This window comes from Zootoca vivipara, chromosome Z, assembly GCF_963506605.1.
Source record: "Zootoca vivipara chromosome Z, rZooViv1.1, whole genome shotgun sequence".
Lineage (NCBI taxonomy): Eukaryota > Metazoa > Chordata > Lepidosauria > Squamata > Lacertidae > Zootoca > Zootoca vivipara.
In genome coordinates, this window is record NC_083294.1 from 12,441,107 (window position 1) to 12,563,803 (window position 122,697).

The following is a 122,697-nucleotide window of genomic DNA, read 5'->3' on the forward strand; positions in this document are numbered from 1 at the left end:
GGGATCAAAATGGAGTAACAGCACCAGAATTAGATCGATCAGTTAAAACCGGGGAAAAAAAACAAATGAAATTACCAAATACTTTCTTTAAGCTAATAGAAACATTTGGTTTAGAGGATGCATGGAGAAGTAAAAATCTATTCTAAAGAGAATATACTTTCTTTTCCTACCCGAAAAATTCAGCAGGAAGAATAGACACCATCTGGGTAACAAAAGAATTAACCTTAAAAAAATTTAAAGCCGAAATTCAACCAAAAACGCTTTCAGACCACAACGCAGTTATGGTCTGGCTAAAAGGGAATAGGGAAGCTCCAACAAGATGGAGGCTAAATGAATTTCTCCTAAAAAATGAACAGTTTATACAAAAGGCAAAAGAAACACTAAAAGAGTATTTTAAACTTAACATGTCAGAAGAAGTGGATATAGAAACTGTTTGGGATGCCAGCAAGGCTGTATTAAGAGGGTACTTTATACAACAAAACACAATTCAGAGAAAAGAAAAAGAAAAAAAGAAACAAGAGGTGATAGAACAAATTAGAAAAAATGAAAAGGACCTTTATAATAAACCAGATAATGTAGAGTTAAAGAGAAACATCAAATTACTCCAATCCCAATATTCAATGCTATTAAGTGAGGAAATGGAGTGGAAACTAAAACTAATGAAACAAAGATATTTTGAAGGAGCCAATAAGCCTGGAAAGATCTTGGCATGGCAACTGAAAAAAAAGAGAATGAAAGAATAATAAACAAATTAAAAAATAATGGGGAAATTATAAATGACCTTAAAGAAATTGAAAAATGCTTTGGGGAATTCTATAATGAATTATATAAGAGAAAGAAACCTTAGAAGAGATAAGACATTATCTAGAGCAAAATGGGCTCCCAAAATTAAAAAAGGAACAGAGAGAAATACTAAACGCCCCAATTACTACACGGGAAATTCAAATGGCTATAAAAAATACAAAAGTAGGAAAATCTCCAGGCCCAGATGGTTTGTCATCACTTTATTACAAAAAATTAGAGGAGGTATTGATAGAACCTTTGAAAAATGTAATGAATAACATACAACAGCAAGGGAAAATGCCAAACTCATGGAAAGAAAGTTACATTACAATTGTACCAAAACAAGGGAAAGATACTTTAGATATTTCTAATTATAGACCCATAGCTCTTCTAAATAACGATTACAAACTGTACACAAGTATATTGGCAGAGAGGACCAAAAAAGTCCTCAATGAACTAATACACAGGGATCAATCAGGCTTCTTACCAGGGAGACATATTCATAATAACACAAGAAATATAATCAACATATTGGAATATTTAGATTTGCGGATAGAGAAACCAGCTGCCTTAATGGTGGTCGATGCCGAAAAGGCCTTCGACAGGGTCTCCTGGAAATTCATGAAAGAATTAATGTGCTATATGGAATTTGGAGAACAGTACAACAACAACATTAAAGCAATATATACAAAACAAACAGCAAAAATCATAATAAATGGAAAGGTGTCACAAAAATGCGAAATTAATAAAGGAGTAAGACAGGGGTGTCCACTATCCCCACTAATTTTTATATTAGCCCTGGAAGTATTATGCCAAAAAATAAGAAATGAAGAAGAGATCAAAGGGATAATATTAGGGAAAAACAAATATAAGATTAAATCATTCGCAGACGACATTATCATTACTACAGAACAGCCTACAGAAAGCTTAAATAAAGTATTAGAAGTAATGAAAGAGTATGGGAAAGTCTTGGGATTTAAATTAAATTTAGAAAAAACAAAGCTATTAGTCAAAAATTTATCAAAAGAGGAACAATTGAATATAGAAAAAGCAACAAATTTAAAGATATATTCGAAAATAAAATATCTGGGGATCTGGATTACTCCAAAAAATATAAACCTATTTGAAGATAATTATCGGAAAACTTGGGGAGAAATAAAAAAGGATTTAGAATTGTGGAATCGACTTCACTTGTCCTTTCTGGGGCGCATCTCTGCAATTAAACTAAATGTGTTACCAAAATTACTCTTCTTATTTCAAACAATTCCAATTATACGAAAATTAGAATTTTTAGATAATTGGCAAAAAGAATTATCAAGATTTATATGGTCCGGGAAAAGACCTAGACTAAAGCATAAAGTATTAATCAATATTAAGGAAAGGGGGGGGGGTTCGGTCTCCCGGACCTAAAAGTATATTTTGAGGCGGTGTGCTTCGTATGGTTAAAGGAATGGTTCATACTGAACAATACAGAACTTTTAGATTTGGAGGGGCATGACACCCGATTCATATAATCATATAATAAGATATCCTTTACTAAAAACATGGGGGAAATATAAAAAATACTTAGAACCAAAAACCCCAAAATGGATATCCCCAACGGAAGCAACAACGGTCAAGAAAAGAAACATGAATAGATGCTGGACAACATATAACAACATATTAATAGAAAAGGATGAGCAAATAACAATCAAGAAATATGAAGAAGTTAAAAAATATTTTACAACATGGTTGGAGTACCATCAAGTTTATAATTTATTCATAAAAGACAAGAAATTAGGATTCGAGAAAAAACCATCAAAATTAGAAGTTAATTTAATAAACAATAATAACAAAATTATATCAAAAATGTACAAATTATTATTATATTACCACGTAATGGAGGAGGCTGTAAAAAGCAATATGATAAAGTGGGCGCAAGATATTGGGCGACCCATTATGTTGGTAGACTGGGAACAACTATGGAGGGTTAACATGAACTTTACAGCGAGCTATACCATTAAAGAAAATATGTTTAAAGTCCAGCATCGGTGGTATTTGACCCCTTATAGATTATCAAAAATATATAAAAATGCATCAAGCACCTGTTGGAGGTGTGGGGCAAATAAGGGCGACCTTTTTCACATGTGGTGGACTTGCCAAAAAATTAAAATATTTTGGAACCAAATCTATGAGGAAATTAAGAAAATGCTAGGAACAACCTTTGTTAAGAAACCGGAAGCGTTTATTTTAAGTATAATTGGAAACGAGATCCCAACAGCATTGAAAGAACTATTTTTATATGCAACCGCAGCCGCTAGGTTATTGATAGCGAAAAGTGGAAGGAGACTGAAGCCCCCACCTTGACGGATTGGCAGAGTAAATTACAAGAATTGGCAGAAATGGCCCTATTAACAAACAACCTGAAAGGCAAATCGCATAAAAACTTCTCAGAAAATTGGATAAAATATAAACTATACGTTCAAAAATATACTAAAGGTGCACTGAATTTGGTAATAATTGATTAAACAGAAAGAAGGGGGGAAAGAAAAACTAAATTTATATACAGTACATGGTTTTTGATGCATGAAGAAAAATGAACGTATTAGACATGTATAATAGAGAAATATACTGGGTGTAGTACGTTCGCATAAGTTTAAGAATACATTAGAAAAGGGCAGGAAGGTGTTAACATTTATAGTTTCAAGGATTTTTATTGGACTTTCTCTCTCTCTTCGTGTTCTAAAATAGTTGTATATATATAACATATATAATGTACGATATGGAAAGAGGGTAACAGAGGGGAGGGAGGGAGGATGGTAAGGGAAGGATTAGAAAGAAAGTGGGGAGGGGGAGGGGGGAAGGGGAAAGGGTATTTTTTTTTATCTGCATAGATTTGCATAGATATAGGCAATGGTCATGATTAATAAGATTGGATGTTTTTGTGTTATACTTTTGCCATTTATGCCTTTGTTCTATGTCATGTTTTAAATGGATTAATAAACTTGCTTTTTTAAAAAAAATAAGAAAAAAAAATGAAACCCCTGAAAAGCCACTGCAAGTCAGTATAGGCCAGGCATCCCCAAACCTCGGCCCTCCAGGTGTTTTGGACTACAATTCCCATCTTCCCCGACCACTAGTCCTGTTAGGTAGGGATCATGGGAGTTGTAGGCCAAAACATCTGGAGGGCCGCAGTTTGGGGATGCCTGGTATAGGCAATACTGAGCTAAATAGACCCAAACGCCTGACTTGGTACATAAGTTTAGCTTCTTATGTCCTGTCTCATATGACACCACTGTTGAAGCATTAGCACTAGCTGTCCCTCTACTACCAAGCCAGGTTCAAGGTCCATTTACAAAGCCCTGACCTGCATAGATGCAAGATGCTGCCTAATCCTTTATATCCCAGCTTGATCACTGAGATCATCTGCAGGAATGTGTCTGGTCATACCCCAAGCTGGTGAGGCTTGTTTGATGACAACAAGAAAGCAAGCCTTTAGTGTCATCAGCCCAGTCCTGTGGAACACTCTGCCACTGGAGATTCAGTGGACATCTTCTGTGCCAACTTTTAAATGCCTGCTGAAAATAATTCTATTCCACCAGGCCTATGCAGGTGACTAATAGTATATTGTTAGGGAAATATTAGGGCTCAAGTCCAATACTCTGGGCTCAGGTCTTCTCACACACATTTCCATTTCCATTCTATACAGTCATACCTCATGTTGCGTCCGCTTCAGGTTACATGTTTTCGTGTTGCATCCTGAGGCAACCTGGAAGTACCTTGTGGATGCGCAGATGCGGCGCTTTGGCTTGCGTCAGTTCTGTGTTATGAACGGGCCTCCAGAACGGATCCTGTCCGTAACATGAGGTTCCACTGTAATTTCAGTAATTATCCAACAATCCTCTTACCTTTGCTTTGGAATTCATAATTCTCCTTTAAACTTCCAACCATTTGTTTCGCTTTCTTTTTTGGCTTTCTGCTTCATTTTTCTTTCAACTTATGTGCACACAGCATTCATGACACATGTTTAATGCAGCCTGAGTGTAATTCTTTAATACCTTCTCTACAATACCGTATTTACTTGCCAACGTTACAGTCTCGGTTACATCCTGCTGATGCCCTTTGTAACTCTAGAAATCACACACAGAACAAGCAATAACAGTATGACAAGTAAGCCTAGGATGTTGTACTCAAAATATTACAGTACAACTATAAGCAATTCAAAGCGGGGGCTATGGAACAGAGTCCATGAATCAGATATTTAAGTCCCAAAGGTTTTCTGAAGGCATGTAGCCCTGTGAGGAAAAATAATAATATCATAGAATTACAGAGGTGGAAAGGAGACTGGGGATTGAATCTGCAACCTTGGTGTTATCAGCACCATGCTCTAACCAATTGAGAAGAAATGCACAAAACAGAATGAGAACCAAGGATTGCTCTGTTCAGGCCCAAAAAATTGTCTGAAGGATGACAATCTTTGTTCTCTGGATCAATCCATGTGATAGGGCATCCAAAGGAGAAAACAAGACATATAGGGAATGGGCTTGCTCCTTCTGCTCAGGTGGTAGGAATGGTATGACCCACACAAGTTGACCTGAAGACACATCTATGGTGTTCAGATAGGTGTCATTAAGCTCCTGCTCCTCTTCTTTTCCACCGGGGAATCGAGTTTGAAGGATCTTTGTCCCTGGCCTCCAGCATCAAGTCGCAGTTGTCTCGAGGCCATCAGGAGGACGCACCTTTTTACAACAGGCTGGCGCTTGTGGCAACAGCATGGGAAGCGAGGAGCACTTGCAGCAGTCCAGTTTCAGGGTGCAAGGGAACATAGATCCAGTCTCCAGGTTCCAATGGCAACGATCCTTCAGTGATTCTAGGAGGGTTTTCCCTCCTTTGGATAGAGAAATCTCTGTGCCCTCATTATTATCCCACTTTTCAGACACCTGTAGCTTGAAGAAATAGCAGGAGACTAAAAGCAGAGTTTATCAGGGGCTTTCAAGAGAGTCTCATTCATTCCACAAGCCTCACTAGTTAGCATTAGGCTTACAAGACTTTTGAAGGGCAAGAATAGGCCCATTAGCAGCAAGCTAGTCTTCACTCTTTGTAGTGGCAAAGCCTCTTCCACCACTGGCAGTTTTCTAGCCTGTGCACGCTGTCCCTTTTTGACAAAGTTATTGGCCAAATGTTTCTTACAAATATGTTAGCGGTTGCCTCTGTGTTAGCTTTAAAGCAAGGAGAACCTAATCCAGTTTTTAGCAGCAGCATTGCTGCTGCTCATTCCTCCCTCCTTTTTGTGTGTGTAAAACCCATTCATTCACAGCAAAACAAATTCTGGCTGTTCTGTCCTGATGACTGTGCAAGTTGCTAAGGCTGAACTATTCTTATAATCAAGACTGGCATATCTGTAGAGCTTTGAAGGACAGAATGTAAGTTTTTCAATTTAAAAGAGTTAAAACACAGGTTTCCAAATGCACAACTTATCCTTAATGCTGCGGCTTAGAATTGTCATTTTATAATTGTCAGAGTGAATGAGGGAACCCAGCCAGATGGCTGAGGTAATAGTGATAATAATAATAATAATAATAATAATAATAATAATAATAATAATAATAATAATACAATTTTAAAGGCGTAGGTGAGAGCAGCAGGTCATAACAGTTAAAAAGTAATAAAATAATAAAGAAAATAAAAAGCAAAAGGCAAAGGTTAATAATACAAAATGAAAGTAAGCTACTTGTTGCCAAAGTTGTTTAAAACTATGACGAAGGAAGAGAACATCTCCCTGCCAACTGCTTGCTTCCTAGCACAGTGCTAGTCAAAATAATATTTTCTTCTTCTGCAAGATAGCATAAAGCAGTGAGGGAGGAGTTTGGTATAGAAGGAGGGAGGCAAATTACTAACCCTCCTTTTTCCTTCAAACTGAAAGGCATGGGAAAACTTCAGAAAAACGTAAGTAAGAAAACTCAAGCCTCGGAGCTTATTTAAATTTATTCTGTATTATAACCATAATCAGATTAATTCTATTTTCAAACCCTTAAAAGCATTCCATATGTCACAATCCAGTTTGGGAAATGGGACTGAATAGTGGCATAATTTTGGGGTGACTTGCCAATTTTCTCCCATTGTTTCAACTGCCTTTCGTAAGCCCCATGAGGAAGGGTTTTTAATACTCAGTCTCTTACAGACTACACAAACTCAAGCTTTCTTTTTTTCTTTAATTTTTAATTTTCACCTTTTACATATATTTTAAACAAGAAAATCAAAGTCTTTACAAATCTAATTTACCTTCCCCTTGGCTTCCCTCCCCTCCTTTCTGTGGTTACTTATTCTATATATTTTTATTACTGCATATCCAATTCAAATATATTCATTTTCCCTTCTTCCACTTTATTATCTCTTACTGCATGTGTTTATATCAGCCCCACTAATGGGACTGATTTGATTTTTTTACAGTATATCTTCAAATAATCAATAAAATTTCCCCACTCTATTTTTAAAAGACTTTTTCTTGATTTCTTATTCTTCTGGTGAGTTTCACTATTTCTGCATACTCCATTAATTTTAATTGCCAATCTTCTTTTATCATAACTGTTTCTTCTTCCATCTGTGGGCATAAATCAATCAAGCAGTTGTGGTAGCATACATAAATATTTTCTTTCCCTGTTCGCTGGGTACTTCACCATCAGTTATATCTAAAATAAAAGCTTCTGGTTTTTTCCACAAAAGTTATCTTCATCATTTTTTAAAACTCATTATAAATCATTTCCCAGAAAGCTTCTTTCTTTCTTTCTTTCTTTCTTTCTTTCTTTCTTTTCTTTCTTTTCTTTCTTTCTTTATAAAGTTATTTATTGGCATTCATAGATAAACAAAAATACATACCAATTGCAAAGTATCTTTTTATAATATACTTAGTCTAAAAAAGAACAAAGTTAGAAAGAAGAAAAAAGAAGAGGAGAGACAAAGAGAGAGAAAGTAAGAGAAAGGGGAAAGAGAGAAAAACCTAAAGAAACATAGAAAAGAGTAAAATAACTTCCAGTTCTTTGTCCTGAAGCTTCATAGGATATTCATTTGTTAAAATCCAACCATTCTGTGTTCTGTAAACCAGTACTTTTTCTATCTTCAAATCCTGATATTACAAGTTCATTTTTCTGTAAGGTTGCCATATTTCAAAAAGTTAAAACCAGGACACCCCGAAAGTTGTGTTGCTTTTTTTAAAAAAAGGAAACCCCCAAAATTGTTGAGCTCCCCCCCAACAAACTACAAAGCACCACATTTCAGAATACCACACACACCCCTGACATCAACTCCACCTTTGAAATTCTGGCAATGTCCAGGAAAATCCAGGTGTGTGGCAGCCCTAATTTTCTTATCATACAAATTTCTGACAAATGCCAGAAATATTTTCTCTCTCTCTCTCTAATTAACTTTACTATCTCAGCCATACCTAATAATTTTATCAGCCATCCTTCTATAGTGGGTAGTGCTGTATCTTCCCATCATTATTCGTAAAGCACACTTGCTGCTGTAATCATATATTGGAGTAACCTTCCATAATCCTGTTCTAATTGTGTATCCATTAGCTCGAAGAGAGAAAGTTCTGTCTTAAATTGAATATTAGCCTTTAAAATCTGCTGTATATATTTATTTAGGTATGCATGTATGTATATATGTATTTGCAGCCAATATTTCTTAGCTTTTTTACATGTCCACTGGCATGATAAAAAAATGTCCCTTCATGTTCTTGGCATTTCCAGCAAACGTTTGAAACATCTTTATGCATTCTGAATAGTTTTTCAGGAGTTAATACCAAATATCATTTTATACAAATTCTCTTTAGGATTGTAACACAACGTAATTTTTAAACCCCTTAGTTCACATATGTTCCCACTTTTCTTTCCAAAGGGTTTTTATTTTATTTGGTTACAAAAGTACATAAATTTCCTCAATCTTCAGATCTTCAGATTTCCTCAATCTTCAGTCCTTTCTACAGATCTATCATATCTGAAATGAGGTGGGGAGAGAGTAGAGGGTGGTAGACTTTCATTCTTTTACATAGTGTATGTGCAGGATTTCTGTGTCTGTGTCACTTGGGTAGGTTCTCTTTTTATTCACTTACTAGTTTTCATTGGGATTGAGAGAGGTTGTGGGGCCTAGGGCATGGTTGGTTGCCTTCAGTTGGCTGCAGTGAGTTTTGCTGGCATGTGTATGAGAGGGAGGGGTTGCTGGGTCAAGTTAGCCATCTTGATTCTTATGCTATTGGTACGTTCTTGTTGTTGTCTTCCTGGGCTGTGTGTGTAATAAAGGGGAGCCACACCAGGGTGAAGGCATCGTCTTTTATTTGTCTCCGTGTTATTTTCAGTTTGTTGGTTAGCTTTTCTAGTCGGTGGTCGCGCGTCAATCAGATACAGTGGTGCCTCGCTTAACGAATGACCTGCTTAACGAAATTTCCGCTTAACGAAAGGTTTTTTCTAGTGGAGGTTGCCTCGCTAGACGAATTCGTTTTGCGAAAAATTCGTCTAGTGAATCGCGGTTTCCCATAGGAATGCATTGAAATTCAATAAATGTGTTCCTATGGGCAAAAAAAACCAAAAACAATGCATTCCTATGGGATTCGCTAGATGAATTTTTCGTTATAAGAAAAGACCCGTGGAACGAATTAAATTCGTCTAGCGAGGCACCACCGTATGCACAAAATGGTCGCTGCCTGTAGTTTTTTCTTGCCTAGAGTGCACCATCTCTCAAGCCCTTATCCTTCCTTGCATGCTTCTTGGCCTAACTACTATTGTGTTTTGTTTTGTTTTGTTTTTGTTTTAGGGACCTTCACCAAGCTTACTTAAGGTGCAGTCTCCACCTAGCTCTGCTTCCGTGGCAAGTGTCACTATGGCATCTCCTGGCCAGCCATCAGCTGGCAAAAAGAGCACAGGTCAGTTTGTGTTGTTCTTATTCAAATTGATATCCTTACCCTTCTCCTAAAGGCGCCCAGAGCAGCAAAAACACAAGATAAACGGTCTAAACACAATTCTTAAGCAGATGCAAACTGGGAAAGATCTGTATGCAGAAGGCTTGTGGGAAGAAGACTTATCTTCAGTAGGTTCCAAAAGACACTGGAGATGCCACCTGCCTTAATATTTAAAGGAAGGGGGATCCAAAGAGTAGGAAACCAGTGCTAGTCCTACTCATAGTAGACCTGTTGTAGTTAATGGATGTGACTAATTCGGATCCATTAATTTCAGTGGGTCTACTCCAACAGGTGAAGCTTGGATACAACCCAGAGCGAGAAGCAGAAAGCACCAGAGGATCCGCCATCTCTCCTTCTAATAGTAAACTTGATTGCTGAGAGATAATAGGACTGTAGCCAAAGTAGAGGCACCAACGAACAAGAACCTGACGGGGTGGCCCTTTATAGCTTACAGAAGTACAAAAAAACCAGCCATCAGTGGAGCCAAAATAGCCCAATATGGACTGAGCATGCACAGTGGCCAATGTGAAGTGCCTTAGGAGAAAACCAGAAAAATGTTGGGGGGGGGTGTAGTATGGAATGGAATAACCTGGGGAAGGGTATGATCTGGCTGGCTAGCAGAAGGAATGGAAGTGTTCCACCCAGCAGTGGTTCATTGCAGGTCCCGTCCTAATAGTGTTAACATAGAGTGCTTGTCTGTTCAGAAATGGCATTTCCCCAAAACTAATCGTGATTTCAACACTCTTCCAGGACTCCTTAGTTAAGCAGAAATGTAGAAACTTGATTTCAGAATGTCTACCCTGAGTATTGTTGCGGGGGCAGAAAATTGCAGATAGAGGGGGAAAGAAGAGGGACTTGGCCTGCTCAAGGCATTATGATGTACCATGGGGTAAAAGTATCCCAATTTCAACAAATATTGAAATTGAGCCAGGTAGATACAGTATCCAGCTAAGTTCTACTCAGGGTAGGCATTCTGAAATCAATGTACCCAAGTCAGTCATGTCCCATCATTTTCAATGAGTCTACTCTGAGTAGGACTAACATTGGGTACTGCCAGCTAACGAGATCTGAAGTGGCAGTTACTGATTAGGAGCAAGAACTTGGGGCCATAGTGGCATAAGCTCAATGAAGACATCAGCCACCAGGGTGTAGTAGCCATTGAAAGGGCTGGTTCCAGGATCTTTAGGAACAGGATTAGGGATGAAACTGACTGTGTTGCAATGTCATTGTACAAATCGGTGATGCAATCACCAACAGGAATCCTGTGTACAGTTCTGGGCATTCAAGTGCAGGGATTGTGACTTTTTGGCTACGTAAATAGGTAATGACACTTAAAACCTGAAATGCTAGCAACCACAGGGTGAAGATTTTTTTTTTAAAAAAAAGTCTTTCTGGATCCAATTTCATCCAGCCTTCTTTCTCCAGTGGAGCTCAGTCAGGTGCTTCTGTGAGGCTCACAAGTGGAACGTGAAAAGCAACAGACCTCATCCCCCACCAGAAATGACATTTTTATTTTTAAACAAATAGGACAGATTTAAATCACGAGCAAGCTGGAAATGTTGAATATTGAATCCTACAGCACTTTCCTTGCCTTTTTAAAATAATTATGGTTATTGTGGGTTTTTTTTAAAAAACAAACAAACCTGTTTTCGTTATTTCCAACACTAGTCCTACTCAAGAGTAGGCCCACTAAAACTACTGGACCCAAGTTAATCATGCCCATTAATTTCAGTGGGTCTGCTCTCAGCAGCATTAGCACTGGACGCAACCCTTTCTTTGGAATTTCAACAGAAAAATCTTGCTGTGTAAATGCACACATCAATATAAGCAGCCCCAAAACAGGTGTCTAAATGAAATTGAGTAAGTGTAAGCCGTTCGTGGCAGTGAGATCCTTGAGTCGCTGAGTGATAAACTGTTCATCTTTCCAGCCTTGCAGTCTTAAGTCTCTTAGCCATTGCAAGAGTTTGCAGAACCCACTCTTGCCACATTTTGAACATTTGTTGTTATGGTGACAATTTCGAGAGATGTTTGCCCAAGGTCTCTTGATAGCTTTTGTATGCAGTTAAATAAATAAATAAAAATACACAGTGCTATTACCTCTTGGGAGGTAGTGGCTTTCAGCCTCTCTGTTCACCACTGCTCCTTTCAATGCATACACAATCCAGACTGATTCTTGCTTTGGTTAGGTAACCACTCATACTGAAATCATTTTTATTACTGGCACTGGCAATACTTTTTTTGGCGTGCAAGGAAGGAACCTGCAAACAGCCCTGAAAAAGGGGGTTTGGTGCGATTCTGGTGTGTGTGGGCATTCAGGCATTTCTCTGAAGGGGAATTAACCCAGAATTGGAAACCATGGTCAGACCATGCTTTCCAGTCAGTTCTGAAGGCCAGTTACGGTTTATGTGAACTTAGGAGTTGGGAACACCAGAGCCGGGTTGCTGGATCAGGCCAAGGGGTGGGGGTGGGGCACCTAAGTCCAGCATCCTTTCCCTACAGTGGCCAACCTGGTATTCTACAAGCATGCTGACTCTTGACAACGGAGGGTGGCACATAGGTTTTGTGACTGGTGTCACTGATAGCCTTATCCTCTATGAACCTTCCTCCCTGCAAGGGATACGTTTGTTTGTAGGGTAGTCCATCAAGGGCTGCATGCGGGGGCGCAGGAGAGAGGGTGTTGGGCAGGACCGTAGCCAAATTTGGGGCGGAGCCACGCTATCCTTTCTCTCACCATCATAGCTGCCAAGTTATCCCCTTTTTAAAGGGATTTTCCCTTATGCTGAATAGGCTTCCTCGCGAGAAAAGGGAAAACTTGGCAGCTATGCTCACCATGCCAACATTCGTTCATTCTGTTTCTCATACAGGTGAAACTCGGAAAATTGGAATATCGTTGAAAAGTGCATTTATTTCAGTAATGCAACTTACTGTTTTTTATTTTTCTTTTATTTTTACAAGTGCTTTCTTTTGGAAATTCCACAGTAATAAAACAAATAGTTACAATAATACAAAATTAAACCTCGCTATTACATTTCATTAATTACATTCCATTTATAATTGACCCGCCTAACGACAAATCATTACAATTATAACAAATAAAGGCTTGACATATCTTGCTTTGCATGTCATGCATCTATCTCACATAATGGTTTCACCTTTTAAGTTGCATTACTGAAATTAATGCACTTTTCGACGATATTCTAATTTTCCGAGTTTCACCTGTATACTATTTATTGATTCATTTATTGATTTATTCCTTCTCCCTCTCACACTCTCCCCCCAATTCTCACACACGTCACACCATTCATGCATTCACCCCCTTTATAACTTCTCTAAAGTATAGTCTCTCACAGGTGAATATGTGTTCATATTTCCAGTGGGGATGGAGTCGGAGTGGGGCAAAGGCTTGCTAAGCGGATACATTTATGGAAAGCTGCTTGATCTGCTTATTGGAGCTCAGTCATATAATCTCTCCCTCTGCCCCCACCCACTCAGTGCCAGTTTTCAGAGCTCTCTGCCCAGAATTTGTTGTCTTAGGCCAGAGTGTTACTAGCTCCTCTGTCATTACTTGCCTTCAGGAAAGGGGGAGGGCTTCTTGCGGCCCATTCTGGCTTGGGAGGTAACGCAGCAAGTCGCAGGAAGAGCCCATAACTCAGTGGCAGAGCATCTGCTTTGCATGCAGAATGTCCCTGCTTCATCTTTAAATAATTGGATGAAAGGTGGGGTATAAAACATAGTAACTCAAAAAGACTTGTCCTGGGAAAACTGACCACTCCCTTCTATCTATGGTGTGTGTATAACTCTGTGCTGTATTTACAATCCCAGGGCAAGCCCCTCTGAAGACACCAGCATCCATGACTTCTGCTGCTGCTACTACGCCCACTCCATCAACAGCTGCCCAGTTCAACAAAGCGTTCACATTTACCACCTCTGTGTATGTATGGACGTCTTTCAGTTTTCGTTTCTTTGATGTCCCTTGGTAGCACTGGTGTTTTATATAGCAACAGCAAGACACATGATCATTTTTCAGAGAGTCAGTGTAATGCGGTGGTTATATTCCTGAGAGGTGTGTTAGGCTGAGCAATGAAGGCCACCCTGGTCTCTTAGTTCAAGGATTGTTTAGAGCAGGGGTCCCCAAACTACGGCCCCCGGGCCGGATGCGGCCCAATCGGCCTTCCAATCCGGCCCGCGACGACCCCCGCCGCCCGCTGCCGCCGCCCGCTCTCACGGCGCGCGGCGCAGCGGCGATCTGAAAAATCGGCAAAAAAATCGCCGAAAATCCTTTGTGCGCATGCGTACGGGCCTCTCCCGACCCGGAAGAGGTCATTTCTGGTGCACTTCCGGGTCGGGGGAGGCCCATACGCATGCGCACAAGCGATTTTCGCCGATTTTTTCCCGCCCGTGTGCGTGTGCGCATGCGCACGGGCGCGCACTCCCCCGCCCTCCGGCCCGCTGCGCGCGCACTCCCCTGCAGTCCGGCCCACCGCGCGGTCGGCGCGGCGGGCACCGGCCCGCCGCTCGGTAAGTCTGGGGACCCCTGGTTTAGAGCAGCCGTGGCAAACCTGGTGTCCTCTAGCTGTTTGGGATTAGAGCTCCCATCAGCCCCATGCTGGTAGGAGTCGTAGTCCAAAACAGCTGGGGAGCACCTGGTTGGTAAAAGGCTGCATTAGACTACTAGATTGAGGACCCGGGGAATAACCTTCAGTACTACCTTGCAGGATTGTTGTGAGATTAAAGTGGGAGAGTCATGGCTGTCACCTTGAGCTCCTCGGAGCAAATATAGGGTGCAAGACCAGAGCCTTCACCCCACTTGGGAATAAGCCCAATGAAATCCAGTGCTTCTGAATAGGCATGGCCAGGATTGCAGCCTATGTGCACTACATGGGAGGTAGAGATGACGCTCAAGTGAACTGTTGCTCAAGTGAACAACCTGCCTTCTATCCTGGTTTGGCTGCCCTTGGCTCTTGTTGACAAGGGTTCAGAAGAACAAAAAAAAAACCCACAAACACACGACATTCTATCTCATTACCAGCCACCACCAGAATTCTGGACAATATTTGTAAGCCGATTTCTCCATAATGGCACTAGCCCTAACGGTAGTCCTTTTGCATGTCTCACGGTGCATTGGTCAACCTGCCAGTAGCCACTGGTGTGTGTTGAGACTGGTGGGTTTGGCAGGTCAGGAGCCCAACAGTAGGCGGCACCAGAGCCAATGACAAGGCAGAGCCAGCTGAGTCCTCCCAGCTGTGATCTGCAAGGGGCAACACTGATTTGATTTACAGTATTGTATTTCTATGCTGCTTTCCATTCAAATAAATCCCCAAGTGGCTTACAAACAATGACAGAGCACAGGTGGGGGCTGACTGAAGGGCAGTGCCTCATTTGCCCAGGCTAGCCTCCCCTGCAACCTGCAGCACTGGATATATAAAATAAAATATAAAATCAAAAGCCTTCATGCAGATCCAGGCATAGAAATGCACCCATGGAGGGGTTGAATCTCTGGTCCACCTGAGAGCATGGAAGCTGGAAAAGATGCAGTGGCCCAGTTAGCCATAATGTAGCTTTTATGGCTAGGGAGGGAACGCCTGTAATCTATGCTCATGGAGGTGACTAAATTGTCCTTTTGCCATCTGGAGGCTTCAGTTGCATAAGCAGTCACATGGAGAAGGTCACCATGGGGTAGGCAGTTCTCATTCCATCGCATTATAATCAGACCTGGGGAACAACCATTTAGATCAGGGTTGCGGTTGCTGAACTACAATTCCCACCAGCCTTTGCAGCCAGCATGGCCAATAGCCAGGGATGGCAGGAATTATAGTTCAGCAAAAATCCTCTCCCATGCGTGATTCAGATGGGAAGGGGTCACGGGGAATTAGGAACCCAGACTCCACGATGTGTGAATTAGGAGAAGCTGAAATTCTGCACTGTGCATGTGTTGTGCAAATTAAGTAACCATGCACATGTTTAATTTATATATGGAGGGGTCGTTCAGCGAACACTTTCATCTTGTCATGCAGTTCAGGTGGAATAGCTCATTATCTCATTGCTTTTAGGGATAAGCCTAAATGGAGAGGAAGGTGGCACAGTTGTTAAACAGGACTCTCTTTTTAAAAATTATGATGATGACTAGATCTGTTTGGCCACTCACCGGCGCATACTTGGGTGGCATATAGAGCCACAAAACCCCCCAAAAAGGAACACAGTGCTAATAGACAATGCATAGTGCAGGTAGGTAGGGAACTCTTGGCATCCTCCATTAGTGAGAGCCATGATGTTTAACTGGAACAAATATGTAGTGTATACCCATGTACCTTCTTCCCTCCCCCCCCCAAATCTTCTGCTTCCCTTTTCGAAAAGGCCAAGTATTGTACATTAATATATGTGTGTGTGTTTTTGTTTTTTTTTGTTTTTTGTCTTCTAGACCTGAAGTTAACCTTGATGCAATCCTCTCCTCTCTTGGAACATCTGTCCCTCCAGTAGAAGGTGAGTTTTTGTTTTAAAATGGGGTGTGCATTTTGAAGAGAACGTGGCCCTCATGCTGGGGGGGAAATCTTCTCTAGTCCTGCTGGCACAGCCACATCTCCTTCCCTCTCTAATCCAGGGATAAGGAACCTTTAGCCCTCCAGATGTTGCAGAACCACAAGTCTCATCAGGCCCAGCAAGCATGTCCATAGCAGTCAGGGATGGTGAAGCTCAACAGCATCTGGAGGGCCAAAACTTCCATCATTCCTCATATAATCCAGTCTTGTTAATTTTGAGAAGAAGAAGCTCTTCGGGGCCCTTTCCTGTAGTCAGCTGCCTGATGGCCTTCGTCTTATCTGGGTATGCTGGATGTTGAATCTAGGCTCTTCTGCATGCAAAGAATATGCTCTACCACTAAGCACAAACCTCCCTGGATATATGCAATAGGAAAGGAGTAAACAGAAGCAAATGTTTCAAGAGACTGGGAATACCTGGTTGACTTGATCTATAGCTGCAGTTTGCCAGAAGTTGGTGGGTGGTTTATGTAACAGACTGTGGAACTGATGGTCTGGAAGAGGAAGGGGGAAAGGGTTTTGAGGTTAAACCAAACAACACACAACTCAACAAACTGAGCAGAGGGACATAGGAAACTGCCTTTGATTGAGCTGAGCTGTTAGGGTCCACCTAGCATGGTATTGTCTGCACTAACTGGCAGTGACTCTCCAGTGATTGATGCAGAGTTTCTCCCAGCCCTGCCTGGGATTGAACATGGGACCTTCTGCAGGCAAAACAGATGATCTACCACTGAGATATGAATTCCAGGGTTTATGCTGCTTTGGAGCTGGGTGGTAGTGATTAGTGAACCTTGCCTTTGAAATTTATTTGCTTTGTGTCTTTCTCTTTTGCCTTGGCAGCAATACCTTCTCCTCCAAAACAGCTGAGCCAGCCTGATGCCTTTCCCCTTGGCGGGAACGTGAAATTTGGAACCCCCCTGGAGAGCTCCTTCACTTTTGGGTCTGCAAAACCGTCCAGTCTTCCAGGAGCCCCCATGACAAGCAGTGGCTCAGGAGATCCATGCCCGGCAAACAGCCAGGTGACCTCCGCCCCTGTGGCCTCTGTCCCTTTCTCAACCTCTGGGAAACTGGAAGGGCTTCCATTGAAACAAGGAGATCACCTCTTCCAGGGCACTGCTGCTGGGGAGACCCTTGGGAGTTTCTCTGGGTTAAGAGTCGGTCAAGCCGATGAGAATTCCAAGGCTGCCACTACCAAACCTCCACCTGTTAATGCCACAGGTGGACAGCCAGCAAAAGCAAGCACAGCACCTCCTGGGTTTACTCTTGGAAGCGCTTTGCAGGTCAGTAAGCCAACAGAGGCTGCTGCCTCTGTGATGACAACCAGCTTAACATCAACGTCTGCCAGCACCATCTTCAGCAACGTCCCATTGGCCAACGCAGGGTCTCCTGCTCTCTTTGGCCTCGGAGCGCCTGCAGGGAGTGCCAAGTCAACATTCGCACTTGGGATTCAGCCAGCAAATGCCACAACGGCAACACCCTCTTCGGCACCAGCGGCAACCGCTACTCTGTCATTTGGAAGTCTGTTGAGTTCAGCTCCAACTGCTGTGGTCACCACACCAACAGGTAAAGGAGAGGAAGATGCCAGCACCTCCCCAGGCCCTGAGAAGCTGCCTCAGAGTGATGCCAGCAAGCTTGGAGGAATGCAGCCGCTGGCCCAGCCCCAGGTCCATACTCCAGAACCTCCTCGAGATCCTCCTGCTCTGGCCACACCTTCGTTGGAAGAGGTGGATGCAATCAATCTTGCTGTGGCAGCAGCGGGAACAGTAGCACCTGCCAAAGAAGCCGTCCCCCCCACTTCTCCTACTGATTCAAAGGCTGAGGTGGTTTCTGTGGCAACCTCTCTGGACCAGCACACTCCAGCAACCTTGCCTTCAGCAAACATGGCCTCTCAGCCTGCCGAAGTGGTGACCAGAGCGCTTCCAGCTTCCTGTAGCCCAAGTGTGTCCATCCAGACCCCGGCCACTGGCACCTCTGCGTTCACAGCCAATGTCTCTGCCCCTTCTGTATTTGCACAGCCCCCTGCCACCTGTTCTTCTGGCTCAGCCTTCAGCCAACCTGCAACTGAGGCTTTAGCGACCCCTTCCATGCCCCCCATCTTTGGCCAGCTCTCTGCAGCAGCGCCACCTTCTCCATTTAACCAGCCCCCTGCCACCCCGCCGCCATCCACCTCCACCATCACCACACAGGCGGCGACTCCCGGGTTCAGTACATCCGCTTTTGGTAGTGCCACCACCTCCACAGGCTTTGTTCAGCCAGTCTTTGGCCAAGCCCCCGCCTTCGGCCAGCCAGCCACCACATCAAGTGGGTTCACCTTCAACCAGGCAGCCTTCGGGGCTGCCCCCGCCTTTGGGCAGATGGCTTCTTCCACCACCCCTGCATCCAGCAGTGGGAGTGTCTTCGGGGCACCATCCAGCACAAGCACCACCAGCTCCTTCACTTTTGGACAGCCTGCGGCCACTGCAGGCACCGGCCTCTTTGGCCAAAGCAGCACCCTGGCTTTTGGGCAGAGCTCCAGCTTCGGGCAGGGGGCACCCGTCTTTGGGGGCGCTGCCGCCGCCGCCGCCGCCACCACCCCAACATCCTCGGCTGGATTCAGTTTCTGTCAAGCTTCAGGTAAGAAGGCATGTGCAGAGGGACCAAGGGGTAATGGGTTAAGCGGGAGAGGAAAGAGCCCTAGCTCAGTGGCAGAGGGACTGCCTTTGCATGCAGAAGGTCTCAGCTTCAATACCCACAATCTCCATGTTGGGTCAGGAGAGATGATGAGACTCGGTGTGGACAGTACTGAGCTGGTTGAGCTGGCTCAGTTACAAGACAGCATCCTATGGTTCTGTTCAATTCAGCCCTTCATTCAGATCCATGAGGACTAGAATCTTTATTTGTTAAGGGAACGGTTCATGACTCATTGGTGAAACATTTGCTTTGCATGCAGAAGGTCCCAGGTTCATTCCCCAGGGCTGGCTGAGAAAGACTTCCTGCCTGAAACCCCAGAGAGCCGCTGCCAGTCAGTGTAGACAGTACTGAGCTTGAAAGACCAATGATCTGACTCCAAATAAAACAGCTTCTGCTGTTCTTCCTGTGTTCCCATGAGGTGTCCTGTGGCACCTTAAATGGTATCACACAAAATTTAAAAGGTGACTTTAAAAACCTCCAAGTTTTCAGAAGAAATATCAATGATCCGGGACATTTTTAGTTTTCTCACTGAAAGAATTGGAAATGCAGTTTCTGCCTGGAGGCCCCTGTAATGTACAGGAAAGGTGATGGGGGACGCCCAGGGCATGAGCCATCAAGACACTCCAGTCCCCAAAATCAAAGCAGGGGGATGGGGCGAAGGGAGCTTTCCCCATAGATCACAGTGCCCAAAGGTAGAAAACTAATTAGGTTTCAATATACAAGATGCGCATTTAAGAAAGAACACCCCACCACCACCATGCTAATTACCAGGACAAAATATTTTTAATAGGCATAAGTGAGCCCTGCCTACAGGAAAGGGGCCTTAATTACAGGAAAGTGCCTTAGTTTTGATGGCAGGGTGTGCATTTTGAAGTAAGCAGGGGAATTCTTTTTAATACAAACACTTCATTATCTTTTCACGGGAACAGGTGATTAACACAGCTCTAGATCCTTCTCGCACAAAGGAAATCTGAGTCCTCGGCTAGGACTCAGTTAGCAGTTGCTGCCATTTTGAGATGTATTTAATGGAAATCCAGGCCTTTTTAATTCCTCCAAGATTTTAGAACCTCAGCATTGCTCAGTATTTTTACTTTTTGGGAGAAAAGGCGAGGTGATGGGAGTTGAAGCTCATCCATGTACAATGGGCACCACGTTGCCTATCCTGGCTTAATGCAACATGTTGAGCCCATGATGACATTGCTAAATGTAGGAAGCTACTGTATACTGATCAGGGGATCAGTGGTGTCCACATGGGCTGGGAACATCTTTCCCGCATCTTAGGCAAGGGAGTCTTTCCCAGCCCTTCCCAGAGATATGGCTGGGGATTGAACCTGGGACCTTCTGCATGCAAAGCAGGTGCTGAACCCCACTGAGCTATGGCACAGTCCTCTCTCCTCCCCACTTCCTTTCAAAAGACCTGGGCAAAGAGGTACATTTTTGTGAAAAATTATACAAGGAGGGGGTCACACTCAACTCGTAAGGGGGGATGTTCCATAGCCTGCCACACATCAGTGCACCTCCTACAAACGTGACATGGCAGTAGCATTTCTAGCAAGGCCTCCTCATTCCACACACACGTAAGTCTATATTCTATGGTCTCCTTCACTGACCTGTTCTCCTCTAAACAAAATTAAAAAATTCCTTCCAGCAGCACCTTAGAGACCAACTAAGTTTGTCATAGGTATGAGCTTTCGTGTGCATGCACACTTCTTCAGATACACTGAAGCAGAAGTCCCCAGACCCTTACATATAGTCAGATGGTGGGGGGGGAGGTATTACTCAGAAGGCTGGGTGTTATCCTGTAGACACTTTAGAGGGTGTTCTCCTCTAGACACTTTGGATTGTATCTCCCAGCTAACCTGGCTGTTTGGACTACAGCTCTCATCAGCCTCAGCTAGCATAGTCCAGTGGTTCCCAAAGTCTTTCAGGCCACTTCCCCCTTGGTTCCATAAACTCATCCCTAGTGCTCCCTACCCTATGAAAAGCATTATTCAGAATTTGCATTGACAACACAGTGCAATTCAATCAATGGCAGAGTTGTTCAAAAGACAACTAAAAATATTTAGGTTAATTCATTCAACAAAATAGATGAACTTGATCCAGTGATAACAGCTTCCCACTTTGGCAACCCCTAGCCTGGACAAAGGGACAAGCTTGCTCTCATGCATTCTACCCCAGACACAGGATCCCAATACTTGGAAGGGACTCAGGGCATCATCCAGACTGACTTCTGCCCTCAAACTCATATATTTGGTTCTAGTCCAGCAGTTCTCATTTGTCTTGTGTCTAAATACTGACTCTTTCTCCCTGCCCTCTTTTCTTTCTTTTTCTCCCATGTCCAGCATTTGGCTCCAGCAGCCCGGGCCCTGTGTTTGGGCAAGCGAGCAACACCAGCGGGAACCTCTTTGGCCAGGTAACCTTTTCTAAACTTATCGTCACGCTTCTTCATGGGCAAAAAACCCTGTGCTTGGTTCTGGTGGGAAGAGCAGGGGAAATCCCCCTTAGGGGTTTATATATTCCAAGACCGTAGATCAGGATTAGCCAATGTGCTGCCCTCTGGATGCTGCTTGTCTTCTGCCTCCCATCATCCCCTGGCCACTGGCCATCCTGACCGGGGCTGCTGGAAGCTGGAATCCAACAATGTTCTGGAGGGCACTACCTTGGTTCATCCTGCCGTAGATTTGCATTGTGGTCGATTCAGGGACATGCAAGAAAGTGCTTCATACAGTGCAGAGCAATATGAGTCGAGGATACCTTAAAGACCACATGAGCTTTTATATCCTAGCTCACCTGACCATGAAAAAATGCCTGTGCTCTGCCTTCGCTGTTTGAAGCAGTGATGTTGCTGAGTTTTTGGGAAGCCCAGGAAGGAGAGAGTTGCTTCTTTTGCTTAAGTCCTGCTTGTGGGTTTCCCATTGGGGCAACTGGGTGGCCACTGTGAGAAGAGGATGCTGCACCAGAGGGGCCGCTGGCCTGATCCAGCAGGCTTTTCTTATCATCTTAAATCTGTTCCCCAAAATCTAATCTCTCAGCTTGCAGGAACTGATTGGCTGGCTCCTTCCCCGCCTCCCCCTTTGCTAATCACACAGGATTCAGATTCCTTCCCCTATAAAAGATGACTCCTGTGTGCTTAGCAGAGTAGGGGGAGGAAGAGCCTAGAAGACGGAAGGAAATATGTTGCCCTTCGCAGTTTGCGAGTATTCAAGTGTCTATAGCCCACTGCAATTCTCCAGAGGTACAGATGAAGTCGAACACATTGTCTACTTAATACTGCCTTTCTAATTCCATGGCTGTCCCATCCCATTCATCTGTCAGGTTAGCAGATAATACCAAGCAGTAACTCTTTGGTGGTGGTACCTAAACCCTGGAATCTGTTTCCAGCTTCGGGACAGTCAGTCCTAGAGACTGACCCCTTTTAAATAAGCTGTCAAAACTTTTCAGGAATGTTTTTATGTGCATGCGTTTGTGTGTGTTTTATCTTCTGTTGCAATTTTAAAAATAACAATTGTGACTTTCTTTTCCTTTAATTGTAGTCCACTTTAACAAATAACTTTTGAAAATCATGCTATATACATTTTGCCAATTTTTTTGTATGTAAAAGCAGTATATAAGTATCTAAAATAAATATAGGGTCGGAGAATTTCCAAGCCCGCTAACATTTTTCAGATCCTAGCCCAAGTCTGCAGGGTTGCTTGAGCAATGCTTCTAGTCCTCATGGAAGCTGACCCCTGTGTACCTGCAAGCCAGTGAAAATAGTTCTCCCCCACATTTTGTTCCTCCTCACAGCAGACTTCTTCTGGAGGGGGTCTCTTTGGGTCTGGAAGCAGCGGCGGGAGAAGTGGTGGTTTCTTCAGTGGCCTAGGAGGAAAGCCAAGCCATGAGGCCGCAAATAAGAACCCTTTCAGCGCCACCGGTGGGGGATTTGGTTCCCAGGCTACCCAAAGTAAGTACTGCCAAGTCGTGTGTTTAGTGTCATAGCCACTCCATCTTTGTTCCTCAGAACTGGCCGATTCACACAGGGTGTTCTCCCCCCCCCCCCCAATGCTGCAAGACCTGCATCCCCCATGTGTCATCTCCTTATGTGAATGACCTATCCCGTGTAGAACTCCCCCCTCAGTGGAGCACTTTATGAATTGAATCTGTTTGCATGGATGGTGGAAGCAGGGGATCAACTGGTGTGGACCAGGGAACTAATTTCTAGGCCATGGGTTGGCAAACTAAGGCTCAATTGGGGACTTCTGGATCCGGCCTGCAGCAGTCCAGGAATCGCCATGTGGATTGCCAGCACGCGCGTTCTTTCCCTCCCTCTCCCTCACACGGCGGCGGCGGCACCTCCTCCCTCCCTCCCTCCCTCCTGGCTTCTCCCCGCCCTGTCTAGAGGAGGAAGGGGGCTGGGCTTTGTTGGTGCCAGCAGCAGCAGCGCTCGAGCAGCTCCCATTTTAAACAGCCCCTCTCCGGAGCCCTTTCACCCGATGCCCATCCCTCCGCCACCTCCACCAGCCCCTGACAAGACACAGGTAAGCAGCCACCGGGGCTCGTGGTGCTCTTGCATCATTTTCCCCAAAAAATATAGTCCGGCCTCCCACAAGGTCTGAGGGACAGTGGACCAGCCCCCTGCTGAAAAAGTTTGCTGACCTTTGTTCTAGGCCAACCAGAATCCTTTGGCTTTCACAGCAGCAACGAAGCCCAGGGTGGGGCTGGGAATTGATTTTGGAAGTGAAGGTGGTTGGGAGATCAAGTCTGCTTGGTGGCCAACCATTAGTTATGGAGCCTCCTGGGTTTGTGATTTCAAATCTTGGTTCACATGGGCTCAGTTCAGTGTCCCTATAAGCAGCTTAGGACCCATGTACCATTTAGGTGTCTCTTCACACATAAACCTGCTTTTGTATTCAATTTCTGCACCGGAGGCCCTTCTCTGGGCCCCTCTCCTGCTGGAGGTGAGGTAGGTCCTTGTCAGGCCTTTTAGAGGTGTTTTAACTTTTGTGTTGTGTTTCCGTTTCTGTTTTGCCAAAGGCCCCATTCTCACCATACTTTGAACAGTTGTGGCTTCCCCCAAAGAATTATGGGAACTGTAGTTTGTTCAGGGTGCTGAGAGTTGTTAGGAGACTTCTGTCCCCCCCCCTCACAGAGCTACAGAGGTCCCTGGGAAGAAAGATTGATTGTAAAAACCACTCCAGGAGGGAAAAAAGGGTCACTTAACAACCCTCAGCACTCTTAACTCTCCCAAGGCCCCACCCCACACCAACCCTACTTCACACCATCCTTGAGTGTGTTTGCCTGGCTGCAATGTGTCCTTGAACTCTGATCACGCCTGTTGCTTGCCCTGATGGAGGATAGAGAGGTGTCTGTGTATGTGAAGGTGTGTAGAAACTAGCCTACTGTACAAAGGCAGAATTGCCATTCGTTGTTCTGCCCACATTTGCCACTGGCCCTGCCCCACCCTGGCATGTGGCCCCAGGATGGTTGTCCAGAAGGGAAAGTAGCCCTTGTTCTGAAAAAGGTTCCCCTCCCTGATTTCACTCCAATGCATCCTAAGGCTTTTTAATGTAGTGGCGCCAGTATTTTGGAACCTTGTTCCTATTGAAATGAGATGGATACCTACAGTTTTGACATTTTGTCACCTGCTTAAAATGCTTTCCCGCCACTAAGCACTTTTGGACCATTAATTTGATTCAGAAGCAGTCGTTATTTTCTGTATTGTGATCAGCGAACTATAGGGGGCGGAAAGGGCTTCAGTCCCCTCAGTATTTGGGGGGCAGGGGGCTGAGCCCCGCCAATATTGAGCAGGCCGCCATTCCCTGCCACCAGCTGCCACTGGGAGAGCACTCATGTGCTGGGTGAGGCTGGGACATGTGGAGAGGGGAAATCGCCCTCTGTGTAGTTTAATTCCTGCTGCCGCCAGGCAGGCTGGGGCAGGTCATGCAGAGGGGCTTGTGATGTCACCCACCACTGCGCCACCTCAATGTGGGAGGCAAGTCGGCACCCATGATTGTATAATGTGATTTTTTTTTTGTACACCACCAAGATATTTTTCTTATGAGTTGATGGTTTGTTAATACTCTTACAAATTATTATTATTATTAGTAGTATTATATTATTTTTATTTTATTTTATTTTATTTTATAATGATGATGATAATAATAATAATAATAATAATAATAATAATAATAATAATAATAATAATAATAATAATAATAATGTGTCACTCTGATAAGTTTTCTGACTAATCCAAATTAATGTAGTGAATAATCCATACTCTCTCACTCACACACACACACACAAACAAACACACAATTAATAAAGGGGGCTAGGTTCAGAAAGAAGCTGCAGTCTCAAGCCCAGTCCCCTAAATCTAAGAACAAAGAGGTGTAGGAACATACACATGTGCCTTATCCTTGAGTGGTAAAGAGAAGTTTCCACACACTCACCACACTAGTACTCCTTTGAACTTTCCTGGGCCCTGGGGTTTGAAAGAGGGTTCTGATTCTGAAGATCAGTGAGGCTTTCACTTCTTTGAGCCATAACTGGACATGGATGTAGAGGCACTTTGAGAAGACAGGGTTTATAATCTCTCTCTGTGCACATTATAGTGCATATGTCTCCCTGCATTTGCTGAAAATGCAGCAACAAGTAGCACTGGTGTCCTGAATCCAGAATGGTGGGGCTGCATCTGTAGCCCTTTTGCTCAACCCATCAGGTAAAGGTAAAGGGTAAAGGGACCCCTGACCATTAGGTCCAGTCATGACCGACTCTGGGGTTGCGCGCTCATCTCACATTATTGGCCGAGGGATCCGGCGTATAGCTTCCAGGTCATGTGGCCAACATGACAAAGCCGCTTCTGGCAAACCAGAGCAGCACATGGAAACGCCGTTTACCTCCCCGCTGTAGCGGTCCCTATTTATCTACTTGCATTTTGACGTGCTTTCGAACTGCTAGGTTGGCAGGAGCTGGGACCAAGCAATGGGAGCTCACCCTGTCACAGGGATTCGAACTGCCGACCTTCTGATCAGCAAGCCCTAGGCTCTGTGGTTTAACCACAGCGCCACCTGGGCCTTTAGGTGATAGCAGTGGGGCTGCTCCCAGAACCCTCTGCTTCAGGGCTTCCTGTGGACTGCTGCTGGCATGGTTTCCAGTATCCGGCCTACTTCCTTCCTGCCCACACTTTTGGCGGGCGGAATGAAAAGAGACCAACAGAAATCCCAACCTGCTGGAAAAGTGGTTTGGGTTACAGCCTTAACCCAACAGCCTGAAAGCCTATGGGGCCTCAACTCCCATCAGCCCTTAGCTTTAGGGAAGATCCCCAGAACATAACCCCCATGTAAGTTGCAGGGTTACTGTATTTCTCTGTTATAATATTTTGCTGCTTATTACATGTGACTTTGATTCCTGGCATCCATGATAATATCCAGCTGGTAAATTTTTCATTGGTGGCTATCAATAGATGGTTGTCATTTAAAATCTTTTCTGCTGCTCTTCATAGAGGGGCCACACGCGCACACCCTTTTCTGTAGTGTCATGATGCTCAGTATTCGTATTTTAAGGTGGGCAGTTTTATACAAAGGCATCACTGCTTTGATTCCAGACAGGTGGTTGCTGGTTCAGGTGCTCAACCTCTTCTGAAAAGCAGGTGGCTTGGGCGAGCCCAGAAAGCCAAATAGTGCAGAGCGGAGGAAAAACAACCCAGTGTGTCTTAGCTTATTTGACCAGAAAGAGAATTCCATCCAATCTTCTCGGGGGGGGGGGGTGTTTATGTGTGTGCATGTCGTGTAGCAGCACTAGCAGTTCGGATAATATGTCTAATGGTCCTGAAGTTCAGTGAAAAAGAAAAGTCTTTCCATTTCCAGAAAATATGCTGTTCATCTGGTGCCGATTCTTTCTCACCATAGGCAAACGGCGACTTGTGCCACCTTAAACCCCTGATACTCATTGGTCTCTCTCTCCCCCACCCTTTGGGCTTTGGGCGCTTTTTGGGGGGGGGGCCTTTTTCTGGTATGTAAGAAAAGACTCTCGTTTCTCCCCGCCCCAGATACGTCAAGCCTTTTTGGAAACAGCGGTGCCAAGACCTTTGGATTTGGCACCACCGCCTCCTTTGGCGAGCAGAAGCCGATGGGCACATTCAGCTCTGGTGGAGGGAGCGTGGCATCTCAAGGCTTTGGGTTCTCCAGCCCGACTAAAGCAGGTATTAGTTTGTCTATTGTTTCTTCTTGTGAACATAGGAAGCTGCCTCCCACCGAGTCAGACCCTTTGGTCCATCTGCCCCAGTAGTGTCAGGGTTTCAGGCAGGGGACGTTCCCAGCTTTACCTAGAAGCGCTGGGCATTGAACCTGGGACCTTCTGCATGTAGAGTGGATGCTCTACAACCAAGCTTTCCCCACTATGGGGAGAAATAGGGAGAACTTGTTCTTCTCGCATGGGGAAGATCCTCCTGCCTGTTGAACAATAGTTACATCAGATCTTGTGTTCTAGGCTAACTTGCACATCACCATGTAGGGGACATTGGCTTTGAGTTTTCTTGTGGGTTTTTCCTTGTGGCTTCCGGTTGAGCCTTGTGGGAACCTGATACAGGGCAGGATGAGCCACTTGCCTGATACAGCAGCCAGGCACTTCTGATGCTCTCGTGTCCTCCCTTCCACTTTTCACTTCTTTCTTCTTTTCAAGGCTCAGATTGGCAGCCAAACAGAAAACTGTGCTGCCAGGAGGTGCAATTCCGGAGCATGTTGAGAGGAAAAGAGAACTGAGAGGCAGTGAGGGGAGAGAGAGCGGGGTGCTGCAGGAGTTAGGGGAGAAAGTGGAGTCAGACACATGCACAGAGGGAGGGAGGAGGCAATAATAATAATAATTAATAATAATAATAATAATAATATTTATGCCCCACCCATCTGGCTGGGTTTCCCCAGCCACTCTGGGCGGCTTCCAACAGAATATTAAAATACAATAATCTATTAAATATTAAAAGCTTCCCTAAACAGGGCTGCCTTCAGATGTCTTCTAAAAGTGTTGATTCACACAAGTGTTAGATTCCGGTAAAACAGGTCTTCTTCTTTTTATGGGTCTTTCCCCACCACTGTCGTCATCAAATTGTAGATCTCTAGATGTGCAGTGAACTGACCCAAGAGGAGGGTGGGGAGAAGCAACCATAGAGGATGGTCCCCTCAATGTCTCCCACCCACCTGCCTTCAGCTCAGTCAAGGCCCAACATGGTGGTGGGGGGGAGACCCCTGGACCCCCCTAGCAGTCCTTGCGGGGGGGCGAGACCCCTGTCATTGTGGGTCAGAGGTGTTGCCTTTGCGGGAGGAGCAGTGTTCCCACAGGCTCCAAAAGTAGGGGTGGCCCTTGTTTGTTGTGACTTTTAATGGTTGTGCTTATAAAAAAATTCCTTCAGTAGCACCTTAAAGACCAACTAAGTTTTTATTTTGGTATGAGCTTTCGTGTGCATGCACACTTATGTCCTGCTTTCAGGCTTCCTTTTGGGGCATCTGGTTGACCCCTGTGAGAACAGGATGGTGGATTTAGATGGGTCTTTGGCCTGATCCAGCAGCCAGGCTCTTCTTAAATTCCTATCAGGGTGCTCTGCAGCTCAGGTGCTGGTTCCTTTTGCCACTGGTACTGGTGGATGGCAGAAAGGAAGTGACCACAGCTCAGTGGCTGAGCACCTGCTTTGCTTGCTGCAGGTTCCCGTACGGTAGAACATGATATATAGAGCTATTGGAGGCAGCTTGACTCCGAATACTAGTTGCTGAGAATTGCAAGAGGGGAGAGCAGTGCTGCACTCCAAGTCTTCCTTGCAAGCTTCTCACTGGGGCATCTGGTTGGCCACAGTGAGAACAGGATATTGGGCCAGGTAGACTTATGGCCTTGTGCAGCAACCAGACTCTTCTTATGTTCTTAACTTGCAATACATGCGTTGGTTCCCACGAAACTGGGAGGACATGGGTAAAACCCAATGGCTCATGGACAAAAGTGTCACTGGATCTCTAATCTCTGCTAAATAATTCAGCTGCAGCTCTCTCTTCTCTCTCCCCACCCCCCACCCCAGACAGTTGTGTTTACAACCGGGTAGTATCTGTTACATTGGTCGGGACTGGAATTTCACCCAGGGTATTAAAATGCACCTCCAGTCAAAAATAACAAGGAGCTATATTGGTAGTCATTTCTTGTAGCAGACAGGCAGCCTGTTAATAAGATGGAAGTGTGTGTTGAAAAGTGTCCACGTAAAAGAGTAAAAACTGTGAGCTGCATGGAAGGTTGGCAGAGGGGAGTTAAGCCCATGCCAGGGATTATTGGCAAACGGACAGAAAATAGGAGTAGCCAGTATCATGGTTCCTATATGTACATCTGCAGGGCAGCCTCAGTTGAATTGCAGGTGATGCTTGTGTGTTCCAGTAAACCATGGTTTAGCAGGAAGTGAACCCTGCCCAGCCTGGTTGCTCTCACTTGGCTGCTCGTTCTGGTGCAAGCAGGAGAAGCATACCGAGAAGGCACAGTTGAGCTTGACTTCGAACAACAAACCCAAGTTTGATTTGTTTTTCCCTGGCAAGTCAGAATCACAAGCCACAGCCTTCAACCATGGTTCTTCGTTTGCTTTCAAATCCTACCTTGTTTGGGAAAAGCAAACTCAGCTTTAGATGTTACAGGGAGCCAGACTTAGTTGCGGCTTCCTGACTTGTTTCTCCTGTCTCATGCCAGGGTAAGAGCAAAGTGAGGAGTGATCAGACAACTCTGCAGAAGCATGCGTCTTGTTTCCAATAAGGCAACAACTTGTCCTGACTTGTCATGCATGACCCGTGAACAGAGACAGTGTGCAGATGTGGGGTTTTTTCTAGGTCAAAGAAGGAAGGGAAGGTCAGCCAGAGGAAACTTAGCGGTTGGGTGTTGCTTTTTAAAAATTGAATACCACCCCCCCCCAGCTTCTATCCAAAGGATGGGAAACCTGTGGCCCTACGGATGTCATTGGACTCCAGCTTCCATCAGCCCCAGCCAGCAGAGCACAGTGGCCAGGAATGATGGTGGTGGTTGTCCAGCCATTTCTGAAGTGCCACTGGTTCCTCACCACTGTTCCATCATACCCACACTTGATGCATAGGTACAATAGAGGCTTATCAAATTATTCATGGTGTGGAGGTGGGGGGTATAGGATTCCCCACTTCCTTTTTCTATAATACTCAAACTCAAGTTGTTAGACCGTAGATTCAGGACAGACTAAAGAAATTACTTCTTTGGACAGTGCAGAATTTAATGTGTGGAATTTTCTGCCACGAGCTGTCTTGGGCAGTGGAGAAATTCATGGAGGAGGGCAAAGTTTGTCCACAGTTGTTAGCATGCTAGGGGGCAGACAATGGAGGAGTGGGCTTTGGTTTTCATACTTATGGGCCTCCAGGATGCATTTGGCAGCCCTCTATGCAGGAAAACAGGGTTTTGGACTGGATAGGCATGGGGTTTGGACACTTTCTAAGCCCAAGGGCCGCATGCCAGTCTTGGAGAGGTCCAGAGGCAATAGTGGGCAGAACAATGGTTATAAATTGTCCCTTTTTAGGGACATTTGTCCCTGTAGGCTGGTTTCTTCTCACACTCACTTGCTGTTCTCCATCCAGGCAAGCAAAAGGTATTGTCAGAGTTCAAGGGCACATTTCGGCCAAGGAAGGTGAAAAGTGGGGTCGTGTGTGTTGTCTTGGGAGAGTCCCAAGACTTTACAGGGAAGCCCTTGGAGGGGCTACATTTGTCCCCCATCCACCCCTGTGATGATGGGCCTTTGGTCTGACCCAACAGGGCTGCTTTCTTTGGCTTTCCTCCTTTACTTTAGAATATTATCATTTTATGCTGCTTTTCAGGACCAAGGCCGTTTCGAAGGGGGTTGCAGATAAATAAGTAAAAATTGTAACACAAAACACAATTAAATAACAGCATTGCAAAACCACATACAGTTGCAAATTTCCAAAAGCTAAAAATAGAGCAGCATAAACACACAAAAACGGCACACATCCCCACCGACTGTCAAGTCAGCCTGTGTCATCAGATGTCATCATGCTGACAATAGGAAGGGTGTTCTAAAGCCCCACCAGCTTCCTAACCAAAGGTGAATTGCAAAAGGAGTGTCTAAAAGAGAATGGGGTGGAAACAAATGTCTCTCACAGAGAAGGAGGTTATATAGGTGAAGAGGCCACCACCAGAAAGGCTCCATCACACATTCCTTCCCACTAGCCAGATTTGTACCTGCTGTCATGTTGGTGAGCTGAAGGCAAACAAAATGGTCCAGTTCTTGGCTCGGTGTCACACAAATCCCATGTGAGCTGCGAGTTTGCTTTTACAGGAGAGGCTCAAAAGATGGTGTGTGCGATGTTGTCACTCCCAGTGTGAATCCGTCCCGCAGTGCCCAAGGGCTTTTTTGCACTGCTAGGAAAGGGCCGAGATGTTACTGGCTGTATGAAAGAAGTTGCAAGCAGACTTTCAAGCAGACCTTGAATATTTTTTTTTTATTTCCCATACACCTAGTGTCTCTTTGCATCCTTCCTTTTTTTAACGTACGTTTCTTTGTGAGAGCATGGCCCTGAAAAGCAACTCAGAAAATAACATGACTGTCACCAGTCATTCCCATTAGGCTGTCTCAGTAGGAGAGATGGGAAGCAGGGCTCATCCCATCAGCTCTGCCAGAATACCAGCTCCACCAAGCCAGCTAGTCCTTATAAGAATGGCTGTTTAAGAATGGGTGCCCATATATGCTTTTTTCCCCCCTCTTCCCTTCTTGTCCCATTTTCCTCATGTGTCATGTGTTTCTCTTTTTTTTAAGCTTGTAAGCCAGCCTTGTCTTCAGTTGATTCCACAGATACAGGCTGCTCTAGGAGCCTTTTTCAGGGGCTGGAACGGAAAAGTAATGTGCAAACACAGATAAATAAATAAAGCTTGGCATCTGTTAAAATGAAAGTGGGGACGACAGGAAATAGCACCACAGACTTGGGAATGTCCTGCTTTCCGCCTGGTCTGCTTGTGACAGGTCAGGGGTGTGTGGATAGCTTGCCTCTAGGGCGCAACACACCGCTGTGCTGAAATGGTTGCAGTTTTGCTGGCGACATCAGAAAACAGCTAGCTTCCCCCCTCCTTTTCCCCATCTTTTGCTGAGAGCTGCTGCTGCTGGTGGCGGCAGCAACTGCTGCTTTTTCATGCAGGCGCTCTAGAGCGGGCGTTCTTGGCCCGTTTTTTTCTTTTAATTCATGTCCAAGGTTTTTCTTCTTAAGGACATGCCTGCAGAATCTAGCCACCCCTTTTGCAGTAAGTGCTGTACGGAGGGTGAAGAAGGCAGCTCTTAATGAGAAACTCCCCCATCCCCAAGCTCCCCCCCCCTCTTTCTCACTCTCTCTCTTTGGTGCATTCTGGGGGGGGGTGGAGAGTTGGGGGTGATGGTTGCCGGTTTGCAGTTCTCGGGGACATCCGGCCTCTTTCGAATGAAGGCCAGCAGGAGGTCGAGGTTCCCCTCAGATGGGAAGTTGGGGGGGGGAATGCAGTGCTGTAAATCTGATAGATCACTTCGCCTTTGCAGACATAGATTGCAACTCTAAACAAAAAAAGAGGAAAAAGCTAGCTAAGGCCTGCCTCTGCCTAAAGCTGTTTCTTTCTGCTTCCCCACCCCCACCCCATTCCCGCTTTTACCTCGTGAATTAAGCAATGCTTCTCCCCCCCCCTCTCTCTCTCACACACACACACACACACACAGAGAGAGAGAGAGAGAGTGTTCAGAATCCTGAGTTCTGACACCCAAAAAGGTGTTGAGCCTGATCTACGTTCTTCGCTTTGCCCAAGAGGTTAAAACCAGAGAGGACTCATCAGACAACTGCCCCGCCCCCAATTTTTTTTTCCTTTTTAAAGTTTTGCCTTTAAAAAGGAGGTGGGAGAGGGTATTTTGTAATATTTACTGACTTCATGTTTTCTAGGATGAAATGGGGGCCTTTGAAAGTGTGTCAGGGTCCCATTGCTTCTGCAGCACAAATAAAGCCCCCCCTCCCCCGCCAGCTCAGGTCTATGGGGCTTCTGCACCGAGAAATGTCCTAACTCTTCTTTCTTCTTTCTTTGCTCTTCTTGCCTTGCCTCTCTCTCTTTCTCTCTGTTCTTTTGACTTTTTATTTATTCTTTTGCTTGTGTATGTCCCTTCCCCCCCCTTTTTTTCCTTTCTTTGTTTGCCTCTGTGTTTGCTCAGGTGGCTTTGGAGCTGCTCCTGTGTTCGGCAGCCCTCCCACTTTTGGGGGCTCCCCCGGGTTCGGAGGGGTGCCAGCATTCGGTTCAGCCCCAGCCTTTGCAAGCCCTCTGGGCTCGACGGGAGGCAAAGTCTTCGGAGAGGGGACTGCGGCCGCCAACGCTGGAGGATTCGGGTAAGCCGCAACAAGAAAACAAGAGGGTCTTGGGGGGGGGTGTTTTGCAGTGATATCCAGGTACCCCATTTTTTTTCCTTAGTTTGAATAAATATTCTGCAAGCCACCCTTCATTTCACTACATTTCATTATATTGATTTCTTTAATCAGATTTCTTACTTACCCTTTGCCGGAAGGTCCTGGGGCAAGTAACAGCAATGAATTATACAATTTCCCCCAGACCCCAAGGGATAGCTGCCATAGTGCAGTCAGGAACCTTAAAGCCAGGGAAGCTTGCTTTCATTGCAAATCACCAAGCTGGTTAGAATTGGCTGCACTATGAGAGTTCCCCATGGGGAACTGTGATAGCAAAGTGAGCTGGGGGTTGGAAGTCAAGCAGTGCCTATCAGCTTACTTTGAGCTCCATGGGGCTCCTGCTGCCAGCTGATCTTTGGGGCTTGCAAAGACCCAAACCCAGGGAGCCCCTGCTTAGTGCATTGAAACCTTGACCACCAGCTGATCGGTGGTACTACACACACTGTGCTATTCTATTTACCAGCCTTGTACAGTACAGTGCTTTGAAGTCTCCATCGTGGGGACTTCAAAGCACCCCATTGCCTGATGTCATTGTGATGCCAGTTGATTGGCAGGTGGTCGGCTCTGTTAATAAAAGGAAGGCAGATGCACCTCACCAAGGAGGGCATTCCACCAAGGAGCCACCATTGAGAAGACCCTGTCCAGAAAGAACACCAATCCAGGCAGCAGTACCAACATGGCCTCCCTTGCCATTCACAGCACCCAAGTTGGCTGATTGTGGATTTCTGCCTTCATCTAGCTCTTTTTTGCTTCACTTATCTTTTTTAAAAGCCACACCCTCTTTAACCCACCACTTGCTCCTGCTCTCTGTTCCACAGGTTTGGCGGCACAGCCAACACAGTGTCATTCGGAACGCTGGCAAGCCAGAACACCCCTACCTTTGGATCCCTCTCTCAACAGCCTACGGGTTTTGGCACACAAGGCACTGGCTTCTCCGGTTTCGGGTCGAGTGGAGGAGGAGGTACAAGCTGTTCTTGACCCTAAATAGGAGGGAGCTTGGAGAAGTGGGAGCGTTGGGAGCTCTAGCACTTGGTCAGTCATAAACTGTTAGGGGCTGGATTTCAGATGCAAACCAAGCTTAATCATATCTTAAAGGGGAGCAGGGGTTGCTTTTTAAATTTTTATTGCATTTATGTCCCAACTTTTTTCTCCACGTTGCTCAGGGTGGTGTACATGGTTTCTCTCCCTAATTCAACCACTCACAACAACCCTGTGAGGTAGGTTAGGCCACAAAGGCAATCGACTGGCTCAAGGTCACACCCAGTGAGCTTTGTGGCCGAGCGGGGATTTAAACCCTGGTCTCATGTCCTAGTCCAACACTTTTAACTGGCTGCACCACACTGGCTCTCTGTTGGAGAAACTTAGGGGTATAACTGTATCCAGCGTACATCCTTTCACTCCCCTTTGGGGGTGGGAAAATACAAAGAAATGTATATTTTTAACTTTTAAAACCTTTATGTAAGGGTTAAAGCCTTTTTAACCACCTAGAGACAATAGCAGTTAAGCAGTACATAGATTGTTTAAATATTTTTAACCATTTACAAAACACACCAAAACTGATGTTAAGCCCCCAAACCCAGAAACCTTCCGCTGCCATTCATTTCTCGGGCTTATTGCTCTCTGCAGCTTCTGAGTAGGAGTTTGCAAAGTCTGCTCATGAGCATATGCAGAGTTTTCATCTCCTTGTCCTTGCCCTCCACCTGGTTCTTAGATGTTTTGAGGAATTTTTTTCTCAGAACAGGGAAAACGGAAGCCCTCCTTCACAAAGCCCATAATTAAAAATTGCTCTCACAAGAAGTAGTTACAGCCACTGACTTGGGTGGCTCTAAAAGGGGGTTAGACATATTAATGGAGGAATTAGGCTGTGGTCTACCTCTGCTGTCAGGGGGAAGGTGCCCCCCCCCCCAGTTGCTGGGAATCACCCCAGAGAAGCTGCTAATGGTTGACAGTACTGAGCTAGATGGACCCAGTGGTCTGACTCTTTAGAAGGCAGCTTCCTCTGTGTATGAATTAAAAGAAGAGCTTTTGTTGTGGGTTAAGAGTTAAACACTAGACTGGAGAACTGGAGCGATTGGAAACTGGTTAAGAGGGCAGAGAGAAACTGTGCTGATGTGGCAGTGTGGCTTTGAGGCTGGCTTGGGATCCTGACACCTTTCCTTAATGTGTGTTTTGTAATATAACCTATCCAATAATCCCTTTAACGTTGCATTTCCCCCACCCCACCCCACCCCTTACAGGCTTTGGCTTTGGATCGTCTAATGCGTAAGTCTCTCTCGTGCTGCCTTCCACATTGTCGGTAGGTTTTTTCGGTTTATTTTGTGCCAGAAAGAGAGCTTCTTTTGAGGTGAAATATATTATTAAATATGGTAATCCCTGCTTGAATTTTGAATCAGCAAGAGATGATTGTGGGCTTTGTTCCCTCTCTCATTTCCCCTTGTAATAACATTAATGAGAAGCTTAAGATCTAGAAGGCAGTGTTTCTCCCAGGGAGCTGATCCTCCCTAAGAAATAGGCTGCTCTTTTTCTTCTATTCTTCACCCTGCGCCTTTTTTCCTTTGTAAATGTAGGACTTTAACCAACTTTTTTTTTTGAATGCTCCACAAAGTGGGAACTCAGTAAATGTTCTGTGGAATGCAGAGCTCTCCTGGGTAAACTGAGGCAGCAGTGTGTCCACCACTGGAAAAGTTCCTGAAAGCCACAAGCACCGTGTGCCAAAGCAGGCTTTGCCATCCTAGTGGAGCAACCATCTGTCTTGGCCTACAGAGGCATTGTGAGACTCCCATCTCCCCATCAGCCCCAGGCAGTAGTCTAAAATATATGGAGCATCACAGGTGGTCAAAAACTGAGCCTTTTGTCATTCTTGTTATTAGTATTAATTATTTATTAACACAGTTTTCATAATACAAAACAATCTCCCCCTCATCTCTCAGTGGAGATGAGGGGTGTCTATAAAGTACAATAAAACAGACAGACAAATCGAAAACATGAATCTAACAGTGGTATCAAAAATCAAGTCCAGAATGTTCAAAGAAAGTTTTGTATGTTGCTGGGAGATGTTCAGTGCTTATAGGACTGGCCAGTGGTGCAGCCTGGCAGTGATTGCCTGAGCTGCCTTTTAATTTCAGAGGTAGGAAGAGCTGGAAGAAGAATCTTGCCTGCCATTGGCTCTCAGCTGCTCAGGTCCATGAGCTTCTAAGGCAGGCACCGGCAACCTCCAGCCCATGGGCCGGATCCAGCCCACAGAGGCCATTTATCCAAACCACGAGCCGTCTGCTTGGTAAGTCACCCGTGTGCTGTGCTAAACCGGCACATCGCAGTGCGGGGACTCACCGAGCGGCACCGGAAATGGCGCCTGCGCAGATGCTGGAAATTGTGCCTGCACAGGCGCCGGAAATCACTTCTGCGCAGGCATCTGTGCAGCCACAGAAGCGATTTCTGGCGCTGTGGACATGCGCAGAAGCGATTTCCAGCGCCCCAGACATGGGCAGCGCGGCGCCGGAAATCGCTTCTGCGCATGTCCAGCCCACAGACAATAGTCTGTGGTAATGCTCTGGCCCACAGCCGGAAAATGTTGCCGATGCCTGTTCTAAGGCCAGGCTGGTTAGGGCTGGTGGCAGATGGAGTCTTACAAGAGATCTGGCGAGCCACAGGTTTCCCCATGGAACAAGCAGAAGGAGGCCTCAGATGTGGGGGAGGTGATCTTCTGAAAAAGAGTGTTGGAAAAACGGAAGGGTCAAAAGGAGAAGGCCTGGAGAGGCAGCCTGAGAGGGTAAGGGGGGGGGGGGGAACTGGTGCAAGAAAGTCAAAGCAAGGCCACATATCCAGACACCAGGAGCTACAGAGGGGAATCATTTCTTTCTTTCTTTCTTTCTTTCTTTCTTTCTTTCTTTCTTTCTTTCTTTCTTTCTAAAAAGCATTTGTACCTGCTCTTCTGCCAGAAAGTCTCCTAGAGTAACTTACATACAAGCAGTTAAAACAAGGCAGTCCCCGAGAAATATTATTTATTGGTTGGGTGGAGTAGGGGAAAGGCCTCTGGACTTTGTGTCACTTGCAAGGCTTGTAGAAGTACCCAAAACAGGGCAAGGTGCCATGAAGCAAGCTAAAAATAAGCTGGGTCTTTCACCCAGGCAGATTGGCAATCTCAACACTTTTGCGGGGGGGGGGTCTTGGGGAGGTGTCCTCCTCCTTGGCTCATGGGGAGCAGTGAGGGGAATGTGGAGCAGATAATTTGGGTTTTTCTTCCCTTTTTTAAAAAATAAGCAGCTTAAGAAGTTTGTTCCCTTTTTGGGGAAAGGAGGTCCAAGACAACTCAGCAAGCTTGGAGCAGTCAGAGGTCTCCTTAGAGCCCCAAACTGTCCAGGACTCTTGGATTCAGGCAAGGGTGGGGAACCTCTGACCCAGGAGCCAAATCTGACCCTCAGGCCCCTCTTGCTTGCCCTTGGAAGTTCACAACCCTTCCAGTCATTTCATGTCTGCGTGGATGAAGGATAGACATGCATGTGTTTGTGCAGAAACTAGCATATTGTGTAAGGGGAAATTCAGCATGAATAGTCCCACCCATGTTTTACTGTGGCCACGCCCACCAGTGCTATGTGGCCCTCAAGGTTGCCCAGGTGGGGATGCAGCCCTGAGGCTTAAAAGGGTTCTCATTCTTGACCTAAGGCTTCCATCCTTGAAAGGGTCTAGCAAAGGCTGCCACGCAATGAGATATTGAGAGTTAAGCCTCTTTGGCATTGGCAGAGAGAGGGGTCTCTTGTTCTCACCTTTGTTTTCTCTTTTTCCTCTTTCAGATCCACCTCTGGGTTTAGCAGCTGGAGAAGCTGAAAGGATGCCTGCCCATGTTGTGCTTCTATCGGGTGGGCAGGAGTGAAGTGAGGAGATATACATATTGAAGTTAAATGTCAGGGTTTTTGTTTTTAAATTAGTTTTTATTTACGATTTAATGTGTTACAAAGCAAACAAATAAACAAGGAAAATAATCTTGCGTGTCCATTTTCGATTCATAGAATCTTTTTCACAGTCGGATTACATTCAGTATGAGACACTATTGTTATAGACATCATGTGATGGTGGGGAAAGAAAGGGGAGGGAGGTGGAGGGTAATATTATTTCATTCTATTGCATCATGTTAGTGTAGAGTTTGTGTCAGCACCACGTAGGTAGGTCCTTTATTTGTATATATATATATTTATTTGCATTGGCATTGCAAGAGATTAGGGCAGGGTTCTCCAAACTACGGCCCGGGGGACACATACAGCCCGCGAGGCTCTTTTATGCGGTCCCCGGCAACCCGCAGTGCGGCGCAGCTGCCCACTTCCGACCCGGAAAAGCGACAGAAATAGCTTCTGCGCATGTGCAAGCATCATTTCCAGTGTACTTCCAGGTCAGAGGAGGCTTCTGCACATGCGCACAAGCTATTTCCGGCGCTTTCCAGATTGGGAGTGTGCCAGAAATAGCGCATGGGCGCGCACGCTCCCCCGCCCTCCGGTGCACTGCGTGATCGGCGCGGCGGGCATCCGGCCCGAAGCCGAGTATGCTTGGGGACCCCTGGATTAGGGTGTCCAGAGCTTGATTGGTTGTGTTCAGTTTGTATGTGTTGGGGGACGGGAGAGCTGTTGGGTCAGATTAGCCATATTGATTCATATGCTGGGGATAAGTCATTTTCTTGTTGTGCTGTATATGTGTTAAAGAGGAGCCATACCGGGGTGAAGGTGTCCTCCATTGCTTGTCCCTGTGCTAGTTTAAGTTTGTTGGTTAGCTTTTCTAATAGGGTGGGTGGCTTCCCATACATTTTGGTACCAGTGGGCTATGTTCACTCCTAACAAGTCCTTCCAGTGTCTAGTTACAATGTCTGGGGCATTAGTGGGGGTGGGGGGTCAGGGCCAATTTCCCTACTTTTTCCTTCCATGATTTAAACATGGACTGTGTGCATCCGTTTAGTGTTGTGGGAATTTCCTTAGTAAAAAGTAAAAGTGAAATTAAAATACAAACCTTCAAAGTTAGTGAGAACAGAAACAAAAAAGAATAAATAATTGGGAACAAGAAATAAACTGAAAAGAAAAACTAAACTAAAAATGTGGTGGTATAAAAATAAGATAAAATGTAATAAGAGAAGGGAAAATGGAGCTTAAGGATCAAAATATTTAGGTGAAGTTGATGAGAATGGTAAATCTTGGCCCTGCAGGCGGCTTGCATTGAAAGAGGAGAGGGGAAGGCTAAATGTATGTGATTTTGTTTGATTTTAGTGTGTGTTTTTTATGGGGGGGTCGGGTGGAATACCTGGCTGGTGAGCGGCTTTCCCTGGGCTGCAGTTCCAGCCCTCTCAAAGTTTCTTTCCCAACTTCCTGCTGTTACTCCCCTAGCAGCTTGCCGAGCCTGTGGCAGTCACCGTCTTGCCTCACCAACTTGTGATTCCCAGCAGCTGATACTCAGAGGCATATTGCTTCCCAACAGTAGAGGCAGAATATAGCAGAAATGGCCCCTGTTCCTGGGTTTTTCCAAAATCATGGGGACCAGGACCCATTTTCTCTTTTTAAAATAATTGTGCACAATTCATTGGGAATAATAGTTTCCACAAAATCTGTGCATGTGCTCACAGGCTTCCTTTTGTGGCATTGTGGAAGCTCTTCTCTGCAATCTTTCCTCTTCTAGAAATAGCATTAATTACAGAAATTCCAACTTGTGAATTAACATAGATAGTTCTTGAGTAGTGTCTGGTTTTATTGCCTCATTCTCACCATGCTATATTTAAGGAGGCTGCTATTCTTTATTGGTGTGTCTCCCCCCCCCTTTTAAGCTTTATTGTGGTAGTAGCAGATCTTTCTATGTTCGTTATGCGCACCTGTCGCCCAGCATCAGCGCCTTATCTTGGTATCTACTAGTGAAGTCATGGCCAGTTGTTGGGTAATCAGCTCAGAAAATCTATGGTTACAGAACGAAAAGAGAAGTACTGAATGAAACTTGTTGGTTTTGCAATAAAAAATAGCAGTTTTTGCGCCGCACACACACACACACAGACTCACATTCACACTTCATTAGCGGAAACCAAAAAAAGAGGGGGGTGGGACTTAAGTAAATACAACCTACAAGTTTTAATCTTCAGTAACTGTTGACTGAGACAGCCCTGGCTTCATTTAAATGGAATTAGCCCCTCTTAGCCTCTGGTTCTGCTGCCAGGGAGGGACTGCAGAATGTTTATGAACATTTGAACTGCTCCAAAGGTTGTGTTTTTTAAAAACATATCGGCCAGGAAAGCCAAGGGACGGATGACTTTGTGTGCTGTTAATAGGATGGCCTTCAGAGATGGGAGCAACAGGCACTCTGAGGAGCAATAGACTTCTAAGACGAGAGGGAGGGAGGGAGGGAGGGAGGGAGGGAGGGAGGGAGGGAGGGAGGGAGAGGAGGAAGGAAGGAAGGAAGGAAGGAAGGAAGGAAGGAAGGAAGGAAGGAAGGAAGGAAGGAAGGAAGGAAGGAAGGAAGGAAGGAAGGGTGCAGAACAGTTAGACCAGCATTACATAGAAAGCTCCATTCCGCAACTTGTGTAACAGGTGGTGAACCTGTGGCTCTCCTGTATATAAAAACACACACCAAAGCTTCACAAGTCCCAAACAGTCCTTTCTCCGATTGTTCTTTCCCCACATGTAAACCATATTACATGAGGATCCACGGGCAATCAAAACTGCTGCTGTTTGTATTTCCAAAGGAGGAATGTTTTTCCTCCCTGATTGGTGTGAGCTGGATTTCCTTCAGCAGAGACTTTTAGTAGTTACTGTAGTAGCAACGCTACAGCAATGGATTTCCTGCAAGAAGAAGGGGTGGAATGAGGTCCTCTTCCAAAATGCTTCTGTTTTCAAGTGGGATTCAATCGCGTACCTGCAAATCTGTGTTGTGCAATGGAAGTTGTTGTGATGCTCTTGTGCAACAAGCCAGCTCCCTGCTTTAAAAATGTCAACTGACTGACTTTGCAATAAAGAAAGCAAAGAGAAAATGCACTGGAAAGCATGGTATAACAATTGCTTTACATAATGTCATACAACCCTGCGAACAAATTGGAATGAGTACTTAATAAACAGCCAACACAGCCAGACCTGCCTGCAAGCTATGTGCAACCAGACGCGATGTTCAATAAACACATCCTCTGGAAGTATCCTACATGATATGTTTAAAGTTCTCTTTCAGCTATAAAGTTTAACCAAACCAAAGTGGAATAAGTTCATGAAATATTTGAAGGATTATGTTAAATGATTAAAAACACTAGTAGAATCACATTTAAAATACAACAAAGAATTATAAAGCCATTGTCCACAAAAATATAAGTAAAATTATATGTCAAATATAGGTGAGAACAAATGGAAGGAATATATATATATATACACACACAAAGGAAAATCCTAAGTAAGATAAGGACAGGCAAGAAAAAGTATGGCACCGAAAATGGTGGAATTGGAAATAAAACCAAGAAAGAAAACACGAGGAAGTCCAGTTCGAAAGAACAAGTGGAGAAGATGAACGTTATAAAGTAAAGATAAAGTAAAGATAAATACGACACAACTAAAGTTTGATTGTATAAATGTAAGTTTATTTGAGAGGTGCACAGACTTGTATGTTTACTTTTATTTCTGTATATGTATTAATATTCATTGCTGTATGTACCTAACTCAGAAATGTTTAAATAAAAAACGATATTAAAAATGAAAAAATAAAGTTTAACCAAACGCTCTTGGTTTAATCTTAAATCTGTGTCTATCTAGCTCCACCTAACCTGATAATGAGCCCCGCTTACATGGAAGTCAACTTGTGGGACCTTTTAAGTTAACTTTTCCCTCAGCAGCCTGTAAAAAAGAAAAAGGCTGCAAAGGAAATATAAAGGAGAAAGCAAGTATTAAAGTTACCAGTATGTAAGTTGTTGAGCTGACTTTTATGTTAATGTCTCACCCCTGGACATTTGTATTGGTTTAATTTTTTTTATTTGCATCTTCGAAAGAGTTTAATAGAGAATTCACGCTTTTAAAAAATGGAACAATTAGAAAAAGTAAATTTGCATTTGATTCTACTGCTGCTGAATGACATTTCCTGTAGCTCATCTTAACAGTGATACAAATAGGGGGTTTTCCATCATGCCCTGATCAAAGGAAATAAGTCTGCCCACTTATTTCCCCTTTCCGCTGCTTTTCCTTGCCATTTTTTTTAACTGAACTTTAAGGAATAGTTTAAAGAAATTCACAAATATAGAACTGGTGCCTTTTTCAGCTTTGGACAAAAGCTGCTGGAAACCTGAAGACGAGCTAGAGCAGGTGGTTATATGCGCGCGCACACATTGTTACATTTATAAAATCACTAGGCCTTATTATACTTCGCCCCCGCCCCCTTGGTTATAAATAGAAGTTGGCTCAACGCAAGTTGTTGACCTCAAAATTCTTTGCATTGATCGTCCAACGCATTGGCATGTGCTGCAACCTAGAAAAAGGTCTCTTGTCAGCTGTACTCTTTCAGATGCCAAGCATGCCACTCGCACTGGCTGGCGGGTTAAAGCTGTTTGAGTTAATTGTAAACGAATGTGAGAAATGATGGGAAGTTGATGCTTTGATGCTTCGCACCCAACAATGCCAGAAAGCATACCCTAAGGGAGGAAGGAATCACTTCACATATTTGTTTAAAACATAAAAACCACAGGCGCTGTACAGTAAGGTGGTACCTTGGGTTGCGGACCCAATCCGTTCCAGGGTGCCAACCCCGAAAAGTCCACAACCCAAGTGGAGCTTTCGCGCATCCGTGAAAGCGCAATAGAGGACTTATGCACATGCGCGAAGTCCACAGAACACTTATGCACATACACGAAGCGTGCAGAACCCGGAAGTAAACACTTCCAGGTCCGCCACATTCGCAACACGAAGGGACGCAACCCGCAGTGGACGCAACACAAGGTATGACTGTAGTTAAATTGTGGAAGGATGTGCCTAAGATAACTGGCTGGCAATGAGCTACTGAGCCAAGTTCAAGGTGCTGGTTTGGGACAGCTTGTGATCAAGATGCCTGAAGTACCGTGTTTCCCCTTTTTTAAGACGTAGTCAGAAAGTAAGCCATGGCAGCATTTTTTATCATTAGTGAAATCTAAGACACCCCCCGAAAATAAGACATACCTCCATGCGAGACCGCCAAGCGCCCCAGCCAGCCAGAGGGGCCTGGAACCGGCTGCTGTTGCTGCAGTGAACGCATGGAGCGCCCTGCAGCACCTGGCCTCTTTTTTTCTTTTCTTTTTTTTGGGCTGCCCGAGGCCTGCCGCCCCGCCACCGGAACCGGCGGCTGCAGAGCGGAGCGCTCCGAAACAGCGAGCGCTCGGAGCGCCCTGCAGCACCTGGCTTCTTCTTTTGCGGGGGGGGGGAGCTGCCCGAGGCCTGCCGCCCCGCCGCCGGAACCGGCGGCTGCAGAGCAGAGCGCTCCGAAGCGCCGAGCGCTCGGAGCGCCCTGCAGCGCCTGGCCTCTTCTTTTTTTGGGGGGGAGGAGCTGCCCGAGGCCTGCCGCCCCGCCGCCGAAACCGGCGGCTGCAGAGCAGAGCGCTCCGAAGCGCCGAGCGCTCGGAGCGCCCTGCAGCGCCTGGCCTCTTCTTTTTTTGGGGGGGAGGAGCTGCCCGAGGCCTGCCGCCCCGCCGCCGAAACCGGCGGCTGCAGAGCGGAGCACTCCGAAGCGCCGAGCGCTCGGAGCGCCCTGCAGCGCCTGGCCTCTTCTCTTTTTGTTTGGCTGCCCGAGGCCGGCGGCTGCAGAGCGGAGCGCTCCGAAGCGCCGAGCGCTCGGAGCCCCCTGCAGCGCCTGGCCTCTTCTTTTGGGGGGAGAGCTGCCCGAGGCCTGCCCCCCGCCGCCGGAACCAGCGGTCTGCAGCGCCGAGCGCCCGGAGCGCCCAGCAGCGCTGGGCGGAGCGCCGAGCCAGCAGCCTGCCGCCTCGGTGCCGCGCAGAGCGCCCAGCAGCACCCCGAGCCAGTGGCCTGGCCCTTCCGAGGAGGCCTTAAGGTACAAGGCATCCCCTGAAAATAAGACACCGTCTGTTTTTTTGAGTAAAAAAAGTTATAAGACGGTGTCTTAAAAAGGGGGAAACACGGTATCATATTGCCCCTTATATACCTACCGGTAGTTGATCATTGCACTCTGCAGGTGAGAGTCTCCCACAGATACCATCTGTTCTGCTTAATGAAGGAATCGGAACTTTAGTGGCACCTGCCCTTTGGAACGCTCTCCCTGTAAATATTAGGCATCTTCATTCTGGCTTGGCAGTCTATAGCATACACCCACAGTAAGGTCCCTGTTGTGTCTATCGCCTACAATTTTTACCCACATACTCTCAATTTGCCTTCCATGCGCCACGTCCTGAATCTCTTCGCAAGTGTAACCAACATTTACATATAATGCTACTCCTCCCTTCCTGTTTGACCTACATTCCACTCATGAGCCTCGCCCCACCAAGATTCAGTAATGCCTATTAGGGTCATATTTACCATTCCGAAATAAGTTCAAGTTCTTGCTTGTTTCCCATGCTCTGTGCATTAATGTAGAGACAGATGAAACCATAAGGCATTCCTCCACACACTGCTGTCTGTCCCCTCTCTGCCGCCGCCACCACATGTCTCTTCCTTCTCTGGTTGATCTCTGATTGAGTTGCAACTAATCAAATCACTCCCAACAATTAAACAAAGGGATGTTGAAAGGTAATGGCCATATTCAGCGTTAGAGGATCTGCTTTGCACCCTGCTGAGAGCCTGAGGGCCCTGCTCCTGCCTGTCTCTACCTGGTCCAGGTGGCAGCCTATGCCCATTTAAAATGGGGGGGGTTGGGGTATATATTTTGTGGTTTTATATTTTGATTTTGTTGTGTAAACCACACTGAGACCTCCAGGTATAGGGCAGTATATAAATTGAATTTTAATTAATGGGTTCCAATCCCTGGCAACTGCAAGTAGTGCTGGGAATGCCCCTCTGCCTGAAACCCTGCCAAGCATGCACAATACTGTGCCAGATGCACCTGATTTGTCTGAAAGTTTTGTTTAGTCGTTTAGTCGTGTCCGACTCTTCGTGACCCCATGGACCATAGCACGCCAGGCACTCCTGTCTTCCACTGCCTCCCGCAGTTCGGTCAGACTCATGTTGGTAGCTTCGAGAACACTGTCCAACCATCTTGTCCTCTGTCGTCCCCTTCTCCTAGTGCCCTCCATCTTTCCCAACATCAGGGTCTTTTACAGGGAGTCTTCTCTTCTCATGAGGTGGCCAAAGTATTGGAGCCTCAGCTTCACGATCTGTCCTTCCAGTGAGCACTCAGGGCTGATTTCCTTAAGAATGGATAGGTTGGCTCTTCTTGCAGTCCATGGGACCTGAAGGAGCGTCTCCACCTCCATCGCTCTGCCCAGACACTGAGGTCCAGTGCCGAGGGCCTTCTGGCGGTTCCCTCGCTGCGAGAAGCCAAGTTACAGGGAACCAGGCAGAGGGCCTTCTCGGTAGTGGCACCCGCCCTGTGGAACGCCCTCCCACCAGATGTCAAAAAGAAAAATAACTACAGTACCAGACTTTTAGAGGGCATCTGAAGGCAGCCCTGTTTAGGGAAGCTTTTAATCTTTAAGAAATTAGTGTTTTCTAATATTTCTGTTGGAAGCCGCCCAGAGTGACTGGGGAAACCCAGCCAGATGGGCGGGGTATAAATAATAAATTATTATTATCATTATAAGAGTCTCCTCCAGCACCATAATTCAAAAGCATCAATTCTTCGGCGATCAGACTTCTTTATGGTCCAGCTCCCACTTCTGCTTAAATCGGCTTTTCCCTGAACCACAAGGACTAAAATCTATATTGTTTTTAGAGGACAGGACCGTTGCTCAGTGGTAATGTATCTGCTTTGCACACAGAAGGTCCCAAGTTCAGTCCCTGGAATCTCCAGGTAGGGCTGGGAACTTACCCTGGAGAGCTGCTGCCAGCCAGGGAAGACAGTCTGGAGCTAGAGGGACCTAATGGTATGACTCAGTATAAGGCAGCTAATTTTAATTCTTTGTGTTTCCCAGTTGTGCCGCAATATGCCTCGAGCTATAGGTCCGGAACTGCATTTTTTAAAAATACGCAGCAATGTTGGTGGCAGCCTGGCAATTGAGGATAGAGTTTCTGGCTTTTATAGCTTCAAATGTAGCAGAGGCTGGACGTCTCCAAAAGGCATTCCTATTTGACAGCTGCCCTGTAGTCAGTCTGGCTGGCTAGTGTCCAGTTTTTGGCAAACAGGTGCTCTGGGTTGAGGGCGTGGGGAGGTGGGGGATAAAGCAAGCATCCAGTTAGCATATTTGGTACGCAACACGAAATGGGCACAATATTCTAACCAATGTTCAGGGTTTGCATGCATTTGGTCCTGGGCTTGTCAACCCCCAGAACTTATAGAGGAAACACTGTCTGCCAGAAGATTTCCATGTGAGCTGCTGTGACCCTCGAGGCTGCTCAGCAGAGGCACCTACTATTGGCGTCTCCTTGGAGGATTAGCCAAAGGTGAAAGCAGCCCTCAGGACAGTTATAAAGTTTCCAAAGATTGCAGGGTTTGGCTTCTTTTTAATGGTTCCGCTTTCTCCCTGTTTAAAGCAATGTTTCTGCAAGAGCTTTGGTATTTATTTATTTTTCAACCCATCCCTGCTAAAAGAAAAAGCCACTTATAGCACATTCTCTGGATTTCCCGTGTGTGTGTGTGAAATCTTTTCCCTCCTTTTATCTGTGCTGATCACCATTTTTCCTACAAGCTTTTTGTGGTGTATTTTGTTCTGGCTGCCATTTTCCTTTTTTTTGGTGGTGGTGGTGGAGATGGTATCGTTTCTGGCGGCTGCCATTTCCCTTCCATTTTTCTGCGGTAGCCATCAAGTCCCCTCTATTTTCATTTCACGTTACCTCCAGAATGACACACACACACACACACACACCAAAAATGGAGGGCACCAAGCTGGCAAAAGTCGCTTGCTGCTCTAGGCCATTATGTCTTGATTTTTAAAAATAAAAAATACTTTACACTCTAGGTCTGTTCTGTATTTCCTTTTAAGCTACCACTAAGACCAGGGCATTGTTGAGACTGCAAAATCGTGGCCATTTCAGAAATGAATAGGGTGGGGTCAGTGCTATTTTCCTATATTAGCATGAACACCTCCTTCGTTCTCTTAGAGTGGCAATGGTATTCACCTGAGAGGTGTCAGAATTGAATTCTGGTGATTTCTGGCTTGGGGGGGGGGACTTAGGTGAGATGAACCCATTAGAAAAACAGAGACAGACGCATCACTCCCCAGAAACTGGGTTGAAAATTCTCCAGCCTAATATAAATTTGATGAAATGTCGTCTTTAATTTTTCTGCCTGCAAATAAGGTAGAACATTTTTCAATGGGTCTGATCTGAGTTGGAATAACATTGGATACGATCCTATACATTTAAAGCTACAGGCAACTCCCTGTTTGTGTGGGGGTTGTGTTCCAGGTCATTGCACACTTGTGTGAAAGCAAGAACTCCCACCCCGCCCTTTTAGTGACGTTTCCAGGATACTTTTGGGTTTGGTGCTGGGTGGGTGGGTGCAATTGCACACATATTGGTCACGTCTAAAGCAAGAGTTGCCTGTGTAACATACCACTTCAAGCAGGTGTGGTTTCTTCCAAAAATCATGGGAACTGTAGTCTGTTAAGGGTGTGCAGAGTTGTTAGCAGACCCCCTATCCCCCTCCCATTGCTATAATTGCCAAAGTGGTTTAACAAATACCTCTTCACAGGGAATTCTGGAAATTGTAGCTCCGTAAGGGGCCTCCTAACAACCTTGTGAAGTGAATAAGGGGTATCCTAACAACCTTCAGCACCCTTAACAAACTACAGTCATACCTCGATTTAAGTATGCCTCGGTTTGAGTACTTTCAGTTTAAGTACTCTGCAGACCCGTCTGGAACGGATTAATCCACTTTCCATTACTTTCAATGGGAAAGTTTGCTTCAGGTTAAGTACACTTCAGTTTAAGTACTTCGCGCACTGTCTGGAACGGATTAATCCACTTTCCATTACTTTCAATGGGAAAGTTCACTTCAGGTTAAGTACGCTTCAGTTTAAGTATTCTGTGGACCGTCCATTACTTTCAATGGGAAAGTTCGCTTCAGGTTAAGTACACTTCAGGTTAAGTACAGACTTCCGGAGCCAATTGTGTACTTAAACCGAGGTACCACTGTATAGTTACCATAATTCTTTGAGGGAAGCCGCAGCTCTAGTTTTGCTAATGCATGACTTGCAAATGTCAGAGGCTCGTTTTTCTCCTACCCTACCTTCATTTTGCTTGTCTTGCTTACAGAAGTGAAAAGTTTTTTTAGAAGATGAACAAGAAGGGAGGTGGAAGCATTTTCTAGGGGAGAGGGAAAGAGAGGCAGTAATGATTCATGTTTAGCTTTTATTCTCCTTCCCAGGAAGCTCTGGAGTCAACGTTTATCAGGAGCCATTGCTATCAAGCAGCTGTCAACAGTTGCTAAGAGGGGAAGGCGTGATGTAACTCCAGCCACCCATTTCTTGTGTGCCACCCACCCTCAACGTGGAGTTATAAATAGATGCTCCCTCAGACAAGGACCTTCGGCCCAGAGATTCCACACACACTGTGCTGTCATGCCAGCAGCAAGCCTATGCAGAACTGTCAGCTATTTCTTTGGCAATTATGGAATCAGATTCCCATGCTGAAATCCCACAGGTGAAGCTCACACGTCCATACATACATCTATCTATATGACACTGTAATGGCCAGCTACACATTGCATTGCCCAAAAAAAAAAGGACATGAATTTCATAGAATGATAGGATTGTAAATAGAAAGGGGCCACAAGCAGCATCTAGTCCAACCCCCTGCAATGCTGGAATCACAGCTTTAGAATCCCTGACTATCCACTTTTACTGAGAATTGCTGATGAGACGCAGGAAACCAAATTAATTTATTTATTGAATGATGAGGAATGAGCAGATCCCTTACGGTCACTAGATTCCTGATTAATGTCTTATTTCATAAGAAGAGAAGCGGATAACTGCACGATTTTTGATAGTCCAATTAAAACTAAGAATTACTGAGAGGAATTAAAACTACGCTGTAAATTAAAATTATCTGATAGATCTTAATCAAGTTTTAGATAGATGTTGTTGTTGTTTAGTCGTTTAGTCATGTCCGACTCTTCGTGACCCCTATTTTATTCAATATATGGAGTAATTTTATTGATCTCAATTTATTATTAATGGTTGTTAGGCTGGTATTGCCTAAATTGTGAAATTTGTATTGCTTTGGCTGTTTTATGTTGAATTGCTGTTTGATATGGGCCAATGGCCGAAATAAATTTACTACTACTACTGCTCCCTGAAAGATGGCCACCCAACCTCTGCTTAAAAACCTGCAACGAAGCAGGTTCCACCACCTTTCATGGGAGTCTGTTCCACTTTCAAACAGCTCTTGGTGTCAGAAAGTTCTTCCCCATAAGTCTTTCTTGTTTTGAACTCCCCTCCCTGTTTCCACCACAACCCAAACGGCTGTGATGCGGGAAGGTTACACCCTTAGTTGCAATTGCTGTGTAGGAAAGGAGAGCTAACCACACAAGCAGCTTGCTGCTACACAAACACATAACACTTCCTGCAAGCCTGGAAAGGCACATGAAGAGGAAGTGGGTAGGGCAACGGTGGCCCAGCTGAGGGAAACAAATTGCCCTTTTGGTACTAGCTTTAAAAGCATGAGCCTCCTTCTTCCAAGAGGTTGGAGAAGGGGGAGCCCTGACAAGGTGCCCCCACTCATTTGTGGGCTTGACTAGGCCTCACCCACATTATATATTTAGAGCAGTATTTTACTACAGCCGGCCATTTCGTCTGGGAGTTCCTTTCCCAGACCCTGGCCCTTTACATCTCGACACAGTTCAACCCTTGTTTTGCCTTCCTTGGGTGGCAACCACACGTCAACTGGAGGTGCCTAAAATCGCCGCCGCCTGTACTTTAAACAGCCATGGCTTCCCCCCAAAGAATCCTGGGAGTTGTCGTTTGTTGTGCTGAGAGTTGCTAGTAAACCCCCATTCCTCTTACAGAGCTGCCATTCTCAGAGGGGTTTCCCCATCAATCCCCAGGGGATTCTGCAGCTTTGAATGGAATAGGAAGTGCCTTCTATCCCTGCATTATTTTCATTCCCGCCAGTCATTTTAAGTACAATTTAAGAACTGGCACCCAAGTCCCCACCCCCTCGTCCACTTTCCCCCATGTGTTCATGTCTTTTAGATTGTAAACCTACAAGCAGGACCTGTCTCATTTTTTTACTGATGGCATGTACTGTAAGCCAACCTAGGGAGTTTTTTTCAGGGGTAAAAATGCTCTGGACAAATAAACTCCAGATAGCTTGTTCTATGTCTCACACTGCAGCCCAATCTGACATGTCATAGCCCCTAACTGTAGTTGTTTTCTCCTGTAACAAACAAAGCAAACACACCATAAAACCAGACGTCAAAAGGTTCTTTTTGAAAATTCTTTATTATTTTGTTGTTTTTTTGTAAAGCAAATGTGTTGCTTTTATATCTTCTTAAATACCTCTTCTTCTTCTTTTTTAGTGTCCAGACTTGGTACATTTCCCCATCCCCACAAGACATTTTCACAGTATTTTTGCAAAGACCAAGGGACAGTTCTTATTGCTGCAACACAAACCCAGGCACAACTTTGAATGGGGTTATGGTAACCTGCCCCCTCCCCTTACAGGCAAGATGGACATTCTACCTTTTTATTCATAGCCAAGACCTGCTCCCAAAGTTATTCCCTTGGTCTTTTTTGCGTGTGGACAGGTACTGTACTAACTGGTGCATTTAACAGCTGTCAGCCACAAATCAAAGGCTTCAATCACAGTGTAGTAGTGCAAGAGAGAGGGGTGTGTGTGTTATTATGCTTACAAGTATGGATGAGGCCTGTCTTCTACCATGTTACTCTGCCCAGGGGTTGAAGACGGTTGGAGTGAATGCAATTTCAGCCACTGTTTCACCTCAGTGTTCCTACTCTGGTCCTTATTAGTGCATTAGAGCAGACTATTGCCACCCCAACTTTACAAGGTGAAAGGGACTATTGCAGAGATGTTTTGCTTCATTGAATTCAATCTGTGCTCCTCCAGATGTTGCTGGAGGATGGGAGTTGTAGTCTGAAAACATTAGGAGGATGTTCCCTGATCTAAGGAGCAACCCTCACAGCATGCAAGAGATGGGCAAATGCCTGTTTAGAAGAGGCATTCACTTGTGAAAAAGGAGATGTTTCACGTTCTTAGATCAAGGGTAGGGAATTTCCGTGGCCCTCCAGATGTTGTTGGACTCCAATTCCCATCAACCTCACCCAGCATGACCAATAGGAATTATGGGAGTCGTGTGTCTTAGGAACATCCGGAGGTTCACAGTTCACAACCACCCTTGCCTTTAAGCAGAAGCTGTATTCACTTGAATGCTGTACACTGGGCAACAGTGAAGCAACAGTGAGCCACCCAATCCCAACAGAGTTAAGTGTGCTATCATTTTATGTTGAAAATGGCTCAAACCAGGGAAGTGTGAGAAAGGACGAAGGCAGGCCAGCCACAGTACTAAAGGTTTAGGCATTCTGGAGAGGGGCTTGTGGGAAGATGAGTAGCAAACACATCTCCAATCTCCCGTTCTCTTTTTCTCTCTCTGTATGAGTAATTTAGTCACCTGTTAACCTGTCTCCATGCAATGAATGGTGGAGATCCCCATGGTCAACTGCAAAGGGGAGTGCACACCCCAAGACCCTCAGGGTTTGCCGTGCAAGGCCTGCCTTGATCAGTGTCCAGCTAACAGACACTGGGCAGGGAGAAGAGGAACAAACAACAGTGGGAATTGTCCTACAACTTTGTATCTCGCCATCTTCCTGGAGTCTCTGGTTGGCCACTGTTGGGACCCAGATGATGCTGGACTACATGCAACTTCTTGATTTGATCCAGCCGGTCTCTTTTTAATGAAATAACACCTGACCTGCCTGCTCTTAATGTGAATCTAGAGAAGCTCCTTTCAGCATTAGCAGGGCTTTGACCCCAGCCAGAACTCACTGGAACTCAGTTCCAGCACCTCTCAGTTGGGCGCCATTTCCATTATAAGACAACAAGGGAGGTGTTCATGGCGGGTTCCGGCACCTCTTTTTCTAGAAAGATAGCTCTGAACACTAGTATCAGCTCCCATATCTCACACAACCCTCTTACCCCCAACATTCCACCTTCCTGAACCCCTTCACCAGGGGTTCTAGTCATCTTGAGGGCAGCAACTCAGTCCAGCCAGTCATTTTCAGACACAACCCATCTTGTGTTGGATCAAGCCTGTCCATGACAGCTCCTCTCCCGCCCTGCTTAAAGCAGCAGGGTTGAGGAAATAACAGGGAGTCTGCTTTCTTGACATCCCCCATAGAAACATAGAACTGGGACTTGCCACTTCGGCAAGACATAAGCATCCTCCTCCTCTTTATTTTTTTTTAATGGCTGTAGCTCCGTGGCAGAGCATGTGCTTTGCATGCAGGAGGTCCCAGGTTCAATCCCCAATGACATCTCCAGGTGACAGCTGGGGAAATTTCCCTGCCTGGGGCTCTGAAGAGTTGCTGCCAGTCAGTGTAGACAGTACTGAGCTAGATGGATCAATGGTCCAACTCAGTAGAAGGCAGCTTCCTATGATGCAGTTGTTATTTCCAAGTATTCTCAATCAGTTTCGTAGGGAAGGCTGTTCAGTGTCAAGACCGAGGGTCTGGAAACCAAACCGTATGAGGAACAATTGGGCAGGTTTAGCCCGGATAAGAGGAGGTATGATCAGGAGATATCAGAGAACCACCTTCAAATAACTTAAAGGCTTTCCCATCAAAGTTGGAGCAAGCTTGTTTTCTCTAGCTCTGGAGGGTAGGACCTGAACCAACGGATTCAATTTACAAGAAAGGGGATTTCGACCAAACATCAGGAGGAACTTTCTATCAATAAGAGCCATTCTGCAGTGGAACAGACTCCCATGAGAGGTGCTGGACTCTCCTTCCTTGGAGGTTTTTAAGTGGAGGTTAGCTGGCCATCTGCCATGGATGCTTTGGTTGAAATTTCTGCATTGCAGGGGGGGGGGTTGGACCTCAGGGCCGTTTCCAGCTGTTCTAGGATTCTGTGACCCTGGCATCAGATTCCTTGTCCTCGGGGATATGAGGGTGAGGACTCCAAAGCAGAAGGGAAAGGACAGAGAAGACCAACCACACAACCTACTAATGCCTGAGCCCCAGCCTGAAGATATAATGGTGCCATCCTTGGGCTTAAAAGACCTCTTCAAAGAGGCCACAGTGAGACCAGAGTCTCCCCTGCTCTGCTGGTGGCCCTTTAACTCAAAAGGCACCGCTCACTGTGGGAAGAACTAGCAGGAGGGATGGAGATGATGCTGTTCAATCTCAGTTCGATGCTTGCTGAAGCAACATCTTCCCATAGCCTGAGCTGGTGGGGCAGAAGGCTGTGAGCCCATACAGTAGGTGGAGCCACAGTCCAGAACCAATGAGAGGTGGAGCCAATTAATTCTGATGCCCCACCCCATCCTTCTCCTTGCTGAGTTCTACAAGGGCAACATTGAGGAGGAAGCCAACAGCCAGGTCTACCCCTTGGGCTGGTTGTAAGCAAGAAGGCAGGACAGTGACAGCGGGCATTGACTGGTGTGGCAGTGCGCCCATTTGCCTAACAGACCAGCCTCCACTGCTGCTTGGGCTTATCCACACTGTGCAACTGAAGCACTCTCATACCACTTTTAACAGTCGCGACTCCCCTTCCCCAAAGGATCCTGGGAACTGTAGTCCTGCTTTGTTATTTTAATAACTGTGAGGATGTGACCCTTGCCTGAGAATCGGCCCATGTCTTGAAATGTTCAAGACTCTTGTTCTGGGCATTTTGTAAGTACCGGTAATTGTAAGCATTTTCATGCAGGTGCAGTGACTGGTGCATTCTGAATAGCGTATCACACACTTGTTTTGTGCTATATAGCTGTGACCTTCAAAAGTGGCAGCTGTCTTAATTTCCTTGGCTTGATTATGGACCATACAAGAGCCAGGGATTTGATCAAGAACAAGCTTTAGGGCCAACTGCCACCAAATATGAATTGTTTGGATGGAATCGGATTAGGTTAATACACTAATACCCTAGATTCTGAATGTGTGGTTTCTCAAGACAAGTATCCATATATCACATATATATAGCTGGTTGTTGAATGTGGCAAATTTTAAGCAGCAATGGTAAACTTCCACTTCTAACTGCAGCAGTAAAAGTGTGTCACTTCTGTCCTGTTTTGGGAAAGAAAAGGCTTCCATCAGGAGTAAACAACTCCTGTTTTACCCCTGTTCTGAAAAGGGAGGCCAGTAACTATGGCTATACCCCCATATGTTGGGTGATGGAGGGAACATGTATATTTTCAAAAGGAATCACTAGCCAAATATTTCTGCAGGCAAACTCTTAATCATGCATTTTGGGGTGGTTGGATGGTTTGTTTTTATTTTGTTTTGCACCATCTCTTTCATGCCCTGCAGGGGGGAAACAGCAGATGAGTGACTTGCCAGCTTTTCCAGCAATAATTTAACACCAACTACCCCCTTGCCAAGTGCGAACCCTACAGCAGTAGCAGCAGCAGCAGCAGCAGCAGGGGTCAAATCCAGCAACAGCGGTAAGCGCACCTGATGGTAATCTGCTAGTGCAAACACACCATGACTTAAGAGAACTATTATTTTCAGAAAAAAACAGACAAGTTTGCATTTTAGAATCTTGCATGTTGAGCTGAAAATGTGGTCTCCCTTCCCCACTTTCTTTTCTTTTTAAATTTTAAACCAAACCGCACACTGGGCTCCCCCTTTGGTGAAGAAGGGACCCCTATATTGCCCCGATCCCAAGTGATCCGTGCTGAACGTTGGCTGCCCCGTATCATTAGAGGGGAAAACAGTCCTGTTCCTGTGAATACCAGAAAGAAACGGTGTGTCATGGAAGTTTTGTCCTGGGGCCTGCACATTTTCAAAACTGAGTCTCTTCCCCTCCACATCCCCCCGCTTAAAATATTTCACATGGACTGTATCTGACTTAAGCTTTGCTCAGAGTAGACTCATTGAAATTAATGGACACTGTGCCCAATTTCATATGTGTTAATAAAAACAATTGGCCCATCAGGCCCAGAACTTACTCTGACCAACAGCAGCTCCTAAAAGTTACATTCAGAGGTCTTTGCCATCACAATAAGCACCCTGACCACAGACTGCAGCACACAAAAGGTTCTGTGTTCAAAGCATGTGTTTCCCTAGAAAGTTACAGCCCTGCCTCGAAATTAAATTATTTTCAATATGGGCATGGCTTAGTTTAGGTGCATTGATTCCATTGGGTCTACTCCGAGTTAGTTGGATACAACTGTTTCTCACTGCCCTGAAGACCCTCCCAAAGGGAAGAGGGTGAGATATGGAGATCAATTCCTGTTATCCTTGCTTGGTACTCAGCTTTCTTTCTAGAAAGGTGTGGGGAACCTTTGGCTCTTCAGATGTTGCTGAACTACAAATCCCATCAACCCTGGCTATTGGCCACGCTTGTTGGGGCTGATGGAAGCTGTAGTTCAGAAACATCTGGAGGGTCAAAGGTTCCCCCATGCCTGATCCTAGAAGCTCGTGAGCCATGGCTTCCCGTTCTGGAGCTAAAATTCTTGCTTCTGGAAGCGAAGGCAGATAATTCACAGCAACCGCGCAGGTCACAGCATCCCCATCTAAACTAGGGAGAATTACTTGGGGAGGCTCAAGCCAAATTTTTCCCTCCGTGACATAGAAAAAACCAATCCCCCCCAAGCACATGTTGCTTCCACACTAGTTACTTTCAGTGTTGCTGGTGCATTTCTTTCTTTTCATTTTCTTTCTTTTAAAATTAAACTGGTGGTTCTGCACAGCACTTAATAATACACTAAACAGATCAGCAATGCCACTCCCCATGGCTAAGAGCCTTCTGTTATGCTTGTTCAGAAGAAAGACTCATTAAGCGAAGATCCCTTGAACTGTTAATTAAAAGCTTACTGCTGGCAGGTTCAGCCCATTATATTACTTTATCTTAAATGCAGTTCTCCTGTTTCTGTTCCTCTGAGTAGGGAGGCTTTACAGACTGATTGCCTCTCATTATTTTCTTATCATTTTTATGTAGAAAAATAGTGCTGTCTATTTTGCTCTATACAAATAAAAGGGCTAAAATGGGAGGCAATGCATCCTTAAAGCATCTCTGTTCACAGGATCATAAACTGACAATATTTGGCAGTGAAGGGATTGCTAATATCCCTCCATTGAACTAAACAGAAAGCAATAAAGTAAGTTGAATTTGTCCACAGGAAGTTTGTAATTAAAGGAGGAGGAGTCCTGAAAAGTCCTTTAAAAGGTAAAGGGACCCCTGATCAGTCGTGGAAACTCTGGGGTTGCGGCGCTCATCTCGCGTTATTGGCCGGGGGAGCTGGCGTACAGCTTCCAGGTCATGTGGCCAGCATGACAAAGCCGCTTCTGGCGAACCAGAGCAGCGCACGGAAACGCCGTTCACCTTCCCGCCAAAGCGGTACCCATTTATCTACTTGCACTTTGACGTGCTTTCGAACTGCTAGGTTGGCAGGAGCAGGGACCGAGCAACGGGAGCTCACCCCGTCACGGGGATTCGAACCACTGACCTTCTGATGGGCAAGCCCTAGGCTCTGTGGTTTAACCCACAGCGCCACCTGTGTCCCTGAAAAGTCTTTTTAAAAAAGCCCTAAAATTACACCCCAAAAGAGAGACCCCCCACCCCACTACGGATCAGATTTGAAAAAAGATGCACAGAGGGTTGTCTCAGACTGATTTCTACCAAGAGTAGACCCACTGAAATGTTAGTAGCACTGACATCGGAGACAACCCAGAAAACACAGGAATGCAATTTGTAAAAACTGAGTAAACATAGGGTGATAATTTTAGGGGGAAAGAAGGGCTAGTGTGGAAGCAACTAGAGTCCCTGTACTACTAACAGCAGCAGTCAGGTGGAAATTAAGCAGGTGCAGTTTCCTTCACTGCCCTCTCTATCCCAAGAGAATCTCTGCTGGTGTAGTTTCAGTTTGTTTCAAAAGCAAGGGGGGGGATGACAACCTCCTTTAGCAACTGGTTGCGATACAGGCTCAATGATTATTTCCATTCCAGAACGAAACATCTCCCCCACCCCTCACTCTAATATCCAGTAAGAAAAAAGTAGCCTTCTTTGCTTGCTTGCTTTCTTATCCACCCCCCCCCCCGCTCCCCCGCTTTTTAAAAAAATGCAGTTTAAGGCAAAGGTTTTGGCAATGCAAAGTAAAAACTACATAAGGCCGCGTGACTTGTGTTTGCAATTTGGAACATCATCTCTGCAAGAACAAAAAATCCACCCACCCATCATCATCATCATCCAAGGAGAGGAGAAATAAACAAATTGTTGTTTTCTTTTTGTGGTTGCATCTGCATCCACTCCCCTTCCCAACTAAATAAAATTAATTTTCTCCCTTCCTCCTCCCAACTCGAAAATAAAACCTCCCTCGTTTAACACACACATATATATATATTAAAAAAAACTTTTTGTTTTTTTCTCTCTCTCTCACTCAGGTGACCCAAGCTACCGTAAGTTAATGAGATTGAACTTGAAAACAACCACTGAAGGAAGGAAAAAAGCAACTTTTACAAAGCTGGAAATCAAGTGTGTGGACATTGATTTGTTCGCTCCCTTAGAAACTCGATGCCTGGTGACAAACGTACTCACACACCCCGTCAGACTCTTGAGGGGAGCATCCTTCCTGTTGAGCGTCTCTAGCACAGTGAGACCCGTTCCGACGGGAAAAGGTAGAATGGTTGCATTATTATTATTATTATTTCTCTTTTCTGTCAAATGAGTTTTAAAAGTGCATCTGGTTGGTTGTGTTTTTTTTGCTTAAATATGTTTCCTTAAATATGAAGCGGTTTTTTTCCTCCTCCTCCTCCTCTCTCTGCCCCCACCCCTCCCAATCCACCCCGTGGGGCTGGACACACTAGAGGGAGAGGGGGTCTCATTACCGATGCTTTGGAGGAATCACCACTAGAGGGCGCCCGTCCTTAGGCCTCCACATGAGCACCTGGGCGTCGTTGGCATTGGGTTTCACGAGGGCACTAGGTGGTATTGGCTCGTTCCTGCTTAGGATCTGTGGCTGTTCCTGGGCATGGGGCTCTTTCAGCCTGGCACGGTGCCCCAAAGGTTTGCTGGGGGTCACATCGATGCCCAGCTTCATCCGCCACCGGATTGTCTGAAGGATGACCATCTCGTTGGTGGCCGTGTTGGTTGCAACCAGCCAAGTAGTGAAGCTCTGATCCCTGTGGATGTTTGTGAGCTTGGCCACATTGCTGTCACTCACTGGGACAGCCCAGGTGACGCTTGGGTAGAAGTTATCGTTCATGCTGACAGTGAACTTCCCTTCCTTCTTGGTGGGCCCCACGATGGTACAGGTCTCTGTGGTGTTCCCATACCAGGGGTAATTGACCCCATCCGAGTCGCTGATCGCTTGGATCTTGCCCTCGAGGAGGTCTGGGAGTTCCCAGCTTGACCTGCATTTGAGAGGAAACGAGAAGGTGAGCGTTGCTTCTCCTGCAGGGAAAACTTGTGAATCTTGTATTCCGGTCTGTAGAACTTCAGCATTTAATCAATGAATGGGCTGCATTCATGGATTCCTAAAAATTATTTATTAATTAAATTTATTTAATCCCACCCTACGCACACCCTTCTGTGTCCTCCATCCAGGCAAGCAAGAAGCATTTATCCAGAGTTCAAGGGCACATTCCAGCCAGGCAAAAGCATGCAAAGCAGGGCCAGTGGCCTGGGGAGAGTCTTCAGGGGCCCTATAGAGGAGACCTGCAGGGCCACATTTGGCCCCTGGGGCTGAGGTACCTGGGAGAATGGGGTTCAAATCCTCCCTCAGCTATGAAGCTCACTGGGTGACCTTTGGCCAGCCACTGTCTCTCAGCCTAACCTACCTCACAGGGTTGTTGTGAGGATAAAATGTGTGTGTGTGTGAGAGAGAGAGAGAGAGGGGAGAACCATGCACAGTATCTTGAGTTCCTTGAAATAATAGGTGGCATCTAAGTGCCAGAAATAAATAAGTAGCCAACCAGGCAGCCAGCGGTACTGAAGTAAAATTTGCAGTGATTTCTCGGGCACCACTTTTGCCTTAGGATATACCTACCAATGAGATGTGGTCTTCAAAATGAGGTCCAGAAAGTTCCCACCCCCTCAGAGCCGTAGCTAAGTGATCTTGTGCCCCTGGCAGAACCCATCCTGATTTCACCTCCTACCCATGGACAAATTAGCTCTTCTTTCCACCTCTCCTCCAACCCCCCCCCCCTTCACCCATTCAATTCACCCTCTATTAAAAACCTTTTCTTATGAGGCAACAATCAATATTTTTATTTATAGACATATTTATGGACATACTTTTAGACGATTTTGTGCCCCCCCCTCTGCCTGTCCCCCTGGCAGGGGCCCACCTCACCACCCCCTAGCTATGGCCCTGCCCCCCCCCCCGCCATAGCCCCTGCCGCAAAATCCTGATTGTTGCTGTTTCTCTGCTCCCACGGAAGGCCATGTCTTGTCAAACCGCAAATAATGTCCTGTAACAAGGAACCTGACCATCTCATTCTCAAGACGCACAAAAGATGTAACTGAGAGCAGGCTCTCGACAGAGGAAAAGGGGCTATGGGGCAATTCTTAGCATATGGGAGGCTGACGTCTGGAGTTACCACATGACTGAGAAAAGCCTGGAGGGTTTTTGGTGGGGTGGGGTGAGGGGGGAAGTACTCATCCCTCCAGTGGGGTGAATCAGAGATCACAGTAAGAAAGCAGACGTCTGCTCTCTGTCGCATTGTGTGTGCCCATCTGTCTGTCTCAAAATCCCCAGTCAGAGACCCCTTTGGGGGACAGGAGATGATTATGATTATTATTATTATTATGGTTTGGTTTTATTTATTTTCAGGCAGCAATTAAGGCCTGGGAAGGGCAGCGGGGTTATCTCCCCAATCCATCACAGGCCACGTTCAACAGGTAGGCAGAGCCACCTGACTGGCATTGCAATGATATCAGGTGACCTTTGGAAGCACTTTCCAAAGTGTTACCTTGGGCACGGGGCTTTGCAGATAAGCTGGTCGGAGGGTGCATTGCCACCCTTTCAACTTTTTACTTGGACTGCAGTTGGCAAAGGCAGATCTAGGGTTGCGTGACCAGTGTGGAGCTTCTGGGGCACCGCAACGGCAATACCCAACGGGGAGCCAGATATTGGTGTTGCACAGGGCACCACTGAAATTTGAGACGTCAAGGTCTGCCACTGCACCTGGCGTTTTACATAGGACAGAAGGGCATGCATGGCTCGGGTGGAATAAGCTACTGGGCCAAATGGGTGGAACTGGAGGTTTCTGAAGCCCTGCAATAGATATTACAGAAGGTGGACAGCAGCGATGGGGAACCTCAGCTATGACCATCCAGATGTTTCTGGCCTCCAACTCCTGGCAGCCAGCATGGTAGCAAATGGTCAGGGACGATTGGAGTTGAAGTAGAGCAATAACAAGGACCCCACAGGTTCCCCATCGCTGGTGTTTCAGGGCCAAGTAAAAACAACAGTGGAGATTCCTGGAGGAATGCAGGAAGGAGGAAAAATAAGTCTACTAAATCTTATTTTAATTACTTGGTTTGAAACATTTATACTCCACCTCTCTGCCTGGTGCTGTCAGAAGAGGCCTGCAGAACAGGCTGAGGCTTATCACTCTGAGCCAGTATGGCAAATCACCCACCCCCATTGTGTGTGATTTTCGCAATGAAAGAGGGGAAACGAGTGCGCGGCAGAGAGCTGTTTAGGAAACCGAAGGGAAGGGGAGGCGTAAAAAGCAGATGGTACGAGGCTGACAGGAAACGTTCTGGCACATACATCTATGGGGAGGAAACTTGCACAACCCCCCGGGGCCCTCGCTCGCCTTGCACGTGGCTAATACTGGCATTCACAAGCAATTAAATCCGCCTACAAATTTCAGCAGGAGGGAGGGAATGGGGCTTCATTGCCCTTTTTATGGCTGAGAAGAAAGCCCACTGCATACACACACAGAGTCCGTCCCACACCCCTTGCCAGCTGTTGTCCTTGACTCAATCTCACCTAAGGGTGGTTGCAGCTCAGTGGCAGAGCATTTGCTTTGCATGCAGAAGGTCCCAGGTTCGAATCATGGGAACTGGAGCCTTATTGACACTTAGATGAAGGACAATTCAGTAGCAGAATATCTGCTTTGCATGCAGAAGATCACAAGTTTAATCTTGATTGGCATATCTTGGTAGGGTTTGGAAAGACTCCCACCTGAGATTCTGGAGAGTCACTGCTGGTCAGGGTAGACAATCCTGAACTAGATGGACCCGTGGCCTCAGTGTAAAGCAATTTCCTGTGTTTCCTGAGACCTTATCTCTTTCAAACCAGCTATTATATTCACCAGTGGCTGATTTGCAAGAGAGCATGGCCATAGTTCGGTGGGAAAAACCCACCCTTTGCAAGCAAAAGGTCCCAGGTTCATTCCCACCATCTCCAGTTAAAAGGAGCAGGAAGCAAGATCCCTCTCTATCTGTCTAACACCCTGGACAACCACTGCCAGTCAATCAATGTATGGCCACATCCACACCATATATTTAAAACAGTATCATACCACTTTAAATTGCCATGGCTTCCCCATAAGAATTCTGGGAGCTGTAGTTGGTTAAGGGGGCTCAGAGTTGTCTAACAACCAATCCCTCTTCACAGGGAACTCTGGACATGGTGGAAACTGGTGTCCTCTGGATGTTGCTGGGCGACAACTCCCATCATCCCTGGCCATTGCCAATGCTGGTGCTGGCTGGGGGGGGGGGGTCTGATGGGAGCCCAACAAAAATCAGAGGGCACCAGGTTAGGGAAGGCTATAAGACCAGAACTCCCATTCTCCCCGACCTAATGCCTGGAGTTGATAGGAGTTTTGAGTTCAACAATGTCTTAGAGGGGACCAGGTTTGGGGAGGCTAATATGGGCAGTATTAGGGTCAGAGGGAGAAAGAATGGAGCAGGGTTTAATCAATACCCACATTCATGCTTGACCCTTTGCTTCCACATTAAATGTGGTGCTTTGAGTCCCTTTTTAAACTAGGGCACCTTGGTTGTCTGGCATGCAAATAGGTATGAGAGGACGGTGGCGATTGATGGGGTGGCGGCTCAGATGTTGTAACAGCACAGAAAGCTCTGCATAAAGTAGTGGGGGGGGTGATTATATTTTCCTATGGGAATTTTAAGGGGAAGGTGCATCCACAGAGCCTTCCCCCACATAAAAAGTTGCCTGTTTCCCAACTGTCTGTTACCTTCCTTCCCCGCCTCCCTGCTTTCTGCTTTCCAATGCATTTTGCATGCTTAAAAAAAAAAAGTCTGCAAAAGTGATTTAGTAGTAGTACAGCAGCAGTAGTAGTAGTAACAACAACAACCACCACCACCACAACAACCCTGTTTTCCAGCCTTCTAAATCCTAGGCTAATCATAATCCTAATTTTCTTTCTAGACACTGAGTGTTTTTTTCCCCTCCAGGGTTCGTATAACTTGAATAGAGGCAACAGAGTTTTGACATGCTGAGGATTGGCCATCAACACAATGCTGTATAGAAGATCCAGGCAAGGTTGTAAAACTTGTGGATTTGAGTTCAGGAGTGCTAGACCTCTCTAAATTCCTGGATCTAGAACAGGCATCCCCAAACTTCGGCCCTCCAGATGTTTTGGACTACAGTTCCCATCATCCCTGACCAATGGTCCTGTTAGCTAGGGATCATGGGAGTTGTAGGCCTAAACATCTGGAGGGCCGCAGTTTGGGGATGCCTGATCTAGAAAGTGTTAAAATTTAATGAAGGCTTGAGATGTTAAACCGGTTGCAAGACCTCTCAAATCCCTGGATGCAGTAAATGTTAAAAAGCTAACAAACCCAGGCTAGCTTCCTATGTTGAGGTGAATGAGTGAGTTCTGGGCCATTAAGAGAACAAAGGATAACGGGCTTTTGTGAGACAGATAAAGCCAGAGTTTACAGCAGAGAGGCTTGAGTTAGCTGTTATGTGAGCTAGAAGCTGGAGGCGGTAATGTGACCTAGAAGTAAAGCAGCAAGCTGGAAAGCCACAGAGGCAGAGCACAATGTTGGATGCCTGTCTAAATGCAAGGCTGGGGCTATGGGAGAAACAAAACCCTTTTGGGGTACTGATGCTGTGAACCCCTCCATCAAAGGCTCAGTTTGTATATATGTGTAAATAAACTGTCTCTGCTGTGCCCCTTTCCCAAAAGGGGACACAGACCCTGGAACCCCTGGAATCTTGCATCGCTCAGAGATTGGGGTGGTGGCCGCCAATAAAACCTCATCTGTGGATGGAGCCAGGGGTGGGTGGGAGATTTTATTAAACCCATACGCAGGCATCCCCAAACTGCGGCCCTCCAGATGTTTTGGCCTACAACCCCCATGATCCCTAGCTAACAGGAACAGTGGTCAGGGATTATGGGAATTGTAGCCCAAAACATCTGGAGGGCCAAAGTTTGGGGATGCCTGCCATACGCTCATCTGCTAAGCTCCGTCCTTGAAGCATCTGAATCCACCAACCCAGGCATCCCCAAACTTCGGCCCTCCAGATGTTTTGGCCTACAACTCCAATGATCCCTAGCTAACAGGACCACTGGTTGGGGAAGATGGGAATTGTAGTCCAAAACATCTGGAGGGCTGAAGTTTGGGGGTGCCTGCACCAACCCCTACCCTTGCCTCCCCAAAGAAACCAATAGGCCACAGGTCTACCATCCACCTGTGCTCCAGTGGATCAACCATGGTTCTCTAGGTGGAGAAATTAAAGATGTTGGGGTGATGGTGGTGGTCATTCATTCAGTCAATTTATAGACTGTTCGGTTAAAATCAACTATAAGCTGCGAACAAAGGACAAAGGCAGACGTTAAGGGCTGACTCAATGGGCTGGCTCAGCATTGTGGCAATCCATAGACTATCAGCTAAGGAAGAAAAAAGGAGGGTTATGTAAAGCCAGCCCCAAAGATTGTGGGGAGTGGGGGGGGGGGAGAGAAATAACTATGGCAGCCATTTCTCATGTAGAACTATGCAAGCTTTCTGAGTTACACAGAACCCTTCAGCAAAGCTATTAATGGAGGAAACCTAGACGAAATCCGCAATCTTATTCCTTTCCAATCACATCTCTCTCACACAAGGGACAACAGGGAGCCTGCTGTTTTTAAGAGGATTGCAGATTTAGTGTGCGGCATTGAGCACATACAAGCACCAAATCCACCCCTGGCATTTCTGCCATTCTGCCCGAGAAATGTAATCTCTCAGATGGGGAAGGTCTTGCGCTTAAGGAAACACAACAGAGAACACAGGAGGGTGGGCTGGGGGGTGGGGAATCTCCATGCAATTTTATTCTTCACAATCCCTTTTGCCCTATTATTCTACAAATGTACTTGCCGTTTTGCTTAAAATGATCTCCTGTCGCTTTTCAAATAGCAACCTTTAAAGCTAGAGACTTGCCTAATCTGGCCGGAGTTCACCTCTGCTTCATACTACAAAGAGACCAGGCGGGTAGTACAGAGAGCAGATTTCCCTGTGCCAAACAGCAACCCCACAGTTTGCCTTACTGCACTTCATAGTGGGTGGGGCAGGGCAGGGAGGCTGTGAACCAAATAGACACAAGCTCTTGGGCAGACAGAATGCAACACTCCCCCCCCCCAACCTTAAAAAGCCATTCAAGAGATTTAATAGGAATGGGATTAAGATACAGACAGGGTTCTGTTTAAGCCATGAATTCTATTTTGGATTTACCCTGAAATGAGTGGAATAACTTGCAGGTCTCCTCAGCGTGAGTGGTGGGTATTTGGCCTTGCTACTGCACAACTATCACCAGCCCCCTCTGTGGAGTAGGGTTGGTCCTGGGCTAAAACTCATCAGGGCGGGGCGGGAGCCCTAGAAATCTGTTTGTAAAGAGCTTCAGCATGCATATAGGGTCACAAGCTGCGTGACAGGCTGGCTGGAACTCCCAATTGCTTCCCTTTAGTATGGGGCGGGGGCAACTTCCTTCTTTGAAGCGCTGTTGACCCCACGAGAAAAAAACCAGTTGGAACCAACATTGGGCCCAGAATGTCTGGAGGGCCATATTAAATTAAGCTTAGGGCCACATGTGGCTCTAGGGTTTCAGGTTTCCTAATGCTGCTTTAGAAACTAACCCCTCCCTTTCAGCCCTCTGCTAAGATAGGGAAGGTGAGCAGGGTAATTGTAGGCACTTAAGACACACACACACACACACACACCCTCAGAAGATGGCAGAATTTTTGCCAACACGCTGAAGAATGGGGGTTATAAGTAGGACGCTTCTTCTCCTGTTTTATTTCCCGTTTCAACCTGCTGTTTCCGTTTAGGTTCAGAATGCTGCAGACACCGTTTGAATATTTATCTTTTAAAATCTTAGGAAGGAGAATAAGTGTGTGGCGGGGAGAGAAATTACTTGATAGGAAGCAATAAGATCTGCCATTTGGTCACGTGGTGACCAACAAACGACCCATCGCCCATCTGTCTAGTGCCAAGGGTGAAATGCAATTGCAGTAGTTCATTCAATCCCCAGCATCTTAATGTATTTTAAAGTAGACTTTACTCTAGTATATGCACATTCGTATAAATTACTTGGCTAAAGAACTGCACTGAGGGGGGGGGAATCAAGAGCATATTGAACTTTGATGCATGGCTATGTTTCAGTACGTGCGTTCTTTGGGAATTTTTAGAACGTGTGATTTAGGTAGGTTCTTCTTTAAATGCAGACTGAATCAAAATTACGCCCCAGTCTAACCTCTGGATGAACACAGAAAGCTGCAAGATAATTGGACCATCTATGTACTGTCCACACCACAGTCTTCCACAACTGGGGGGACTCCAAATGTTTTCTACTACAATTCCCATCCACCCCAGGCAACATTGCCTATAATCAGGGGTAGGGATGTGCATTAAGTCTGTTTTTTTTTTGAATTGCTTACAAAATATGTAATTCACTAGGCTATTTCATGCCTTCATCAAAGCAAGCACACATCAAGCAAGATTCCGTGAGTGTTCATAGGATTACGATGCCCTGAACTATATTATTGTTTTGGGAACAGTTTTTTTTGGAGTAGGGGACATGTCTTTCGAATCTCATTAACACATATATTGCACTCCTGTAGTACAATTATGTAAACCAAAGAGTGCTATCGATTGCGTGGCCTGAATCCACGTGATGAAACATACACCAAAGTTTTCAAAAACAATTACAAAATCTTAACGCGGGCAAAGAGCGCAGGGATGAAGGAGCAACAAAATTACAGCTCTTCCCCTCACCACTTTGAGGTCTGCCAGGCTGGAGCAATTTTAAGTACTTGTGTTAAAGTTATAGATCAGAGATGGGGAGAGCCATATTTGCTCATGGTCACCTGCACTCTTGCTATTTATAGTTTTTATAGTTTAAAGGGAGATTCCCTGAAGGACCACCGGCACACATACAAGCTTGCCCCGGTTCTTATAATCAATTTCTATTAGATTTGGGACAGGACCTTTTGGTGGTGGCCCCTTGAGGGGGTTGGAGTAGATGATCCTCAGGGTCCCTTCCAACTCTTACACACCTATGATTCTATTATCATGCTTTTACGATGTAAACAGGGCAAATATGCTGTTTTAGCTAATCCTCTCCTTTTAGTTTTGGGTATGGATTGATTCTACAAGATCTTTGTTCTAAATTTTTTATACTGTATGGGTTTTTGGGAGGACTTTCCCCTGAGAAATGGCACATGCATAGTGAATGGATAAGCAGCATTCATCCAAAGTGCATTTAAATATTTTGCTCTGTTGTACTACAAAGCATATCAAACACAAATAATTGGGGCGGGGAGCTGTAAAAAGGGAAGGGGAAAAGACGTATTTATAAAGAGATTAAATTATCATATACAGATGGTATCCAAACTCATTCCAGAAGGAAAGGGAAGGAATCCAATTGACACCCAATTTCACACACCTGTCTCACAATTTTACATAATTATATTTTTATATTATCTTTGGCTCTTATTAAAACCTCTCAACCCTTACGCAACCATCCATCCAGCAAGGAATATCTCCTGCATTTAAAGTGCTAAGTAGCAGCCAATATTGCAGCTGTTTCTAGGTCATGAACCTACCCTGCCTTCAGAAGGAACTTTGAACCAACTCTGAACCTTTCAGAAGAAACAGCTCAGGTGAGCCTACGAGTGGGAAAATCTGACCATTGCAGTTTCTCATTATTTAAAATCGTAGGTTCAATTTGCTGTGTCACTGTATCACCTTGTCATAAAACAGTTTTCACAAAAAAGTCAGCATTTTCGTGTCTATTTTGCCTTACACTTTTGCAATTAGCCACCCTAACCAGTATTGTTTTTCAAGCCGAGGTACCGGAACCCACCATGAACACCTCCCTTTTCCTCTTAGAATGGCAATGGCACCCACCTGAGAGGTGCCGGAACGGAGTTCCAGTGAGTTCCGGCTGAAAAAAAAGCCGTGAGCCTATCCAGACACATAGATGTCCACCTGTTTTAATCTCTTCTACTGCTAATTTTATTTTAAAATGTTTTAAACTTCTTCTTTTTTATAAGCAGTCTTGTAAACTGCTTAAAGGTTTGACCACAATCCACTGGTATATAAATTTTGTTAACTAACTAACATTATTGTTGTTGTTGCTGCTGTTGTTGTTGTTTGTTGTTATGTACTTATTTTTCTTATTAAATCTACTTCCTGCCCTTTCCCCCAAAGGAACCCAGGGTGGCAAACATACAACACTAATAAAACAAAATTTCTTAAAAAATAACTCCAATACATGTACAGACTTGGGGGAAAGCTCAACTTTAAAAAGCTTTTTGGAAAGAGGATGGTCTTAAGTAGGCGCTGAAAAGGCAACAGAGACAGCAACCTGTCTAATATTTAAAGGGAGGGAATTCAAAAGGGTAATTGCCGCCACACTATAAGGCACTATTCCTACATTGTGAGGAATGGGTCTCCTAATAAGATGGTAACGGCCAGGGCTTTTTTTCCCAAAACGAAAACTAGGTCCTGGAAGCAAAGTTGTTGATTGTTGAGCTTTTTTTAGGGGGAGCAACAGCCCCAAACACCCCAGAACACTTAATAGGTGCCAGAACTTGGTTCCGGTGAGTTCCACCTGGAAAAAAATCTAGTGGAGGATTCCATTGTTTAACTGGTCAGGCAAGTTTCTTGGTGAGTTAATATCCCCCAGGATAGTCATTTCCACAACTGGCTGGCAGTGGGAAATATAACAGCAAAGTAGAGTGTGTGTGAATTGGGTGAGAAGCAGGCAGAATCCAGAGAGGGAGAGCCATGCTTGATTGCAATATTTCAGTTTGATTCCAAGGCTGTGACTAATGGAGAAGCAAGACCCTTCTGGTCCGCTGTGAGAAACTTAAGGGCCAGCTCATGAAATGGCAGCACACCAGGATGTGGGCTGCGGTGCACTCTGAATCACTGGGGATACTTCCCCAGCGATGGCATATACACACCCAAAACAGAAAGAATCTGAATGATCTGGGCTGGCACAGCGGCTGAGAGACTGAGGGCCTCATGAGCTCTTCAGATTAGCTGGACACAAACTCCCCAACTGAGCCCAGCCAATAGGGCCAATGGTCAAGGGTGTTCTGCCTCCACTGTCGGGGCAACATGCCTCTCTGTATACCAGTTTCTGGGGATCCGAAGCAGGCAGAGTGCTGTTGCACTCAAGTCCTACTTGCTGGCTGGCTTTCCATTAAGGCATTCTGGTTGGTGCTGGATTAGATGGGCCTTTGGCCTGATCTAGCAGCCAGCCTCTCCTTAAGTTAATTCAATGAAATTACTCAACCAGGCAGGGATGCTCTTACATTCTTAGGATGAATGAAAGTTAGGATACAAACAGGATCAATGCATCAAAATGAATAGCAGAAGGGGAATGAGTATAAGCAGGCCCTTTTGGCTGTTTGCAGACTAGAAACTTTGTGTGTGGGTTTGCAAGGCTGTTTTAGGACAGGGTAGCTTTCTTACAACTTGATTGCTTCTCTCCTCTTTCTGGTTATCTAGCTTACTCACTTCTACAGCAGTTTCCCTTCTTTCAGTCCTCTTTTTTGGAGAAAGCAAGTGAGTGGCTCTCTCTTATTAATGTGACATTTCCATCTATCCTCTCACCCACGCACAATGCTCAGCCCCCAAGATTTGGCCAGTGCCAGAACGGTCAGCCCAGCAGCCATCTGCTCCCTCTATAGTTTACGCTTGCCAAGTCCCTGTCATCCCTTTTCTGCCTGTGGGGTGCACTTTCTTTTACTGCAATAATAATTTTAAAAAACACATCCCCAGAGCTGCCCACCTCAACAAGCTGCTGAAGGAATTCCTTGCTGTGTCCTGCATAAGAATCTCCCCCACCCCTGGGTCCTTTTTATTGTGCAAATCATTACTATTTGAGCTCAGGTTGGTATCAGGGTGGTTATATGTGATGATGCTTTCAATACTGTTTTGTTTTCTCATGCAAGAGGTGGAGGGGGGGCGGTTCTAACAATTTTAGTTCTCCATGATTCTCACTTTTCCTATCTTCAGTTTTCCACATTTGTGCAGCAATTTGCAATTAAAAAAAAAACCCTAATGGAAATTGGATGGCATTTCCATGCAAATTTCTCCTAATAAACACACTTTGGCATGCAATTCTGACGAATGCACATGTTTGCAAGCAATTCCCACCTAATATAATGCATGCTATGTATGTATATAGTTTTATATTCTATCAATGTTTATTTATTTTTATTTTTTCCCCTGTGTTTTTATCAGTTCCTATTTTTAACTGTAAGCCACTTTGAGTCCCATCGGGAAAAATGCAGTGTATAATAATAATAATAATAATAATAATAATAATAATAATGTATGCTATATTATTCACTATTTGGGGAACTGCATCACAAAAATCTGGGTAAGTGTGAAATTGGAAGGATGGTGGTGTTTCGGTTCTGATATTGTTTTGGAAAGTGTGGATTTGAGAGATTGGCTTTCACTGCCGACTGAATGTAATCTCTCCCCGGCCCATAGTGCCTGAAAATCAACACAGGAAGTTGCCTTATACTGATGTTTTCTTTATGACATGTTGCACACAGGGGTGGAAAGTGCAGGGAGGGAGAGAGCTGGTGTGCTCTGGTCTTCCTTGAGGGTTTCCATTTGGAACATCTGGTTGGCCACTTTGAGAAGAGGATGGTGGACTAGATGGGCCATTGGAATGACCCAGCAGCCAGGCTCTCCCTATGTTCTCATGGCAAGAGGGAGCAGTCAGAATTCTTTTCAGTACAGCCTTTAAAGACAAGCCTACTATGAGGTGGAGCAAGGCAAGCGCCTAAAACACCACATGCCATGGGCAGTGGGGAAGAGGGAGCCCTCCTCTGGAAACCCCAACTATTCTCCTCTGTGGGAGGACGGAGCTATATTCACTTCCCTGCACACCCTATAAGCTAGCCTGCTCTCCTGAGGTGCAACCAAAGTTGTAGCCCTTCAGCTGCCCATCCAGTTGGCTCCTGTGCATGGAGAGGCGATGTTAGGGCCATTTGACAGACAGCACTCTGGCTTGGGTTAGCCTTGCCTAGAGCAGTGTAGGGCCTCTTTTTTATTGTGGCTGCTCTCCCCTTAAACTTCCTCAGGGCTATTTCAGGCAGCCCTCCCCATTGGCTTCCTGTTTTAAGGGAGAAGCAGAGTTGGGGGAGTGCCTGTGGGGGGAAAACCACATGCCTCTCAAGTCCTTATGATCTGAACCTACTTTTTAAAGCCGCCTTTCTCCTTCTGGCTTTGTGCTGGCAAGCCTCAGGCCCAGGGGAGGGGGGTCAAGTGTAGCCCTCCAAACCTCTCCATAGGTAAAGGTAAAGGGACCCCTGACCATTAGGTCCAGTCGTGACCGACTCTGGGGTTGCGGTGCTCATCTCGCAATTTTGGACGAGGGAGCCTGCGTACATGTGGCCAGCATGACTAAGCCGCTCCTGGCAAACCAGAGCAGCACACGGAAACGCTGTTTACCTTCCCGCTGCAGCGGTACCTATTTATCTACTTGCACTCTGACGTGCTTTTGAACTGCTAGGTTGGCAGGAGCTGGGACCGAGCAACGGGAGCTCATCCCATTGTGGGGATTCGAACCACCAACCTTCTGATCGGCAAGCCCTAGGCTCTGTGGTTTAACCCACAGCGCCACCTGCGTCCCTCTCCATAGCCACTTTTATTCCATACATGTAAGAACATTAAAAAGAGCCTGGTGGATCAGGCCCACACTGCCTCCTGAGGAGGCAGATTTCATAAATGTACTTCTTTACACAATGCACAATTGCTTTTCTGTCTGAATCTTCCAACATTCTGCCTCCCTGATGTCCCTGAGTTTTAGCGTAATGAGAATAGGGAGAATCGTTGGAGGTAAAAAAAATTAAATAAAAATAGGTGGGTAAAAATGAGATCCTGCTGTATTTGATGTTTTGGAAAATTATAATTTGTGGCAGACCCATGGTTGTAGAATGCCCTCACCTAAGAGATATGTGGGGGTTATCATTTCAGGGGGCTCTAAAAATATTTTATGCATGACTGCTTTTAGTGTAAGAGGCAAAGGCCACCATTTTTACTGGGATGCTAAATGTTCTGCTGTTGCTGCTATTATTATTGATAGTAGTGTGTTGTTTGATACTTTATATAGCTTTAACTTGTGTGTTTTTTTATGTTGTCAAGCTGCCCTGCGGGAGAGGGGCTATTCTGAAAGATGAGGCAGCGTATTAATGATTTAATTTAATTTAAATATGAATATAAATTTAATCTCAATATAAAAAGAACCTCAAGAGCATGATGCATTTGCAGCTAGACTGGGGGAAGCTTTTTCTGTCTGAGGGCCACACTTTCCTTCTAAGAGCCCTATACCATAAGCTACTCTCCAGCCACTCAGAAGCCAGAGATTTGCATATACCTCCATCCAGGGAAGCAAAAGGTATCACAGTTCAAGGGCACAGTCCAGTCAGACCAAAAGTGCCCCAAAAGCACCCCAAATCACCCAGGACCTGGGAAATAATCCCGAGGACGAAACAGAGGCATCTGGAGGTGTCCCCCATTTGCATTCAATAATGACTTTATTTAAAACAAACAAACTTGCTTTACTTGCAAGTAAAGCAACTATTTCAGATTTTAAAGACTCAGAGGAAGGAGGTCAGATTTCTAAGAAATATAGCTGTTTAAATTTCTGAAGGGCCTGAATTTCATATTTAGATATCTGGGCAAGGAGGTACCTAAGCTCCATCTCAGGACTGCAGTGAGGATGAATGGGGTTGCCTGCCCTAAATATTAACAAAAATGGATTATCCCCATAAGAGTTGCTTGTGCCCTGGGCATCATGGGATTCCAGTGCCACAGAGACTCCCCACTTCCTTGGGGGTGGGAGAGGGGGTGGAATACGGATACATACATGGAAAGTTAAAAAGAGACCCTCTCAGAGAGTAGAGCAGGCTATGAGTCAGTGTAGGAAGAGGGCCCCTGGCGACTTCCTCTGCTGATCCCCTGTGTGAGAACAGATAAGGAAACTTGCTACAAGCAGAAGGCCGCCTTTTCCTGCGCTGAAAGACCCAAAAGTTTCCTTGGACAGCCTTGCCAGTGAACTGGCAATTAGGGATGAGTGAATCCGTCCATTTCGGTTTCTCTCACTTTCCCCAATTCTTAAATTAAGTTTTTCGCATTACCACACCCCCTTTGCGATTAAAAAGACCATCATGAAAATTAATAAGTATTTCAGAGCACATTTCTCCAATTCACATTCACATTTTTGCTATGCAATCTTGCCTAAGGGGCAGTTTTTGCAAACCAATTTTCCCTTAACACAATGTATTTTTTAATGTTGTTTTCACTAATAAAGGTGTTTTTATGCACACTTTACCCTGTTGTATGCGTTTTTTGTACCCATAATTTGATTGGAACAGTTCATTGCAAAATCTGGAGAAATGTAAAGTTCAAAGGATGGCTACATTCTGGTTCTCGTATTGTTTCAGGAAGTGCTAATTAGTGTAAGTTCCCCTTCAGACGTGAACAGAATCTGATTTCTGTCCCATCACTACTGGTGATGCAGGAAGCGAACTTTCCCCTAAACTCACTGCCAGGTTGTTGCAGTAGCCATGACAGGAAGGGATCAAAACACAGGCCATTTGAATGATAGCCACACAGCTAATATACACCTACAAATATGGCCTGCCGCAAAAGGTTGCAGTGGGGAGTGGTCCTGTTCAGGCTTGCAGCCAGCCATGCCCTTTCTTAGGGTACTCCATTCCATTCTCACTTCCTCTCCCAGAGCAGATATTATTCTTCTGTGTCACTACTAAGAATTCTTGGTCCTAATTGGGCTATTTGAGGAGGGCATTGGGATTTCATGATAAAGATTTGCTATACATTTGCAAAACTTTAGTTCCTTTCCTTGAGCATGCTGATATTATCCCTTATGTTTCTCAGCATGCCCAATTTTGGCTACAGTCCCACTGGTACTCACCAGCTGAGTTTGCTATTAGAAGAAGCTGGTTTAAAGAATTCCATTCCTCCCCCCCCCCAACATTCCATCACACCCCAGCAGGACCAAAAAGCAAGACCTATACAGATTAGGACTGACTCGACCCTTAACGGAAACGGGGAAGACACTTTTAGCCCCATTCACCGACACCCTCCCCCCCCCAAAAAATTGCTTTTTCTTACATAAGTGAAAGAGACGGGACAGCTGGGAGGTGGAATGTGTTGGAAGGAGCCATAGATAAATGGTGATAGGGCAAGTAAGTGCTATGCAAGCAGAGAGTCCCAGATTTTATCCTTGGCATGTCCTGCTAAAGAAATCCCAGAGCAGGTGAGGAGAAAGACCTGGGGGCCTGGAGAGTCAGGGATAGCCAGAGCAGACATGCAGGCATTGTGTGACCTGGTATCAAAGCCGATTCCAGTGACCTTATGAAGAGAAATGAAGCACTGGATTCGGAGGGAGGGTGATAATGAGGGACAACCCTGCCTTACAAAACTGGGTGCCACCAGTGACAGGAGGATAGGTAACGTAGAAAGCTACTTTATACCAAGTCAGAAAACCTTCGTTCCTCTAGCTCAGGCACGTCCAACAGGTAGATCGTGATCTACCGGTAGATCACTGGACGCCTTTGGTAGATTACTGGTAGATCACTGGCTCCCCCCAAAGAAACTCAACAGCTTTGGCTCCCCTTAAAAAAAGCTAAACATTTTTGCCCTCAACCGCCCAAAAAGGGGGCCTTCCTCCTCCCTAAGAAAAACTCAACAACTTTAACCTGAACCCCCCAAAAGAGGGTAGATCACTGCCAGTTTTTAAACTCTGCAAGTAGATCGCAGTCTCTTGGGAGTTGGCCACCCCCGCTCTAGCTCATCATTGTCTACACCAGGGGTCAGCAAACTTTTTCAGCAGGGGGCCGGTCCACTGTCCCTCAGACCTTGTAGAGGGCAGGACAATATTTTTTGGGGGGGGAATGAACAAATTCCTATGTCCCATAAATAACCCAGAGATGCATTTCAAATCAAAGCGCACATTCTACTCATGTAAAAAACACCAGGCAGGCCCGACAAATAACCCAGAGATGCATTTTAAATAAAACACGCTGATTCCTAGACCGTCCACGGGTCGGATTTAGAAGGCGAGTGGGCCGGATCTGGCCCCCGGGCCTAGGTTGCCTACCCATGCTCTAGAACAGGCATGTCAAACCTGCGGCCCTCCAGATGTTTTGGACTACAATTCCCATCTTCCCCAACCACTGGTCCTGCTAGCTAGGGATCATGGGAGTTGTAGGCCAAAACATCTGGAGGTCCGCAGGTTTGACATGCCTGCTCTAGAATGTTAGGCAAGGGATAGCCCAAGCCCTCCCTGGAGATGCCAGGGATCAAACCAGGGACACTTGCATGCAAAGCAGATGCTCTACCACTGAGCTATGACCGTCATCCTAAAATACAGGAGGGAGCCGTATACTGAGTCACACCATAGGTCCATCTAGCTCAGTACTGTTTACAAGGACTGGCAGCAGCTCTCTGGGGTTTTAAATAGAGAGACTCATCCCAGTCTTACTTGAGATGCTGGGGGATGAACCTGGGACCTTTTGCCTGAAAAGCAGGTGCTCTGCTACTGAGCTATGGTCCCTTAGCCAATTGTACAGCAGGTTGCACCCCTTGGCAAAAAATCCTTGCAGGGTACAAGTCCCTCCCCCTCCCCCCAAATCCCCAGGCACCATAACCACCTCGTCCCAAGTTAAATCTAATATAGGCAGCCGATACTGTACCACTCACATTCCATGTTCCCCGTAGTGATTGTAGAACTCCATGTGACTACAGGCCTGGATCCAGCCCACGATCCAGGTCTCTTTCCTGGGGAGAGGAGGCACCAACACCTGAGCAGAAGCCCGGAAGTGTGGGGTCCGGTATCTCAGAACCACACTGGACGACTCATCAATGTTGGTAGGGACGGGGTCGATGGAGGCCTTAACTTCAATGACAGTAATACTCTCCCGAAAACCTTTTGATTTGCAGCTAATACTCTGAATACAGCCCATGGCCCACAACACCAGCACGATTTCCAAAAGGCGGCAACAATCCTCATCTGTTATCTCAAAATCGATATCCATAGGATAGAAGAGTCATCGTGGGAAAAGTGTTGCTATATATACACATATAGATATAAATTTGAATCCCACTATTTGTTGGAGTAACAGATTTTGCAGCGCTTTCTTCGTGAGTGGGGCCTTTGGGGTATGTAAACTTCTGTGCAAAGGCAGGCAAAAGTCTGATAAATACTATTTTGGATAAGGAAGGAAAACTGTGTATAAAAGAGATGCAGGTTCAGCAAATAAATATTTCTTGGTATTGTTTGATTTTCCTTCAGCCTTCCTTTCTTCGAATGCAGTCGGTTATTTACTCTTGCAATGCACTCTTGGCCTTTTATTCCCTTTTTATAGATTTCTTTGGATTAAAAAAAATCCTTTTAAAGCAGAATGCTGATGGTCTATATGAATAATAAATCCATCCCTTTTGGTGTGTCTCCTCAGCTTCTCATAGACAACGCGGAGTTTTCACTTCACTTCCTGACATGCAGTCATTCCCAACTTCCCCTTGGTAAAAACAAAAAGGAATAAAATACTTTAAGCACACAAACACACACACACACACACACACACACACACACACACACACACAACACCACAGTAAGGAAAAGACCAATAGTAAGTTTTAACAAATAATAAAGTTTTCTACCCCTCCTCCCCCATGTTTCACTGATTTTTATAAGAAAAGCGACCCACAAGAAATAGCTCAAGAAATAATAAAACACAAGAGTTTTACTAACATATCAAATTTGCCCTGTTTTGCACTTAAAAAGAAAAATCTATGAAGGAGGAGAAGAAAAGGGAAATGGATGCACTCAATGAGTTTCTCTTCCCAGTTAAAGAGAAAACATCAAACTAAAAAAGAAGTCTATGAATTAAAGTATCCAATTTATCGTGGCAGCCTTTTGAAGGCTGGAACCTCGTTCTGTCACATTTATGACTTCATGCACCTGATGAAAGGGCACCTCTGGAAGAAAAAAAGGGATGGCACGCTCTAACAATGCAGTCCTAACCATGGCAACCTGAAAGCAAGTCTCACTGACTTCCAAGTATGTGGTTATAGGATAGCCGCCTAAGGTGGCAATCCTCCACTTACCTGGGAGTAAGTCCCACTGAATTCAATAGGGCTCACTTCTGAAAAGAGATGGTTAGGGCTTAGGACTGCTCAGCAAAATATGGTAAGCCTTCTGGATAACACAGTGTTCTTTTTCACTGCAGCAAGCAAGACCCTCGTTTCTAAACAAGAAATCTTAGCTATAACTCAACCAAGAACAACCCAGTTGAGAGTCCTTAGGGTAGCTGAAAGGACCAGGGACTATTCTCTTCTAGTTCATCCCTTATGTTGATACACACATACACACACCATCCTTCTTTCCCTTCCTTTCAGAATGTTCAAAGTCTCCTCCGCTGGGCAGTAAAGCAAAAATAATTAAGAAATAAAACGAAACACCAAGGCAGCTAATTCAGAAACCTCTCTGTCACAATCGCACACACTATAGTACCTAATTAAGTCACTTCTAAATATAAAATATATGGGCCCTAGCCAGCAGCCAAACACTTTAAAAAGTTTTACTAGATTTCAACAGAAGCACGTGCTTCAATTGTCTCCCTTTTTTAAATCGAGGAGGAATTGTTATAAATGCTCAAAAGTGGCTGGATTGTGTCGAAAACACAATCGGTAAGTTGAGTCTCCTGGGAAGAAAAACTTATTTATTTTTTAAGCCTCTAAAAACATCAGCGATGCCTTACTTTTCGAAACGCCCCAAGAGGGGAAGGAAGATGAATTTAAGTCCCTTAATATATATAGATATCTATATACATATATTTAAAAAGACCAAATAGAGGAGGGAAACTTTTGCGTAAAGTTTTGTCTCCTGATGCTGAGAGGGGCTGCTCTGGCACTAGCGGCGGAGGCTGCTCCTGTGATTGCTGCTGCTGCTTCTTCCGCTCCCCGCAGCTGGATGCTGGAGCCCAACCCGGCAGCCCCCCGGTACCCTCAAAGCCCCGTTGCGCATGAATCGCCCCTTTAGTGACCCAACCGCACCTCATAATCGCTTTCCGTGACATCTCCAATGACACCCACCTGAGCGATACAGAGGGGTGAGAGGAGGAGGAGGAGGAGGGAGGGGGAACCACCTGCAAAGCCAGCCATGCATGGGCTGCCCCCCTCCTCCCTCCCCCCAACGCCGACCCCCCCCCCTCCTCTCCCCCCCGTGCAATCTTGCAGCCGACGATCACGCTGCAGCTGCTGTGGCCGCCGCCGCCGCCGCTCTCGTCTCCTCCCTCTCCTCGCCCGCAGCCGTGTCCTCAGATCTTCTCTGCAGCCTTGCGCCTTCCTCTTCCTCCTCCACCTTTTCCTCCCTCTCTTTCCTTGCGGGCCACCGCCGGTCACCCGAAGAGAGTCGTTTTGCAAGCCATGCCCAGGGAAAGAAGGGAGACCCTCGCCCGCAGTCGCGTTGTGCGCGCGGGTACAAGCAGGCACAGAAAGGGTAGATCAGGCAAGGTGGCGCAAAAGGAGACTCTCAAGGCAAGGCTTCTGAGGCAGGGGAATGTTTCAGATGCTCTTCGCCCGGGTCTGTCATCCCGAAGCTTCCTATTCCCGCCCCCAGCGAACGTTGGAACGCTCTGCAAAAGCGCTGAAGATTTATTGCAATGAGGGTATAGAGTTAATTTATTTTACGTATTTATTTCATTCCCCCCCCCATTCAGCTCTACTGAGCCCACCACAAAGCTAGCTGGATGCATAAGTGTGCATATGAGATATTATCATATTACCCCGTTTCACCTTTAAGAATTAATCGTCCAAATGTCATTCACAAATCCCTCCAGAACTGTAGCTGCAGAAGCACCCCCACTCCGCCGCGCAAATAAAATGTGTATACGAGGGTGCCTTTTTGCAGTCAGAGAGCAATATAAGCAAACAGACGTGTGTGTGCAAATGACTTATCAGTGCATGACACGGTTTGGGTGGTTTATGTGCGTATCTATGTGTGCATGTGTGTCTGTTGGTTTGCTTGATATTTTTTGTGCAAAGGGTATCTTGTTTTTCCCTCCCCTCGCAGCGCGCTAGGCTGGCGCTTGCGGGAATCCCCGGCCGCGGGCTCTTCTCCTTTCTGCAGCAGGAGAGTCCGCACCGGCGGCCGCGCGACTCTGCTCCATCTTTCGCCCACCACAACCCGCTGCTTGCCCGGTTCCTTATTATTATTAGTATTTCTACGCGCGTGCTTGATCCGTTGCTTCCGACGCTTCTCCTCGGCTGGGGACAGAACTAAACAGCCAGACGCCCGACCCGCTCTTTGATTGCTGCTGCAACAACATCGGGTGACTTGCAGGCGCGGGTCAAACTTTGCAGAAAGTCCCACTGGCCAGCGGCAACATCCTCCACCTCCCCGCGTGCCCGAGGCGTCTTCGTTCTTTCCCCTCTGCAGTCCTGCTTCCCTTTTGCAAACGGGCTCTGCAAAAGCACACGCGCGGGCGCACTACCCTGCCCGCCTTTCTTCTTCACTCTGACGAGGAATACGGGAATCCCAGTGAAGCGGAGAGCAAAGCAGCCTGACCGCCAGCCTCCCACTCGTCTCCTCTATCTGCAGCTGTTTCAGACCTTAAAGGCACTTCCTTCCAACCCGCGCAGGAATGCTGGGTATTGTAGTTTTGGTTCTTTATTTCCCCCCACCCCCTTTCCAAAGTAAAGATTGGGTTTTTTAAATTTAAATTTCAGGATTGCTGTTCTTGTTGCAAACGGATTGTATTTGTGTCCTTCCTCACTCCAAGAAACACAGCAGCAACGCTTCTGAAGGAGAGCCTTCTTGTACTTGAATTCTGCACCTGACATCTGGTTGGCTCCTGTGAGAACAGGATGCTGGATCAGATGGGCCATTGGCCTCATCCTGAGGGTGGTTCTTTTATGTCTGTGGTCTGACACTCTAACCACTACACCACACTACACTGGCTATAAAAATGATGCAAAGTGTGGTGAAAGTGGATCAGGAGATGTCCTGGGAGTGTGAATTAAGTAGGTTGGTGTTAAAACAGGGACCGAACTAAAAGCCCCTACTCCAATTTCTACTCGGAATCCAGCTTCTCAGAGCAATGAGGGAGGGAAAAGCGGCTGCACAGGAATCTCTGAGATAAGGAGGTGTAAGGGACAGAGACCAGCTCTTCAAGATACAACCAACTCAGTAGGGAAAGCTTGTGGCTCAGTAGTAAGACCATCTTCTTTGCATGTAGAAAGTCCCAGTTTCAATCCATAACGGTATATCCAGTTACGGCTGCAAAAGATTCCCTGCCTGAAACCCTGGAGAGGTGCTGGCAGTCGGTGCCTGCAATACTGAACTTGATGAACCCGTGGCCTCACTCGGTATAAGGCTGCTTCCCAAGTCCCTGGAAAGGACCCTAGCTCAGTGACAGAGCAACTGCTTCACATGCAGACGGTCCCATGTTGAATTCCAGGCAGCATCTCCAGGGGAATCCAGGATAGTACCCAGTCTCAAACGCTGGAGGACCACTGCCAGTCAGAGTTGACAAAACTGAGCTTGATGGAGCAAAGGTCCGTGTGGCAGAGCACCTACACTGCATGCAGAAGGTCCCAGGTTCCATCCCCAGCAGCATCTGCAGACAGGTCTGGGTGAGTCCCCAATCTCAAACCATGGAGAGCATAGGAGCCAATTCCTAGGGGCCGAGATCTCTTCAGCCCTCCCCCCACATTGCCATTCAGATAGTGGGCTCCCCTGCTGGAGAGCCTCTGCCAGGCAGCATTAAAGATAAGCTTGGCGAACCCAGCAGTCTGACTCACTGTAAGGCAAGATTCCTGTGTTCCAGTGCAGTGCTGCAGTCGCTCATGCTAAGCCACAAATCTGCTATGAAACACTGAACATTTAATAGGGTGTTCACGTCAGTAGGTTTCATTTTCCAGTGGTTTGCTTTCTGCACAGAATCGAGCCGATTGTGATGCTTTGGGCTATGCATTCTGAATGCAAGGTCACTGATGAGCTGCAGAGCTTCCTGCCTCCTCACCCCTCCTCTCCCCACTCAAGCCTTGTGGGTATTTTGCTGGCCTGGTCAATTTCTAATTTGGGTAAGTCCCTGTTGCCTACAGGCAGCTCATCTCTCCTGTTTTTCATCTGGGAATTAGGGACATATGAAGCTGCCTTACAATGAGCCAGACCTCTGGTCCCATATAGCTCAGTACTGGCAGCACTGGCTGGCAGCAGTTCTGCAGGGTTTCAGGCTTCTACAAAGCGGGAACGCCTATCTAATATCTCTTTACACTTAAGGCTCTTCAACTCCCGTCATCCCTGACCATTGAATATGGTAGCTGAGGCTGCTGGGAATTTGAGTCCAAAAAAAACACTAGGTTGAGAGAGACAGTGGGGATTTGAACCTTTGGTCTCCCAGGTCCTACTCCAACACTAGCCACTTGGGCTAGCTGCAAGGGAGCTAGGGGGCAGAGGGGTAGCCTTTGGGTTGAGGAACTTGGGTTCAAATTCTCCGTCACAATGTTCAACGGATGACCACAGTCCAGTCGCTGGCTCTCAGCCTAACCTCTCTCCCAGGGTTGTGAGAAAAGGGGGATTTTGCTGTTCTATGCCATTTTGAGCTCCTTGGAGGATTAGGGGATTAAAACACTAACAATAAAGAAATAATAATAATAATGCAGTGTGTTAAAGCTACAGACACTCCAGGTTACAATGGCTCTCTCCACCAAGAGAAGATCTCCCGAGTTTCCTCACTACTGATCAGTCTGTGTAGCTCTCTGATTGACAGACTCACCATAGCAACAGCTTTGCAAGAGATTCTAGTGCCAGAAATGTGCAGCCAAGGGTACTTCCTCAGAGTTTGGTGACTGCAAGGGTGAAGAGGCACGTTATCAATTTCATCTATGTGATATTCCTTATTAACCTGATTTTAAATATAGAGAATTGCTAAAAAAAAAAAGTTTTTATACATGCAGGTGTTTTTATATTTGCAGCTGTAATATATGCTTTCATCATATTGCATATCACTTTGGGATTTCTCATGGAAATAATGCCTAAATTTAATATATGCCCACTCAACCACTTCAATCGTCAGACCTGGCACCATCACAGACGTCACACAATACTTGTTGTGCATTTGTAAGAAATAGATCTTTTAGTGTAATGGCCCCCATGCTTTGGAACTCCCTGCCTATTGACACCAAGCAAACACCTTCACTGTACTCTCTTCGGGCCCCTGTACTCTCCTCGGACCGGATAGAAACTTATCCGGCTAGGTAGAATGCTGACATGTGCTTTAATCTAGCTTTTAGTTTATTGCTGGTTTTGTTTTTTTTAAAAAAAGAATGTTTTAAATAGTTGTTTCGTCTGTTCTTAACAGATAATGTCAGTCCTATTCTTTTCATAAAGGGCTTTGAGGCAGTTATTGTTTTACAATCAAGTGGTATATAAATTTCATGAAATAAAATATCTATGTATGTATGCATTAAAATACTTACCTGGCACAGTTTCATAAAAATGGTTCCCATACCTGTGTATTTAGAGGTTATCATCAAGGTGACTGGCCCAAGGTGACTGAGCTTTGTGGCTGGGGGGCATTTGAACCCCATTTTAGCCCAACATTTTAATCACAGCTACCCACTTCCTGACCTCTGATCCTTTCCTTGCAATTATATCAACAGTGTTTCTGAGATGAAAAAAATGCTTGGGAAACCCCTGGGTATGTAACCTAATGTGCCATTCAGCTTTAAGGCAAGAGGATCTGCTAAATATTATGGATAAATCAGTTCCACTTGTTTGTTTGTTTTTAAATGTATCTGCCTAATTCATCCTTCCCCACCCAAGACATGTACTGAAATTGCAGTAATCTTTCAAAATTCATACTTCTCTGAGTTTTGCGGTGCATCTCTCCAACCAAACGTATGCATTCAAAAATGCAAATATTATGGGGAAACTATACAAACATGTGTGTATATGTGTGTGTGTGTGTGTGTGTGTGTGTGTGTGTGTGTGTGTGTGTTGAAAATGACATGCATTATATTAGGGGAAATGGCTTGCTAAAACACACATATATATGTATTTGTGAAAATAACACACAGCAATGTTATTTGTTGAATTTATATCCCAACCTTCCTCCCCATTAAAACCAAGGCAGAAAAAGATGCTATAACGGGGAAAATGGCTTGGAAAAAATGCATGTGCCAGGCAAAACTGTGTGCAAAAATCCCTGTATTGTAGGAGGGGGGCAGGGAAGCTGGGAGGGAAACAGGACAAAGATGCTTGGGAAAATGAGGACTGAGGGATGTGTTCATCCCAGAGACAGGCAAGAGCAACCTCTGGCCTTTGGGGGAAGCACTCTTCTACTGTAAAGAGGTGGAATTCCGTGCACTGGGGACTTCTCCAAGGTGCTAAAATAGACTCCGGCGAGGGATCAGATTGCAGCACCAAAATAGCCAGCAGGCAGCAGCAACAGCCATTGCCACCTTGGAAATCTGAACTGGATGGTTGCAACAGCTAGAGGAAGCCAAGGCCTGGAGCAAGAGGAAGATAGGGGTGGTGGGGAATGAAACAGAATAATAGTTTAAACCTCCCTTGCTTCAGCCAGTGTCCAAACTGCACCAAGCCTACCATGATGGCTGTGGTGGAGAGTCCCTGAAAGAGCTGGGAAACTTGCTAAATCCTAGCCATGGAAATTCAGGCACAGATAGGCAAGGTAGCATATTTGAGATGCCCTTTGAATATGGTTCTGAAGCTTCAAAGTGGAGGGGGCTGTAGCCCATTGGTAAGCCAGTGGAGGCTGGTCTATTAGAGCAAAAGGGGCATTTCTCCACCCTGCTTCAGCCTGCCCTCATCCAGCTCCCACCTGCCTGCCTTACGGTGGCCCTGACTGTTAGCTTCCCCCTCCTCATTCTCAGTTTCATTCTTACAGGAAGATGGGGCAAAATGAGAATGAGCTGTGATTGGCTCTGGCTCCCCCTGCTGTTGGGTGGCTCCCTGTCTTCTGCCCTACCAGTCCTAATGAGTGTCAGCCACCACTTTTCCATGCAAAAGGTGTAGCGGCAAGGAAAGTAAACCCATTTAGGGAGGGAAGTCTCCCATCTTTTGAGTCCACACCTGCTCCTCCCAAATGGAGTCATCTCCCCTCCATGATTCACCAGTGGCCTTAGTTGGTTGCCGTTGACAACAGCCTTTTACAAACCTTTTTGCTGCCTTTAGTTTATATTTCTTCTTTCAACTGAATTCTGGCTGGTTGTGTGGTTTTTCAATGATATTTTAAATTGGGCGTGTGGCTTTTATGGGGCAAAGCTAATGTAAAGCAGGTTACGAAGACTGTAAATAAAATGCCCTGGCTGAGAAATGTTATGTTCTACAGAATGAGTTGCGCACTTGTCCAAAAGCTTTATGGGACGTGGGACGCTGATGTTTCCGGACATGTTCCCCCCTTTCTCGCCTTTGAACATCTTACATCTCCCGTTTTTAAAAGAGGCAGCTGTTTCTCCACTAACAGAGCAACCCAAACCCCTAATCTTCTATGCACTTACCAAAATGGTGGCAGCAGTAGGTACTGCCAGTGGAACCCCAACCCCCACCCCAAAGGGCATTTTTGGAACAGAGAGGGGTTGTTGCTGTTATAATATACGGTTACTGGCACACACTTGCATGCATAAAAGTGTTAACCTGAGCCCAGCGCTCAGGTTGCAAGTGGGTGTGGCTTAGCAGGCTTTCAGCAGCCTCTGCTCCTCCCCTTCTTAGTCTTTTTCTCTTCTCGCTTTCTGGAATGAGCAAAGAAGGAGTCATGTCACCAACAGCTCCCAGCTGCAAGAAAAGCCAAGTGAACTGAATCTCCAAAAGGGAGATTTTTTTAGCCTGCATCTTTGTTGACTTAAAGATTGTGTGATCTGTTTTATTAAGGATGCAGAGGGTTTTTTTTTTTTTTAGTTATTTGGAACCTTTTGTCTTCTTTGTTTTTACTGTTGGCAGATGGAGATTTGTTTGCTGGAAATTCTGGGAGTGAAATATTCACTTACAGTGGTACCTCTACTTACGAATAACTCTACTTACGAATGTTTCTACTTACAAACGGAGCTCCGTCCGCCATCTTGGATGCGGTTTAGATAGGATTTTTTCTACTTACGAATTTTTAGATAGGGTTGCTTCGACTTACGAATTTTTTCTCTCAATGCATTCCCATGGGATTCGACTTACCATTTTTTTCGACTTGCGAATGTGTGTTCAGAACGCATTAAATTTGTAAGTAGAGGTACCACTGTATTTCGAAAGCCTATTCTTGCCTAAGTATTTTCATGTGGAATGTTTGTTTATAGGTGGGTGAGGGCAGACACAAATCTAACCAGGTTTTAATGTGCTTCGAGCAATCACCATTGTGCGAATTCTGCTACGACAGAGTAATCATCTCTCTTCCAGACTTCTCTCTTAAACAGTTGCTACGTTGGCAGTGGATCTACTGGATCTTGACGAGGCCCTGCTGCTGTCATGTGATGACAACTGGCCTGATCCAAGCCTATTTGCTGCTGCAGTCTGGAAACCGGTGTAGCAAAATGACTCCCTTGCCCTGACCAACAGCTTTTGATTTTGGGAGTACAGTAGTGGGGCCTGTGGATGCAGTGGTAGTTGGCTTTAGATTCTGCTGGTGCTAGGGGTTTGGACTGCTTACCTGCGTCCCTCTGCAGGATCAATGCTTTATTTGGGTGAAAGGAATAAGAAAAGGCGATACGAGTGGCATTGCCTAGAAACTAAGGAAGAAGAAGAAGAGTTTGGATTTGGTATCCCGCTTTATCACTACCCGAAGGAGTCTCAAAGCGGCTAACATTCTCCTTTCCCTTCCTCCCCCACAACAAACACTCTGTGAGGTGGGTGGGGCTGAGAGACTTCAGAGAAGTGTGACTAGCCCAAGGTCACCCAGCAGCTGCATGTGGAGGAGTGGAGACCCGAACCCAGTTCCCCAGATTACGAGTCTATCACTCTTAACCACTACACCACACTGGCTCCTGAACGTTTTCCCCCTCAGGTATTCCCGAGCCACATGGTTACCAGGGAACTATATATATTTCCCACTAACTAGGGGTGCTGTTGTATATTTTTGATACCCCATCTCTCACAACAAAGGGTCCTTGGCTATTTATTTATTTTATTGTTTACATAAACATGTCAGTATATGCATCATTAAACAAAAGCCATACAAGGGAAATGTGTGTGTGTGTGTGTGTGTACATACATATACACACAATTTTATATAACCAAAATATGTTCCAACAAGTGACAAAATATATCAATTTATCTTACTTTTCTTACATATATATCCCACTTTCTCCCGTAATAAAATCCTTTGTTTAAAAATATTTCTATGCTACTTTTCTAGGCACATACTGTATTCATCCAAAGTGGCATGCACAAATAAATATTATATCTGCCTTTTAAGATCTGCCTTTACAGATGGGGAGAGAGAGAATGAGAGACAGAAAGAGAATGTGTTCTTATTATATATCACTTTGGGGCACTTTTCATGAAAAAAGTGACTAATAATAAAAAAATCTAACAGGACTGCAACTCCATTATCCTTGACCATTGACCACACTCGCTAAGATTGATGGGAGTTACCAATTTGATATACACGTATTGAGGGATGAATAGAATAAAGAATTAGAATTAAAATGGTCAAAGGCCTGGCAACGATGCCTTATGAGGAACGGCTTAGGGAGCTGTGCATGTTTAGCCTGGAGAAGAGAAGGTTAAGGGGTGATATGATAGCCATGTTCAAATATATTAAAGGATGCCATATAGAGGAGGGGGAAAGTTTGTTTTCTGCTGCTCCAGAGAAGCGGACATGGAGCAATGGATTCAAGCTACAAGAAAGAAGATTCCACCTAAACACTAGGAAGAACTTCCTGACAGTTAGAGCTGTTCAACACTGGAATTTGCTGCCAAGGAGTGTGGTGGAGTCTCCTTCTTTGGAGGTCTTTAAGCAGAGGCTTGACAGCCATCTGTCAGGAATGCTTTGATGGTGTTTCCTGCTTGGCAGGGGGTTGGACTGGATGACCCTTGCAGTCTCTTCCAACGCTATGATTCTATGATTCTAGAGATCTGAATTTTGACTATATAGTAGGAAACTGTTTTAAGTGCTATAGCAAGGGTGTCTCTGGACCTTAAACTGAGACTCATACAACAACAACAAATATCTAGATATACTGGACCCCATTACGTTTGTTTAAAAAAGGGCTACCTGAAGTATCTAATTGTTGAAGATGCAATAGGGACAATGTTGCTCTAAAACACATGTTTTTCCATTGTCCTATATTGAAAGATTTCTGGCAGAAGGTAACTGAATCTATCAATAGAATTGTATGGAATGATCTTACATTTACAGTGGAAAAATATCATTTTGAATTATATACCCAGCACATGGATCCTTATAAAAGGATAATATGAGCGGACTCTCCGCGCCTTTATCACGGCAAAAAAGACTGATACTGGTGAATTGGAAAAATAAAAATGCAGCTCCCTTCTACAATTGATTCGAAGACTTGTACAAACTTGCAACATAGACCATCTTGCATATAAACACAGACTTGCCATGGACAAATTCAATATTTGGAATCCATTCTTACAAATATTGTAATAGGTTAAGATCTGGTGAATTACAACAACTCTGTAAAGTATACAGTTTTGGTCCCCCCCCCCTTTACTTTGCCTTCTACACAGGTGCTGTTTCTCTTTATCTTTCTCTCTCTTTTATTTACGTCTCACCATGTTTAGTGCACATATGTATTTCTTTTTTAAAAAAACTTTCAATAAAGATGCCTGTTTACAAAAATAAAAAGTTTGATGGGAGTTGTAGTCTAGCAACATCTGGATGGCCAAATGTTTGCAGCCCTTTCTTTAAATGCCGATTTTTAGGTAGGCAAAACACCACCATAAGGTCACATGTGGGAGGGATCAATGGCCTTGGGGGCTCAGTACAGGGAAAGAAATTCAGCTTGGTTTGCATAGGAAGGGTAGATTTGATGCAGAGACTCAAAGAGCTTCAGTTCACCTAGAGCAGGGGTAGTCAACCTTTTTATACCTACCGCCCACTAATGCATCTTTCTTGACAGTAAAATTTCCTTACCGCCCACCAGTACTCGATGGAAGGAGGATTCAGCTTGTGCCGTAGAACCCCCTACCGCCCACCTAGAATCCTGAAACGCCCACTAGTGGGTGGTAGGGACCAAGTTGACAACCCCTGACCTACAGCCATTGTTGTGTCAAGTTGCTCGCATGGAGTTCTCCGTGGTGCTGAAACAACCAACCTGCCTTGCTGTGCTCTTTATTCGTGACCAGGACAGGACATTCCAGGTTCATTCTAGCTCTGTGCTTGTGGGTTTTGGTCCTTACTAGGGACACTCTCACCCATGCCTGACTGGTTTTTCACAAGGTGCTCACAGAAAATAAACCAGAGATCCCATAGGCCGAGGACCCCAAGGAGCAGGCAGGGTCCCCTGGAACCAACATTGAGGATCCCCTTGAGAGGCCCTCTGAGTTGAGACCAGCTGAAGAAGAACTGGTCGGACGAGAAGATGGGAGAGCCACACACAAATACACCAGCCTCGAAGGTTTGTGGTCAGGCTGAAGAGCAACATCATAGCCTGCACATGATGTAGCTACAATTGTTTTATGTTTTGTTTTTTAGGTTGTAGCAAGTGTTAAGTCTTGCTCAGAGTAGGCCCACTGAAATCGATGGATATGACTAACATTAATTTCAGTAGACCTACTCTGAGTAAGAATCCAGCACCATCTGCACTATACATTTAAAGCAATATTATACTACTTCAAACAGTCATAGTTTTCCCTAATTAATGTGTATGGAAAGGCTTGCAGAAACAGAATGGTTTTAAGCAGGCATCTAAATCAGGATAGTGAAGGCGCCTGCCTGGTATCAGTAGCCAGGGAGTTCCAGAGCACATATGTAACAAACATTGTATGATCATCTTACACCTAATATTACCACTTTTTTTTTTTGCTGACCCTGTGCTTTTGCCTTTACTAGCAACTTGACAAAGCAGAAATCCAACAGGTGCAGCTTTTCCCCACTGCTGCAGGAAGAAAACTTCACATACACTTTATATGGCATGAAAGATAGGGGAGACAGCCCTGGTTAAAGGGTACATGTGGGCATGAAGGCCGAAAGCAAATGAAATGGGGCTTGCTGGCATCTGCAGTTTTTAAGATCTTGAGAGTGGAGCGAAAGCAGAGCATTTAGCATTTTCAGTATATCTTAGTTTCTGCATCTTGTAAATCTTACCTATTGCATTTTGCACTGTTTTATCCTGCAAGCTTTAGCATCTGCTTCAGACCAGTCAAATAAATGGCTTGTTTCACTTCAAAAAAAATAAAATAAATGAAAGATAGGGGAGAAATTGTGTATTTCTTCTGAGTTTTTTGTATTTTAATTATAAACTACCTGGTTTGTACTTCGTTGAACCGATATGCAATCTGAATCACAGCTAGCCTTTGAAATTCACACTTCTCCAAATTTTGTGATGCAGTAGCCTACCTCAGCTAACCAATGTTTACCCAAAAATGCACATTAGGAGAAAGTGCGTAAAAATTAATCTATTAGTTAAAATAATACACAAAAGTGCATTATGTTACGATTTTTATTTTTTAAAAAAGGGTACATTCATCAAAACTGCATACTAAAATGTGTTTATAAGGATATATTTCCACCAAACTGCTGGAGAATTTTCATAAGGGTTTGTTTCCCCCAAGAGATTCACAAATTACTTCAGAAATATGGAGAACTGGATGTAAGATTATTATTAAGACTGGAAGAAAAAGAAACTGAGAGAAACTAAATTGACAGAGCCGTCCATACCTCTCTCCACCCCTTAATTCCCCCAAAGTTGACACTAATTGCAATACAACGGTAGCAAACAGGCAGAGGGGAGCAAGGGAACTACATTTCCCATCCTCCTTTGAGGCCCTCAGAAACAAGCAATTGGAAGATTTAAATAGACCAAGTCAGAAGCAACCAAACTTTATGACTGGTCAAATTGCCCTCCTTCGATGCCTGCCTATTGGCTGCTTGGGCACTGATCTGGTGCCAGACTGGCTGCTGTTACTGTCATTTATCTCTTCCTTCTCTGCCCCTCCTCCTCCAAGCTTGGTGGGCCTGCAAAGTAAACAGCCATGTGCATTGAGCATTCCTATCTCTATATTTAACAGCTGCCCGTCTTACCAGGCTCATGACTTTTGAGGGAGGTGGGGTAGGGGCTGCTCAGGTCTTGGGGAGGGGTAAAAAAAGGGGGGGGGAAGAAGTCTGAGGATTACCTCTCTTTTTCTTTTTCCCCTCCTCTTTAAATTTCTTTTTTAGAGAGACCTGCACCATGCCGGCGTCTCAAAGTCGGGCCAGGGGAAGAGACAGGAACAATGTCTTGAACAGGGCTGAGTTCATGTCGCTAAACCAGCCCTTGAAAGGTGCCCAAGAACCCAGGAGCGCTGGCCGGAGGCAGAACAGCCAGCCCGGCCCCACCCCTGCCCCAAACGAGGGTGCCAAGGAGCGGAGGCAATCTCAGCAGCTGCCCGAGGAAGACTGCATGCAACTGAACCCTTCCTTCAAAGGAATCGCCTACAATTCCCTCCTGGCCATCGACATCTCTCTTTCAAAGAGGCTTGGGGTGTGCGCCAGAATCTCCTCATCCTGGGGCAATGCCCGCTCCATGATCAACCTCATCGGGATCACAGGGCATGGGGTCCCTTGGATCTGCGGCACGCTGATCTGCTTGGTGAAGAGCAGCACCCTGGCAGGCCAGGAGGTCCTCATGAACCTACTTTTGGGTGAGTCGCTTTGCACCTTCCCACTTCTTCCTTTCCTTTCGAGGCCCATCTCCAGTGGTGCCCGGGGCCCAGCGGGAATGGTGGGGCGGAAGGCAGGGAGCCCAAACAGTAGGTCGAGTCACAGCCCATGACGGGCAGAGCCAACTAATTCTGGTTTGGTCCCCATCCCTCCTCCCCACTGCTGAGTTCCACAAAGGCAACCCTGAGACTACAGAGGGGCAAGGTGACAGTCAGCGCTGCCACCACCCCTCGACTGGTTGTGTGTAAGAAGACTGGCAGGAGGGGGCTTGCTGAGGGCAGGCTGAGGTTGGCAGGGCAGTGCCCCATTTGCCCTGATGGACTAGCCTGTGCTGCCCATCGCCTCGCCACGTGGCTTAGCTGGCTTTCTTCCTACTCTCACCTACATTCCTTACCATTCTTTGCCTTTGCTTCCTTGAGCATCTCTTGAAGTCATGGAATAGGGAAGATGGCTTTGGATGAAGACCAACATATTGTCTTTAGTGTAGTGGTTATTAGTAAGTCTGCAGCTTTGGAGGCCCTGGAAACATTGCAGAGCAACAAGTGTCTGGTTCAGCCCACTTCCATTTCCCTTAAAAGAATATCAGTGTTGGTCTTTGCCCTTCCATAGTGACAGGAGAACAAAAGGGAAATGACGTTCTGACGTATATTCTTATTTGTTTTTTTGTGTTGTTGTTTGGCATTGCATTTACTGGCATATCTCACCATTTTCCTCAAGGAGCCCAAAGGTGGCGTACATTGTCTTCCCCCCCATCATTTAATCTGCACAACAACCCTGGGCATCCCTAAACTGCGGCCTTCCATATGTTTTGGCCTACAACTCCCATGATCCCTAGCTAACAGAACCAGTGGTCGGGGAAGATGGGAATTGTAGTCCAAAACATCTGGAGGGCCAAAGTTTGGGGATGCCTGGACTAGGCTGAGAGGCAGGGACTGTCCCAAGGTGAACTTCATGGATACATGGGGATTTGAACCCTGGTCTCCCAGGTCCGGCACTAACCACTACACCACACTGGCTGTCTGAAAAGCCTAGAAAGCCAGGTTCTGTCAGGCTGAACCCACAACCCAACAGGTTATGCCAAGTTCCCACTCAGAATCTTGCCAAGTTCTTCTCAGAATCGTGCCCCAGCTATCGTGTTCTTCCTCTTCTAACCCGTCTCCTTAAGCCTCCCACCCACATTCTCAGATCTCAATTCTGCAATATGGGTGTGAAGGATCATACTCAATGCTAGTATAAGCACATACTTTGCATATATTCCTAACTTTGGAGAAGGGGTCTAGCTCCAGAGGATTTGCATCGCATGAAGAAAGTCCCAGGTTAAATCCTAGGATCTCCAGGTAGATACACTGATCTGAAAACCTCAAAAGATGCTGCCAGTCAGGGTAGACAATACTGAGTTGGATTGAAGAGTGGTCTGACTTGGTATAAGGCAGGTTCCTATGGTCCTATACAGCCAAAATGTCACCATCTATGCACAAGAGAGAGGTATCAACAGGCTTAGATGGAACCCCAAGGTCTGCAGAATATTTACTGGGGGGGGGCACACTAAGGGGAGGGAAAAAATACCCCTCCCAAAACAACTGAATAAGGACTGAGTATACTCAGTAGCCACAGAATGTTGACCAACTGTTGAAGAGTGAAATGAAAAAGGGTGAGAGTGAGAATGGAATGGAGAGCCACAGAATGAGTATGGCTGGCTGGTACCTTGAGTTGGAACCCTCTGCTCTGCAACATTTTGTTGCACCCGACAAGTTTCTGTTCTTCAGTGGCTGCAAGGGGTGCTAAGACTCCATGGGTAGTGTTCCTGATATGCATGTCAAAGGTCCCACGCTCAATTCTGTGGGCCTCCAGCTAAAACAAGGAAGTGATAGATGATAAAGACCAAACTTACTGTTAACCGCATATGGGTTTTTACTCTAGCTCCACCCTTCCTGGTTTCCATGGCTTCAGAGGTCATATATAACACCATCTGTGAGTGTTTCATGAGGATAATTGAGACATCTTAGATCAGCCTTTCCCAAAGCTGATTTCCCATAGCTGCCAAGTCTCCCTCTGAAAAATGCGGGATCAGCAGTGGCGCGGCACCGGAAGTCGCTTCTATGCATGTCTGGACATGCGTAGAAGCAACTTCTGGTGCCGGTGCTGCCCGATTTCCGGTGCCCAGGCATGGGCAGAGCGGCACCCAAAATGGAGCCTCCCTGGCAGGTAGGAAATCCGGGGGATTTCCGAGATTTTTTTCTATTCGGGATAACAGCGGGAAACGGATTAAAATCCGGGGGTTTCCTGCGAAAAATGGGAGACTTGGCAGCTATCTATGTATCCTCCAGCCGTTTAGGGCTACAGCTCCCATCAGTCCCAGGCTCCACCTCTGAGCCATAGGCTCTTTAGTCTCAAGCGTCTGAGCCACAGAAGACCTAGCAAGCCTATCTCAGTTATCCTTTAAGTAGGGTAAACCATACAGAGGTTAAAGGGGGATTATCATCTCATTAGGCATCTGGCTTCCCATTTGGGCATTTGGTTGGCCACTGTGAGAACAGGATGTTGGTCCCAATGGGCCTTTGACCTGTTCTAGCAGCCAGGCTCTTACTTATTATGTAAGTATAATAGTGTGTGAAAACATGTTGTTGGGTTGTATAACACTATGTTCTGCTCAGAGTAGACCAATTCAAATTAATGGAACTAAGTCATGCCCATTATTTTCAATGGGTTTAAAATGAGTAGCACTAGCTATAACTTTTTATTTATTTATTTATTATTGTTCTGTGTGTGTGTTTGAAGGTGCTCACCAATGCACCATCACCTTTTCTTTTGCCACACATGGCAGCCATTTTTGACAGGCACCCACAGCACTTTTAACAAGAGTACCAGCACCTCATTTCTAACCATTAAAAAAATTAATATCCTCCTCTTTCTCTCTTACTTCTTCTTACTTTCTTAGCATGCTTCAGTGATGTCTTCAAATATCTCCAGATATTTTTTGCCTTAAGCCCCAAAATACCTTTGAGACCACCTCCTCCACCCTTTGGTCCTGTTACCATCTCTAAAGCCCACTGAGGGCAGCTTCTGAATTGCATTATCTCAGTGTCGGGTTTCGACAGTGAGGGTAGGAAGGGGAGGTGTTCATGGTGGCTAGAAGCTCCCCACCAGCATTGCACATGTGCAAGGTAAAAGTAAAGGACCCCTGGACAGTTAAGTCCAGACTATGGGGTGTGGCGTTCATCTTGCTTCAGGCCAAGGGAGTCGGCGTTTGTCCACAGACAGCTTTCCGGGTCATGTGGTCAGCATGACGAAACTGCTTCTTCACAACGGGACACCGTAACAAGTGTCAGAGTGCACAGAAACGCTGTTTGCCTTCCTGCCGCAGCAGTACCTATTTATCTACTTGCACTGGCATGCCTTCAAACTGCTAGGTTGGCAGGAGCTGGGACCAGCGGCATAGCTAGCCGCTTGGGTGCCTGGTGTGGTGCGCGAATCCTGCAGCTGAGGGCGGAGCAAGCCACCCATGGGGGCAGGGCATGCTGCGTGGAGCATCTCCACAGCCTCACCCTCAGCTGTAGGGCAGCTGAGGTAGTGTGCAGATGCAAGCCCTGCGCTGCTCAAAAAAGCAGTGCAGAGCTTGCAGGCAGTTCGCCCGCCGCCTCCCCCTCAGGAGAGACGTGTGGCTCAGGCATGCTGCAAGCCCCGTGGTGTGGCACCCACTGCCCCCCGCCTCACCTGGCTACCAGTGGCGTAGGAAGGGGTGTGGTGGGTGCAGGAGCTATTAAAAAAATAATGCTTGTGAGCCCCATTTTTTTAAATTCTATTTTAAAAACATATTTTTGCCATTTTGTCACCCCCTCAGTGATTACACCCAGGGCGGATCTCACCCACCGCACCCCCTTCCTACGCCACTGGCTGGGACAGAGCAATGGACGCTCACCCCGTCACACAGATTTGAACCGCCAACCTTTCGATCAGCAAGCCCAAGAGGCCTAGTGGTTTACACCACAGCGCCACCCGCGTCCCTGCATGTGTAGACCCAGCATCAAACCTTGACATGGCTGGGCATCTGCCGAGGGACCACACCCCAGGAAGAGGTGTGACAAGAGCCACATAGACCTGCTGCACTGAGGACAAAAGCCCTGCAAAACCTAGAGACAACACAGTCTCAGAATTGCCAAGTCTCAGAATTTTGGAAGCCCTGTAGAAACTATTCTAGCTGCGGTTAGTGTGCAGTAGCGTAGCTAAGGGTGTGTGTGAAGGGTGGTTCACATTGGGCGGTAGGCTTACCCAGACGGCCCAAAGCTCAACATGGGAAGCATGTGGCACGCAGCCTCCAGGTCCCCCAGCTACCGCCTCCCGCTTGGCTGTGGCTGCCTTCCTGTGGGTCCAGCACTGCCAGAAAAAGGCAACACAGGAGGGCACCCGGGAGGGATGTGGTTGGTGTGCGCTGGCCTGCAGGTTTCCCTCCCAAGTCCCAGTTGCCTGGGCAGAGGTGGCAGCAGCACCCTGATACCTGCTGGGTTGTGCCAGGTGGGCGGGCGTTGCCAAGATGGAGTGAGATGAAGCGCCACCAGGCCCCATGAGTGCAGTTACAAAATCAGTATGGTCCAGGGCTTGGCTCGCTCACCCCTCCCCCGTGGGCGGATCATCCCATTCCCTTGGGCGTGCACACGTGCCCCCACGAGCACCCAAATGGCTTGCTACACTGCTATTAGTGTGGTAGACCAGAGGGAAGGGCTGCAGCTCAGTGGCAGAGCATCTGCTTTGCATGCAGAAGGTCCCATGTTCAATCCCTAGCATCTCATGTTCAGAATATTGAGGACTGGACTCTTGATTTATTTTTAAATGAAGGACAATAGCTCAGTGTTGGGGCATCTGCTTTGCATGCAGAAGGCTCCCAGGTTCAATCCCTGCCATCACCAAGTGGGCATGGGAAAGTCCATTGCCAGTCAGCGTAGACCAGGAGTAGCCAACGTGGTGTATTCCAGGCATTGTAGACTACAACTACCATCAATCCTAGCCAACATATGGTAGCTAATGTTCAGGGGTGGGAGGGAATTGTATTCCAAAACACATAGAGAGCATGTTGGCTAATGTCCAGTGTGGACAGCCTTGCACTAGATGGGTCAATGATCTGGCTCAGAATCAGTTCCTACATTCTTAAAGCTCACTGGAAAACCCTGGGCTGATCACCACCTCTCAGCCTAGCCTACCTCACATAAGGTGGCCTGTTTTGCATTGTCAAAAAATGAGAATTAGCACCACTAAAAAACAAAGGAGAGTGCCAATTTGTTTCAAATCTGCACATGGTAATTTATATGTGCAGGTGCATATCTTACAGCCCCGCAAAATAGAGAAGGCGAATGGCTGTCTCTAACCTCACAGGGTTGCTGTGAGAATGGCCTTTGCCACGCAGCCCTCACCTGGGCCGCTGCCACCACCCTCAACTTCTTAGGGCAGCATACCTACCCTCTGCTGATCTTAACCCCTGGGAGGGTCTGCTGATCTTAACCCCTGGGAGGCCTCAGTTGTTTAGGGCTTTAACCACTAACTAAACTCTTCCTCTTCTTTGGAGATCACTCGTAGCCGAGTAAGATTGTGTTCCATAAACACAGTTTTAACAATGGGTCCGTCAGTGACTGTGGAGGCCAATTCTGGATCCACACATCCTTCTACAGTGGGGACATTGGTTTCCAGGCGGGATCCAGGCTTGATCACGGTGTGGATTTGCCAAGCGTGCCTTCCTCTTAGCACGTTTCTCCCTTGTGTCCTGAGATCGAGTTTCTTCAAAGCCCATGACACCTTTGGTAAAGGCTGTTCTCCAACTGGACTGCTCGCAGGCCAGTGTTTCCCAGTTGTCAGTTGACATTTTTTTAAGATTTGCCTTGAGACAGTCTTTAAACCTCTTTTGTTGACCACCAGCAATACACTTTCCATTTTTAAGTTCGGAATAGAGTAGTTGCTTTGGAAGACGATCATCAGGCATCCGCACAACATGACCAGTCCAACGAAGTTGATGTTGAACAATCATTGCTTCAACACTGGTGATACAGTATTTGCTTCTTCCAGGACACTGATATTAAAGAGATTGATAATTTTGGCATCCCTAAAGTCTGCTGGGATTCCTTTTCTTTCCCAGATTTTTTCAATGAGCTACGTAGTGAAGTTGTTCACAACTTCTTAGGGCAGCATACCTACCCTCTGCTGATCTTAACCCCTGGGAGGGTCTGTAGGGTTGGTCTCCCAGATATTTGAGGCCTCAGTTGTTTAGGGCTTTAACCACTAAGCACCTTTACTTGAGCCTGAAAATAATCTGGTAACCAGTGCAGCTGTTTTATGAGATCTAAACAGAACACCAGCCAGTAACCTGGCTGCTGCATTTTGGTCCAATTGACATTTCCAAGTTGTCTTCAGATGAAGGATAAATATCCTCTTGGGCTGGATCTCAGGGTTAAGTTGGCAAAGGAAAGAATGAGGGGTGAGTGCATTCTGGTTGCTATTGTGGGCTTGTCTCAAAAAACAGCACACCCACCAGCTTTTAGCCTGGCACTTTCATAATTATAGTTGTTGTTGTTACTGTTTAATTAGTGCGTGACGTAGTGCCAAAGTGGGCTTCTAAATGATTTACAAAGTATAAAAGCCTGTAACACAAAGATTAAAATACAAATACTGTACTTTTAATTGAAATACACAATGAAACAATCCTGTTAAAATAAACAAGCATAATTATAGACATAATGAAACTATCCCATTAAAACAACACAGCAGGTCAAATGGGAGACTCAAGTTCTGATATCCAGAGAATGCCCCTGCAAATAGGTGCATCTTCAAAGCCAGCAGAATGCCAATAGTGATAGGGTTTCTCATATTTCAGTGGGGAGTGTGTTCTGTAGCACAATGGAAAAGCCAACAGCAGAAAAACCTGTTGTGTTTCCATAAGCTAATAACTACCAGGCCTTGGCAAAACTAACCAGCTTCCAATTGAGTATCACTATGTTCAAGGCTGCAGAGCCTAAAAGGTGTAGCGTGGCTTGATATGCTAGGCCTGACCCTGGATGCCAAAAGGCTGCCTGACCTTTGGTGCCTCTCTAGTTCTTCTGATGGCAAATTGTTTTAACTCATTTCAATATTGTGTTTTTATATTGCTATGAAAGGCAGGTAAGGAATTCAATAATAAAAACAATAACAAGCATGATGTAGTTCATGATGTTGCAGATTCCTCCCTGCATTGCGGGCGTTTGAACATGCGCTGATTAGCCTGGCCACCCATCTGCCTGTCATCAGATGCCAGGATGGGTCATAGGATCCATTGTACAACCCACTCTTCTTCTTCTTCTTCTTCTTCTTCTTCTTCTTCTTCTTCTTCTTCTTCTTCTTCTTCTTCTTCTTCTTCTTCTTCTTCTTCTTTTTAATGTATTTTTATTAAAAATTTCTTGGTGTACAAAAGTATGTGCAATGTCTCTTTTTCAAGTTGCATTTTCTACACTACAGATCAGTTTCATTTGTTGAGACGTTAAGTGTTACATTAGGAAGAAAAGGGAGGGGAGGTGGAGGGGGCCATGGTGTGTGGGGTTGGGGTTGGGTGGCGATGTTTCTATTTTACTTAATGTATGTGTGGGGTTTTGTGTCAGCTTCGCTTGCGCAGGTTCTCTTTGCTATTCACTTGTGTTACTTTGGTTGTGAGAGAGGTTGGAGTTGGCCTAGGGTGTGGTTGTTTGTTTGTGATTGGCTGTGGTGAACTTTGTTTTCATGTGTGAATGGGGTGGGTGGGGGTTTTGGATCAGGTTAGCCATATTGATTTGTATGCTGTTGGTAGATTCTTGCCGTTTTGTTGGGCTGTGTATGTGATAAAGGGGAGCCATACTGGGGTGAAGCCATCTTCTATTTGTCCCTGTGTCAGTTTCAGTTTATTGGTTAATTTTTCTAGTAAGGCTGTTTCCCATACTATTTGGTACCATTGGTCCATGCTTACTTCTGACAGGTCTCTCCGGTGTCTGGTTATGATGTTTCTGGCTGCTGAGAGTAGGGTACACAACCCACTCTGAAGCTTTGACAGAGCAAAATGGAGCCATTCACTGGCTCCAAAATACCCTAGAGCTGTTTCTGTGATTATGGGTTCAGAGTTAGATCCTGACATCATCCCAAGAGTGTAAAACATTGCTTCAAAACTAACCCTGTGTAAGTTTCAAAATCGAGGCCTTTCACCCTTTTTATGCATATGGCCGGGAAGGGGGGGGGGCTGTTGTTCCAGTGCTTTCCTGCTAGCTTGTTGTCTTGGCAATATGGGCCAATATGACCTGCAATGCAACCCGATACGGAAGGTTTTGTGTAGCCACCTCCTTGCACCAGGCAAGTGAGTCTGACCTGGTTTGAACTCGCTTTGCAGGGAGAAATTTATTGCTTTGTGCCCATGGCGTCGCAGCCAAATTGGATGCTGAATTTCCAGGATTCAGGTGTGCCTGTATTCAGGGGGACTAGGTTAAATGGTCCATGACGGGATCTGATGGGACACTGTTGCTTTGGGAAATGAAAAGACAGATTGTTTTAGCTTGTCCACTTTTGGATTTTGACACACCAGGCAAAATTTCTGATGCAGTCACTGGGCTGAGAGCCAACCTCTGGCTCAGCCTTTGCAGCCAGGCTGTTGAAAAAAGGATGGGATTAGAGAATGGATGGAGATAGTGTGTTCTCTCCCCCCCTCCCTTTCTCTCTTATCTCTCCTCTCTTCTAGGTGGGAATGTCAATCAACCCAATCTTGAGTTAGAAGCCCCATTAGCAGAAGATGCGAGCTCCTTCTCTTTCTTTCTCGACTCCCCTCTGTTGGGGGAGGGCAAATCAGTCAGCCTAATCTAAGGAGGCTAACCAACTGACCATTAGCTTAGTAGGTAGCACAACACAAGACTTGCTTATTGCTGCTCCAAGCCACAGTCACTAGCTAACCTTAACCTGTTATTTGTTGTCGGCTTGCCCACTGCAAGAAACAACTAACCACACTCCCTAGGTCAGATGTCACAGCAAGCCATTGTTTCTAGGTTTATTAATTCCACCAGCAGCAAAATCTCAGGTAAAAAAACCACAGGGCTTTAACCAACTAAACTCTACTCAGAGTAAGCCCATTGAAATTAATAGGCCTAATTTAATCATGATTTCAATGGGACTATGGGATAGGATGTTGGATAAAACCCATAATTTCAAAAAAATAGGCACAGTGCAGTGTGATCCAGTGTGGTGTAGTGGTACAGCCCGGGAACGAACAGGGTTTGAATCCCCACTTGGCCATGAAGCTCACTGGGGTGACCTTGGGCCAGTCCCTGCCACTGATGCTAACCTACCTCACAGGGTTGTTGTGGGGATCAAATGAGGAGGGGGAGAATCATGTATGAAAGGTGAAATATAAAAGCAGTGAATGAATGATAAATAAATTTGCCTGCTAGAGTGGTTGTTGTTATGGGGATAACATTCTGCTCAGAGTTAGACCCACCAAAGTCAATGAATCTGTCAGTAATTGCCATTATTTTCAAAGGGGCTACTGTCAATAGAATGAGGATTGTATACAGCCCATAGTTTCTAGGTTACTTTTTACACACTGAAAAGTAGAAGAGATTTGTGCCACCTGTGTCTTCATGACATTACCAATCACTGCAGCATTTACCAGCCTCATTTCAAAACAGTAACAACACATTTTAGGAAAGGGCCAATGAGAGGCAAGGGTAATGAATGGTCTAGAATAAATGTGAGTGATACACATCTAGCATCATGACTGCATTTTAATAGCAATTTCCATAACACTTTTATGTGTGCCTAAGCACGTGTGTGCTCTCTGTTGGCAGTTGGGACACTGTACATAAAAACTCAATAATTCTCAAGTATCAGAAATCAATTTCAGAATAATTATTTCACACAGCTCTCTTCCCCTATGGTGAAAACATAAATTCTTCTGCAGTAAGATGTTGCTGAATATATTGTGTGATATTACACATAGAATTATGCAAGGGAGCTTCTGAGATAGTGATGCACATTCATGTTTCATCCTTGGCCCCTTCATTGTTAAATTTATAAGATGTGCTTAATACTAGGCAACCCTACACACACACTCTCTCTTCTCTCTCTCTCTCTCTCTCTCTCTCTCTCTCTTTCTGGGCTTCGGTTGACCTGCTGTGATCTCAGTAGGTGTGCAGTGATGTGGGATAAATTCCAAATGTTGTGCAGGCTGAACAAGAGGAGGGCAGGGGCTGAGAGAGGGAATGCTTCCTCTTCTTCTCCTGGAATATGACGTCCAACTCCTCACAGCCTCGGGATGTGAATGAGAGGATCTGTTGCCATCAAATATCACACCAGGAATCTCACTCTTTTCTGTTCTCCTTGGAAGCTGCAGTAAACACCTCACCCCAAGTCCAGGAGATGATGCAGGCTGCTTACATTCTCCTCTCCTCTCTCTCCCTCTCTCTCTCTCTCTCTTTCGCCCTCCCTCTCCTGTCTCATCTGATGTATTAAATGCACTGACAAAGAGCAAACTGTGTCTGACTAGGGCTGCCTTTGTATAAATAGGGGGAGCTCCTATTTTACTGCCACTGTAACTTGCACCTAGGGAGGGATGAATCTGTCAGTTTCAGTTTGTCATTTCCCCCCCAGTCTTAAATACAGTTAATAGAGTTCTTTAGGCTGCATTTTCTGATTTTTAAACATGTATTTTTAAAGAAATCCCCATGAAAATTCATCACCATTCTTGTACATGGTTTATCAATTAATCACGTTTGCAGGCGAATATATGCATTTTTGCAAGCAATTTCCTCAGCATAATGCACTTCTTAAAAAGCTACTTGCGCTAATATATGCATTTTGATGCACACAGAATCATAGAGCAGGAAGAGACCACAAGGGCCATCCATTCCAACCCCCTGCCAAGCAGGAAACACCATTAAAGCATTCTTGACATATGCCTGTCAAGCCTCTGCTTAAAGACCTCCAAAGAAGGAGACTCCACCACACTCCTTGGTAGCAAATTCCACTGCCGAACAGCTCTTACTGTCAGGAAGTTCTTCCTAATGTTTAGGTGGAATCTTCTTTCTTTTTTGTAGTTTGAATCCATTGCTCCATATCCGCTTCTCCGGAGCAGCAGAAAATAACCTTTCTCCCTCCTCTATATGACATCCTTTTATATATTTCCCACTAACATTTCCCACTAACATGTGCATTATTTTTTTTGCACACTGCTTGGGTGGAGAACTGCATCACTAAATTCAGATAAGTGCAAATTTCAAAGGGCAGCCATGTTTCAGGTCACACACTGGTTGGAAAAGTGTGAATTAAGTAATTGCTCATTAAAATTCAGACAAAATAAAATATCTCCACTATCCCCAATGGTGGAGGAAGAGGTGTGCGGGAGGAGCGCCCCGCCCCCAACAGTGCGAATCCCAGTGGGGTTCCATCATGGCTGCCCACCTGCTCTCTGCCCCCCAGTGCCAGAGCATGAAGCTCCGCCACTGACTATCCCTACTTGTAGCATAATAATGTTTAATCACCACCACTGCCATCATTCAAGACTCACAAGTCACAACTTTGCTTTTGTCTTCTACTTGCAATTCTTTCTCTCGCTCGCATCCAACCATTGGCACTGTTTTGCACATCCACTGTTTCACATGGACACTGCTCACTTAACACAGCTTAAGAGCTGACTTGTCATCCTGTTGTTTCCTTTCCTTCTCTGCACACATTCCCACCTACTGTTCTTTCTGTCTCCTAGGCATTTTGTGTGTCCCTATGTTGACAATAACTTTTGAGCAGGTGGAGTGTTTACAGACATTCCACAGCAGGCTCAGGCACTGGCTAGAGGGTTTGGTTCAATCAGCTGAAGCCAGAGATCTTGTAAGGCACATCTGGTACAGCATCTACTTTGCATGCACAAGATCCCAGATTCAGTCCTAGCATCTCTGGATAGAACTGCCTGAAACCCTGGAGAGCAGCCAGGGTAGCGATACTGAGCTGGATAGAACAAGTGTTCTCACTTAGTATAAGACAGCTTCCTAAATTTGTATCATTGTTGTTATTACTACAGGCAGCAACCATTTTGCATGGGGGTTCCATTCCTGGGGGCCGTGGGTGGCACTGTGGTTAAACCACTGAGCCTAGGGCTTGCCGATCAAAAGGTCAGCGGTTTGAATCCCTGTGACAGGGTCAGCTCGGTCCCAGCTCCTGCCAACCTAGCAGTTCGAAAGCATGACACACACAAAAATAGTGCAAGTAGATTAATAGGTACCGCTCCGGCGGGAAGGTAAACGGCATTTCCATGCGCTGCTCTGGTGGCAGTGTTCCATTGCGCCAGAAGCGGCTTAGTCATGCTGGCCACATGATCCGGAAAAACTGTCTGTGGAGCGGACAAATGCCGGCTCCCTTGGCCCGTAAAGTGAGATGAGCGCCGCAACCCCAGAGCCGTTCGCTACCAAACTTAACTGTCAGGAGTCCCTTTACCTTTCTTCCAGTCATGGACTCTGCATACGTCAGCAGAACGCAAATAAGCCCCACCACGTTCTATCCTCTTCCCGGTCCAAAAGAAACCTGACTGTCAGCAGCATTGGACATGCGCAAAATGGTCGCTGTCTGTAATTTTGTTTCTCTTGTCAAGGCTAACTTGATTATTGTTTTGTTTTGGCATTTAGGAAATCTTAAAACTAATTTTGGGGGTGGGGAAGGGAAATCTCTGTGTTCTGTTCTTTACTTTAATAACTGATAGGTAAGTGTCTCAGCAAACATCGTCTTGCCCTAAACTACTTGGGACCAGGTTTTGTGAAGAACCATCTGCACCACTCTTAGCCCGCCTGGCCTTTAAGGCTGGCCACTGGCAAGATCCATCAGGCACACCAGGCAGGGACGTCTCAGTGGTCGCTCTGTTTTTGTGGAATTCCTTCCATGGGAAACATGCTTGGCTTCCTCACTGACTGATTTTACATGGGCTGCACTTCTGATTTTATGTTGTGAACCTCTCAAGAACCTGAAAGGTGGTTTTAACCTTTGCTGCTTTATCACAATAGGTTGCCTAGTGACCACTATAGGCCTACTAGCCTGTCCCCCCAAATGACTGGAATATTGAGGCCTAGCAACCACTGTCCCTCCAACCCAAAGTATCAAGGTGGTCATAGCATCATAGCAGTATAGAATTGTAGAGTTGGAAGGGACTCCAAGAGTCATCTGGGTCAACCCCTTGCAATGCAGGAATCTGTAATGCAAAAGATAGGTGTCAAAAACTAGATCGTGGACCAATGACCATTTAGTGTAGTGGCTCATAGAGTCTGGTAGTGAGAGCTGTGAGGCAGGCCAGGAAGAGCCAGTACTGTGAAAGATTACAGGAAATGGCTGCGCTTCCACTTCCTTCCGCAGCCCCCTTTTCCATTTATATTTCCACCCTGGTGTGAAATGTGATTTGCCTTAATAGCAACCCTTCCAGGCAGAACTTAGCAGGTACGAGCGACGGTGTGCCAGCTGAATCCAGAACAGAGTGTGGGGAAATGCGTGTGTGATTCAGCAGAGCTATTGATGCCGTCAGCACTTAAAAGCATCTTGGGGGGGGGACTATAGTTGAAGTCTCACTTCCAGTTTGTGACCTTGGCAAGGTACTCCTGCAGGGAGTGGGGGGACAGACAGAAAGGTTCCTCCCCCCCCCCGCCGAGAGTGGTTTTGCAGCTGCGAGGAAGAGACTTCACCCAAGGGGGAACCCGTATGCATCTATAGCCTGCCTGGCCCTAATGCGACTTGACAGAAACATTAACTGAGAGAATAAAGGAAGAATGGAGAGAGGAGAATTTAGGATATTTCTTGAAAGCTGCTGAAGAACTAGGTTTTTGGGTGCGTGGCAGGGGAGTCAAGGAGAACAAATCTAAAAAAGCTTTCCCCCCTTCCCCCCCCTTTTTTTTTTGCTGAGAGAGAGAACTGGATCCCAGGGTTAAATGCCAAAAGTAGAGGTGCCCCTGGAGCTTGAGGGACCTGGTCTACACAGTGCTCCTGAAAATATTGTGGTCTCACACTCTTAAGGCTTGAAGCATGCCTTGGTGCTCATGGCAGACACACAATGTACCTTTTAAGAGCACATAATCAGCACTAGATAGGAGTTCATTGATAGAGGCCAGCTAAAAGGCAAATATATTGATGGTGAATAGCTAAATGGAGCTTCCATGTTCAGGCACAGTATACCTGAAGGACCAGAGGCTTTGAGTAACCATCAGAGCAGCTTAGTTCTTTCTTGCTCTACTGGGGTGGGGAATTTTTTTGGCTTTCAAGGCCAGGTCCTTGTCAGCATTGGCCTTGCAGTTCAAATTTGACAGATAGATGGGATGATCCACTTGTCAGTCACACAGTGTCATTAAGGCATCATGTGATTAACAGGTGGGCTGTCCCATCCGCTTCTCAAAATCCTTTTCACAAGGGTCCCAAGCTTGTGTTCTTCCTAGAGGCATTGAAATGGCTACGTCTGGTTTGCCACAGTTGAGAACAGGATGTTGGACCAAGATGGGCGTCTGGCCTCATCCAGCAGGGCTTGTCTTACATTCTTGTGCTGCTGGGGAGAAAATTCTGTGCTTGGTCTGATCCAGGAAGGCAGCACCTGCATAGTTACGAAAATGTCCCTTTTCTAGTGAGCTGTGCTGAATTGCTTATTCTACAACGTCAGAGCAGTTATCTAATGCAGCAGGCTTGGTTTGTTCATCAATCATTGTGCATCTCTAGGGAACTCTGCAACTACTCTCTGTCTAGCTCTGCATTCTAAAGACCTTGCTGCTGATTGCCAACTTCTTCTTTTTATTGAGTTATGCTCCTCTGTCTTTAATAGTAGCATGGCATGCCAGAAAACTAAGGAGATGAAGCTTTTCCTGTATAGAGAATGAAGTCTGGGAAAAGATTCAGTTGCTCAATTTGTATTTATTTGCTGGGCAACTTTTAAAGGCAGAGGAGCAGGGCCCAGGGGAAAAGTTGGCCACCAACCTTCTGTCTATTAATGTGTAGGGCTGAAAGCAGAGCTGGGGAAAATTCAGCCCTTGGAGCCAAATGCAGCTCTCCAGGCCTCTCCATCTGTGCCTCGGGACTCAACCCAGGTTACATCTCCTCAGCCACAAACCCTCTCCCGAAACCACATCCCCCACCAGATCTGCTCTGCAACCTCCTTGTTACAACTAATTCTATTTCCACTTCTGTTACTTTGTATTTTATTCCTTGAATATGTAAGGAAATATGTTGGAAGACAGTCAATGGGAGGCTACTCTCTCAGGATGTTCCCAAGCTGGCACTAATATAATAAAATGCTAAGCAGGAGATCAGCATCCCTGTGTAAGATCTCTTTCCACCGCTCACCCTCCTGATGAGCTTTGTCTCTCCAGAACAGCTGCAAAGTTGCTGCGTTTTGCAGCAATCTGGGAAGAAGCCACACTAAAGTAATTGGTTCAGAAATACAAATTGCCTTTGCTCACAAGGGCACAGTGTGCAAAAAGAATGGCGGGTCTTGGGTCAGCCAGCCATTTTACTCGTTAGTCCTAATCAACTTGGACAGGGGAGTCTAACATATCTTATACTTCTCATCTCTTCCTTGACCCCATACCTCATAATCTTTTTTTGATGATTTAGCTTATGAGGCAGATTATACCCACTCACACACTTTAGCCCCCAAATCTGCTAAATATTGTGGAAAGTTGTCTGTATGCTGTGCAATCTAGGCACCTCTTAAGATATCATAACCACTTTTTCTGTGACGTTTCCTGAGATCAAGGAGCAGGTTTTTGTCTATGTTTGTATATGATTGATGCCATCATGAATCAAGATGGTAGACTGAAACTTTCAAAACAGCAGTGATATTAACCAAATATTGCATTACAGTCCTTGAAATCAAGGAGCAGGTTTTCATTTATATTTGGATACAAATGCCATCATTTTGAATCAAGGCAGGTGGCCAACAGGTTTTCAAAACTAATGTTTGGTTTTTTACAATTCCCAAGCAACGCTATGGACTAGGCTACTACGGTAATACCTATATATTTCCATGGGCATGACGTCTTGTTTAAATAATAGACCTTTTTCCCTACTGTGAAATGTGTATCTCTGGTCACCTCTGGGTGATCTCTTTATTGGGTATTCATCTTGATTTGTTTCCACAATGTATGTGGGGAGGTTAGATGACACTGGCTGTTTACTGAGCATTTACTGTATTTATTTAGAGCACTTTTACCCTGCTCTTCAGCCAAAAAGCCCCCCTAGAGTAGCTTACGTACAATTAATTAAAGCAGGACAGTACCTGATGGAGCTGGGCTTTCGGCAAAGAATGAACCCTGCTTCCTATCTCTCCCAGTCAGGCAGAGAACATTCATTCTAATTTGTCTGCGGGGAGTTTATACTGTGTTGTGTTGTTATCCCACATATTCCAATACATTTCCCCTTCACTTTCCTTATCACAAAAAGTCCAATCTGGGTATGGAATGCCAAGTCAACTTTAATTGCACAACTTGGACTTGCCGAAATGTGACGGACTCCCATCTGAAAATAGCAGCCGCCTAGAAGTGTGCACACTCTCTCAATCTCAATCTCTCCCTCTCTCGTGCATCCAGACTGCTGACTTCTATTTTTATGAAATCACTAGCTGGCCCGCCCACGCGTTGCTGTGGGTCATCCCTGTGCTTCCCCCCACCCTGTCCCAATCCATGACGTATCCCACCCCTCCTCCCTCCACCCCCTCGGCTCATCGTTGTGTTTCGGTAGGATACCCTTCCCTCTGTTGTTCCACTGTACAGTATGCTGCATGGGGAATTATAGTAAACCTTTTGAATTTTAAGAGTGTGGGGGGTATAGGAAAGAGGAAGAAACCTGAATTAGTTAAAGGCAAGCTTAACTAATTCTCACTTTCCAAAAGAATGCACAAAGGGAAATGCAGCCACTGTTTGAAATTTGCACTTTCCCAAGTTTTGCAATGCAGTCCTCCAGCCAAGTAACACATACAAACATGGTTTTACTGGGGTAAAGTGTGCATATAAATGCATATGTTAGTGAAACTAGCCTACAAAGGTTATATTACTGGAAATTTCTCTGGAAAAATGTATGTGGTTGGTTAAAATGCATACAGAAATGTGTTTATTAGGATAAATTCACTAAATGTGGATGAATTTTCATAAGGACTCCCCCCCCCCCGCAAATAAACGTAGAAATATGGAGAACTGGGGAAAATGAGAAGTTGCAAGAAACCGAAACAGGCATGTTTTAAATTGACATTTAGCTACTTTTGTGTGTGTTCATTTTTTCAGTGTTTCAGTCACACTAGTGGGCACAACACAGCTGTGTGGGTGGGAAAGAGATGATGCATCTGAGCATGCCATTTAAAAATAGCAACACTATCATCTATCATTGTAGTCCATTAAAAAAATGCACAAAAGCCCTTTTCAAACTTAGGCACTGCTGTCTGATGGTATCAGTAGAGGTGTGCTCAAGTGCATGTGTGTCGATACACCCACCTAGCGTGTCATTGCACACATCAAACCCATGCCTCTTAAGGTAAAGGTAAAGGGGCCCCTGACCATCAGGTCCAGTCGTGTCCGACTCTGGGGTTGCGGTGCTCATCTCGCTCTATAGGCCGAGGGAGCCGGCGTTTGTCCACAGACAGCTATCGGGTCATGTGGCCAGCATGACAAAGCTGCTTCTGGCGAACCAGAGCAGCACACGGAAACGCCGTTTACCTTCCCGCCGGAGCGGTCCCTATTTATCTACTTGCACTTTGATGTGCTTTCAAACTGCTAGGTGGGCAGGAGCTGGGACCAAGCAACGGGAGCTCACCCCGTCGCAGGGATTCGAACCGCCGACCTTCTGATCAGCAAGCCCTAGACTTTGTGGTTTAACCCACAGCGCCACCTGGGTCCCTTAAAATTCCTCTTAAAATTCCTCTTAAAAAGACAGAATAAGAGTGCCAGGGAAGCCTTCAGCCAGCCTGATGCCCTCTAGATGTTTTAGACTACAACTCCCATCAGCTCCAGCTGCATTAAGATGATCTACACCTGCAGAGATGGTTCTGCTGTTCTGTTCTACCACCAAGCAGCCAATAAATATTCTTATTTTACAAATGACGAGCACTGAGACTGAGAGGTTTTGCGCATGAGCGCGCGCACGCACGCACACGCTAGAAATTTTACTTGCCATTGTTAAAACTACTGGGAATCAGGAACACTTACTGATCTCCTGCAGCAAATTGCATAGAGAGATCTTCTGGTAGAACTCAAATCTAGCTCCTGCATACCCCCACCCATTTTTATTAGGAAAGCAGAAAGGTGCCTTGCAGCCAGCACATTAATCCATTGCCCCATCTAGCTCATTATCCTCTCCAATGAGTAGCATAGTTCTCCAGGGGCTTAAACAGGAGGCTTTGCCTACCCTATCTGGAGATAGCAGAGAATTCACCCTGGTACTTTCTGCGTGCAGAATATGTGCTCTGACACCGAGTTGCATTCTGTCACCTTCAACAGCTGGGGTAGGGAGGAGGAAGGTTATTACCCCATGGAATTCAAAAGCAACACAGACAGTGTCTGGCCCTGGAATATCCCAGTGGCTCACAGCGACCCTGCCCTATAGCTGAAGTGATTGGGGCAGGCAGTCAAGGCAGCCGAAGCCTTGGTATGTAGGCCAGATAAGGAAACTTGAGCCTTAACTCACAGACTGACGGCACCAATTGTATCTATTTCTGAAGGCCTTGTGCCACCCTGACAGGCCCGATTTGCTGTTGCCACCGAACCTTCCCAGCGATTTGGTGAAACAAGCACTCCAGCTGATTAGAAGCACCAAAAGGTTTATGCCCCTGAACTATGTGCCCAAGTTTATGCCCAAGGTTACTTTAGTGAGTCTGTGGCAGATGTGAGACTTTAACCTCTCTTTGTGTGTATATAGGTCTTAAGTATAGAGAGCCTGTGTAGAATACTGAGCAGAGCAAGTGTTTCAAGCCTTTTTGGGTCTAGGGCTACATTTGTAAGCTCAGGAAACTCCCTCAGGCACCACAAAATACCCATTTCACAGAAAGAGAAGCAAAGATGCTCACTCCAAAAAAGCAGGAAAAATATCTACACGAGTACACTCACACACCTACAAGTTAAATCCTTTCTGTTTTTAAAAAATGTGATGGGCATGGGGCTTTTGTGGGCACCAAGGACATGTCTGAGGGCACGATAGGGTCCCCAGGTGCTATACTGGGGGTCCCAAGAGCTAGAATGTCAAACTAAGACAGTGGATACCAGGTCCAGGGTTCAAATCCCCACTCAGCCATGTCACTCACTGGGCGACCTGGAGTCAGCTGCTGTATTCCTCAGCCTAACTTACTTCAGCACAAAGTTTAGGAATTACTGGTCTACATTGTCTAATAAACAGACCTTTGGTAATCATCTTCCAAAGCCAAGCTACCTTTTGATTGACTGTCATTATCTTGTAATCACTCACCAACAATATTTGACAGGTGCATTCTGTTCATATCCCACTTTTCCTTCAAAGTGGGCTTTTGCCAACATGGCACGCATTATCTCCTCACCTGTTATACTCTCAACAACATTGTGATGTAAATCCAGCTGAAAAATAGTGGCTGGCCCAAAGTCACCCAGTGAACTTCACGGCTGAATGGAGATTTGAACATGGGTCCCAGTGCTATCATGACACTCTGTAAAAACTAAGCCCTACTTACACACTCAAAAAGTAAACGTTTTCATGGTGTAAGTGGGCCTTTGATTTTAATTCAGAAATACACACACACACACTTTTCAGCTAGAAGTCTGAGAGCATTGCTTTAAATGTTTCAAGTGAACAAAATACTAATCAGAGGAGGCTGCTTGTTATTTGATGGTTACTAGTGGTGGGTGAATCTCATTTTCCCACTTTCACGTTCAGTTTGCCACATTTCTGAAGCAGTTTGTGGATTATTTTTAAGTCACAAAAATTCACCAGCATTTTAGTAGTCATTGCTCCTAATAGACACATTTTTGCATGCAATTTTGCAAGCAATTTCCCCTAATGCAATGCATTTTCATATGTTATTTTCACTAATATATGCATTTTTATGTACAATTTTGTTTGCATACTGTATTATTATTATTTTGGTCAAAGAACTGCATTGCAAAAATTTGGAGAACTTCAAATTTGAAAGACTACTGGTATTTGTGTTTTGGTTTGCATATTATTTGAGGAAGGGCAAATTACGTAGGTTTGCATTAAAATGTGAACATTTTTTGTTAGCCTTTATTTTTCAGTTTAGGGAAATGCTTGTAGCAAAGAATCACCATCTACCCCCTCACCCACCAAGAAACACTTCATGCATATGCAGTGTGAATTATAGTAAAATATTAAGCAGGTTTGGATAATACTTTAGGTTTCATTGTACCAGTTATGCTTCTTAACTGCCTTAACAGCTTCTCAGAGTGAACCGTGGGTAGCCAATGGTTAAAAGGTTACGCTGTGTTTTCTCAAATGTATTTAATAAACATGTAACATACAGTTTCAAAATTGCCTTCTGCCTTCCGTGTCTCTTAGTGCATTAAAATGTGAAATGAAATGAATTTCTATCCTAATTGTTACCACTTGAGATGATTATTTTAACCTTTTGCCTCAGACAGCTCGTCTCTCTAATTCTCTTCCTTGTTTTCTCTCATTTCTGCTCCAGCCTTATTTCTGGACATCATCATTGTGGCTGGCTTACAGAAGATGGTCAAGCGAAAGGGCCCGTATGACGTAAGCCCAGGCCTGTTGGACTACTTGACCATGGATGTCTATGCTTTTCCAGCAGGACACGCCAGCCGAGCCGCCATGGTGTCCAAGTTCTTCCTCAACCACCTGGTCTTAGCTGTGCCACTCCGCATCTTAATTGTGATCTGGGCCTTGTTGGTGGGACTTTCCCGGATCATGGTTGGGCGGCACCACGTCACCGACGTCCTTTCTGGATTCGTGTTTGGCTATTTGCAGTTTAGGCTGGTGGAGGTGATGTGGATGTCTTCTAATACTTGCCAGATGTTGATCTCCATGTGGTGAAACAGCAGCAACGGACTGTCCTTTCCCCCTTATTTTTACACAATGAAGACTTGAATACTGTACACTTTTTTAAAAGTGAAGGATTTCAAAAACAAAACATGGTACACAAACCTCCACATGTTGGGAATGAGTATCAACTTCCACCAGGGTGGTGAAGACCTGGTTGCATCTATTATAGCACAATGTCTTGGGATGATTTCTTGCCGGTTGTGCTGCCGAGACTCACGGCTACATTTTGCCATGTTTTCTTGACTCCCAAGTGGATGGAAAATTCATTTGGCTGTAGGGAGAGAACAAAATTACATTCTGTTGCTGTTTGTTTGTTTAGATGGCACACTCTAGTCTTGACGCTGTTGGAATGCCCAGCCCTTGTTGTTGAATGTGGTTGTGCATTGATTTTATTTCGTGGAGGCCAGGAAATTTGACGTGAAGTGAATTATAAGGTTGCAGTCTGGAGCTCTAGGATTCAATCCCTAAGTCATACTCAGGGTAGGCCCACTAAAATCAATTGACTTAAGGTCCCCATCTACACTAAACATTTTAAAGAAGGACCGTGCCAGCCATGGCTTACCCCTATAAATCCTGGAAATGTAGATTTTTCCGGTGCTGAAAGTTGTTAGGAAACCTTTGTTGCCTTCATAGAACTTCAGTTCCCAGAGCCCGTTGCGAAGAGGGATGGACTGTTTAACCACCCTGGGAAATGTGGCTCCGTGAGGGGAATAGGGGTCTCTTGACAACTTGCAGTCAGCTTTAACAAACCACAGCTCCCATAATTCTTTAGGGAAAGCCATGACTAATTAAAATGGCATGACACTGTTTTAAATGTATGTAACTTCGTCACAGCCAGCAGTTTCAATGGGTCTACTCTGAGTAGGGCTAACACCAGCCATCTCTTAAAATTCCTCAAAGCAGCAAGATCTGAGGGCATTTATTTGCTCCTGTTGCTGTAATTAGTATGATTCTAACCTTTTCTGCCCAGCAGACTACAGATGGGTGACAGTAGGTTGGCTACATAATATATCGCCAAAGAAAAGAGGACAGAGATTCACATAAAATTTGTATGTGCCACTTCATATGTATACATGCAAATATAGTGAATATGGCTATAATTTAAATACAGTAGAAATACACTGCAAGTCACCATAGTAGGAAAGACAGAGACTAGGTGACCTGCTTGTCTCAGGGCTAGCCATTGATGGATGGCTTCAAGGTGCTGGCGAGGGTGATGGGAGTTGTAGTCCAAAACATGTGGGTGGCACCAGCTTGGTGAAGAGTGAAGTAAGTTGGTGTTGAGTGAAACCATTTCTGCCTTACTTCTTGCTGCATTGAGCAATTTAAACATATGGTCCAGAATCCCAGATTGCAACTGTCACTCTCCCACCCACTGCTGCAGTGAATTGCAATTCTATTTGGGTTACTTGCATCCATTGTCCCTCATGCAAGCCAGGCACAGAGCCAGACATTAACAAATAAAAAAGGATATGTCAAGTTTGGCAATGGGTTCCCACCCTTAATTCAATTAAGTATTTAAAGTCTTCCAAGGAGGAGCCATTAGGATGGTGGATGCATCAGTGGCGGAGCATCTGCTTTGCATGCAGAAGGTTCCAGGTTCAATCCCAAGTGGCATCTCCAGGTAGGGGTGGGGGAGACTTCTGCCTGAAACCCTGGAGAGCCTCAGTCAGTACAGGCAATACTGAACAAGTTGGGCCAATGGTCTGACTCAGGAGAAGGCAGCATTCTTTGTTTCCAGGCTGGTGTTGCAGGATTGTGACCTAGTGCAACCCAGAATGGGGTGAGAATGCATTTTAAAGACAAGGCGGATGTCACATCCCAGAATCTACAGGCCGAAAGGGAGGGGGATTTAGCAGACCCTCCAAGTGTCCCTACTTTCCAGGGACGTCCCTGATTGAGAGAAGCCGTCCCGGAATGTCCCGTTTTTCCGTAAAGGTAAAGGTACCCCTGACCATTAGGTCCAGTCGCGGATGACTCTGGGGTTGTGGTGCTCATCTCGCTCTATATGCCAAGGGAGCCGCCGTTTGTCCGCAGACAGCTTCTGGGTCATGTGGCCAACATGACTAAGCTGCTTCTGGCGAACCAGAGCAGCGCACAGAAACGCCATAGCGGTACCTATTTATCTACTTGCACTTTGACGTGCTTTTGAACTGCTAGGTGGGCAGGAACTGGGACCAAACAACGGGAGCTCACCCTGTTACCACTTTTCCTTAGGACATCCCTATTTTCATTGGAGAAATGTTGGAGGGTATGGAGTTATCCAATCCCCCAAGCCATCTGAAGGCAATCCTGTATAGGGAAGTTTTTTTAAAAAAAAAGTTCATGTTTTATTATGTTTTTATATACATTGGAAGCTCCCCAGAGTGACTGGGGCAACCCAGTAAGATGTGTGGGATATAAATAGGAAAATTATCATTATGGAATGGGATGTCCTAATTTTCATCAGAGAAATGTTGGAGGGTATGAGTCAGTTGAGAGTAAAAGGTAACCCATTGGGGATCAAATACTGTGAAACTGTCCAGAAATTACACACCTTGCAAGAGTTACTTCACACATTTAACTGCAGAGGTGTAGCACTTTAGGCTGGAGGCCAAATGTGGCCCACTGGCTCTATCTGGCCTGCAGGCCTTTCCCGAGGCCATATCCCTCACCATCCCCACTTCACCCCCCTCTTTACCTGGCTAGGGTATATCCTGAAACACTGGTGATTTTTCCTTGCATGCTTGGATCGAGGATCGAGAGTGTGTGTGTGAGCATATGCACATACGCATGCATAGAAACTAGCCTACTGAACAAAGGCAAAAGATATATTCATTGCTCTACCCATTTTTGGCTTTGGTCTTGCCCACCACTGTCATGTGGTCCCCGGAAGGTTACCCAGATGGGAATGTGGCGCTTGGCCTGAAAATGTCCCCTACCCCAGTGATAAGATATACACTGGCTTGGCTAACAACCTTTATAGGCAATGCCTGTTGAGGTGGGTGCAGGTAGATTTTTAGCTGTGGCTGTTTCGCGATTGTTTGTTGTTGGGTAATCAATGCGAGAAGCAAATAAATAGAAAATCTATCCCTGGCATACAAATTGCCCTCTCCCCAGGAAGTCACCGGAGAAGCACTAGCTTGCAAAGCAGACAGAAGGAATCCTATTGCAACCAAGACCCAGGAGGGGATCCTATGCAGCTTCCACTGCTGGGACTCTTAAGCTGGCCAGTTTACACCATCAGCAGTTTCAAGCGCCAACACTTTCCCTGGGCTCAAGAGCAGCCCAAAATGAAGCAAAGGAATCTCCATCCTCTCTGAGATTCCTCCCTCCCTCGACAAATTATTCCCCCTTCAAATAATTATCCCACCCTGCTACAAGCTTCATCTTCCTTGAAGATTCCCCTGAATAATTTTTATTTTGATTAACTCCCCACACACACACCCTAGACAGATTTGTGGAGCAGAAGGCTACTGATGACTGCTAGCCGCAATGGCTATGCTCAGCCCCCATGGTCAGAGGGAGTAATGCTTCTGAGTACCAGTTGCTGGAATCCACAGGAGGGGAGAGGGCTGTTGTGGCCGGGCCCTGCTTGTGGGCTTCCCTTAAGCATCCGGTTGGCCTCTGTGGAAACAGGATGACGGACGGAGTGGGCCATTGGCCTGATCCAGGAAAGCTCTTAACAAGTTATTATGGAGGGTCATGGGTTCCCCACCCTTGGAGAACAAGATGGAACCCTGCATGTGAGAGTCCTTGCTTGTAGCCTAAACCTTAGCAAAATTATTATTTCTCCCACTAGACCTGCACTTTTTAAATATTTTATTACAGGGCATGCATTTTTAAGCTGACACAAAAGCAGCAACTTCCTTTGCTAACGAATTCTGGTTCGGTGTCATCCCAAGTTATTGAGTCACTTGGTTTTTTCCACTCTCACCCTGGTTTTTTTGTACATCTACACACGAGTGCCAACTTGAATAAAATATTGGGGGGGGGGGAGATGGAGATAAGCCCCGCCTCGCATAATCAATCGCATGACACAGTGCATGCACACCATTTGAATGGCAATGCCCATCAACCTGGGGGGCAGAGCTGTCAAGTTCTCCCCTTTTTAAGGGAAATTCCCTTATGCTGAATAGGCTTCCTCGTGAGAAAAGGGAAAAATTGACAGCTATGCTGGGGGGTTGACCCCCTCAAAAGTTTTATTGGGAGGCCAAAGCCCCCTCGGGCCCTAGGAGTTGGCTTCTGTGTCTCCACCTTATTGATTGTTTTCCCCCCACAACAGCTAGTCCACTTTTTCTTCACTGCTGGCCAAATGCACCTTTCTCTGAAAGATGCAGTTTTGTTAGCATAGCCAATAAGCTCCCACTCTCTGAATCCGGGTTGAGCTGCTCTGTTCTGTGATTTGTGGCTTGCTCTCTCTCTATCAGCAGCGAAAGAAACTGCATAGTCATCTGTCATTTGCGAGCCTTATTTCCTTTTTCTTTACATCTTTGTTTCCTGTGTGATGACATCTTTCACTTAAAGTGGCAGGCATTGTCCTGGCACCCAGGCTGTCTCAGAGGTCCAGAGAGGGCAGGGCACTGCTACTTTGGGCCATAATACTGTAAAAAGATGATACCTTAAAACACAAGAAAGAGGAAGGAAAGAAAGGAAGAAAGTATTGTTGTTTTTCTGTAATCAACTGGTCTGGACACATTCATCATGGCCAAATCTTGTTGTCAAACTCCAACTCCCATCAGCCCCAGCCAGCATGTCCCAGTGGTCAGGGTTGATCAGAGTTGGTGTCCAACAGCATTTGGAAGGCACTGCATTGGCTACCTCAGGGTTGCTGGGTCTGAGCTGCCATTTAAATGTTCCACAATGCCGTCAAGAAATGCAAGGAGAATTGTAGGAAATTAAAATGGCAGGGCAGGTTCAGCTACCTAGTATGGCAAGTGTGGGCCCTGGACTCTGGGGTCCTGTTAACTTCCCAGTAGAGTTGCATGTAGACTCCTCCCTTGAAGAGCAGAAAACTCTAGCCCTGAAATCTCAAGATTCCCTGGTACTTTTTGTAAATAAAGTGCCAGGGAGTGAATGATAATGATGGATTGGCACCTACCCACTAATGATATTGACGGGGGGGGGAATCAGTTCAGCTGGGAATTTTAATGCAAAACTCAACAATACATTCTAACTCGATCTTAATACAAGAATGGGAACATAGCCACCCTTCGAAATCCACACTTTTCTGAATTTTGTGCTGCAGTTCGCCAACCAAACAATGGGTAGAAAATTGTCTACAGTGGTACCTCGGTTTATGAACACAATTGGTTCCGGAAGTCTGTTCATAAACTGAAGCATTCATAAACTGAAGCAAACTTTCCCATTGAAAGTAATGGAAAGTGGATTAATCTGTTCCAGACGGTCCACAGAGTACTCAACCTGAAGCATACTTAACCCAAAGCATGGGTGTAATTGGTTCCAGAAGTCTGTTCATAAACTGAAGCGTTCATAAACTGAAGCAAACTTTCCCATTGAAAGTAATGGAAAGTGAATTAATCCGTTCCAGATAGGTCCGCGGCATTCGTAAACCGAAAATTCATAAACCAAGGTGTTTGTAAACTGAGGTTCCACTGTATACTATATGAAAAGGTGCATTAAAATGCTTATAATAGAAATATATATATATATACAATAAATCTATTACACATTTTAGAAAGTCAGTCTGTCCATTTCACAGAATTGTAAAGCTGGAAGAAACTTCCAGGTTCATCTTGTCCAACCCCTGCAATGCAGGAATCTCAATACATGATATCCCATCCAATTTGAAGCCATACTGGACTCTGCTTAGCTTTGCACATGTGCTAGCACTAGCAGTTTTATTGCTGTACCAGTAGGACTTCATTCTCTTTGGGTTTGGCCGTCTCTTGAGATAACATTGCCAAACTCAACATTAGGGCTCCTGAGGTGTGGGGTGCACTTCTCATCAATGTTGGGATTTCGGCCACCATTTTAAATTCATATGGCAAACCGAAACATCACTTTTGCATGACACTGCCCATTTTGGAGCATAGATTCAACCACTTCTAGATATACAGTCACCATTAAACTCAACACAAGGGTTCCTGAGGTGGGGTGGGGCCTTTGTTGTCATTTGGATGATAGGCACCATTTTGAAATAAGATGGTTGACCGAAATGTAACTTTGGTGTGAGTTCACCCAGTTTTTGGTGTGATGGGACCAAACTCACAAACTACACTGTCCATTTAAATACAGGAAACCCCCCCCCCCATTTTTATCAGGAAGCGCCAGGTACTCCCCGCCAGTACATTATATAAGGCGACATAGTTTGCAAAAATGTCTTTATTGGAGGACCTCACTTGCAAAAATGTGTGTAGTAGAAGAAATTTGGCACTAAAATGGAAGAAAGCAAAATGAGAAAACCAGTAATAGTGTCTTGGTTTGAGAACTTTACCTCGGTCTAAGTAGGGAATCCAAACGGTGGAAGGGCACTGGCGGCAGGAGGCCTCATTAGGGAGAGCATGCCTCAGTTTAAGAACGGTTTTGGTTTAAGAACGGACTTCCGGAATGGATTAAGTTCGTAAACCAAGGTACCACTGTAATAAAGTATAATATCATATGGTAGATTTAAAAAATTACATATAAGATGAGCACCAATAACTTAAACGATGCAATCTTGTCACAAACTCAAAAGAGGAAAATTTCAGTGTTTATATTATGCTGAAATCTCATGAGGACTTTTTTTTTTTAATGCAAACCACTGTGGAAATGTGGAGAAATGAATTTAAGACTGGATATACTGTACCAGAAAACAGAGAGAAACTGAAATGGACAAGTATACCCTTCCATGTTTGGGACTGCTGAAGTTTTTGAACTAGAGAGGTCAAGCAGGTGGGTTAGCATATAGTAGAGAGGGAATAAAATGCCTCTTTGGTGCTGACACCGGCAGCTTCCTTGCAGAAGTGCAGTTCATCGGTGTGCCTGTGTGGGAGGGGGGTGGGGAGAGATCTGTTTCTGAAGCCCACTTCAGACTTTGCAAAGAGTCTGCAGCGCATCTTGGGGTGCAGGAAGGAGCCCTCACAGGGATTGTGCTGCCTGCATCTGAGAACTCAAAATTTGCTTCTGTCTCTATAGCAACAGTCAAAGATTGCAGAATGCCCACTTCTCCCCCTTCCTCTTCCCGCTCCCGTATATCAACTTTGCATGAGCAAAGCACAGCGTCATGGCTGATGAACATGGTGGCACCTGTGCAAAAAATGTAACGGCGTGTTCACCTTTCCTTTCCAACCATGCACCCAGTTATTGGTAGAAGGACTACTCCCCCTCCCTTGAACGGGAGAGATTCCTCTCCCTGTCATGCTGATTTAGGATAAATCATTCAAAATGCGGCTCTTAACCTCCGTTGTGCAAGAAGACGTGGGGGATGCCTTGATTGCTTCCGGCATTTGGGGAAGAAGAAGCATTAAGAATTGGAATAACTACAGCAATTACTCAGTGCCATTCTTTCTGGATGGTCCCCCCTCCCCATTTTTTTCTTTCCTTTCTGATTAGATGTGTTGAGGACTGAGGAACTGCATTCTGAGCTGCTTGTTGTTGTTTAGTCGTTTAGTCGTGTCCGGCTCTTCGTGACCCCATGGACCATAGCACGCCAGGCACTCCTGTCTTGCACTGCCTCCCGCAGTTTGGTCAAACTCATGTTTGTAGCTTCGAGAACACTGTCCAACCATCTCATCCTCTGTCGTCCCCTTCTCCTAGTGCCCTCAATCTTTCCCAACATCAGGGTCTTTTCCAGGGAGTCTTCTCTTCTCATGAGGTGGCCAAAGTATTGGAGCCTCAGCTTCAGGATCTGTCCTTCCAGGGAGCACTCAGGGCTGGTTTCCTTCAGAATGGATAGGTTTGATCTTCTTGCAGTCCATGGGAGCTGCTAAAAGTAGGCAACAACATCTGGAGATCCTTGGGCCAAATCTAGCCATTATCGTTGGGCATCGTTCTGGTTGCCAGCCTGGCTGTAACAGAATGGGGTGACTAGTTGCAATGCCCCATTGATTGACTCACTTAGGAATTAATATTTTTACATTTCCATTTTTTTTAAAAAAAATGCATTTTTAAAAGAAGGGGGAGGAGACGCCTATTTCTGTGTAAGAGCTTTCCCCTCTTTCCAATCATAAGTTCAGATCTCCACATTTGCAATTAAAACAAAAACAAAATTCACAGGAAAATTCACCAGCATTTCAATATGGATTTCTCCTCACATACATGTTCATATGTAATTTTGCTTAAGCAGTATTTCCCTGCTCCTGCCAACCTAGCAGTTTGAAAGCAGTTCGAAACCTTCTGCTTGGCAGGGGGTTGGACTGGATGGCCCTTGTGGTCTCTTCCAACTCTATGATTCTATGAAAGCATGTCAAAGTGCAACTAGATAAATAGGTACCGCTCCAGTGGGAAGCTAAATGGTGTTTCCATGCGCTGCTCTGGTTTCGCCAGAAGCGGCTTAGTCATGCTGGCCACATGACCCGGAAAAACTGGAATGGAAAGTCAGGGAGGAGCGGGAAACACAATGGAGTATCTTCTAAGAGGGCATGGCTGGCAGGCATCCTGAACAGCAGCAGCAGCATCTCATCCCATTCCCACTTACTGTGCTTCTTACTGACTTGGCAGTGCTTCAAAGAGATAAAGAGAAATTGGGGCAGTGGTGGGACAGGAACCCTGCTGGAAAGCTGCTCAGAGTGCACAGCGCCAGCATAGGATGTTCTCTGCCCTTCTAGCATTGCTGCTGAACAACGCGGTAAGTGTGCCTCTCCAATTTTAATTCAGGGGGTGAAAAGTGTTCCACGGTTGTTCAGCTATTTGGGCGACACCAGCCTATGAGAGCTCGAAATGCAAACCCGAAAGCCACCCACTGGGTACCAATGACACTCCGGTACAAAAGATGCCATCGGGTCCTCCTCTCCCATGCAGAGAAGCAATCAGTGATTCTCTTTACATTTCGCGTGACCGCCGTAAGATGCCTCCAGCTCAGGACTTTTAAAGCTGATTAAATTCAGGAGTGAAAGAGGTTTTAATTTTATAGAAAATATGAAGCGTGCCAAGCATCTCGCAAATCTGGATTGTAACCTCCAGGCATGCAGAGAGAATATGAGGTGGAAGAGAGTGGATGTGTTTTATCCTGCTTTTTCCTTTATACATTTCCCTGTAAGCCTCACAAACCATTTGTGCAGTACTTCCAAACAACCTGCTTATTGAGCATCCCTGCTGACTTGTTTGGCAGGGAGATCAGACAACTTTGGCTGTTTAGTGAGCATTCATTCTGATTTGCCTGTTTGGAGGTTAGATGACTGTTACATCAAAGCAAGGGTTCTCCCGTACCTTTCTGGTGCATAAAAGGTGATACCCACAGCACACATATATTTATAGCTCATTTCCCCCTGCCCCATAATCTTGGGAACCATAGTTTGAAATTGTAGCTCCATGAGGAGGGGTGCGATGAATGTCCCCCTCTCTGTTACTAAAATGTGACACAGGAATCTAGAGGTGAAGCCACCCACACTCTTCTCCCGCTGCCTCCAAATAAACCCCTTTATTCTTGTGGGTTTATAAGTAAAGAGACTCTCCTTCCCACTCACGTGGCCTGGTATAAAAAAAAAACTCTCTAGGCTGTTTGATAGAATAACCTCCTGCCACCAGTAAAGGATCTCTCTCGGCTTGATTCCCCCTACTGCAAAAGTTTGCCCTTTCCACGCTGGCAACTTGTTGACACCCCAGGTTATCTTTCTAAGCCTCCTCAGTGTTACTCTAAGACACAAACTTTCGCCTCTTTTCCTGAGGTAAGTTTTGTCCTCTAATGAGTTACCACTTCTGTGAGTCCTGATACCTTGCTGGAAAAATAATGGCGATACTTCCTGGCACAAAAGAGAAGAATTTTATTAACCTTAGAACATAGTTGTTTCTTTAACGTTTCATGTGTTTATAAGCTACGTTTCGGTTGTAGATAATGTCTGTCAAACATTTAACATCGAGCCTTCCTGAACCTCATCTAGATCACCACTATCCTGGCCTCTCAACTTTCTTCTTCACACACTCCCACTCCCACTCCCTCTTCTCAACTGACAAAACCGCTGCTCCCTCCTTTTAAACTGGGAACAGTCCCGCCCCCACCAGAGAATGTTATGTCAGTCAGGCTAGAGGTGGATTAACTCTTTTCCAGCCAGGTAGGAATAAATATTTCAAAACCGTGTCAATCCGTTACAAGGGGTAAACTATAGTTCCCAGGATCATTTGCATGCAGAAGGTCCCAAGCTCAATACCCAGCATCTCCAGGTAGAGCTGGGAGTGTACCCTGCCTCAAACCCTGGAGAGCTGCTGCCAGCCAGTATTGACAATACTGAGCTAGGTGGACAATTGACCTGACTTGGTATAAGGCAGTTTCCTCTGTTTACACCATTGGAGCTTCTGACTCAGTATAAGGAATGGTGCATTTATGAAGATTTAATTGATCAATGAATATAATGAATCATCTTTGTTTTCTTTAATCAGGTGACACCACTCATTAGTGTAATACGAGCATAAAAGCTACGGGTTGTGTCAAACGTTAGTCACACTCAGAGCAGACTCATTGAAACTAACAGGTGTTACTAACTTAGGTCCATTAATTTCAGTAGTTCTCCTCAGAGTATGATTAACATTGGCTACATCCCTTCATTGTCCATAATGCTCATTGGCATCACAAATTCCTCCTCTTCAGTGTCTCACTTAAAGTGAGCAGGGATCAGATGATGTTAACATCTATTAAGCACAAAAAGGGCTGAAAGGCTATTTGATCCTTGCATGGATCAA

General features: G+C 45.6%; 3 protein-coding genes across 8 annotated transcripts in view; 2 read left to right on the top strand and 1 right to left on the bottom strand.

The window, feature by feature from the left end:
* NUP214 (nucleoporin 214) overlaps nucleotides 1-38,332 on the top strand; it is an 84,689-nt gene extending 46,357 nt beyond the window's left edge. For 2 of the 5 annotated variants that reach the window (XM_035112650.2, XM_060270448.1), the window contains exons 26-36: nucleotides 9,574-9,682; nucleotides 13,541-13,649; nucleotides 16,137-16,198; nucleotides 17,092-18,864; nucleotides 21,264-21,334; nucleotides 22,708-22,864; nucleotides 26,948-27,100; nucleotides 33,107-33,278; nucleotides 34,172-34,314; nucleotides 35,591-35,615; nucleotides 38,144-38,332. In XM_035112650.2, coding sequence (XP_034968541.1) covers nucleotides 9,574-9,682; nucleotides 13,541-13,649; nucleotides 16,137-16,198; nucleotides 17,092-18,864; nucleotides 21,264-21,334; nucleotides 22,708-22,864; nucleotides 26,948-27,100; nucleotides 33,107-33,278; nucleotides 34,172-34,314; nucleotides 35,591-35,615; nucleotides 38,144-38,177 — 2,808 coding nt within the window. In that variant the 3' untranslated portion in view covers nucleotides 38,178-38,332. Of the gene's footprint in view, nucleotides 1-9,573; nucleotides 9,683-13,540; nucleotides 13,650-16,136; nucleotides 16,199-17,091; nucleotides 18,865-21,263; nucleotides 21,335-22,707; nucleotides 22,865-26,947; nucleotides 27,101-33,106; nucleotides 33,279-34,171; nucleotides 34,315-35,590; nucleotides 35,650-38,143 lie in introns of all 5 variants that reach the window. The other 3 variants (XM_035112652.2, XM_035112651.2, XM_035112653.2) reach the window with 3 other exon arrangements.
* A 16,689-nt stretch (nucleotides 38,333-55,021) lies between these two features.
* Nucleotides 55,022-78,248, bottom strand: FAM78A (family with sequence similarity 78 member A). Its single transcript, XM_060270200.1, has 3 exons — nucleotides 78,134-78,248; nucleotides 75,740-76,557; nucleotides 55,022-58,935 (listed from the first exon to the last, which is right to left on the bottom strand). Exons 2-3 carry the CDS (start codon nucleotides 76,072-76,074, stop codon nucleotides 58,407-58,409), a joined length of 864 nt encoding a protein of 287 aa, XP_060126183.1. The 5' UTR covers nucleotides 76,075-76,557; nucleotides 78,134-78,248; the 3' UTR covers nucleotides 55,022-58,406.
* A 935-nt stretch (nucleotides 78,249-79,183) lies between these two features.
* On the top strand, nucleotides 79,184-112,356 carry PLPP7 (phospholipid phosphatase 7 (inactive)). Of its 2 annotated transcripts, XM_035112649.2 has the most exons (3): nucleotides 79,184-79,690; nucleotides 90,394-90,857; nucleotides 111,509-112,356. In XM_035112649.2, exons 2-3 carry the CDS (start codon nucleotides 90,407-90,409, stop codon nucleotides 111,871-111,873), a joined length of 816 nt encoding a protein of 271 aa, XP_034968540.1. In that variant the 5' UTR covers nucleotides 79,184-79,690; nucleotides 90,394-90,406; the 3' UTR covers nucleotides 111,874-112,356. The 2 variants fall into 2 exon arrangements, with proteins under 2 accessions (XP_034968540.1, XP_034968539.1); XM_035112648.2 differs by lacking the exon at nucleotides 79,184-79,690 and having other exon boundaries at nucleotides 90,250-90,857.
* The last annotated feature ends 10,341 nt before the right edge of the window (nucleotides 112,357-122,697 follow it).

Excerpts from the sequence above, each read along its gene's own strand:
- PLPP7 (XM_035112649.2), top strand. The coding sequence starts at position 90,407 with ATGCCGGCGTCTCAAAGTCGGGCCAGGGGAAGAGACAGGAACAATGTC. Across the intron at positions 90,858-111,508 it reads CCTCATGAACCTACTTTTGG|CCTTATTTCTGGACATCATC; the intron begins GTGAGTCGCTTT and ends TTTCTGCTCCAG.
- FAM78A (XM_060270200.1), bottom strand. The coding sequence starts at position 76,074 with ATGGATATCGATTTTGAGATAACAGATGAGGATTGTTGCCGCCTTTTG. Across the intron at positions 58,936-75,739 it reads CACTACGGGGAACATGGAAT|GTCAAGCTGGGAACTCCCAG; the intron begins GTGAGTGGTACA and ends TCTCAAATGCAG.